The sequence below is a fragment of the Triturus cristatus genome, chromosome 1_2 (assembly GCF_964204655.1).
Source record: "Triturus cristatus chromosome 1_2, aTriCri1.1, whole genome shotgun sequence".
NCBI lineage: Eukaryota > Metazoa > Chordata > Amphibia > Caudata > Salamandridae > Triturus > Triturus cristatus.
In genome coordinates, this window is record NC_140580.1 from 353054985 (window position 1) to 353199163 (window position 144179).

At 44.9% G+C, this 144179-nt stretch overlaps 6 protein-coding genes across 6 annotated transcripts; all 6 read right to left on the minus strand.

Moving 5' to 3' along the window:
- Window positions 1-15867: 15867 nt before the first annotated feature.
- On the minus strand, window positions 15868-17301 carry LOC146867322 (transcription factor HES-5-like). The gene is made up of 3 exons (XM_085614921.1): window positions 17239-17301; window positions 16786-16966; window positions 15868-16445 (listed from the first exon to the last, which is right to left on the minus strand). Exons 1-3 carry the CDS (start codon window positions 17299-17301, stop codon window positions 16225-16227), a joined length of 465 nt encoding a protein of 154 aa, XP_085471047.1. The 3' UTR covers window positions 15868-16224.
- Window positions 17302-34353: 17052 nt separating this feature from the next.
- LOC146867323 (transcription factor HES-5-like) lies at window positions 34354-37592 on the minus strand. The gene is made up of 3 exons (XM_085614922.1): window positions 37490-37592; window positions 37037-37217; window positions 34354-36693 (listed from the first exon to the last, which is right to left on the minus strand). The coding sequence occupies exons 1-3, from the start codon at window positions 37550-37552 to the stop codon at window positions 36473-36475; spliced, it is 465 nt and encodes a 154-aa protein (XP_085471048.1). The 5' UTR covers window positions 37553-37592; the 3' UTR covers window positions 34354-36472.
- Window positions 37593-52030: 14438 nt separating this feature from the next.
- On the minus strand, window positions 52031-55227 carry LOC146867324 (transcription factor HES-5-like). The gene is made up of 3 exons (XM_085614923.1): window positions 55102-55227; window positions 54649-54829; window positions 52031-54309 (listed from the first exon to the last, which is right to left on the minus strand). The coding sequence occupies exons 1-3, from the start codon at window positions 55162-55164 to the stop codon at window positions 54089-54091; spliced, it is 465 nt and encodes a 154-aa protein (XP_085471049.1). The 5' UTR covers window positions 55165-55227; the 3' UTR covers window positions 52031-54088.
- Window positions 55228-76556: 21329 nt separating this feature from the next.
- Window positions 76557-79760, minus strand: LOC146867325 (transcription factor HES-5-like). Its single transcript, XM_085614924.1, has 3 exons — window positions 79671-79760; window positions 79218-79398; window positions 76557-78878 (listed from the first exon to the last, which is right to left on the minus strand). The coding sequence occupies exons 1-3, from the start codon at window positions 79731-79733 to the stop codon at window positions 78658-78660; spliced, it is 465 nt and encodes a 154-aa protein (XP_085471050.1). The 5' UTR covers window positions 79734-79760; the 3' UTR covers window positions 76557-78657.
- Window positions 79761-100785: 21025 nt separating this feature from the next.
- On the minus strand, window positions 100786-103972 carry LOC146867326 (transcription factor HES-5-like). The gene is made up of 3 exons (XM_085614926.1): window positions 103847-103972; window positions 103394-103574; window positions 100786-103054 (listed from the first exon to the last, which is right to left on the minus strand). The coding sequence occupies exons 1-3, from the start codon at window positions 103907-103909 to the stop codon at window positions 102918-102920; spliced, it is 381 nt and encodes a 126-aa protein (XP_085471052.1). The 5' UTR covers window positions 103910-103972; the 3' UTR covers window positions 100786-102917.
- A 20994-nt stretch (window positions 103973-124966) lies between these two features.
- On the minus strand, window positions 124967-128078 carry LOC146867327 (transcription factor HES-5-like). The gene is made up of 3 exons (XM_085614928.1): window positions 127975-128078; window positions 127523-127703; window positions 124967-127181 (listed from the first exon to the last, which is right to left on the minus strand). The coding sequence occupies exons 1-3, from the start codon at window positions 128035-128037 to the stop codon at window positions 126961-126963; spliced, it is 465 nt and encodes a 154-aa protein (XP_085471054.1). The 5' UTR covers window positions 128038-128078; the 3' UTR covers window positions 124967-126960.
- Between the last annotated feature and the right edge of the window lie 16101 nt (window positions 128079-144179).

Below are 144179 nucleotides of genomic sequence, written 5' to 3' on the forward strand. Positions count from 1 at the left end.
CCATAACTTTTTTTTCCACATAAGGCATGCACACCAAATTTGCCCCATTTTTTTACATCATCCTGGGGATTCTAAAGGTACTCAGGCTTTGGGGATTTCCATGGAGGAGACTGAGAAATTTGTAAAAATATGGCGAAATGTTGTTTCTTGGAGGGTGGGGGAGTGCTGCAGAGGAAAGAGTTTGTTTATTTTCCTGAAAATGGCATCAGCAAAAGGTTTATGGTGCAAAAATCACCATCTTCCCAGCTTTCAGGAACAGACAGACTTGATTTAGAAAACCACATTTTTTAACACAGTTTCAGCATTTTACTGGGCCCATTTTTCCTATTTTTGTTCTTTCCGCCTCCTTCCGGTTTGTGGTGGAAATGAGCGTGAAACCCATGGTGGATTCTGGAAAGCCATATATTTCTGAAAACTTGTCAAAATTGTTAATTCAACAAATGGTCATTTGTGTGGATCCTTCATGGTTTTCCTATAAAAAGTAACAGCTAAAATATAAAAATATTGAAATTGAGTTAAAAAAACAGAAATTTGTGCCTATGTTTTCCTTTATAACTTCTTCTTACTATGGCACATTTTCCAAAGCAATATACCATTGTGACCGCTAGACCCTTCTAGTCTTGGGGACATATAGGACTTGTAGGTTCTCCAAGAACCTGGGGTACTCAGAGGCAACAGCCGAGCTGCACCGTACAATGGTTCTTCATTGTGGATCGACTATACAGCAATTCATATGTCAAAATTGTAACACATAGAAAAAGGTTCTGAAGAAAAACTCAATATTTCTCAAATGTACACCAGATGCTGAGTTTAGGAGGAGTGTTTGTTTGCACATCTCTGAGTTTATCGATACCCATACTGGCTTGTGTTTTAGAGGGAATTTGTAAAATGTCTTCTGTGATACACACTTGTCTACTTTTGAAAGGCACAAGCATAGAGATATTCAATTGGTAATAGAAAATGTTCTACTATGCAGTATTGCCACATGTCTTGTGTGACTGGCCCTTGTTCCTGCAACACTAAACACCCCAAAATGTGATCTAGGCGCCGTCCTATTTCATCCAGCAGAATGCAAGATTTTTTATCAAGTTTTTTTTATAAGGTGGCTAGCTGTGGCCTTTCAGCCCCATCTCAGCAGGCACCTATGGAAATGTGAGAAAGTCACCCTTTTTGCCATGATTACCCCCATTTTTGACTGCTACTGGTGGTAACTGACTCTGACTGCGCTTTGAGTTCTCGGATTTAAAAGGTATATGGTAATTAGGTATAATTACAATTGACACTTACTACCTACCTGTGAGTCTCTAGTATATGATAGGGCATGTATATTTAGAGGCCCAGCAGATCTCCTGCACTGCTGTGTAGCCTGCCGTCATTTTTAAAAGTCACGCCGGATTAAACCCAGACCATTTGACTGGGGGTGAATGTTTGCATTGTTCAGCATTCCGTCCATTATCTGTTCTTTTTGCTTTTGTCGACCTAAGTGGTAAGGGTATGCCCAGACATGGGTCCAGTGCTAACTTCTCAACTTGATTCAAGCTAGCCTAGCTGATGATTGGTGATACCCTGAGACCGGTCTCAGGATGCTTGTTTCCTCTCCAGAGAGGACCTGGCTTGGCAGTTCGGGCTGGACTGTTCCCATGAGGAGCAGGTTCAAGACTGATTTGCATAAGGCTGGGTCCAAACTGGGGCAAAACAATGATGGATTAAGCCAAGATCTGTTGACTGAGAGTGAATGTTTACATTGTTCAGCATTCTGTCCATCATCTGTTCTTTTTGTTTTTTATTTTTAAAAGTCAGCCCTTCTTTGCAAGCTGCTTTAAGCTGAAATTATATGAAAATTCAACTTTGGATTTAAAGATATTACCAAAGTATAAAACAACATTATTTTGACATGTAAGTCACACCTGAGTTCTACCCTAGGTGTCCCCAGGGTAGTGTGCCTTGTAAAAACAATCAGGGACATTTTAAAAGATGTTTTATATGCCCTGGTGAAGAAATAAACAACCAATTTCATTTTTCCCAATGTAGCCTTTTAGTTCCATATGCTAACATGGGAATACTTTAATAAAGTGTAACTGATAGAAGGGAGGTAAAGCCATATTTCAAGGAGATAACATTTTGGTAATGATAAATCCAACAACTTACCATGGTTTAATTTATCATAACTAGTACAGAAAAGAGGTTATGAAACTTTATTTTCTCTAAGCCAAAATCCAGCCTTATAGTAGTCTCTCCTGATTGGCCAACCACTAACAGGCAAGCCCACGGTGACAGTCTGCTCCAAGCAAATGCTGCCAGCCTCTACCTCCCGGCCACGCCAGCACATTGTTGCAGCCTGCACGCTTTACATGTGACAGAAGCAGTAGTGCATGGTTGGTTGCACTCTGTCCTTCAGCGCACCCCCGGGAACGATTTGATCGGCTAGCTAAGCAAGAAAAACACTCTGATAGCCCTCCGTCTCCTCCTACACCGGCCCACAGCTTCCGGGAACCATGGAGCAGGATTTCAAAAAGACAATGGCCCGGACAACTGATTGAACCCGGTTTATGAGGTGTGTGAAATGGACTTGTTGAACCCCATCTTCTTCTCCCTGTGTCTTACTTATTCACAACTTAGTTTGGGAATCTCTTTGCACGTTCAGAATGGGAGCTGTCGTGCTCGTGCTGCGTGAACTTGCTGGTTTAGGTTCTCAGAGCCATAGCATCCCAACTCCTTCTCAGCTGTAGTTCACATTTTAGTTTGTGCATGACAGGCCCTGAGTAGTGAGATGCTTGTAAAAAATAAGTAAAGGGCTTGTGATGCTCGTGCATCGACAACTGGGGACGTAACTGAAGCCATTGTCAAGCCAGTAGAGTCCACAGATGGCATAGAGAGCAACTCTACCACAGTCATCCCATTGGCAGCTCCCAAAAGAGCTAAAACTTAAATATTAGGCGCTCAACCTTCAGTTTGGTCTTGTTTTCCTATTTATTTTCATAAAATGTTAACCTTTTTCTTGTGACCCTATAAAATGGCAATTATGTATAATGTTGCAAAGAAAAAAACAATACAGCTGTATTTTAAATAGAACGTTAAAGCTTTAAAAAGTTGGCATCTTGGCACACACACCAAAAGTAGTACCAGGTCTGGAACAGGGCAGCGGGTGAGTACAAAAAGTTGTTATCTCTGGGGCATTGTAGCATTTTGTCTAATATGTTTGTTAGGCCTGTATTTATGTGTGTGCGTAGGTGGGCGAGGGGAAGCAGAGAAAATCCCAGTGCATTCAATTCACCACATACCCGGGACTTGGTGTGTATATGAGCTGGTGCAGACCCCGGCTGCAGGTCAAAATGAATACTTCTCTTGTGCCATCTCTGTAACAGGCAGTATCCTCCTACAAGTGAGCCCTCCACTTCAGTTATTCACACTAGCCTGTGCCTTTTGTTTCCTGTTGTGCATGTGTTGGTCTGCTCTTATTCACACTCAGCTGTGACCCCTTCCATCATTGATCATAGCTGCCAGGGGCCAAGACAATTTGTGACGTTATAACTTCATAAACTGATTTGGACTGGAAATTCTATATTTAAGCAATGTAAGTAGGAGATTAAAAGTATTTGCTTGAAAAATGTCATTTTCTGAAAAACCAGGATTGACTAAAGTGTCTTCGTTGAACTGTATAAAAACATAACTCTCTCTGCTTTCCGTCAAACCTCTGAAGTCTAGGAAGTACTATTTTTTCATAATTCTGCAGGCAGTAAAGTTGGTTTGGTGTGACTTCCTTTTCATGTACCTCTCTACACCTGGGAAAGCCTCTTTCCACTATACTCCTAAAACTCTGCATGGGAAATTGACTTTGACATTCTTTTTTTTTCCGAGTGACCCTCTTCTTTCCTTCCATCCTCTGCATACCTTCTATTTCCGAGTATAGCCTACTCTCACTCTCACCCCTTCCTGCCTGAATCCTTATTATTGTAATTCTGCAATTGGCTGATACCTCTTTTCAAATATCATAACGTCTCCTCTTTAAAACCCTATCCTGTAATCTAGCATTGGCTAATCTCCTCCAACCTATCTCACCAACTATTCACCTGAAACCACATAGGCCCCACTAATGATCACACATATATATATATCACAAACTACCTGGAATAAATGCCTACACATGTAAATGCATGCACATGGCTAATCACAATAACCACTAGATTAACCATAACCTTGGGTTCTTGAAAAGCGTGTTACTCTCCAGAAAATGGTTCAATGCCTCATCAGGGCTAGTAAGCGCTATATAAATTCAATTACAATTGCCATTACACGTGCTGAAGCCTGCACTGCATTTTAAAAAGCAATATTAACACTACCCCTTCTCACATTGGGAAGTCATTCAATCTAGTAGTGCGAGAGAGCGCTACATAGAAGGCCCTAGTTGTGGTTGGACTGCTATGCCACCATGCTCCCTGCCCATGCTGTCACCTCCTTAAACCTCCCCCTCAGTCCTCATCTCGCGTGCCATCATGTAGGAACTGCTGGCTTCTGCTTCTCGAGTTGCTCGAGGCTGTAGGTTCATAAGCTGCAGGCAATCAGTTTTACTGCCTCTTACAACAACTTTCATGCGACTAGACGTGTAGCTTTTGAATGCTGGAGCCGGGGGACTGCCAGGATCGGCCAGGGCAAAGCATTAGGTAATCAGAAATATGCAGATGCCCCGGGACCATCCTTGTGGAGCTCAAAGGCCTGGCCTCCGGTGTGTTATAGCAAGGGGGTACAACGCCCTGGGGGAGACCAGCCCAGGTCCTATAATCTTCCAGTAACACAGGGGTGAAAAGAGCTTCCCCCATGGACATGACATCAGCCAGAGCAGAGCAGTGCTGTATGAGGCCGTATGGTGGTGATCCTTCCCGTGCCTGGGGGTGGGGGACTAAACTCTGTCCATCGTCCACTTCAAAGGCCATTTGCCGAGACTCACACTACTAGTCACACCTCTGCAAAGTCAGAGGAAGAGTAGGGGGTATGTAAACCCTTGCTGGCTGCCCCTTGCCTTGCAGACATGAGCAGGACTCCTGGAGGCAGACTGTGCTTTGATATAGGCTTCACCTTTCTTCAGGCACCTGTGCAGTAACAGACAGATGGGAGGGAGACTGATGGTCTTTCTACAGTGTCGAGCCACAAGGATAGAGAGCGTCACTGGCAGAGTAGACTGCTGATGGGTATGGCCATAGCTACTGAGTTTGCATTGTCCGACCTTAATGTGTGACATCTCCATGATTTCTGCCTGGGTGCTGATGTGTGACATTCCCACACTTATGGTCTGGTGCTTATGTGTGACATTTCCACGGTTTCGGGCCTGGATCCTTATGTGTAACATTTCCTTGATTACTGGCATGGGTGCTTATGAGTGACATTTCCATACTTTCTGACTTGGGTGCTTGTATGTGGAATGTCCATGCTTTCTGGCCTGGGAGCTTATGTGTGACATTTCCATGCTTTCCGACTTGGGTGCTTATGTGTGACATTTCCATACTTTCTGACTTTGGTGCTTGTATGTGGCATTTCCATGCTTTCTGGCTTGGGTGCTTATGTGTGACATTTCCATACTTTCTGACTGGTGCTTATGTGTGACATTTCCATGCTTTCTGGCTTGGGTGCTTATGTGTGACATTTCCATACTTTCTGACTTTGGTGCTTGTATGTGGCATTTCCATACTTTCTGACTTTGGTGCTTGTATGTGTCATTTTTATACTTTCTGACTGGTGCTTATGTGTGACATTTCCATGCTTTCTGACTTGGGTGCTTATGTGTGACATTTCCACAATTACTGGCCTGGGTGTTTCTCGTGTCTATTTTTGGTGTTTTCTGTGAATGTTTATAAGTACATATGACAGGGTATCCTGGTGCTTGTTAAGGTAATCATTTTACTATGCCTTAAAAGTTACTATAATTATATATGTAATGAAAAAATGTGTTGTAAAATGCACTGTTTTGGTCTGTCTTTCTCCAAACGTTTCTTGGGGGGAGAACTCCCCTAAACGCCCCTAGCAGTGTTCAGGCTCACTTTGCTGTGCTCGCTTGTTATGCACTGTATGGGAGCTCGTCTGACAGAATTTGCCAGGGCTGCTTTGGGTTCTCAGTCCAGCCCTGCTTATATTGAGTTGGTGGCCTTATTGCTAGTGGTAGGTGCATTCTTACCACTACTAATAATCAAGCTTCCAACAAGAATCCTACCAAACCAGCACATCTTTGAAAACTAGACACCTGGGGTAGTCCAGGGTGGGGTGACTTGCGTGGCTCTCACCAGGTTTTGTTACACAGAATCCTGTGCAAAGCTCAAACTTTGCCCACAAAAAACACATTCCTTGCATTTCTATGAGGAAAAGTCCTGGAATCAGCAGGCAGCCACACATTTCCTACCACCCAGCATTCCCTGAAGTCTCCAGAGAAAAACGGTTCCTCATGTGTTTGGGTAGGCCAAGTCCCCGTGACACGAAAGGGCGCCAAATGCATCGTAGAGACATCACATTTTCCCCCTGAAAACAAAGTGTTTTTTTGCAATGTGGGTAACTGTAGATTTTGGGTCCCAGCTCAACCGACACCTAGGGAAACCCACAAAAACTAGCAAATTTTTTAAAACTAAACATCCAGGGGATTTCAGGGTGAGGTGACTTGCGTGGCTCTCAACAGTTTTTTTTAACCTAGAATCCCTTGAAAAGCTCACACTTTGTCTAAAAAAACAAATTTTCCTTCTATTTAAATCTGTGAGGAAAAGTCCTGGAATCTGCAAGCAGCCACAAATGTACTACCACCCACGTTTTTCACAAGTCTCTTAAAAAAATGATGCCTCATGTGTTTGGGTAGGCTAAGTGCCCGCGACTTAAAAGGGTGCCAATGCAACGTAGACACATCACATTTTCCACTGAAAAATTATGTGCTTTTTTCAATGTGGGTAGCTGTGGATTTTGGACCTCAGCTCTGCCGGCACCTAGGGAAACCTACCAAACCAGCATATTTTTGAAAACTAGACACCCGGGGGAGGGCCAAAACATTCCTACCACCTAGCATTCCTCTAAGTCGCCATAGAAAAATGGTGCCTCACTTGTGTGAGTGGGCCAAGCGGCCACGACAAGGAAGGGTCCAAAACGTATTGTGGCAACATCAAAATTATCTATCACAAAACAACTTGCTTTTGCAAGGGGTGCTCCTGTGTTTTTGGTCCAAGGCTCGGCAGCCAGCAATGAAAACATACAAAACCCAGACATTTCTGAAAACTAGACACCCATGGGAGTCCAGGGATGTGTGGCTTGAGTGGATCGGCCAACTTTGTCTTACCCAGAATCTCCTGCAAACCTCAAATTTATCTAAAAAGTCACAATGTCCTCACATGTCTGTGTGGTAAAGTTGTGGGATCACACTGTTTCTACCACCTAGCATTCCCCCAGGTCTTCCTATGAAAATGCTACCTAACTTGTGTCGGTGGGCCAAGAACCCCTAAAAGGGAAGGGCCCAAAACGTATTGTGGAGACATCAAATGTCCCTCATGGTGGGTCATTGATTGGCAGTCCCTTAAAAATTGAATCACAGAGTGGCTGTTTTGTGGGTGTGGGACAGTAGGCGCATATTCCTTGTCAATTCTGCTAGAATTCATCATTGTTGCCTCCATAAACCTGGGACCCATGTGGGCTGGGGGGAATTCATGATTTGAGATTTTCATAAATGCCATTGAGGAGAAGGCGCAGTTCACTGAGTTTTGCTAAGCAGAACTTTGCAAAATTACAAAAAAAACTCCACGAAGTTCTGCGAGTGGCGGAGTGTAGTACGAACTGCAGTTTGTGCTGGTATTGCTGCAGCTCGGGTAGAAATTATACCCCAGCAGCAGCTCGTGCTCACAAACTTACCATTCGCAATCGCGAGCGGGGAAAAAACTCTGCTGCACATCGCGAAGTGGAGTTTTCTGCACTCCACAAGCTCCGCGGAGTGCAGGAAACTCCGCAAACGGAACGAAGCTCACCACCCAGGCCTAGAATGGAAGGCCTTCTGGTGCATTGCATGGGAGTAGGCACTCAAGTTATTGTTTCTGAACTCTATGGCACATATTCCGAGACATATTCCAAGTTGAAGGGAAGTTTGATGAAGCATTTCTTACCTCAGAAAAGCGTAGACTACAAATGGGGAAGCAGATTTAGAAGAAAGTGACGCATCTGTAGAGATGCGTCGCTTTCCCTGCGCCACCCTGGGAAACCCTTGCGCCACCATGGATGCGCTATATTTACAATACGGAGTACCATGGCGCAAGGATTGACAGATGCGTCACAAATTATGATGCATCTGTTGGGGCAAAAGTCACACATTGCTGGAGTCATGTCGCAAGCACAACGCAACTCCAGCAATGTATTTTGAGGCCGATTCCCACTACACTGGTTCACTCCTTATGCCTGCTTGAAGCAAAATGTTGAAGAGGTAAGTGTACAGAGAAAGGTATTGATTTACTAAACTTAACTTCACATCTATGTATTCTAAAGACATATCTATACATATATCACCAAGGTACTTTTAAGTGGAGTTACATATAAATAATCTATACAAACTTACCTTTCAATATTTTGTCCCTCGAAATTCTGATCACAATATTGTGACCCGTCAATATTCTGGCTTTTCAATTCTCATACCAAGCCAACTCTGTTTTTACATACTTGAAAGCATGCATGAAAACTGCACACATGAAAGTATAACCTTGAAGAAGCACCGAAGTCTCAAATCATTGCGTGTGAGTCATCTGCATTTTGAAGGAGACATCTGCAGGAGCTAGAGGATATCACCAGTAACCAGCTTCAGTGATCTCCAGATGGAGGCAATGAATCTCTCCAGCTATCCCAGGACAGTGCACATTAGCCTGGCAGAATACCTCAACATGTGTGCCCCAGTGGTAGTAACTAACTCTGTTCACAAATGCATGCTCGGAAATATAGGGGAATTTTAAGGACTGAGGACAGAAAGGGCATCTTGCAGCTGCAAGATTTAAAAACAATATTGATGCTTTAGTGGATTTGACACATAGGGCCCTATTATGATGTCGGTCAGAAAGGCTGCAACATCATTGGTTTCACTTTCGACTGCTGTATTACAATGACGGCGGTCTGAAGCGAATGCAGACGGTCATTCCGGCTGGCTTCCGACAGGCTCAAGGAGCCCGTCGGCCTTTCGTAACCGGCCTGTAATCCCTTCAAGACGGTATTTCTGCATTCGGGTTTATGATGTTGGTTTCCCACAGGCTTTCCATGTCAAGCTTTCTAAATGGAAAGCCTGTCAGAAAGTGACTTTGGGGTCCCCTAGCGAGGCGCCCTTCTCCCTGCAGCCTCCGGATGGGGTCCACGGGGGCACCTATGTTATCCCCCTGTTAATCCCTGCACTGCATGGCAGACCCCTTGAGGAGCCTGCCATGTGGTGCACAGAAACTCCCATTTCTTATTGGGAGCTTGTGCTGCGGATGGTTTACGTCCGCAGTACAAGCTCCCATAGAGAAATAGGAGTAGGCGACCGCGCCATGTGTGGTCGCATTGTTATAGCAGTGTCTGGACTGCTGTCCGCAGGTAGATTGGTCCCGAATCCGCTGGACATCTAACGAGGCCCATAATGTGCTGCTGGATTCAGAACTAAATGAAAAGCATGGTTGTTTTTATTATAACATATTCTATTAAGAAGCATCATTTTTGGTGGAGGGACTTTTTTTTTAAGGGCATTGCCCATCAATTACACATTATATGTGTTTGAATCTTGAAGGAATATTTGCATCCTTTTCATGCAAGAACACCATTTGTTGCAAAGTTATTTCAAGGCACATCCTCTTTTGCCTTTTCTTTAGTCCTGGTGGCTGTAGCTCCTTCATCTCATATGAGACCAGCTCAATGTGGAGTGCTACAACTACTATTTTCTCATGGTTTAGAATAGTGCAGTTTCCGGGGTTAATATTGCCATCTGATTGTCACTCACTTATTCAATCCCAGGCAAAGGGAAAATCCATTAGGAATAAAACCTTAGACTGGCCACTCACAGATCCTAAAATCAGGTGCCTCAACCCACTAAACTCAATTTTCTGATACTTGTATATGTGTGGGCCTAAGATGAGCATATCTTGCAACATTACTGAAAATATTCCTTTGTGTAACTGTCCAACAGGGGGGTCTTTCTGAGGATTGAATGAAAAATATTTCATGGACTCACTGTCATTTCGCAGAAGGAGTTTCAGAAAATCTTGCATAGAAAGAGCCAATGCCTTCAAATAACATGGCGAAAGCTGATTCTTAAGTGTTTTGTATTGAATTCTATGGAAACTGCTTTTTAGTGGTCAAATCACTCAATGCCCTTTTTAAAGATTGTTGTTAGAAGAATATAAACATTTTCAAATCCACAACAATATGTTTATTGTTATCCTATCAGATTTGACCAATTTGTTTAAAATGTGCATTTTAGCACTTTATTCTCTTGAATTGGTTCTTAGGATAGCTCCGCCCCATTGTGAAGTGTTAGCCTGGCCTCTAAGAGTTGACGTGTTAAGCCTCCCCCCCAAAATTTTGGGTCTAATTGTGTCCCTGAAGCCCACTCACTATTAGCTCCTCTGATGAGGCTCCTGAGTCGGATGTATGACATTACAACGCGGGTTTTTACCACGCATGCAGTTACATCGCATGCATTACAATGCATGCGATGTTACAACGCTATGCCATTCCAACGCAAGTCTTTACATCGACTTGCGCTAGATGGCGTGCTAACATTAAAAAAGTGTAATTTACTATTCCAACTCCAGTCCACTTAACAGTAGGGAAGGTATTGGGATAGTAAACTACACTATTTGTAATGTTAGCACGCCATCTAGCGCAAGTCGATGTACAGACTTGCGTTGTAATGGCATAGCGTTGTAACATCGCATGCGTTGTAACGCATGCGATGTAACTGCACTGCGTGGTAAAAACCGCGTTGTAATGGCTGTTCCCCCCTGGGTCCCACCTCTGCCACCCATCTATCTCCACAGCAGCCCTGTGGTTGCCCTGGTTAGTATGCTGCAGCAGTGTACACAATTACACCAGCTCTGATGATACTCCTCAGTCACTGGGCTGACAGAACTGCAGATTCACACCAGCTGATGATGCTCCTCAGTCACTGGGCTGACAGAACTGCAGATTCACCCCAGCTGATGATGCTCCTCAGTCACTGGGCTGACAGAAATGTAGATTCACACCAGCTGATGATGCTCCTCAGTCTACTTTTAAACCTCATTATAGTGCTGCTAGCACTCTACATTTGCACAGCTCTGATGAAGTACCTGCAGCCCAGGGCCACCAGCCATCTACCTTGATAAAGCTCCTGTGATGCACCTCAGGCACAGGGCTGCCGGTACTTTGTATTCAAAAAGCTCTGATGATGCACCTCGGGCACGGGGCTACCAGCACTTTGTATTCACACAGCTCTGATGATGCACCTCAGGCACGAGGCTGCCGGTACTTTGTATTCACACAGCGGTGGTGATGCACCTTAGTCATGTGGCTGCCGGTACTTTGTATTCACACAGCTCTGATGATGCACCTCAGGCACGAGGCTACCGGCACTTTGTATTCACACAGCTCTGGTAATGCACCTCACCAACGGGGCTGCCAGCACTTTGTATTCACACAGCTATGATGATGCACCTCAGGCACGGGGCTGCCAGCTCTTTGCATTCAGACAGTGCTGGTGATGCACCTCAGCCATGGGGCTGTCAGCACTTTGTATTCACACAGCTCTGACGATGCACCGCACCCACTGGGCTGCCAGCACTTTGTATTCACACAGCCTTGATGATGCACCTCACCCACGGGGCTGCCAGCACTTTGTATTCACACAGCTGTGACAATGCACCTCACCAACGGGGGTGCCAGCACTTTGTATTCACACAGCTCTGATGATGCACCTCGGGCACAGGGCTACCTGCACTTTGTATTCACACAGTGCTGGTGATAGACCTCACCCATGGGGCTGCTGGCACTTTGTATTCACACAGCTCTGATGATGCACCTCGGGCACAGGGCTACCTGCACTTTGTATTCACACAGTGCTGGTGATAGACCTCACCCATGGGGCTGCTGGCACTTTGTATTCACACAGCTCTGATGATGCACCTCAGACACGGGGCTACTGGCACTTTGTATTCACACAGCTCTGATGATGCACCTCGGGCACGGGGCTACCTGCACTTTGTATTCACACAGCTCTGGTGATGCATCTCACCAACGAGGCTGCCAGCAGTTTGTATTCACACAGCTCTGACGATGCACCTCACCCACGGGGCTGCCAGCACTTTGTATTCACACACCTCTGACGATGCACCTCACCCACGGGGCTGCCAGCACTTTGTATTCACACAGCTCTGATGATGCAGCTCGGGCACGGGGCTGCCGGCACTGTGTATTCACACAGCGCTGGTGATGCATCTCAGGCACGGGGCTGTCGGCACTTTGTATTCACACAGCTCTGACGATGCACCTCACCCACGGTGCTACTGGCACTTTGTATTTACACATCTCTGATGATGCACCTAGGGCACAGGGCTGCCAGCACTTTGTATTCACACAGCGCCGGGGATGCACCTCAGGCATGGGGCTGTCGGCACTTTGTATTCACACAGCTCTGACGATGCACCTCAGGCACAGGGCTGCCGGCACTTTCTATTCACGCAGCTCTGACGATGCTCCTCTCCCATGTGGCTGTCGGCAGTTTCCTTTCACTCAGCTCTGATGATGCACCTCACCCATGGGTTGCCGGCACTTTGTATTCACACAGCTCTGATGATGCACCTCAGGCACAGGGCTGCCGGCACTTTCTATTCACGCAGCTCTGACGATGCTCCTCCCCCATGTGGCTGTCGGCAGTTTCCTTTCACTCAGCTCTGATGATGCACCTCACCCATGGGTTGCCGGCACTTTATATTCACACAGCTCTGATGATGCACCTCACCCCTGGGGCTGCCTGCACTTTGTACTCACACAGCTCTGGTAATGCATCTCGGGCATGGGGCTGCCGGCAGTTTCTGTTCATGCAGTTCTGGTGATGAAAATGAGTGATGGGCAGGCGTAAGCCAAGGCGACCATCTCCCAAGGGAATTGATACTTATGGGCAGTGTGATCAATTGTCACAGAAATAAACTCATTTTTTATTTGAACGCATGTAGGTTGAGCGGTTAGTTAATGACACATGACAATGGGACACCGTAATGAGGAAATGATTACCTTTTCGATTGTACTATGTAATAAATACTTTTGTTAACTGATCCTAATAATTTTTTCATTGATGGTGGTTCTGCTTTCTATTTTAACGTGAGTATTCCCTGCAATAAACTCCTCTGAATTTGTTGTTGTAAAATGTTGTTTTTGTGTCCCTATTCCTAGATGGCTGAGTCACTATATTGCTGGGCCCACTGCCTATGACAAACTCTTCATTGTCAGTATATAATGTGCCACCCACTCTTCTGGCAGCTCTGATCATCCTCACTGCCCCTCCTCCTTTGGTGCCAGAATTTAATGGTGTTTGAAAGCTGGGTTCAGAGTAGCACGGAAAGGAGCAGGTATGTGTGAGACCGCCCAGATTGTGTCAAACACACTTTCTCTCTATCACATTATACACCTACAAGTCTAAGCCCGCCCTCTCTACCGAGTGAGTGAAGCCCTATTTCACATTTTGTCATAGAGATCTATTTACGTGACACGGCTCCCTCTTTTATTCTAGTGCCTAGAAGCACGCCTGGACATGCCGTCAGGTGTAATGTCTCTCGCAGCTCTGCCCCTCACAGTAGTACAGATTTTAAATATTGACTACAGAGTGCTCTGTTTAGACCCCATGGTAATCTGGACGCCAGTGATTACTTTCCAAAACTTTAGTTTATTACTCTTGTTTATAATTCCGACAGAAGTAACACAATTGGCACACCTTTCGACAGTTCCTGTGCCAGCTTCAAAGTCACTGTTTCAGTTCGAATTGTGGTTAAGAGAAATGGCTGACAGTGTCCCCACCCCTTGCAGTCCACAAGGGAAACATATTTATTCAGAGCAAAATTCAGCCATCGAAAGGAAAACAAAGAACATTTCATTTTATTCAGATCTGCATCTTTATTTAATCATGTTCACAGGTCAATAGGTTGCAACAGTGAAGAATCACGTGACAGATACACAATGTCACCGAAATGTCACAGCTGAGACTAGAGGATAACACAAGACATTCTTACATCTAATAGTGTGAATGTCTTCATCACAAGACCTAAATCCTTCATTCTGTAGCTGAATGAGTTCCTACTGATAATCACAGCCCTACATACATTGTAGAAGACCCAGAAGTAGTACATACTCAGTCACTGAGATACAAATCCATGGCAGGGAATTCACTACATTGAATCTCTTTATAAAAGAGAAACACTGCATTGTGTAACTCACACAAATAGCGCCAAGACTGCTTCTAAAATGAAGACTTGGCACTAGTGAAAACTGTTACTCCCTTCCAATCAACAACAATGAATGTTACACTTTGGAGAATACACAATATGTGTGCCCATCGTCACATACACTTTGCAGGGATAATACACAAACCTCTCAAAGAAGAGAAATACACTTTACCTTCACAGAAGGCAGGGCTTTTAAATCATGAATTTCCATTTGAAAATACAGATATATCCTCACTAATAGTTAAAAGGCATTTGATGTGCCTCTTTGAGAATGTATAAAATACATCACATTCAATTTTCAGAGACAATTCGGAATTTCTGAAAGTACAGAAACACTTTGTCTACACAGCACTTTATGATACATTTTCAATAGAAAACACTAAATATCAAAATTGATACAAGGGAGGCCCGGAGCCCCTCATCACTCACTTCAGCCAATGAGTGATAATTACGTAATTTGTAACTTCATAGAAACACAGAAGGTAAACACACACTGCACGTGCACAAGGCTCTAATCTGAACCCCTCATATTACAGCACATCTATTATTCTCACAGACTCATTCATCTGCAGAATCACACAGTGCACTATATCCATCCTTTCAGGATATTAACATATTTGTACGTCAATCAACTTCTTGAAATGAAGTAAAATTGGAAAATTCCAGAGCGCCGCTAGAACTCAGGAATGAAAATAACGTATTCCAAAATATGCATCAAAATTCACAAAAGTAGGTCCTATTGGAGGCAAGAACTCTACATGACGTATGAATTTCTTGTAAACAAACAGTTTAAAACATTCTGAAACTAAAGGCACATCCTATTAATTGCTTTAGTTCATTCTCTTCCTTAATGTATTATATTATAGATGCTTACACCTAGATCCAGTGCTCAACAAATCTATGTTCATACAATATATACTGTGAAATCAACACAGTATTCGTCCAGCGCTTACCCTAAACGGATATAAAATTCACACTGTCCATCCTCTAAGGATGTAACAGCTGCACTGCCCATCCTGTGGGGATATAAAATTCATACACTGCCCATCCTACAGGGATATAATATTCACACTGTCCATCGTGTGTGTGAATTAAACATTCATATACTGTCCATCCTACATGGATATAATATTCACACTGTCCATCGTGTGTGTGAATTAAACATTCATATACTGTCCATCCTACATGGATATAATATTCACACTGTCCATCGTGTGTGTGGATTAAACATTCAAGCACTGTCCATCCTGAATGGATATAATTTTACTAATTGTCCATCCTGTAAGGATGTAATCAATCCACTGCCCACCCTGCTGTGTGGATATAATACTCACACGCTGTTTTATGAGGAAATAGCATTCTCACACTCATCCTATGAGGATACAATAGTCACACATTGGCCATAACATGAAGATATCACATTCACACACTGTCCCTCATGCAAGGGTAAAATATACAGACTGTCTATCCTATGAGGATGTAATATTCACACTGTCCCTTCTGTGGGGATGAATGTTCACTCAATGTCGATCCTGTGAGCATATAATATTCGCTTTGCCCATCATGTGAGGATATACAGTCACGTACTGTCCTCCTCAGCAGGATATAATATTCACATACTGTTCATCCTATGAGGATATACAGTCACTCTTCACTCCGCTCCTTGAAGTGAATTAAACTCCTCCCTGCACAGCAGGGGGCGCTCCAGACACGAGAATGAATATTCTCCTCAGAGGGGACCGAGGCCTCGAAAGAAGTCCGAAGAAAAGTCCAGGCCGCGGCCCCCGGATTACCAGGGTCTCCACGGGGCTCTGGGGCTGTCCTGTGCGGGCTCTTTAGTGCTGCTGGGACCGGACGGAGGCCGAGAAGGACACACCGCCTCTGCTGCAGCCGCAGGTCTATGGAGGGCCCGCAGCAGCTTCATCCGGGTCTCTGTGGGGGCTCCGTGGAGGGAGAGGAAGTGCAGCGAGTCCTGGAGGCACCTGGAGTAACCTTCACTGGAGGCCGCGGCTGCAGGGAGAGACGAGGGGTTAATATCTGTACATTTACACACCAGGGAGTAAACACACATAAAAAAATCCAGTTACAGCTCTCTAGAATGCTTTCCTCTGGTTGCGACAATTAGTTTACGGGTAGTTCTGATACTCTTAAAACACGGGTTTAAGTTAAATGTCGCTGGAAATTGACATATTTAAGTCATAATAGGCTTGTCCCGAGTACCATCTCGATGCGACTATTACCAGTTACGTCTCTGCACTATCTAACCCCCTGTCAACCCCACACGCAGACAAACACACAACTGCAGAGAACACCCAATGAAGTTTTAACCCTTCAAAGTACTGCCTCTCACCTGGTGCCGGTGTCTGCACGCGCTGGGCCAGGTACGTCACAGCCATTTCCAGGATATCCGCTTTCTCTGCTTTGGGCGGAAGTTCATGTTCCTCAAACTCTCTCTGCAGTAACATCTTCAGCTGCTCGATGCTGCTGTTGATGCGATCTCTCCTCAGCTTCTCCACCGCTGGCTTCCTCAGCTGCAGAAACAAAATATGGATTTGTTATTGTATTGAAACAAACGTATAAAGGTGTCTAAAGTCGATAAAAGGTAATAGCAAAACTTATAGTTACTTCAGTGTGATAAACAGCTCAATTAAATAATGTTAATTTAGAACTAGGGTGATATTAAAAGATCAATAAATACAGCCACTGTTGATAAAATATATTGGAAGTTCATTTTAAACGTGTACTTTTTGTATATACGAAAAACCTAAATATGCTTTTTAAATATTGATGTCCAGACCCTTACCTTTCTAATGGCTCTGTCCTCGCGCTCCTCTTCATATTTCCTCTCGGTGCTGAAAGGTGCCATCTTGCCCGGTGTGGGGTGAAGAGCGGGGTCTCTGCAGTGAACCCTCAGTGATCGGTGTCTGAAGAGCTCGCTCCCTCCTGCCCTATTTATCCCCCTCCGCCTGCAGGGTAATGTGTGGGTCTGGGGCTGGAGAGAGGTTCCCACACTCAGCAGCCAATCAGAGAGCAGCAGGGAGTAAGTACAATAGAAGTGTGAACAATACACGTACCCCGGCACTCATATGTAATATTCTTAAATAGTGAGAAAAACAGTATTATGCACAGAATTTCATTCTCATCTCATACTAATTCAACACAGAGAGGTTTTTATGCGAAAGTATAAATATTTTTAATTTCATCAAAAAAGTTTAGTATGTGATTCTGAACAAGACGTTAAGATAACATTCCTAAGACAGAAACCAATGGAACACCTTTACATATTCAAAACATTGTTATCTTGGAATTCGTTTGTAGTTGGTGACATTGGTTCCGTAATCTTGATCTCAAGCGCACTACAGCCGACACGTGTTTCGTCACGACAGTGACTTTCTCAAGGCTGTAAAGGTAATAATATGAACTCAGATTCTGTACACGTTAAAATCAGATAGTCTACCTTGTGCAATTGTTATTCGAAGTCATGCACTAAGTACACCAATTTAAAAAATATGCGTGCCATGTACGAGAATAAAAAAGAAAAGAAACGAGCAAAGAATGCCAACAGGAAAAGAGGAAAGAATGATACATAAAGACACACAAATGTGCAAGTGTTGACAAAAATAGTGTCATTGTGAAAAGACGCAGAATACAAACGAACTAGTGCAAGCAAAATAATTTTTCCAAAGCCCGGTAGGAACTTTTACTGTCCACTTAACCCATAGATATTTACTCACAGGGAAGTGAGCTCCATTGAGGGGGACAGATAACCAAAATGAGGAGAAGACAGGTTCATACTCAGAATTACTAACCTTTTTTCAAATACGAGATGCCAAGCTTAAATATCAAATGTTCATCACCAGATTCTCAAAGGTTAGAAATTCGGATCCATGTCCATATTACCCAAGGTCCTAGGAATTGAGAATTTCAATCAGAGATGCCATACAAAGTAACTTGATCAATCCTCTTTAAAGACTTATGAAAAAACAAGAGACGAAAAGAGAACTGCCAATCATGATTACTTCTAATTTATCAAAGCGGACCTTAGTGATAATCAGACCTAGGAAGTGATACGGCCTTCTCTGGAGCGAACCTAGGAACCTGTTTTTGTCACCCTCCTGGTTTGTGAACACGGAAGAAGAGAATACAACATCCGGGATTGTTGGAAAGTTCAGGATTTTTACCAGGTACTTAGAGTATATCCCCATATGACTTACTAGATACATGCATGGAGACTTTCATTCATCATTTTCCTGGCTATGTCGTGGTTATTTCGAAAACAAACTTCGCGTCTGGATGAACCCACTCCTCAAAATGTCAAAGAATCTGCAACATAAGCCCAATGAGCGTATTTATATTTATAGACTGGATTCACAGGTCATTTGTATTTAGACCTAATGTGACTTACTTATAATAGTTGTGATGGGGATATCCAAAAATAAATGGGTCCCAAATTTTGGGCTGTGATATGCCCCTGAAAAGTCAAAACAGACAAGTATAAATGATCGCCAACAAAACAAGTATCAACCAACGAATAAGCAACCTTTGTTGTTCACAAATTAAAATTAGTAAGAGATATTATGTTAGAAAAAACTCGAGTCAGAAATACGTGATGCTTAGAGAGATCTTGTAACAGTTTATGGCCGCCCATTTGAGTAGTTGTTGACTTAATTCGAAAGGTGACTTCTGGACATTGGTTCAGAGAAAATGTTTAGTCTTAACGCTACCCGCATTGTCTCAATAAACCATTTATCCCGTTCGATCGGCTGTTGGGCAGAACGCGAAACGGTTATAATAACGACAAAAGTAGATTAATCTACAGGGTCCCTTTTATTGGAATACGGCATGTTGCCCCCCATTTAGATTGAAATCAATAAAAGGGGCCGGTATCACCGTCCATATGCTGTATTAGTCAAGTTCGTCAAAAACATTCTAATAACAACTCAATGCACTAGATGCACTTCGCTAGTGCATTACAACAATGGGCATGTTAGTCTTACCTAGTGAGATTTCTCCAGGCCGTAGGGTGAAGAGCAGCCTCCTCTCGAACCAGCTACCAGTTTGTGTGTAGTTACCGTCTATTTAAATTGACCGCGTAATGCCGGCCATACGTGGAAGCGTAGGTGGGCGGAGACTGAAGGTTCCCCGTCTTCTGTGTTTGTTTCGCAAATGTAGAGAAAGGACTAAAAATACGTGGTCCTCTATGGCGGCCATATTTAAGTAGTGACTTCTCTGTGAGAAGATCTATTGAGATTGTTTTACGAGCGTGTTGGTGTCAATTTGCTTGACCACCACATAAAATATGTTTTTCCTTATTTCTTTAAAGGAAAGTGTATGCGTGACGCGTAATAGACACAATAGGATCTACTCTCAGTGTACGTCTACAATCATACATCCTGAGAGTACAATTCTAGTTCATAATGCCAACAATCACAGTTGGGACAGCAAATGCAGTGACATCTACCCTCAGTTTCTGTGTGCAATCACACAACTTAAGAATACAATTCTAGTCCATAATACGACCAATCGAAATGGGGACAGAAAGTAAAAAAACCCCGAATTTTAGTCTATCGGACTCAAAAGTGTTTGTAGTCCCAATTTTATAGAAAATAGGAAAAGAGAGAGGGAAAAAGGAGTAAAGGATGAAAACAGTCACAAGAGAGAAACGGACAATGTCAAATGAGGATGTGAGGAAGAACACATGTTCTTCATAAAAATTAACTGTGAAAAATTTCCATGAAAACACATCAGATTGAGATTTATAAATCATTAGTTCTCTTATCCTGAACAGTCGTGGTGAATGGTCTGGGATTATTAAGATGCATTTACCGTAATCTTGTCATACATTCATGTCAGTATCATAGTTTGTATACTTAGGCGGTGGTGCTCAAGATGTTCACAGTCAAACATTATAACTCCATACCACAACCTACCACTGGCCATATAATACAATGTGTCTTAAAATACATCATTTCAGAAATACAAATAGTTCCTTATCAAAATTAAGCCCCTGCTCTACCGCCCTCAATTTAATAATCCATTGTGCTTCAGTTTTTCTTAGGGTGAGGGTTCTATCTCCCCCTCGAGGACCGACTACTGTATGTGAGATGCCATGAAATCTTATTTTTCTGATGTTTTCAAGGGAATGACTCTGATTGAAATGAACAGCAAGAGGGTAACTACAATCGCTATTCCTGATTGCTCTCATGTGTTTTTGTATTCTTTCCCTTAGTGGACGGATGGTACTGCCTATATAAATAAGGCCACAACAGCATATGATGCAGTAAACTACATAGTTGGTGTTGCAGTTGATAAAATTTTTGATCTGGTATCTAACCGTAGTATTATACTGAAAATAAGTGATCTTATTTTCTGCAAAGTGACAAATGCTACACTTTGTGCACTTAAAAAAGCCCAAAGGTTTGGGCGGTAGCCAAGTTGTTCTTTCTTTTGCAGGTGGCAAGTAACTAGGGCTCAGTAGTTCCCTCAATGTGGTGCCCCTTCTATGTAAGACTGTTGGTTTTTGTGCAATGTATTTGTCTATTGATTTGTCCAATTTTAGAATGTGCCAGTGTTTTAAGAGAACATTGTAAATATGGTGACTGTGCGTATTGAAATCAGTCACCAGTGCTAGTTTGCGTTCCTTATTGTTGTGTGATCTACACTTGTTACCTGGTTTGAGTAGACCTGATCTTGTTCTCATCTGTATTTTATTCTTGGCACCATCTAATGTTGTTCGAGAATATCCTCTGGATGTAAATCTTGTCTCTAGCTCTCTGAGTTCCTCATGGAAAACTGTCTCTTCACTGCAAATCCTCTTAATTCTAGTCATTTCCCCATAGGGGATTGCGTTTATTTGTGACTTTGGATGTGCGCTGCTAGCATGTAACACCGAGTTACATGCTGTGGGTTTCCTGAACAGTCTAGATACTATCTTGTCTGATCTTATATACAAGATCACGTCTAGAAATTCCATTTCTGACTTACTGATCTTATGGGTAAATTTGAGATTATATGGATTGTTGTTAAGATGTTGAAATAATTCCAAAAAACACGATTCGCTACCTGACCAGATGATAAAAATGTCGTCTATATATCGACCCCAATACATGATGTGTTCCGTAAGTGTAGTGTCAGACATTTTCCACAAATGATGTTGTTCAAACACACCCATGTATAGGTTTGCATAGGACGGTGAAAATTTGGATCCCATGGCAACTCCTACATCTTGCCTATACCAGGTGTCTTGGTGTAAAAAGACATTATTTTCTAGGGTCACTCTTGTGAGATCTAATAACATCTGTGTGTGTTCATAAAAGGTGGCATCCCTATGCCCCAGACATTCTGCTAAGGCCTGTATGCCTTTTTCTAAAGGTATACACGTGTATAATGAGCAGACATCCATTGTCACAAAAGAGAGTTCACTTGTCCATTCCAGGTCTTCTAACTTGCTCAGGAGATCTCCAGTGTCCCTAATGTATGAGGGCAGATTGTGTACCAAGGGTTGTAAGAAGACGTCTATATATTCCGAGATGTGTTCTGTTGGAGAATCAATACCTGAAACTATTGGCCTGCCCTTTGGAAAATCGCCAGGTTTATGTATTTTGGGTAGAACATATAAACAAGGCGACCTGGGCATAGGATTATAGAGATACCTGAATTCTGCTTCTGAAATCTGACCCTTTTCACGCCAACTCGTGAGTTTAGTGTGTAACAAGGAAGTGATGTCTTTTAGGGGATTGCTCTTTAAACGGGTGTAAGATTGTTCTTCTGTTAATTGTCTCTCAATTTCTTTAACATAGTCTGTCCTTTTCATGATGACTATATTTCCTCCTTTGTCTGCTTCCTTGTACACCACCTCAGTTTGTGCCACTAAGCTCTTTAAGGCTAGATTTTCTTCTTTGGTTAAATTAAAGTTAATGTGGCCATGGTTGATATTGAATTTATCCTCTAGTTTGTATAGATCTATAGTTGTTGCTTTGTAAAATGTGTCAATTAAATTGTCCGATGGTAGTGTTGGAACGAATATAGATTTTTGCTTAAGGCCACTATCTAAATTGAGGTTTGGCATGATATCTAGATCTGTGAGGACATCAGTCATTGAAGGGGGTGTGTTAGAACAATCATCTAGAGATAACAACAAGTGTATATCCTGTATCTCTTTTATTGTTTTGTTACATGGCAGAGAAACAGCATTTTCTGGATGCAGAGACATAGGTTGATTTTCAAAAAACTTTTTCAATTTGAGATTCCGAACAAATTTGAACAAATCCACATGTATCCCCGTAAAGTCAGGTAACCTAGTAGGACAGAAACTCAACCCCTTGCTAAGTACATTCAAGTCATTTTCAGAGAGGGTAAGATCTGACAAGTTTACAACAGAGATATCTTTATCAACATTGGTCATACATGGCGTTCGTTTCAATGTGTGGGAAGGTCTCAGTTCTTCAGATTCCGTGATGCTGACCGGGTGGTTGCTCCCACCTTGGTGTTTGTGTTTTGACCGCCCCCTCCTGGTCTTCTTATATTTTGTTGGCCATAGTTGTTTCGATTGCCCTTCCGATACCTTGTCAATTCGTCTAAAAAAGAGGAAGAGTTGATTTTGGATGATGGACCTGCTGTGGGGGGTTCTGTATCCTCACCAATACTGATTCCACTACGTATGCTCGAAACATCCGACTCACTGCTGGATGGTATGGTCGTTGGTATGTTATCAGTTTTAGTGGGCCCAATCTGTTTCTGTTCAGTATCATCAAACTTTCTTGCGAAAGTGAAGACCCTTCCTCCCTTGTAATCATTGTCATCCCTCCGCAATTTCCTCACTTTCTTTTCTTTGATATAGAGTTGGTGTGCACTCAATATATCCTTTAGAATTTTGTAATTCTTCACTGTTGCTTCCTCTAGATTAAGGCTTTTGATTTCTGACTCTAATCTTTCTATTTCTTGTAAAAGAATTACTCTTTTCCTGTCAGCGTGCCTGATTAATATATCCATCATATTGAAAGAAGATGAGAATATTAGATCTTCCCATTCCTTCAAAAGGTCTGGGTCCAGATCTTCGAATGTTGGGAAAATGATAATCCGTAGGCCACGTGGGACCTGCTTTATATCTATATATCTCTTAAGTATGGTGGAGTCCCACCATCGAGAAATCTCTTGTTTCCGTGCTCGTTCCAGTTTGATGAATTTCTGTTTAAGGCCTTCTTGTTCAGAAATTTGACTCTTTTTGGAAACCTTCTCTTTTGAGTCAGTAAACATTTCTTGAAGCAATAAATTTCTTTCCTCATCAAGTGTCTCCATTTTTTTAGATAAAGAATGGATAATAGTCCTTGGTGAAATCTAAATGTGGTTATTTTAATCCTTAATCTGAAGAACTGAGTGCCGACCTCCACACAATTGGTACAATTGTAAAAGCGGTAGTAGTGTTTGATTGTGTCGCACTTCAGTAATCAGTACATCATCAGACAAGGTAATGTAACAAACTTTCTTATTTTTGTAACAACAGCATTTATAGTGATGGTGCCACTAGGGGTTACAAATGCACCCTACTACCTTGGGTGCATATACACCTGGGCCTCGTAAACGTGGCCCTGTGATACTATGAACAATACACGTACCCCGGCACTCATATGTAATATTCTTAAATAGTGAGAAAAACAGTATTATGCACAGAATTTCATTCTCATCTCATACTAATTCAACACAGAGAGGTTTTTATGCGAAAGTATAAATATTTTTAATTTCATCAAAAAAGTTTAGTATGTGATTCTGAAATCACATAGTATAAGATGAGAATGAAATTCTGTGCATAATACTGTTTTTCTCACTATTTAAGAATATTACATATGAGTGCCGGGGTACGTGTATTGTTCATAGTATCACAGGGCCACGTTTACGAGGCCCAGGTGTATATGCACCCAAGGTAGTAGGGTGCATTTGTAACCCCTAGTGGCACCATCACTATAAATGCTGTTGTTACAAAAATAAGAAAGTTTGTTACATTACCTTGTCTGATGATGTACTGATTACTGAAGTGCGACACAATCAAACACTACTACCGCTTTTACAATTGTACAATAGAAGTGTGGCACATTAGAAGATGGGGGGGGGGGGGCATCTGGGACCCGGACACAAAGGATCAGCGTGTGGGAAAGAGCTGCCCACTAGTGACTAAAGTGATATGAGCCCTGACATCTGCCAGGAGCTAAACAGTGTCAATAGTAGGGGTGGGCGGAATTTGCGGAATTAACCTTCGCAAATTATCGCGAGAATGTTTAAAATTATCGCAAACAAGCAGAAATATCGCGAAGATGCGGAAGTTTTTTTCCGGCATGTTCGCGAGATTTTCTGCATGGTTGCGGGTCGCCAACTTACCCATGTGGTTGCTTGCGGGCGCGGCCATCTTGTTTTGAGTTGTTCTCGCGGTGCATGATCGCGAGAAGAAAGACGTGATCGCGCGACGCATGACGTCACTGCGGGCGCGAACTGTCGCGAGACAGCGCAAATGGCTAAAAACAATACAACATCTCATGGAGAACGCGACCGGATCAAGAAAACTTGTCGGCGAACGCAGGGATTCAGGTAAGGCGATCGCGCGCGCGCGAGAATGTATCATTTTACAGCGCGAGCAAGAAACAAATTATCGCCAAGCTGCGGAAACCGGAATTTTTGACATTTTCGCGCTCTCCGCGGAACGCAAAAATGTCAAATTATCGCAATTTCCGCGAACGGAACGAAATTTTTGCCCAGGCCTAGTCAATAGCATTAAATACGGGCGGGTGTGTCCGCAGCGCTGAAAAAGCATGAATGAGCGGTCCCATAAGGGAACTCATTAATGCCCATCATTTTTTTTTTTAGTTTAGTGAAAGTTTATTTCTATTCATTGTTATCGATGTGCGCTATAGCAAGCAGGGGGAATGCTTTTCTGTTTTGTAAAATATTTACCAACAATCATTCAGGTTTAGTCAAAGGAAACGAAACCCCGCTTTCAAAACTTGAATTTGACTCCCCCCGTGGCTGGAAAGGAAAGTTCAATGTTCAGCGTATTCTGAGCGTGAGGTAAAGTAAACCATGCGTCAGTCAATGACGTGGGTAACACCCGCATTGCACCGGCACCTGCTTGGAGCTGTCCAGTGCTGAAAGCGCCCGCACTTGCCGCAGCACTAGATTCAGACAGGTAGGTAAAGCACTGCATTGATGTGGTGTATTTTTCGGGGATGTAGTGTAGCAGCTCCTTGTCTGGTCCATGGCAATCACCTCTTACATTGTTTGTGAAATAATGAGAATCATATTTTGTTGGCCTTCCGACTGGGTTCCCCTCCCCACGTGCCTTGGTTCTTTTGCTACAAAGCCTCACGTGCACCCCCAGGTGTGATCCGAACGTGTAAACAAACACCTTTTTGTGTAATGTCTCCATTTCTAATTTGGGATTTAGAGATTTTCCGCACCCGTCGTCACTTTGCTAAAGTATCTGAAGACTGAACCATGGAACTGTGTTTTTTAAATTCCCGTTTTTAATATTTTGGAGCCCTGGGGGTTTTTGTGGTTGCTTATACCCCAGTGTGACATTAAATAGCCCCAGTGCCAGCCCCTCCGGTAGTAATATCCTGTCCCAGTTCTCGGGTCCGGACAGGACCAGCCATTGAGGCCTCACCGCTGCCACAGGCCGCTACCCAGATGGCGGCTGCAGATTAACCCAGGGGAGGGTCGGATTCCCTGGAGCCGGAGGCCTCTGCTGTGACACGCTTCTATTGTACCCTCTGAAAGGGATGAATGGGCGTCAGTGTGGGAACCTCCGAGAGTCTCCGGCCCCAGAATCAGAATCACAGCCCTCCAGCAGACCAAGGGTCTAGAATACATGTGAGGGGCGGGTGGTGGGGGCGCGGGGGCTTGGAGCCGAGAGAGGATCAACCTCTGCCCCGCACCTCACCTGCCTCTTGCTGCAGGTGACTGCTGACAGAGCTCGAGAGGGTGGGGGATAGAGAGGTGGTTACCTGCAACACACACGGAGGGTGGGTGGGAGTAGAGCCAAGACTCCCCTCAGGATAGAGCTCTACATAAATGGTGTTAACCCCTTAGCTGCTGGACACCCCCAGTGCTGAGTCTTTTTTTGGCTATTTGGGGTAGTTCACTCTTAGGGCTCCATAACTTTTTTTTCCACATAAGGCATGCACACCAAATTTGCCCCATTTTTCCATCATCCTGGGGATTCTAAAGGTACTCAGGCTTTGGGGATTTCCATGGAGGGGACTGGGAAATTTGTCAAAATATGGCAAAATGTTGTTTCTTGGAGGGTGGGGGTGTGCTGCAGAGGAAAGAGTTTGTTTATTTTCCTGGAAATGGCATCAGCAAAAGGTTTATGGTGCAAAACTCACCACCCTCCCAGCTTTCAGGAACTGGCAGACTTGATTTAGAAAACCACATTTTTTAACGCAGTTTCAGCATTTTACTGGGCCCATTTTTCCTATTTTTGTGCTTTCCACCTCCTTCCGGTTTGTGGTGGAAATGAGTGTGAAACCCATGGTGGATCCTGGAAAGCCATATATTTCTGAAAACTAATCAAAATTGTTAATTCAACAAGTGGTCATTTGTGTGGATCCTACATGGTTTTCCTATAAAAACTAACAGCTAAAATTAAAAAATATTGAAATTGAGTTAAAAAAACAGAAATTTGTGCCTATGTTTTCATTTGTAACTTCTTCTTACTATGGCACATTTTCCAAAGCAATATACCATTGTGACCGCTCGACCCTTCTAGTCTTGGCGACATATAGGACTTGTAGGTTCTCCAAGAACCTGGGGTACTCAGAGGCAACAGCCGAGCTGCACCGTACAATGGTTTTACATTGTGGATCGACTATACAGCAATTCATATGGCAAAATTGTAACACATAGAAAAAGGTTCTGAAGAAAAACTCAATATTTCTCAAATGTACACCAGATGCTGAGTTTGGGAGGAGTGTTTGTTTACACATCTCTGAGTTTATTGACACCTATACTGGCATGTGTTTTAGAGGGCATTTGTAAAATGTCTTCTGTGATACACACTTGTCTACTTTTGAAAGGCACAAGCGCAGATATATTCAATTGGTAATAGAAAATGTTCTACTATGCAGTATTGCCACATGTCTCCTCATAAAAATGGTAGCACACTTGTGTGACTGGGCCTTGTGCCTGCAACACTAAACACCCCAAAATGTGATCTAGGCGACGTCCTGTTTCATCCAGCAGAATGCATGTTTTTTTTATAAGGTGGCTAGCTGTGGCTTTTCAGCCCCATCTCAGCAGGCACCTAAGGAAATGTGAGAAAGTCACCCTTTTTGCCATGATTACCCCCATTTTTGACTGCTACTGGTGGTAACTGACTCTGACTGCGCCTTGGGCTCTGCTAACTTGGCCCAGTGCTCGGATTAAAAAGGTATATGGTAATTAGGTATAATTGCAATTGGCACTTACTACCTACCTGTGAGTCTCTAGTGTATGATAGGGCATGTATATTTAGAGGCCCAGCAGATCTCCAGCACTCAAGTGTGCACTGCTGTGTAGCCTGCTGTCATTTTTAAAAGTCACGCCGGATTAAACCCAGACCATTTGACTGGGGTGAATGTTTGCATTGTTCAGCATTCCGTCCATTATCTGTTCTTTTTGCTTTTGTCAACCTAAGTGGTAAGGGTATGCCCAGACATGGGTCCAGTGCTAACTTCTCCACTTGATTCAAGCTAGCCTAGCTGATGATTGGTGATACCCTGAAACCAGTGTCAGGATGCTTGTTTCTTCTCCAGAGAGGACCTGGCTTGACAGTTCGGGCTGGACTGTTCCCATGAGGAGCAGGTTCAAGACTGATTTGCATAAGGCTGGGTCCAAACTGGGGCAAAACAATGATGGATTAAGCAAAGATCTGTTGACTGAGAGTGAATGTTTGCATTGTTCAGCATTCTGTCCATCATCTGTTCTTTTTGCTTTTTATTTTAATGTCAGCCCTTCTTTGCAAGCTGCTTTAAGCTGAAATTATATGAAAATTCAACTTTGGATTTAAAGGTACTACGAAAGTATAAAACAACATTATTTTGACATGTAAGTCACCCCTGAGGTCTACCCTAGGTGTCCCCAGGGTAGCGTGCCTTGTAAAAACAATCAGGGACATTTTAAAAGATGTTTTATATGCCCTGGTGAAGAAATAAACAACCAATTTCATTTTTCCCAATGTAGCCTTTTAGCTCCATAGGCTAACATGGGAATACTTTAATAAAGTGTAACTGATAGAAGGGAGGTAAAGCCTTATTTCAAGGATATAACATTTTGGTAAGGATAAATCGAACAACTTACCATGGTTTAATTTATCATAACTAGTACAGAAAAAAGGTTATGAAACTTTATTTTCTCTAAGCCAAAATCCAGCCTTATAGTAGCCTCTCCTGATTGGCCAACCCATAACAGGCTTAGCCAAACTGCTTTGACGAGGTCATAAGCGACCTGCAGAGGTTATCTGGTGGGGGAGGTCTGCAGGTGCACAGAACAGGCCAGGAAGTTGGTGGCAAGAATGCAATCCAGGCCTACCCCCTCACCCTGTACCCCCCAGCCAGATGGGGCCCTCAGGAATAGAATTGGCAGAATGTCTGGAAGGGGGAGTGTTAAGATAAATGAGCAACACCAGTAGGTTGGCTTAGCCATGTCTTCACTCCATGGTGACAAACTCTCCATTTTGAATTTGAAAGTGCAGTGCTTAGTGGGACAACAGTATACCACACTTTAGAAGAAGAGGTCATGCTTTTGGGTGCTGCCCTGCACCCCATTTGACAGGGGTGCCCCCTACTTGTTGCCCCCAAAACACTGGATAAATATGTGAAAGCTGCCTAGTAACTCAGAGCTACTGTCTGAAACTACAAGAAGAAGAAGGACTGCCCTGTTGGAACCCTGGAGTGCACTCCAAATGACTATACCTGCTGCACACCAAGGAACTACAGTTCTAAGGACTTTGCCTTGCTTCAAAAAGAGAAGGAGTGGACTCACTGTAAGCAGCAGGTTAAAAGAGCTTCACCTGCATCATCTTTAGCAAGGCAAGAGGAAGACAACTGAGCAACTTCAGCTGGATTTAAAGGATTTGGCCAGGTGCATGTTGGAAACTGTAGTCTCAACATCCAAGGAGCCACCCAGAGACTCTGGAACCTTGGATTAGTGTTTTTGACACGTTGAACACACAAGAGGAATTTCAGGAAGAAGTTCCTGAAATTTTGGAGCAACTTTTGGAAAAAACTCCATAAGTGACCAACCTTATGGCGAGAGTTAGCCGACTAGCTCGCACCGCGACTTGGCCTGAATTTAAGGTTCATCCTGCTGAAAGCTCCATAGCTCAAAACGTCAAGGAGTTGACTGGGGGCTCCCGTAGAATTAAGCCGGCAAAGATGCTGCGAATCCAGCCTAGAAAGACTCGATTGACTTCGAGAGAAAATCCTCCAGAAAAGTTTCTAAGTGCGAAAGTAACCTTTTAACAGAGTCCTCCTACTTAGTTTATCCAGCCAATGCTCCATCACAGTCAGCCTCAACCTAGGACTTTGTCCCGGTCAAGCGCGACCAGATGTCCCAATTTGGGGATATTGGTTCTTAACCCCTTCAGCGCTGGGCGAATTCCGCCGCGGTGCTGAAGGGTTCGTGCGCGGGCGGGCCCATGACGGAACGGTTCCGTCATGAGCACAGCTCAACCGTGGCTCATGACGGAACCGTTCCGTCATGAGCATGGAAGGGGTTAAGTACTGTAAAGTGTTTATTCTTTAAAAAATCATATCTCCGGTTCCCTGCATTGGCTTTTTGCCGGTTTGGTGTCATTTTAAATATACAAATATTTCCTATGTTTATAAATTAGTGTTGGATTTTTATTTTGTGTTGTGTCATATTTACTAATGTAATGATGTTTTTAAATGCTTTACACAACTGTCTCCTAAGTTAAGCCTGCCTGCTTGTCACCAGCACCCAGGGTTTTAGCAAGGGCCAGACTGGTGATACCGGGTGATTCTGCAGGAAGATGGAAGGTTGGGGACCTTTTCTTCCACAGGAGGCTGGTTTTGTTGCTTGGGAGCAATTTTTTGCAGCAAAACCGGCCCCAAGTATCAAAATCAGAAGCCCACGGGGACAGTCTGCACTAAGCCAATGGTACCAGTCTCTCCCTCCCGGCCACGTCCGCACATTGTTGCAGGCTGCATGCTCTACATGTGACAGAAGCAGTAGTGCGAGGCTGGTTGCACTCGGCCCTTCAGCTCACCTCCGGGAATGATCTGATTGGCTATCTAAGTAAGAAAAACACTCTGAAAGCCCTCTGTCTTCACCTACACCGGCCCACAGCCTCCGGGAACCATGGAGCAGGATTTCAAAAAGATAATAGCCCGGACAACTGCTTGAACCCGGTTTTATGAGGTGTGTGAAATGGACTTGTTGAACCCCATCTTCTTCTCCCTGTGTCTTACTTATTCACAACTTAGTTCGGGAATCTCCTTGCACGTTCAGAATGGGAGCTGTCGTGCTCGTGCTGCGTGAACTTGCGGGTGTAGGTTCTTAGAGCCATAGCATCCCAACTCCTTCTCAGCTGTAGCCCACATTTTAGTTTGTGCATGGTGGGCCCTGAGTAGTGAGATGCTTGTAAAAAATAAATAAACGGCTTGTGGTGCTCGTGCATCGACAACTGGGGCCCAACTGAAGCCATCGTCAATCCAGTAAAGTCCAAAGATGGCATAGAGAGCAACTCTACCACAGTCATCCCATTGGCAGCTCCCACAGGAGCTAAAACTGAAATATTAGCTGCTCAATCTTCATTTTGGACTTGTTTTCCTATTTATTTTCATAAAATGTTAACCTTTTCCTTGTGACCCTATAAAATGGCAATTATGTATAATGTTGCACACAAAAAACAATACGGCTGTATTTTAAATAGAGCATTAAAGCTTTAAGAAGTTGGCATCTTTGCACACCCACCAAAAGTAGTATCAGGTCTGGCACAGGACAGCGGATGAGCAAAAAAAACACCAAACACGATATGGTTCTGTGTAGCCATTCTCAAGTTATCACGCTACCGCGATAGACTTATAATGCGGCTAAGAGTGTATGGTATGGCTACACTACAAACAACCCAGCAATGATTTTACGAAGGTTGCAGAGAGGCCCTACTCATGTAGGGGTCCCCCCTCACACATACCTCAGCACCCTGCCTTGTAGGATTACCAAGGCCTGCTATAGGGGTGACCTATGAGAGTATATTTGTTGTAATGGGGTGGGATATAGGGTACCTATATCCCTGTAAGGGGTGCTAGCACCACCGTACCCAGACTACAGTAGTGGTCTGGTGGTGTCAGTTTGTATGGCTCTCCCAGGGTGGCACAATAAGTGCTGCAGCCCTGGTAGGCCTACTGAGGGACCCATGCCCTGGGTACCTAGGGTACCATCTACAAGGGACTGTCAGGGCATCCTCAGCATCCAATTAGTTTGTACCTAGGGTACTTCACATTAGTTTTAGGGAGAAAGCAGATAGGCTGGGGTCCTGGATAGCAAGATCCCAGCCAGACTAGTCAAAAACCACTCAAATACCAGGCAAAAAGTTGGGGGCAACCATTAGTCAGATTCCACCTTCCTACAGCACCTCACCAATGGGGGTGCCAGCACTTTGTATTCACACAGCTCTGATGATTCACCTCACCCACGGGGCTGCCAGCACTTTGTATTCACACACCTCTGATGATGCACCTCACCCACGGGGCTGCCAGCACTTTGTATTCACACAGCTCTGATGATGCAGCTCGGGCACGGGGCTGCTGGCACTGTGTATTCACACAGCACTGGTAATGCACTTCAGGCATGGGGCTGCCGGCACTTTGTATTCACTCAGCTGTGATAATGCACCTCGGGCATGGTTCTGCCAGCACTTTGTATTCACATAGCTCTTATGATGCACCTCAGGCATGGGGCTGCCAGCACTTTGTATTCTCACAGGTCTGATGATGCACCTCAGGCCCAGGCTGCCGGCGCTTCGTATTCACACAGCTCTGATGATGCACCTCGGGCATGGGGCTGCTGGCACTTTGTATTCACACAGCTCTGATGATGCACCTTGGGCACAGGGCTGCCTGCACTTTGTATTCACACAGCGCTGGTGATGCACCTCAGGCACGGGGCTGCCGGTACTTTGTATTCACACAGCTCTGATGATGCACCTCAGGCACGGGGCTGCCGGCACTTATTATTCACACAGCGCTGGTGATGCACCTCAGCCACTGGTCTGCTGACACTTTGTATTCACACAGCTCTGACGATGCACCTCACCCACGGTGCTACTGGCACTTTGTATTTACACATCTCTGATGATGCACCTAGGGCACAGGGATGCCAGCACTTTGTATTCACACAGCGCCGGTGATGCACCTCAGGCATGGGGCTGTCGGCACTTTGTATTCACACAGCTCTGACGATGCACCTCAGGCACAGGGCTGCCGGCACTTTCTATTCACGCAGCTCTGACGATGCTCCTCCCCCATGTGGCTGTCGGCAGTTTCCTTTCACTCAGCTCTGATGATGCACCTCACCCATGGGTTGCCGGCACTTTGTATTCACACAGCTCTGATGATGCACCTCAGGCACAGGGCTGCTGGCACTTTCTATTCACGCAGCTCTGACGATGCTCCTCCCCCATGTGGCTGTCGGCAGTTTCCTTTCACTCAGCTCTGATGATGCACCTCACCCATGGGTTGCCGGCACTTTGTATTCACACAGCTCTGATGATGCACCTAACCCCTTGGGCTGCCTGCACTTTGTACTCACACAGCTCTGGTAATGCATCTCGGGCATGGGGCTGCCGGCAGTTTCTGTTCATGCAGTTCTGGTGATGAAAATGAGTGATGGGCAGGCGTAAGCCAAGGCGACCATCTCCCAAGGGAATTGATACTTATGGGCAGTGTGATCAATTGTCACAGAAATAAACTCATTTTTTATTTGAACGCATGTAGGTTGAGTGGTTAGTTAATGACACATGACAATGGGACACTGTAATGAGGAAATGGTTACCTTTTCGATTGTACTATGTAATAAATACTTTTGTTAACTGATCCTAATAATTTTTTCATTGATGGTGGTTCTGCTTTATATTTTAACGTGAGTATTACCTGCAATAAACTCCTCTGAATTTGTGGATGTAAAATGTTGTTTTTGTGCCCCTATTCCTATATGGCTGCATCACTATATCGCTGGGCTCACTGCCTATGACAAACTCTTCATGGTCAGTATATAATGTGCCACCCACTCTTCTGGCAGCTCTGATCATCTTCACTGCCCCTCCTCCTCTGGTGCCAGAATGTAATGGTGTTTGAAAGCTGGGTTCAGAGTAGCACAGAAAGGAGCAGGTATGTGTGAGACCGCCCAGAGTTTGTGAAACACACTTTCTCTCTATCACATTATACACCTACAAGTCTAAGCCCGCCCTCTCTACCGCGTGAGTGAAGCCATATTTCACATTTTGTCATAGAGATCTATTTACGTGACATGGCTCCCTCTTTCATTCTAGTGCCTAGAAGCACGCCTGCACATGCCGTCAGGTGTAATGTCCCAGGCAGCTCTGCCCCTAACAGAAGGACAGATTTTAAATATTGACTACAGAGTGCTCTGTTTAGACCCCATGGTAATCTGGACGCCAGTGATTACTTTCTAAATCTTTAGTTTATTACTCTTGTTTATAATTCCGACAGAAATAACTCAATTGGCACACCTTTCGACAGTTCCTGTGTCAGCTGCAAAGTCACTGTTTCAGTTCGAATTGCGGTTAAGAGAAATGGCTGACAGTGTCCCCACCCCTTGCAGTCCACAAGGGAAACATATTTATTCAGTGCAAAATTCAGCCATCGAAAGGAAAACAGAGAACATTTCATTTTATTCAGATCTGCATCTTTATTTAATCATGTTCACCGGTCAATAGGTTGCAACAGTGAAGAATCATGTGACAGATACACAATGTCACAGAAATGTCACAGCTGAGACTAGAGGATAACACAAGACATTCTTGCATCCAAAAAAGTGAATGTCTTCATCACAAGACCTAAATCCTGGGTTTCATTCTGTAGCTGAATGAGTTCCCACTGATAATCACAGCCCTACAAACATTGTAGAAGACCCGGAAGTAGTACATACTCAGTCACTGAGATACAAATACATGGCAGGGAGTTCACTACATAGAATCTCTTTATAAAAGAGAAACACTGCATTGTGGAACTCACACAAATAGCGCCAAGACTGCTTCTAAAATGAAGACTTGGCACTGGTGAAAACTGTTACTCCCTTCCAATCAACAACAATGAATGTTACACTTTGGAGAATACATAATATGTGTGCACATCATCACATACACTTTGCAGGGATAATACACAAACCTCTCAAAGAAGAGAAACACACTTTACCTTCACAGAAGGCAGGGCTTTTAAATCATGAATTTCCATTTGAAAATACAAATATATCCTCACTGATAGTTAAAAGGCATTTAATGTGCCTCTTGTAGGATGTATAAAAATACATCACATTCAATTTTCAGAGACAATTCGGAATTTCTGAAAGTACAGAAACACTTTGTCTACACAGCACTTTATGATTCATTTTCAATAGAAAATACTAAATATCAAAATTGATACAAGGGAGGCCCGGAGCCCCTCATCACTCACTTCAGCCAATGAGTGATAATTACGTAATTTGTAACTTCATAGAAACTCAGAAGGTAAACACACACTGCACGTGCACAAGGCTCTAATCTGAACCCCTCATATTACAGCACATCTATTATTCTCACAGACTCATTCATCTGCAGAATCACACAGTGCACTATATCCATCCTTTCAGGATATTAACATATTTGTACGTCAATCAACTTCTTAAAATGAAGTAAAATTGGAAAATTCCAGAGCGCCGCTAGAACTCAGGAATGAAAATAACGTATTCCAAAATATGCATCAAAATTCACAAAAGTAGGTCCTATTGGAGGCAAGAACTCTACATGACGTATGAATTTCTTGTAAAGAGACAGTTTAAAACATTCTGAAACTGAAGGCACATCCTATTAATTGCTTTAGTTCATTCTCTTCCTTAATGTATTATATTATAGATGCTTACACCTAGATCCAGTGCTCAACAAATCTATGTTCATACAATATATACTGTGAAATCAACACAGTATTCGTCCAGCGCTTACCCTAAACGGATATAAAATTCACACTGTCCATCCTCTAAGGATGTAATAGCTGCACTGCCCATCCTGTGGGGATATACAATTCATACACTGCCCATCCTACAGGGATATGATATTTCACACTGTCCATCGTGTGTGTGGATTAAACATTAATACACTGTTCATCCTACATGGATATAATATTCACACTGTCCATCGTGTGTGTGAATTAAACATTCATACACTGTCCATCCTACATGGAGATAATATTCACACTGTCCATCGTGTGTGTGGATTAAACATTCAAGCACTGTCCATCCTAAATGGATATAATTTTACTCATTGTCCATCCTGTAAGGATGTAATCGATCCACTGCCCACCCTGCTGTGTGGATATAATACTCACACGCTGTTTTATGAGGAAATAGCATTCTCACACTCTTCATCCTATGAGGATACAATAGTCACACATTGGCCATAACATGAAGATATCACATTCACACACTGTCCCTCCTGCAAGGGTATAATATACAGACTGTCTATCCTATGAGGATGTAATATTCACACTGTCCCTTCTATGGGGATGAATGTTAACTCACTGTCGATCCTGTGAGCATATAATATTCGCTTTGTCCATCATGTGAGGATATACAGTCACGTACTGTCCTCCTCAGCAGGATATAATATTCACATACTGTTCATCCTATGAGGATATACAGTCACTCTTCACTCGTTGAAGTGCAGTAAACTCCTCCCACACAGCAGGGCGCGCTCCAGACACGAGAATGAATATTCTCCCTCAGAGGGGACCGAGGCCTCGAAAGAAGTCCGAAGAAAAGTCCAGACCGCGCTCCCCGCATTACCAGGGTCTCCACGGGGCTCTGGGGCTGTCCTGGGCGGGCTCTTTAGAGCTGCTGGGACAGGACGGAGGCCGAGAAGGGCACACCGCCTCTGCTGCAGCCGCAGGTCTATGGAGGGCCCGCAGCAGCTTCGTCCGGGTCTCTGTGGGGGCTCCGTGGAGGGAGAGGAAGTGCAGAGAGTCCTGGAGGCACCTGGAGTAACCTTCACTGGAGGCCGCGGCTGCAGGGAGAGACGAGGGGTTAATATCTGTACATTTACACACCAGGGAGTAAACACACATAAAACATCCAGTTACAGCTCTCTAGAATGCTTTCCTCTGGTTGCTACAATTAGTTTACAGGTAGTTCTGATACTCTTAAAACACGGGTTTAAGTTAAATGGCGCTGGAAATTGACATATTTAAGTCATAATAGGCTTGCCCCGAGTACCATCTCGATGCGACTATTACCAGTTACGTCTCTGCACTATGTAACCCCCTGTCAGTCACCCCCACACGCAGACAAACACAAAACTGCAGAGAACACCCACTAAAGTTTTAACCCTTCAAAGTACTGCCTCTCACCTGGTGCCGGTGTCTGCACGCGCCGGGCCAGGTACGTCACGGCCATTTCCAGGATATCCGCTTTCTCTGCTTTGAGCGGAAGTTCATGTTCCTCAAACTCTCTCTGCAGTAACATCTTCAGCTGCTCGATGCTGCTGTTGATGCGATCTCTCCTCAGCTTCTCCACCGCTGGCTTCCTCAGCTGCAGAGACAAAATATGGATTTGTTATTGTATTGAAACAAACGTATAAAGGTGTCTAAAGTCGATAAAAGGTAATAGCAACACTTATAGTTACTTCAGTGTGATAAACAGCTCAATTAAATAATGTTAATTTAGAACTAGGGTGATATTAAAAGATCAATAAATACAGCCACTGTTGATAAAATATATTGGAAGTTCATTTTAAACGTGTACTTTTTGTATATACGAAAAACCTAAATATGCTTTTTAAATATTAATGTCCAGACTCTTACCTTTCTAATGTCTCTCTCCTCGCGCTCCTCTTCATATTTCCTCTCGGTGCTGAAAGACGCCATCTTGCCCGGTGTGGGTGAAGAGCGGGGTCTCTGCAGTGAACCCACAGTGAGCTGTATCTGAAGAGCTCGCTCCCTCCTGCCCTATTTATCCCCCTCCGCCTGCAGGGAAATGTGTGGGTCTGGGGCTGGAGAGAGGTTCCCACACTCAGTAGCCAATCAGAGAGCAGCAGGGAGTAGGTACAATAGAAGTGTGGCACAATACAAGATGGGAGGGGGGGGGGGGCATCTGGGACCCGGACACAAAGGATCAGCGTGTGGGAAAGAGCTGCCCACTAGTGACTAAAGTGATATGAGTCCTGACATCTGCCAGGAGCTAAGCAGTGTCAATAGCATTACATACGGGCGGGTGTGTAGAAAAAGCACGAATGAGCGGGCCCATAAGGGAACTCATTAATGCCCATCATTTTTTTTTTTAGTTTAGTGAAAGTTTATTTCTATTCAATGTTATCGATGTGCACTATAGCAAGCAGAGGGAATGCTTTTCTGTTTTTTAAAATATTTTCCAACAATCATTAGGTTTAGTCAAAGGAAACGAAACCCCGCTTTCAAAACTTGAATTTGACTCCCCCGGTGGCTGGAAAGGAAAGTTCAATGTTCAGCGTATTCTGAGCGTGAGGTAAAGTAAACCATGCGTCAGCCAATGACGTGGGTAACACCCGCATTGCACCGGCACCTGCTTGGAGCTGTCCAGTGCTGAAAGCGCCCTCACTTGCCGCAGCACTAGATTCAGACAGGCAGGTAAAGCACTGCACTGATGTGGTGTATTTTTCGGGGATGTAGTGTAGCAGCTCCTTGTCTGGTCCATGGCAGTCACCTCTTACATTGTTTGTGAAATAATGAGATTCATATTTTGTTGGTCTTCCGACTGGGTTCCCCTCCCCACGTGCCTTGGTTATTTTGCTACAAAGCCTCACGTGCACCCCCAGGTGTGATCCACACGTGTAAACAAACCCCTTTTTTGTGTAATGTCTCCATTTCTAATTTGGGATTGAGAGATTTTCCGCACCAGTCGTCACTTTGCTAAAGTATCTGAAGACTGAACCATGGAACTGTGTTTTTTAAATTCCTGTTTTTTAAATTTTGGAGCCCTGGGGGTTTTTGTGGTTGCTTATACCCCAGTGTGACATTAAATAGCCCCAGTGCCAGCCCCTCCGGTAGTAATATCCTGTCCCAGTTCTCGGGTCCGGACAGGACCAGCCATTGAGGCCTCACCGCTGCCCCAGGCTGCTCCTCAGATGGCGGCTGCAGATTAACCCAGGGGAGGGTCGGATTCCCTGGAGCCGGAGGCCTCTGCTGTGACACGCTTCTATTGTACCCTCTGAAAGGGATGAATGGGCGTCAGTGTGGGAACCTCCGAGAGTCTCCGGCCCCAGAATCAGAATCACAGCCCTCCAGCAGACCAAGGGTCTAGAATACATGTGAGGGGCGGGTGGTGGGGGCGCGGGGGCTTGGAGCCGAGAGAGGATCAACCTCTGCCCCACACCTCACCTGCCTCTTGCTGCAGGTGACTGCTGACAGAGCTCGAGAGGATGGGGGATAGAGAGGTGGTTACCTGCAACACACACGGAGGGTGGGTGGGAGTAGAGCCAAGACTCCCCTCAGGATAGAGCTCTACATAAATGTTGTTAACCCCTTAGCTGCTGGACACCCCCAGTGCTGAGTCTTTGTTTGTCTATTTGGGGTAGTTCACTCTTAGGGCTCCATAACTTTTTTTTCCACATAAGGCATGCACACCAAATTTGCCCCATTTTCCCATCATCCTGGGGATTCTAAAGGTACTCAGGCTTTGGGGATTTCCATGGAGGGGACTGAGAAATTTGTCAAAATATGGCAAAATGTTGTTTCTTGGAGGGTGGCGGAGTGCTGCAGAGGAAAGAGTTTGTTTATTTTCCTACAAATGGCATCAGCAAAAGGTTTATGGTGTAAAAATCACCACCCTCCCAGCTTTCAGTAACAGGCAGACATGATTTAGAAAACCACATTTTGTAACGCAGTTTCAGCATTTTGCTGGGTGATAGCCCATTTTTCCTATTTTTGTGCTTTCCACCTCCTTCCGGTTTGTGGTGGAAATGAGCGTGAAACCCATGGTGGATCCTGGAAAGCCATATAATTCTGAAAACTAGTCAAAATTGTTAATTCAACAAGTGGTCTTTTGTGAGGATCCTTCATGGGTTTCCTATAAAAAGTAACAGGTAGAATAAAAAAATATTGAAATTGAGTTAAAAAACCTGAAATTTGTGCCTATGTTTTCCTTTGTAACTTCTTACTATGGCACATTTTCCAAAGCAATATAGCATTGTGACCGCTAGACCCTTCTAGTCTTGGGGACATATAGGAATTGTAGGTTCTCCAAGAACCTGGGGTACTCAGAGGCAACAGTCGAGCTGCACTGTACAATGGTTTTTCATTATGGATCGACTTTACAGCAATTCATATGGCAAAATTGTAACACATAGAAAAAGGTTCTGAAGAAAAACTCAATATTTCTCAAATGTACACCAGATGCTGAGTTTAGGAGGAGTGTTTGTTTGCACATCTCTGAGTTTATTGACACCTATACTGGCATGTGTTTTAGAGGGCATTGGTAAAATGTCTTCTGTGATACACACTTGTCTACTTTTGAAAGGCACAAGCATAGAGATATTCAATTGGTAATAGAAAATGTTCTACTATGCAGTATTGCCACATGTCTCCTCATAAAAATGGTAGCACACTTGTGTGACTGGGCCTTGTTCCTGCAACACTAAACCCCCCAAAATGTGATCTAGGTGACGTCCTGTTTCATCCAGCAGAATGCATGTTTTTTTATAAGGTGGCTAGCTGTGGCTTTTCAGCCCCATCTCAGCAGGCACCTAAGGAAATGTGAGAAAGTCACCCTTTTTGCCATGATTACCCCCATATTTGACTGCTACTGGTGGTAAGTGACTCTGACTGCGCTTTGGGCTCTGCTAACCTGGCCCAGTGCTCAGATTAAAAAGGTATATGGTAATTAGTTATAATTACAATTGGCACTTACTACCTACCTGTGAGTCTCTAGTGTATGATAGGGCATGTATATTTAGAGGCCCAGCAGATCTCCAGCACTCAAGTGTGCACTGCTGTGTAGCCTGCTGTCATTTTTAAAAGTCACGCCGGAATAAACCCAGACCATTTGACTGGGGGTGAATGTTTGCATTGTTCAGCATTCCGTCCATTATCTGTTCTTTTTGCTTTTGTCAACCTAAGTGGTAAGGGTATGCCCAGACATGGGTCCAGTGCTAACTTCTCCACTTGATTCATGCTAGCCTAGCTGATGATTGATGATACCCTGAAACCGGTGTCAGGATGCTTGTTTCTTCTCCAGAGAGGACCTGGCTTGGCAGTTCGGGCTGGACTGTTCCCATGAGGAGCAGGTTCAAGACTGATTTGCATAAGGCTGGGTCCAAACTGGGGCAAAACAATGATGGATCTGTTGACTGAGAGTGAATGTTTGCATTGTTCAGCATTCTGTCCATCATCTGTTCTTTTTGCTTTTTACTTTTAAAAGTCAGGCCTTCTTTGCAAGCTGCTTTAAGCTGAAATTATATGAAAATTCAACTTTGGATTTAAAGGTACTACCAAAGTATAAAACAACATTATTTTGACATGTAAGTCACCCCTGAGGTCTACCCTAGGTGTCCCCAGGGTAGCGCGCCTTGTAAAAACAATCAGGGACATTTTAAAATATGTTTTATATGCCGTGGTGAAGAAATAAACAACCAATTTCATTTTTCCCAATGTAGCCTTTTAGCTCCATAGGCTAACATGGGAATACTTTAATAAAGTGTAACTGATAGAAGGGAGGTAAAGCCATATTTCAAGGACATAACATTTTGGTAATGATAAATCCAACAACTTACCATGGTTTAATTTATCATAACTAGTACAGAAAAGAGGTTATGAAACTTTATATTCTCTAAGCCAAAATCCAGCTTTATAGAAGCCTCTCCTGATTGGCCAACCACTAACAGGCTTAGCCAAACTGCTTTGATGAGGTCATAAGCGACCTGCATAGAGACAGAGGTTATCTGGTGGGGGAGATCTGCAGGTGCACAGAACAGGTCAGAAAGTGGGCTGACTAGTCAAACTGATCTTCAAAGAGAGTAGGGCATTAAGAATGCAAGCCAGGCCTACCCCCTCATCCTGTACCCCCCAGCCAGATGGGGCTCTCAGGAATAGAATTGTCAGAAGGTCTGGAAGGGGGAGTGTTAAGATAACTGAGCCACACCAGTAGGTTGGCTTAGCCATGTCTTCACTCCATGGTGAAAAACGCTCCATTTTGAATTTGAAAGTGCAGTGCTTAGTGGGACAACAATATACCACACTTTAGAGGAAGAGGTCATGCCTTTGGGTGGTGCCCTGCACCCCATTTGACAGGGGTACTCCCTACTTGTTGCCCCAAAAACACTGGATAAATATGTGAAAGCTGCCTAGTAACTCAGAGCTACTGTCTGAAACTACAAGAAGAAGAAGGACTGCCCTGTTGGAACCCTGGCCTGCACTAAGAGGACTGCACTCCAAATGACTATACCGGCTGCACACCAAGGAACTACAGTTCTAAGGACTTTGCCTTGCTTCAAAAAGAGAAGGAGTGGACTCACTGTAAGCAGCAGGTTAAAAGAGCTTCACCTGCATCATCTTTAGCAAGGCAAGATAACGCCAACTGAGCAACTTCAGCTGGATTTAAAGTATTTGGCCAGGTGCATGTTGGAAACTGTAGTTTCAACTCCCAAGGAGCCACCCAGAGACTCTGGAACCTTGGATTAGTGTTTTTGACACTGTTGTCTTTTTCCCCTTGATCGTTCGTTACCCCCTTCCCTCTTCCTATCCTTAAGTCACTCCCCGGCAGTCACTGGGTTACTGTTGCACTTTTCTTTTTATTTCTTTGGTACAACAAAGTTGGCAATAAGTCACAATAAAGGGTAACAACACAGGTGTGGGGTCCTCCAGGTCCGACTTCTCATCTCCCTTGCTCGTTTCCCGGCTCCGTTCGGGGAATAGGTGAGCGTGGACCCAAAAGAAAAGAAACAGAACAAACTGGTTTTAGACTTCTACCAGACTGCAACAGCGTAAAAAGGGGAGGGCAAGTGTACCGTCACCAGTCCCTAGTGAATGTGCCTAACTTGGAGGAAAACAATTGGTGACTTCAGTGACGTCCCTTAAAACGAGCCCACAGCCCCTGAACAAGCCCCGGCTGGATAATAGGTACTCGCCTCGAGCCCCGACCCTCCGGGGCCAAGGTGTTGGGAGACCAAGCCTCCGTCCCGTCAGGGAGTGCAGTGGTCCCGGGCGCAGTGCTCCTGGAGCTGTGTTCCCTCGCTGGGTTTCCGGCGGTGGTTCCTGGATCGGCTCCTCCGACTTCAAGCTCCTCCGCTCCTCCCGCCGTTCTCCAGAGGGTTGTACTCTCCTGGTCGTCCTGTTCGGCTTCCTCCGCGTCTTTCCCTGCCTCCGACTCTCCTGCCACCCCGTTCACCGGACGTCCGTCGCTTTTAACAGGCTTGCTCACCCCATCCTGGTTAGACGCTAGAGCGCCACCTTCATTTCCTGGTCGCTCTTCGGCGGCGGCCATCTTGGAATGGTCGGACCCGTTTTCGAAGGAGACATCATCACAGACACGTTGAACCCACAAGAGGAATTTCAGGAAGAAGTTCCTGAAATTTTGGAGCAACTTTTGGAAAAAACTCCATAAGTGACCGACCTTATGGCGAGAGTTAGCCGACTAGCTCGCACCGCGACTTGGCCTGAATTTAAGGTTCATCCTGCTGAAAGCTCCATAGCTCAAAACGTCAAGGAGTTGACTGGGGGCTCCCGTAGAATTAAGCCGGCAAAGATGCTGCAAATCCAGCCTAGAGAGACTGGATCTACGTCGAGAGAAAATCCTCCAGAAAAGTTTCTAAGTGCGAAAGTAACCTTTTAACAGAGTCCTCCTACTTAGTTTATCCAGCCAATGCTCCATCACAGTCAGCCTAAACCTAGGACTTTGTCCTGGTCAAGCGCGACCAGATGTCCCAATTTGGGGATATTGGTTCTTAAGTACTGTAAAGTGTTTATTCTTTAAAAAATCATATCTCTGGTTCCCTGCATTGGCTTTTTGTCGGTTTGGTGTCATTTTAAATATACAAATTTTTCCTATGTTTATAAATTAGTGTTGGATTTTTATTTTGTGTTGTGTCATATTTACTAATGTAATGATGTTTTTAAATGCTTTACACAACTGTCTCCTAAGTTAAGCCTGCCTGCTTGTCACCAGCACCCAGGGTTTTAGCAAGGGCCAGACTGGTGATACCGGGTGATTCCGCAGGAAGCTGGAAGGTTGGGGACCTTTTCTTCCACAGGAGGCTGGTTTTGTTGCTTGGGAGCAATTTTTTGGAGCAAAACCGGCCCCAAGTATCAAAATCAGAAGCCCACGGTGACAGTCTGCACTAAGCCAATGGTACCTGACTCTCCCTCCCGGCCACGCCCGCACATTGTTGCAGGCTGCACGCTTTACATGTGACAGAAGCAGTAGTGCGAGGCTGGTTGCACTCGGCCCTTCAGCTCACCTCCGGGAATGATCTGATTGGCTATCTAAGCAAGAAAAACACTCTGAAAGCCCTCCGTCTCCTCCTACACCGACCCACAGCCTCCAGGAACCATGGAGCAGGATTTCAAAAAGATAATAGCCCGGACAACTGCTTGAACCCGGTTTTATGAGGTGTGTGAAATGGACTTGTTGAACCCCATCTTCTTCTCCCTGTGTCCTACTTATTCACAACTTAGTTTGGGAATCTCCTTGCACATTCAGAATGGGAGCAGTCATGCTCGTGCTGTGTGAACTTCAGGGTGTAGGTTCTTAGAGCCATAGCATCCCAACTCCTTCTCAGCTGTAGCCTACATTTTAGTTTGTGCATGGTGGGCCCTGAGTAGTGAGATGCTTGTAAAAAATAAATAAACAGCTTGTGGTGCTCGTGCATCGACAACTGGGGCCCAGCTGAAGCCATCGTCAAGCCAGTAAAGTCCACAGATGGCATAGAGAGCAACTCTACCACAGTCATCCCATTGGCAGCTCCCACAGGAGCTAAAACTGAAATATTAGGCGCTCAACCTTCATTTTGGTCTTGTTTTCCTATTTATTTTCATAAAATGTTAACCTTTTCCTTGTGTCCCTATAAAATGGCAATTATGTATAATGTTGCAAACAAAAAACAATACGGCTGTATTTTAACCCCTTCTGTGCCCATGACGAGACAGTCTCGTCATGGAGCGCGGTTGCGCTGTGCCCATGACGAGACTATCTCGTCATGGACCCCGCCCGCTAATGAAAGGGCCGGCACAGGAGGGGGAAAGGGCGGGGCACTCAAGGGGTTAAATAGAACATTAAATATTTAAAAAGTTGGCATATTGGCACACCCACCAAAAGTAGTATCAGGTCTGGCACAGGACAGCGGATGAGTAAAAACAAAAAAAAGGTGTTATCTCTGGGGCATTGTAGGATTTTGCCTAATATGTTTGTTAAGCCTGTATTTATGTGTGTGCATAGGTGGGCGAGGGGAAGCAGAGAAAATCCCAGTTCATTCAATTCACCGCCTACCCGGGACTTGGTGTGTATATGAGCTGGTGCAGACCCCGACTGCAGGTCAAAATGAATACTTCTCTTGTGCCATCTCTCTAACAAGCAGTATCCTCCAACAAGTGAGCCCTCCACTTCAGTTATTCACACTAGCCTGTGCCTTTTGTTTCCTGTTGTGCATGTGCTAGTCTGCTCGTATTCACACTCAGCTGTGACCCCTTCCATCATTGATCATAGCTGCCAGGGGCCATGGCAATTTGTGACATTATAACTTCATAAGCTGATTTGGATTGGAAATTCTATATTTAAGCAATGTAAGTAGGAGATTAAAAGTCGTTGCCTGAAAAATGCTGTTTTCTGAAAAACCCGGATTGACTAAAGTGTCTTCGTTCAACTGCATAAAAACCTTAAACGTTACTACAATTATATATGTAATGAAAAATGTGTTGTAAAATGCACTGTTTTGGTCTGTCTTTCTCCAAACGTTTCTTGGGGGGAGAACTCCCCTAAACGACCCTTAGCAGTGGTCAGGCTCGCTTGCTATGCACTGTATGGGAGCTCGTCTGACTGAATTTGCCAGGGCTGCTTTGGGTTCCCAGTCCGGCCCTGCTTATATTGAGTTGGTGGCCTTATTGCTAGTGGTAGGTGCATTCTTACCACTACTAATAATCAAGCTTCCAACAAGAATCCTACCAAACCAGCACATCTTTGAAAACTAGACACCTGGGGGAGTCCAGGGTGGGGTGACTTGCATGGCTTTCACTAGGTTTTGTTCCACAGAATCCCATGCAAAGCTCAAACTTTGCCCACAAAAAACACATTCCCTTGTATTTCTGTGAGGAAAAGTCCTGGAATCAGCAGGTAGCCACAAATGTCCTACCACCCAGCATTCCCTGAAGTCTCCAGATGAAAATGGCGCCTCATGTGTGTGGGTAGGCCGAGTCCCCGTGAAACAAAAGGAACTTGCAACTTAGAGGCATCACATTTTCCCCCTGAAAACAATGTGTTTTTTTTTGCAATGTGGGTAGCTGTGGATTTTGGGCCCCAGCTTAACCGACACCTAGAGAAACCCACAAAAACTAGCACATGTTTGAAAACTAGACATCCAGGGGATTCCAGGGTGAGGTGACTTGCATGGCTCTCATCTGGTTTTTTTTAACCCAGAATCCCCTGCAAAGCTCACACCTTGTCTAAAAAACACATTTCCTTCTATTTAAATCTGTGAGGAAAAGTCCTGGAACCTGCAAGCAGCCGCAAATTTACTACCACCCAGGTTTTTCCCAAGTCTCTTAAAAACATGATGCCTTACATGTTTCGGTAGGCCAAGTGCCCGTGACATGAAAGGGTGTCAATGCAGTGTAGACACATCACATTTTTCCATTGAAAAATGATGAGCTTTTTGCAATGTGGGTAGCTGGGGATTTTGGACCTTAGCTCCTCCGGCACCTGGGGAAACGTACAAAACCAGCACATTTTTGTAAACTAGACCCCCAGGGGAGTCCTCGGTGGGGTGACTTGAGTGGCTCTCGCCAGGTATTTTACCCAGAATACCCTGCAAAGCTCAAACTTTGCCTAAAAAAACATATTTTCCTTCCATTTCTGTGAGTAAAAGTCCTGGAATCTACAGGGTGCCAAAACATTCCTACCACCCAGCATTCCCCCAAGTCTCCTTAGAAAAATGGTGCCTCACTTGTGTGAGTGGGCCAAGTGGCCAAAACAGGGAAGGGCCCAAAACGTATTGTGGAGACAACAAAATTATCTATCACAAAACAACCTGGTTATGCAAGGGGTGCTCATGTGTTTTTGGTCCCAGGCTCGGCAGCCATCTATGGAAACATATGAAACCCAGACATTTCTGAAAACTAGACACCCATGGGAGTCAAGGTAGGTGGGAAATATCTACACATATATCACCAACGTACATTTATATGGAGTTACATACAAAAAATCTATACAAACGTACCTTTCAATATTTTGTCTCTTGATATTCTGATCACAATGTTGTGACCCGTCAATATTCTGGCTTTGCTATTCTCATACCAAGACAATTCTGTTTTTACATACTTTAAAATCATGCATGAAAACCGCAAACTTGAAAGTATACCCGTGAAGAAGCACCGAAGTCTCAAATCATTGCTGTGTGTGAGTCATCTGCATTTTGAAGGAGACATCTGCAGGAACTAGGAAGTTTGAAGATATCACCAGTAACCAGCTTCAGTGATCTCCAGATGGAGGCAGTGAATCTCTCCAGCTATCCCAGGACAGTGCAGATTGGCCTGGCAGAATACCTCAACTTGTGTGCCCCAGGGGTAGTAACTAACTCTGCTCTTAAATGCCTGCTCAGAAATATAGGGGAGTTGTAATGACTGAGGACAGAAAGGGTACTTTGCAGCTGCAGGATTTAAAAACAACATTGATTCTTTAGTGGATTTGACACTTAGGGCCCTATTATGATGTCGGTCGGAAAGGCTCCGACAACATAGGTTTCACTATTGACCACTGTATTACAATGACGGCGGTCTGAAGTGAAACCAGCCGGTCATTCCGGCAAGCTTCCGACAGGCTCAAGGAGCCCGTCGGCCTGTCGTAACTGGCATGTAATCCCTTCAAGACGGTGTTTCCGCAGTCGGGTTTGTGATGTCAGTTTCCCACAGGCTTTCCATGTTGAGCTTTCCAACATTAAAAGCCTGTCAGAAAGTGATTTTGGGGTCCCCTAGCAAGGCCCCCTTCTCCCTGCAGCCACTGGAAGGGGTGCAAGGGGGCACCTATGGTATCCCCCTGTTAATCCCTGCACTGCGTGGCAGGCCCCGTGAGGTGCCTGCCAAGCGGTGCAGGGATTAACAGAAACTCCCATTTCTCTATGGGAGCTTGTGCTGCAGATGGTTTACAGCCGCAGTACAAGCTCCCATAGAGAAATAGGATTATGTGACCGCACCATGTGTGGTCGTATTGTAATAGCAGTGACTGGACCGCTGACTGGAGGTAGGTTGGTCCCGAGTCCGCAACGGTGTCGGGCGGACGTGAGTCTGACGGATATCTAACGAGGCCCATAATGTGCTGCAGGATTCAGAACTAAATTAAAAGCATGATTATTTTTATTATAACATATTCTATGAACAAGCATGATTTTTGTTGGAGGGACTTTTTATTTAAGAGCATTGCCCATCAGTCACACATTATATGTGTTTGAATCTTGAAGGAACATTTGCATCCTTTGCATGCAAGAACACCATTTGTTGCAAAGTTATTTCAACGCACAACCTCTTTTGCCTTTTCTTTAGTCCTGGTGGCTGTAGCGCCTTCATCTCATATGAGACCAGCTCAACGTGGAGTGCTACAACTACTATTTTCTTGTGATTTAGAATAGTGCAGTTTCCGGGGTTAATATTGCCATCTGATTGTCACTCACTTATTCAATCCCAGGCAAATGGAAAATTCATTAGGAATAAAACCTGAGACTGGCCACTCACAGATCCTAAAATCAGGTGCCTCAACCCACTAATCTCAATTTTCTGATACTTGTACATGTGTGGCCTCAGATGAGCATACGTTGCAACATTACTGAAAATATTCCTTTGGGTAACAGTCCAACAGGGGGATCTTTCTGAGGATTGAATGAAAAATACTTCGTGGACTAACTGTCATTTTGCAGAAGGCATTTTCAGAAAATCTTGCACAGAAAGAGCCAATGCCTTTAAATAACCTGGATAAAACTGATTCTTAAGTGTTTTGTATTGAAATATATGAAAACTGCTTTTTTAGTGGTCAAATCACTCATTGCCCTTTTTAAAGATCTTTTTTCAGAAGAATATAAACATTTTCAAATCCACTACAATATGTGTATCGTTATCTATAAGATTTGACCAATTTGTTTCAAAATGTGCAGTTTAGCACTTTATTTTCTTGAATTCATTCTTATGATGGCTCTGACCCATCGTGAAGTGTTAGCCTGGCCCCCAAGAGTTGACATGCTACCCCCCCCCCCCCCAAATTTGGGTCTAATTGTGTCCCTGAAGCCCAATTATTATTAGCTCTTCTGATGAGGCTCCCGAGTCCCAACTCTGCCTCCGTTCCATCTCCACAGCAGCCCTGCGGGTGCCCGGTCAGTGTGCTGCAGCAGTGTACTCAATTACACCAGCTCTGATGATGCTCCTCAGTCACTGGGCTGCCAGAACTGTAGATTCACACCAGCTGATGATGCCCCTCAGTCACTGGGCTGACAGAACTGTAGATTCACACCAGCTGATGATGCTCCTCAGTCACTGGGCTGACAGAACTGCAGATTCACACCAGCTGATGATGTTCCTCAGTCACTTGGCTGGCAGCACTCTAGATTCACACCAGCTGATGATGTTCCTCAGTCACTTGGCTGGCAGCACTCTAGATTCACACCAGCTGATGATGTTCCTCAGTCACTTGGCTGGCAGCACTCTAGATTCACACCAGCTGATGATGTTCCTCAGTCACTTGGCTGGCAGCACTCTAGATTCACACCAGCTGATGATGCTCCTCAGTCACAGGCCGGGTATAAGTCTACTTTCAAAACCTCATTATAGTGCTGCTAGCACTCTACATTTGCACAGCTCTGATGAAGTACCTGCAGCCCAGGGCCGCCAGCCATCTACCTTGACACAGCTCTTGTAATGCACCCCAAGCACAGGGCTGCCGGCACTTTGCATTCACACAGCTCTGATGATGCACATCGGGCAAGGGGCTACCTGCACTTTGTATTCACACAGCGCTGGTGATGCACCTCACCCACGGGGCTGCCGGCACTTTGTATTCACACAGCTCTGATGATGCACTTCAGGCATGGGGCTACCTGCCCTTTGTATTCACATATCTCTGGTGATGCACCTCACCCACGGGGCTGCCGGCACTTTGTATTCACACAGCTCTGATGATGCACCTCTCCCACGGGGGTGCCGGCACTTTACACACAGCTCTAATGATGCACCTCGGGCACGGGGCTGCCGGCACTTTGTATTCACACAGCGCTGGTGATGCTCCTCAGGCACGGGGCTGCTGACACTTTGTATTCACACAGCTCTGATAATGCACCTCACCCACGGGGCTGCCAGGGCTTTGTATTCACACAGCTCTGACGATGCACCTCACCCATGAGGCTGCTGGCACTTTGTATTCACACAGCTCTGATGATGCACCTCACCCACGGGGCTGCAGCAACTTTTGTATTCACACAGGTCTGATGATGCACCTCGGGCGCAGGGCTACCGGCACTTTGTATTCACACAGCGATGGTGATGCATCTCAGGCACGGGGCTGCCGGCACTTTGTATTCACACAGCTCTGACGATGCACCTCACCCACGGGGCTGCCGGCACATTGTATTCACACAGCTCTGATGATGCACCTCGGGCACGGGGCTGCCAACACTTTGTATTGTCACAGTTCTGGTGATGCACCTCAGGCACAGGGCTGCCGGCACTTTGTATTCACACAGCTCTGACGATGCACCTCACCCATGGGACTGTCTGCAGTTTCCTTTCTCTCAGCACTGATGATGCACCTCAGGCACAAGGCTGCCGGCACTTTGTATTCACATTGCTTTGATGATGCATCTCGGGCATGGGGCTGCCAGCACTTTGTATTCACACAGCTCTTATGAAGTACAGGCATCCCAGGGCCGCCAGCCATCTAACTTGACACAGCTCTCGTGATGCACCTCACCCACGGGGCTGCCGGCACTTTATATTCACACAACTCTGATGATGCACCTCACCCACGGGGCTGCTGGCACTTTGTAGTCACACAGCTCTGGTAATGCAACTCGGGCATGGGACTGCTGGCAGTTTCTGTTCACGCAGTTCTGGAGATGAATATGAGTGGTGGGCAGGGGTAAGCCAAGACGAACAGGAATGGTTGCCTGTAACCATCTGCCAGGGGAATTGATACCTAAGGGCATCGGATCACTTACCACAAAAGGAAACGTATTTTTTCTTTGAACGCATGTGGGTTGAGCGGTTAGTTAATGACACATGACAATGGGACACTTTATTGGGGAAATGATTACATTTTCGATTGTACTATGTAATAAATACTTTTGTTAACTGATCCTAATAATAATGTTTTCATTGATGGTGGTTCTGCTTTATATTTTAACGTGAGTATTACCTGCAATAAACTCCTCTGAATTTGTGGATGTAAAATGTTGTTTTTATGTCCCTATTCCTATATGGCTGCGTCACTATATCGCTGGGCCCACTGCCTTTGACAAACTCCTCTGTATGTCTTGTGCCACCCACTCTTCTGGCAGCTCTGATCATCCTCACTGCCCCTCCTCCTTTGGTGCCAGAATGTAATGGTGTTTGAAAGCTGGGTTCAGAGTAGCACGGAATGGAGCAGGTATGTGTGAGACCGCCCAGATTGTGTGAAACACACTTTCTCTCTATCACATTATACACCTACAAGTCTAAGCCCGCCCTCTCTACCGAGTGAGTGAAGCCATATTTCACATTTTGTCATAGAGATCTATTTACGTGACATGGCTCCCTCTTTCCTTCTAGTGCCTAGAAGCACGCCTGCACATGCCGTCAGGTGTAATGTTCCAGGCAGCTCTGCCCCTCACAGTAGTACAGATTTTAAATATTGACTACAGAGTGCTCTGTTTAGACCCCATGGTAATCTGGACGCCAGTGATTACTTTCTAAAACTTTAGTTTTTTATTCTTGTTTATAATTCCGACAGAAATAACACAATTGGCACACCTTTCGACAGTTCCTGTGCCAGCTGCAAAGTCACTGTTTCAGTTCGAATTGTGGTTAAGAGAAATGGCTGACAGTGTCCCCACCCCTTGCAGTCCACAAGGGAAACATATTTATTCAGAGCAAAAGTCAGCCACCGAAAGGAAAACAAAGAACATTTCATTTTATTCAGATCTGCATCTTTATTTAATCATGTTCACAGGTCAATAGGTTGCAACAGTGAAGAATCACGTGACAGATACACAATGTCACAGAAATGTCACAGCTGAGACTAGAGGATAACACAAGACAGTCTTACATCTAATAGAGGGAATGTCTTCATCACAAGACCTAAATCCTGGGTTTCATTCTGTAGCTGAATGAGTTCCCACTGATAATCACAGCCCTACAAACATTGTAGAAGACCCGGAAGTAGGACATACTCAGTCACTGAGATACAAATCCATGGCTGGGAGTTCACTACATAGAATCTCTTTATAAAAGAGAAACACTGCATTGTGTAACTCACACAAATAGCGCCAAGACTGCTTCTAAAATGAAGACTTGGCACTAGTGAAAACTGTTACTCCCTTTCATTCAACAACAATGAATGTTACACTTTGGAGAATACACAATATGTGTGCACATTGTCACATACACTTTGCAGGGATAATACACAAACCTCTCAAAGAAGAGAAACACACTTTACCTTCACAGAAGGCAGGGCTTTTAACTCATGAATGTCCAATTGAAAATACAGATATATCATCACTGATAGTTAAAAGGCATTTAATGTGCCTCTTGGGGAATGTATAAAATACATCACATTCAATTTTCAGAGACAATCCAGAATTTCTGAAAGTACAGAAACACTTTGTCTACACAGCACTTTATGACACATTTTCATTAGAAAATACTACATATCAAAATTGATACAAGGGAGGCCCGGAGCCCCTCATCACTCACTTCAGCCAATGAATGATAATTACGTAATTTGTAACTTCATAGAAACTCAGAAGGTAAACACACACTGCACGTGCACAAGGCTCTAATCAGAATCCCTCATATTACAGCACATCTATTATTCTCACAGGCACATTCATCTATACAATCACAGGTGCCTGATATCCATCCTTTCAGGATATTAACATATTTGTACGTCAATCAACTTCTTAAAATGAAGTAAAATTGGAAAATTCCAGAGCGCCGCTAGAACTCAGGAATGAAAATAACGTGTTCCAAAATATGCATCAAAATTCACAAAAGTAGGTCCTATTGTAGGCAAGAACTCTACATGACATATGAATTTCTTGTAAACAAACAGTTTAAAACATTCTGAAACTGAAGGCACATCCTATTAATTGCTTCAGTTAATTCTCTTCATTAATGTATTATATTATAGATGCTTACACCTAGATCCAGTGCTCAACAAATCTATGTTCATACAATATATACTGTGAAATCAACACAGTATTCGTCCAGCGCTTACCCTAAACGGATATAAAATTCACACTGTCCATCCTCTAAGGATGTAATAGCTGCACTGCCCCTCCTGTGCGGATATAAAATGCATACACTGCCCATCCTACAGGGATATAATATTCACACTGTCCATCGTGTGTGTGGATTATACATTAATACACTGTCCATCCTACATGGATATAATATTCACACTGTCCATCGAGGGTGTGGCATAAACATTCAAGCACTGTCCATCCTAAATGGATATAATTTTACTCATTGTCCATCCTGTAAGGATGTAATCGATCCACTGCCCACCCTGCTGTGTGGATATAATACTCACACGCTGTTTTATGAGGAAATAGCATTCTCACACTCTTCATCCTATGAGGATACAATAGTCACACATTGGCCATAACATAAAGATATCACATTCACACACTGTCCCTCCTGCAAGGGTATAATATACAGACTGTCTATCCTATGAGGATGTAATATTCACACTGTCCCTTCTGTGGGGATGAATGTTCACTCAATGTCCATCCTGTGAGCATATAATATTCGCTTTGTCCATCATGTGAGGATATACAGTCACGTACTGTCCTCCTCAGCAGGATATAATATTCACATACTGTTCATCCTATGAGGATATACAGTCACTCTTCACTCCGCTCCTTGAAGTGCAGTAAACTCCCCCTGCACAGCGGGGGGCGGTGCTCCAGACACGAGAATGAATATTCTCCCTCAGAGGGGACCGAGGCCTCGAAAGAAGTCCGAAGAAAAGTCCAGGCCGCGGCCCCCGCATTACCAGGGTCTCCACGGGGCTCTGGGGCTGTCCTGTGCGGGCTCTTTAGTGCTGCTGGGACCGGACGGAGGCCGAGAAGGACACACCGCCTCTGCTGCAGCCGCAGGTCTATGGAGGGCCCGCAGCAGCTTCATCCGGGTCTCTGTGGGGGCTCCGTGGAGGGAGAGGAAGTGCAGTGAGTCCTGGAGGCACCTGGAGTAACCTTCACTGGAGGCCGCGGCTGCAGGGAGAGACGAGGGGTTAATATTTGTACATTTACACACCAGGGAGTAAACACACATAAACAAAATCAGTTCAAACTCTCTAGAATGCTTTCCTCTGGTTGCTGCAATTAGTTTACAGGTAGTTCTGATACTCTTAAAACACGGGTTTAAGTTAAATGGCGCTGGAAATTGACATATTTAAGTCATAATAGGCTTCCCCCGAGTACCATCTCGATGCGACTATTACCAGTTACGTCTCTGCACTATCTAACCCCAGCCACCCCCACACGCAGACAAACACAAAACTGCAGAGAACACACAATGAAGTTTTAACCCTTCAAAGTACTGCCTCTCACCTGGTGCCGGTGTCTGCACGCGCCGGGCCAGGTACGTCACGGCCATTTCCAGGATATCCGCTTTCTCTGCTTTGGGCGGAAGTTCATGTTCCTCAAACTCTCTCTGCAGTAACATCCTCAGCTGCTCGATGCTGCTGTTGATGCGATCTCTCCTCAGCTTCTCCACCGCTGGCTTCCTCAGCTGCAGAGACAAAATATGGATTTGTTATTGTATTGAAACAAACGTATAAAGGTGTCTAAAGTCGATAAAAGGTAATAGCAAAACGTATAGTTACTTCAGTGTGATAAACAGCTCAATTAAATAATGTTAATTTAGAACTAGGGTGATATTAAAAGATCAATAAATACAGCCACTGTTGATAAAATATATTGGAAGTTCATTTTAAACGTGTACTTTTTGTATATACGAAAAAACTAAATATGCTTTTTAAATATTAATGTCCAGACTCTGACCTTTCTAATGTGTCTCTCCTCATGCTCCTCTTCATATTTCCTCTCGGTCCTGAAAGGCGCCATCTTGCCCGGTGTGGGGTGAAGAGCGGGGTCTCTGCAGTGAACCCACAGTGAGCTGTATCTGAAGAGCTCTCTCCCTCCTGCCCTATTTATCCCCCTCCGCCTGCAGGGAAATGTGTGGGTCTGGGGATGGAGAGAGGTTCCCACACTCAGCAGCCAATCAGAGAGCAGCAGGGAGTAGGTACAATAGAAGTGTGGCACATTACAAGATGGGAGGGGGCGGTACATCTGGGACCCGGACACAAAGGATCAGCGTGTGGGAAAGAGCTGCCCACTAGTGACTAAAGTGATATGAGCCCTGACATCTGCCAGGAGCTAAGCAGTGTCAATAGCATTAAATACGGGCGGGTGTGTCCGCAGCGCTGAAAAAGCATGAAAGAGCGGTCCCATAAGGGAACTCATTAATGCCCATCATTTTTTTTTTAGTTTAGTGAAAGTTTATTTCTATTCAATGTTATCGATGTGCACTATAGCAACCAGAGGGAATGCTTTTCTGTTTTGTAAAATATTTACCAACAATCATTCAGGTTTAGTCAAAGGAAACGAAACCCCGCTTTCAAAACTTGAATTTGACTCCCCCCGTGGCTGTTAAGGAAAGTTCAATGTTCAGCGCATTCTGAGCGTGAGGTAAAGTAAACCATGCGTCAGCCAATGACGTGGGTAACACCCGCATTGCACCGGCACCTGCTTGGAGCTGTCCAGTGCTGAAAGCGCCCGCACTTGCCGCAGCACTAGATTCAGACAGGCAGGTAAAGCACTGCATTGATGTGGTGTATTTTTCGGGGATGTGGTGTAGCAGCTCATTGTCTGGTCCATGGCAGTCACCTCTTACATTGTTTGTGAAATAATGAGATTCATATTTTGTTGGTCTACCGACTGGGTTCCCCTCCCCACGTGCCTTGGTTATTTTGCTACAAAGCCTCACGTGCACCCCAGGTGTGATCCAAACGTGTAAACAAACACCTTTTTGTGTAATGTTTCCATTTCTTATTTGGGATTTAGAGATTTTCCGCACCAGTCGTCACTTTGCTAAAGTATCTGAAGACTGAACCATGGAAGTGTGTTTTTTAAATTCCTGTTTTTTAAATTTTGGAGCCCTGGGGGTTTTTGTGGTTGCTTATACCCCAGTGTGACATTAAATAGCCCTAGTGCCAGCCCCTCCGGTAGTAATATCCTGTCCCAGTTCTCGGGTCCGGTCAGGACCAGCCATTGAGGCCTCACCTCTGCCACAGGCCGCTCCCCAGATGGCGGCTGCAGATTAACCCAGGGGAGGGTCGGATTCCCTGGAGCCGGAGGCCTCTGCTGTGACACGCTTCTATTGTACCCTCTGAAAGGGATGAATGGGCGTCAGTGTGGGAACCTCCGAGAGTCTCCGGCCCCAGAATCAGAATCACAGCCCTCCAGCAGACCAGGGGTCCAGGATACATGTGAGGGGCGGGTGGTGGGGGCGCGGGGGCTTGGAGCCGAGAGAGGATCAACCTCTGCCCCACACCTCACCTGCCTCTTGCTGCAGGTGACTGCTGACAGAGCTCGAGAGGATGGGGGATAGAGAGGTGGTTACCTGCAACACACACGGAGGGTGGGTGGGAGTAGAGCCAAGACTCCCCTCAGGATAGAGCTCTACATAAATGGTGTTAACCCCTTAGCTGCTGGACACCCCCAGTGCCGAGTCTTTTTTTGTCTATTTGGGGTAGTTCACTCTTAGGGCTCCATAACTTTTTTTCCACATAAGGCATGCACACCAAATTTGCCCCATTTTCCCATCATCCTGGGGATTCTAAAGGTACTCAGGCTTTGGGGATTTCCATGGAAGGGACTGAGAAATTTGTCAGAATATGCAAAATGTTGTTTCTTGGGGGGTGGGGGAGTGCTGCAGAGGAAAGAGTTTGTTTATTTTCCTGGAAATGGCATCAGCAAAAGGTTTATGGTGCAAAAATCACCACCCTCCCAGCTTTCAGTAACAGGCAGACATGATTTAGAAAACCACATTTTTTAACACAGTTTCAGCATTTTACTGTGTGATAGCCCATTTTTCTACTATCCACCTCCTTCCGGTTTGTGGTGGAAATGAGCGTGAAACCCATGGTGGATCCTGGAAAGCCATATATTTCTGAAAACTAGTCAAAATTGTTAATTCAACAAATGGTCATTTGTGTGGATCCTTCATGGTTTTCCTATAAAAAGTAACAGCTAAAATAAAAAAATATTGAAATTGAGTTAAAAAAACAGAAATTTGTGCCTATGTTTTCCTTTGTAACTTCTTCTTACTATGGCACATTTTTCAAAGCAATATACCATTGTGACCGCTAGACCCTTCTAGTCTTGGGGACATATAGGACTTGTGGGTTCTCCAAGAACCTGGGGTATTCAGAGGCAACAGCCGAGCTGCACCATACAATGGTTTTTAGGTCTCGCCTGAGACAGCACTTTAGCGCTGCTCTCGCGAGAGCTTTTGTAAATGGGGGATCTGGAAGTGCAAACGAGTGCTTTCAGGCCTCCAAATACAGTGCATATGCGCCGGGCGCGCGCACCATTTGGCAGCCTGCACACCGTTTGCTTTCACTTTCGCGGGCCGCGTGGGCCGCTTTGATGTCTGATCGCGATCACTTTCACACAGTGCATGTGCGCCGGGCGCGCACACCATTTGGCAGCCTGTGGGTACATTTTGTGGGCGCTTTGATGTTCTCAGTGAGCCGCGCGGCCACTGCGAACATCAAAGCGCCCGCGAAATGTACACGCCATTTGCCACCCCCTCCCTTATCCCACTTCCTGCTTGTCTTGTTTTCCTTCTCTTTAAACTGCCTGTTCTCAATCTGTGTCCCCTTGCGTGTTTCTTGACCTGTTTTCCATACTTTTTGCCCGTGAGTTTTCTTTCTTTGATGACTAGGGTGTATTCATAGTACCGCGTCCCAGTATTTATTTCGCACGCATCTTTTTGCTTCTTCTCTTCTTCTTTCCCCTTTCCTGACGTTGATTCCCTTTCTCACAATGTAGATCTAAGTTCAGAGTTCACCACACCTTGTGTGTTCGAATCTTTATCATGACGCCTTTGTTTTTCATAAACAGATCCTGTCTCATTAAACGTGCAGTTCTTTTTCCAGTGCAGTAGTTACAATGCGAATTTGTTCCCCGTGCAAATTCACGGGCTTCACCTTAACATTTAAATGTCGGCTCCTGAGCACATTATGTAAACTTTGGTCAGTGTGCTAATTTAATTGTGTTTTTCATGATTGCTGTGACTCATGGTAGCGCTCTCCGTTTTCTTGGCTCTTTGAATTAAAATTAGTGTCATAATTCCTGAACAGTGGGAGAAATGACAAGAGTGGTGATTTGCATCGTAGTAAAAAGCACAATTGCTGTCTCGTAATTTTGTAAGTACAATGGGGTCAAATTAGAAAATTCCTTCAAGGTGTGTGTTCCCGGGAGCATTAATCGGTCTTCACTCGGGGACCTTTACCGCTTTCAATGTTGGCATAGCATAGGGAACACCCCGATGCAACCAACTCCAGACTGCACAGCAGACAGAACATCGAGCCGACCTAGCACCGTACATTTCTGCCTCACGGCGCGCGATCGCAGTTTAGAGCAGCCAGAGCCTCCAGTCTCAGCACCGCGACAGGAGGGACTCCATCCTGCTCTAGCTTTTACCACAACTACAGTAGTCATACAGACAGGGGGCAAAGGCCAAACTCAGCCACCCATCAGACCCCCTCAACACTCAGGCCTTCTGGGGCTTTCAGACTCGCTCTATTCAGGCTGGCTGTGGGTGGTCTCAAACACAGTCCGCAGCACGACAACCCTCACCAGTTCTCGGCAGACTCAAAAACAGACTCCAAAGCAGTCCCAGAAGAGGGGCCCATTGCTCCAATCTCGTCTCTACCGGCCCTCACCGGAATCTCTCCTATCTACACCAGAGCCGGGGCCTGATGGCCCCTTTCAGCGCACCCCATGCTCTGACATCTACTCTGGCTCCCCATTGCATGGCCACCCACCTGCAACAGTTATAGGATATTGTGCTGCATAACTAAATACTTTTAAGGTCCCAAAAGCGAGACCTATTGGCTTTGCCAATGCTTGTTCATTGTGGATCGACTATACAGTAATTCATATGGCAACATTGTAACACATAGAAAAAGGTTCTGAAGAAAAACTCAATATTTCTCAAATGTACACCAGATGCTGAGTTTAGGAGGAGTGTTTGTTTGCACATCTCTGAGTTTATCGATACCCATACTGGCTTGTGTTTTAGAGGGCATTTGTGAAATGTCTTCTGGGATACACACTTGTCTACTTTTGAAAGGTACAATCATAGAGATATTCAATTGGTAATAGAAAATGTTCTACTATGCAGTATTCCCACATGTCTCCTCATAAAAATGGTAGCACACTTGTGTGACTGGGCCTTGCGCCTGCAACACTAAACACCTCAAAATGTGACCTAGGCGACGTCCTGTTTCATCCAGCAGAATGCATGTTTTTTTTATAAGGTGGCTAGCTGTGGCTTTTCAGCCCCATCTCAGCAGGCACCTAAGGAAATGTGAGAAAGTCACCCTTTTTGCCATGATTACCCCCATATTTGACTGCTACTGGTGGTAACTGACTCTGACTGCGCTTTGGGCTCTGCTAACCTGGCCCAGTGCTCGGATTAAAAAGGTATATGGTAATTAGGTATAATTGCAATTGGCACTTACTACCTACCTGTGAGTCTCTAGTGTATGATAGGGCATGTATATTTAGAGGCCCAGCAGATCTCCAGCACTCAAGTGTGCACTGCTGTGTAGCCTGCTGTCATTTTTAAAAGTCACGCCGGATTAAACCCAGACCATTTGACTGGGGTGAATGTTTGCATTGTTCAGCATTCCGTCCATTATCTGTTCTTTTTGCTTTTTTCAACCTAAGTGGTAAGGGTATGCCCAGACATGGGTCCAGTGCTAACTTCTCCACTTGATTCAAGCTAGCCTAGCTGATGATTGGTGATACCCTGAAACCGGTGTCAGGATGCTTGTTTCTGCTCCAGAGAGGACCTGGCTTGGCAGTTCGGGCTGGACTGTTCCCATGAGGAGCAGGTTCAAGACTGATTTGCATAAGGCTGGGTCCAAACTGGGGCAAAACAATGATGGATTAAGCCAAGATCTGTTGACTGAGAGTGAATGTTTGCATTGTTCAGCATTCTGTCCATCATCTGTTGTTTTTGCTTTTTATTTTTAAAAGTCAGCCCTTCTTTGCAAGCTGCTTAAAGCTGAAATTATATGAACATTCAACTTTGGATTTAAAGGTACTACCAAAGTATAAAACAACAACATTTTGACATGTAAGTCACCCCTGAGGTCTACCCTAGGTGTCCCCAGGGTAGCGTGCCTTGTAAAAACAATCAGGGACATTTTAAAAGATGTTTTATATGCCCTGGTGAAGAAATAAACAACCAATTTCATTTTTCCCAATGTAGCCTTTTAGCTCCGTAGGCTAACATGGGAATACTTTAATAAAGTGTAACTGATAGAAGGGAGGTAAAGCCATATTTCAAGGACATACATTTTTAGTAATGATAAATCCAACAACTTACCATGATTTAATTTATCATAACTAGTACAGAAAAGAGGTTATGAAACTTTATTTTCTCTAAGCCAAAATCCAGCTTTATAGTAGCCTCTCCTGATTGGCCAACCCATAACAGGCTTAGCCAAACTGCTTTGATGAGGTCATAAGCGACCTGCATAGAGACAGAGCTTATCTGATGGGGGAGCTCTGCAGGTGCAGAGAACAGGCCAGGAAGTGGGCTGACTAGTCAAACTGATCTTCAAAAAGAGTAGGGCATTAAGAATGGAAGCCAAGCCTACCCCCTCGTCCTGTACCCCCCAGCCAGATGGGGCCATCAGGAATAGAATTGGCAGAAGGTCTGGAAGGGGGAGTGTTAAGATACATGAGCCACACTAGTAGGTTGGCTTAGCCATGTCTTCACTCCATGGTGAAAAACACTCCATTTTGAATTTGAAAGTGCAGTGCTTAGTGGGACAACAGTATACCACACTTTAGAGGAAGAGGTCATGCTTTTGGGTGGTGCCCTGCACCTCATTTGACAGGGGTACCCCCTAATTGTTGCCCCAAAAACACTGGATAAATATGTGAAAGCTGCCTAGTAACTCAGAGATACTGTCTGAAACTACAAGAAGAAGGAGGACTGCCCTGTTGGAACCCTGGCCTGCACTAAGAGGACTGCACTCCAAATGACTATACCGGCTGCACACCAAGGAACTACAGTTCTAAGGACTTTGCCTTGCTTCAAAAGGAGAAAGAGTGTACTCACTGTAAGCAACAGGTTAAATGAGCTTCACCTGCATCATCTTTAGCAGGGCAAGAGGAAGCCAACTGAGCAACTTCAGCTGGATTTAAAGGATTTGGCCAGGTGCATGTTGGAAACTGTAGTTTCAACTTCCAAGGAGCCACCCAGAGAGTCTGGAACCTTGGATTAGTGTTTTTGACACGTTGAGCCCACAAGAGGAATTTCAGGATGAAGTTCCTGAAATTTTGGAGCAACTTTTGGAAAAAGCTCCATAAGTGACTGACCCTATGGCGAGAGTTAGCCGACTACCTCGCACCGCGACTTGGCCTGAATTTATGGTTCATCCTGCTGAAAGCTCCGTAGCTCAAAACGTCAAGGAGCTGACCGGGGGCTCCCGCAGAACTAAGCCGGCAAAGATGCTGCGAATCCAGCCTAGTGAGGCCTGATCGACTTCGAGAGAAAATCCTCCAGAAAAGTTTCTAAGTGCGAAAGTAACCTTTTAACAGAGTCCTCCTACTTAGTTAATCTAGCCAATGCTCCATCACAGTCAACCTCAAACTTGAACTTTGTCCCGGTCAAGCGCGACCAGATGTCTCAATTTGGGGCTATTGGTTCTTAAGCACTGTAAAGTGTTTATTCTTTAAAAAATCATATCTCCGGTTCCCTGCATTGGCTTTTTGTCGGTTTGGTGTCATTTTAAATTTGCAAATATTTCCTATGTTTATAAATTAGTGTCGGATTTTTATTTTGTGTTGTGTCATACTTACTAACGTATTGATGTTTTTAAATGCTTTGCACAACTGTCTCCTAAGCTAAGCCTGCCTGCTTGTCACCAGCAACCAGGGTTTTAGCAAGGGCCAGGCTGGTGATACCGTGTGATTCCGCAAGAAGCTGGAAGGTTGGGGACCTTTTTTTCCACAGGGGGCTGGTTTTGTTGCTTGGGAGCAATTTTTTGGAGCAAAACCGGCCCCAAATATCAAAATCAGAAGCCCATGGTGACAGTCTGCACTAAGCCAATGGTGCCAGCCTCTCCCTCCCGGCCACACCAGCACATTGTTGCAGCCTGCACGCTTTACATGTGACAGAAGCAGTAGTGCATGGTTAGTTGCACTCGGCCCTTCAGCTCACCCCCGGGAACGATCTGATCGGCTATCTAAGCAAGAAAAACACTCTGAAAGCCCTCCGTCTCCTCCTACACTGGCCCACAGCTTCCGGGAAACATGGAGCAGGATTTCAAAAAGACAATGGCCCGAACAACTGCTTGAACCCGGTTTATGAGGTGTGTGAAATGGACTTGTTGAACCCCATCTTCTTCTCCCTGTGTCTTACTTATTCACAACTTAGTTTGGGAATCTCTTTGCACGTTCAGAATGGGAGCTGTCGTGCTCGTGCTGCGTGAACTTGCTGGTGTAGGTTCTCAGAGCCATAGCATCCCAACTCCTACTCAGCTGTAGCCCACATTTTAGTTTGTGCTTGGCAGGCCCTGAGTAGTGAGATGCTTGTAAAAAATAAATAACCGGCTTGTGGTGCTCGTGCACAGATGGCATAGAGAGCAACTCTACCACAGTCATCCAATTGGCAGCTCCCAAAGGAGCTAAAACTGAAATATTAGGCACTCAACCTTCATTTTGGTCTTGTTCTCCTATTTATTTTCATAAAATGTTAACCTTTTCCTTGTGACCCTATAAAATGGCAATTATGTATAATATTGCAAAGAAAAAACAATACGGCTGTATTTTAAATAGAACATTAAAGCTTTAAAAAGTTGCCATCTTGCCACACCCACCAAAAGTAGCATCAGGTCTGGCACAGGACAGCGGATGAGTACAAAAAGGTGTTATCTCTGGGGCATTGTAGCATTTTGCCTAATATGTTTGTTAAGCCTGTATTTATGTGTGTGCATAGGTAGGCGAGGGGAAGCAGAGAAAATCCCAGTGCATTCAACTCAACGCATATCTAGGACTTGATGTGAATATGAGCTGGTGCAGACCCCGGCTGCAGGTCAAAATGAATACTTCTCTAGTGCCATCTCTGTAACAGGCAGTATCCTCCTACAAGTGAGCCCTCCACTTCAGTTATTCACACTAGCCTGTGCCTTTTGCTTCCTGTTGTGCATGTGCTGGTCTGCTCTTATTCACACTCAGCTGTGACCCCTTCCATCATTGATCAAAGCTGCCAGGGGCCATGGCAATTTGTGACATTATAACTTCATAAGCTGATTTGGATTGGAAATTCAATATTTAAGCAATGTAAGTAGGAGATTAAAAGTCCTTGCCTGAAAAATGCTGTTTTCTGAAAAACCAGGAAACGCGTCGCAAGCAGGGGGCTGAATATCGCTGGACTCACTCTCCCAGAGGTCAGAGGGGCTCACTCACCTGGATGCTGTTTGAAACACCGCCCATATCACCTTCTAAAGAACCTAGCGCTTCCCACTTCGCGGGAAACGCGTCGCAAGCAGGGGGCTGAATATCGCTGGACTCACTCTCCCAGAGTTCTGAGGGGCTCACTCACCTGGATGCTGTTTGAAACACCACCCATATCGCCTTCTAAAGAACCTAGCGCTTCCCGCTTCGCGGGAAACGCGTCGCAAGCAGGGGGCTGAATATCGCTGGACTCACTCTCCCAGAGGTCAGAGGGGCTCACTCACCTGGATGCTGTTTGAAACACCACCCATATCCCCTTCTAAAGAACCTAGCGCTTCCCACTTCGCGCTGAGCGCGTCGCAAGCAGGGGGCTGAATATCGCTGGACTCACTCTCCCAGAGGTCAGAGGGGCTCACTCACCTGGATGCTGTTTGAAACACCGCCCATATCGCCTTCTAAAGAACCTAGCGCTTCCCGCTTCGCGGGAAACGCGTCGCAAGCAGGGGGCTGAATATCGCAGGACTCACTCTCCCAGAGTTCTGAGGGGCTCACTCACCTGGATGCTGTTTGAAACACCACCCATATCGCCTTCTAAAGAACCTAGTGCTTCCCGCTTCGCGGGAAACGCGTCGCAAGCAGGGGGCTGAATATCGCTGGACTCACTCTCCCAGAGGTCAGAGGGGCTCGCTCACCTGGATGCTGTTTGAAACACCGCCCATATCGCCTTCTAAAGAACCTAGCGCTTCCCGCTTCGCGGGAAACGCGTCGCAAGCAGGGGGCTGAATATCGCTGGACTCACTCTCCCAGAGGTCAGAGGGGTCACTCACCTGGATGCTGATTGAAACACCGCCCATAACGTTATATATTACGTAGCACGCCCAGCTACGTGGGACGCGAGCGGGCGTGCCGGACGAAGCCCGGACAAAGGGCGGGCCGTCTGTGGCCGTCGGGGGCTGAAGGAGGCTGGACTGGACCACCCCCTTTGTTTTTGACTTGTGAGCCGAGTTGGTGCTTTAAACCATAGGAGTGTTGTCCCTTGTGGTTATCTCATTTTGTGCTTATTGTTCCACTACTTGTTGTTATGGCAAAACGGAAGTTTGTTGAGAGCCATGGAGGGGGGAGTGAGGGTAGCACTGCATCAAAAGTTCGCAAAAGGAAGAGAGCCAGGCGGGCTGCTAAAGCCCCCGATCCTGAGGGGGCATTGGATCGAATTAGCTCATTGGTGGGGGAGTGTGAAAATATCCTGGGGTCAGATGAGGAAATAGCTGGAGCGCTACCTGGAGAGTCTGTAGATGCTCCGGTGCATACTAATCCCAGCTTAACCCCAACTATACCGGCTATGTTTCGCATTAAACCGAAATTTTTTGCCAGGGCTCAAAGTTGTGCTGAAGAGGGTGTCGTAACTGGTGAAGTGGTAGATCCCCCTTCTGGGGTCTCTATCTATTCTGTGGATGCTGTTCCTGCGGTTTTGTGCTCCAATAGGTTTGCACCATTACTAAATGAGATAGGGGAGATTAATGTTGATCCTATTGCCTCTTCTTTATCCGCATTACCTAGCCCCTCATGTAACATTGTTAAAGTGTATGATGATCCGCTACAAACTCTTGTGCAGTTAGTCTATTCACTTCAGGAGGAAGTGAGTGCCTTGAAAGTTGTGATTAATACTCTGACTGTTGCTGTGGGGAAATGTACTTTAGAGCAACCTCCTCTTCCTTCTATCCCTAAGAAAGTTTTTAGGCCAACAGGGGATGCCAGGTTTCACCCCCAGGGTACTTCCTTGGGATTGTTAAATACAGGCAATCAAGGGAGAAAGGAGGTATTGTACAGTGATGTGGTTAGGGGGGGGGGGGGGAATGCACGTCGCCCTGAGGGTATGCTTGCTGATGCTCCACAGTTTAATTCGAATCATATGAGAAATGCAGACATGAGAGGGGTCCCTAATAATAACCCCCAGAGACCGCGTGTAGAAAGAGAGTTGTGTGACGAGCAGCCCACGATTACTGATAGCAGCTGTGCAAACAATAACATTTTTATGACCAATGTCCCGAAATTGTGTCATAATCAGGGCTATGAGAATGCTGACTCGTTGAAAAACAAGGCGATCCATTGGCTCAGGCACGTCAGAGGTCGCCGCTCTGTTATTAGAGACGACATTATTAGAGCAACTAGATTGCCCTTCCCAGTGTCTTCTACTGATTGTATTGAATTAAGGTTAAACACTACCGAACTTGTGGAGAATCTTTTTACCGTTGAGTTTAGGACGTGTCCCCCTAATGGCTCTCCTATCCCGTTAAGGAAATGTATTCCGTATGGCTCAGGGTGGGCAAAGTGGAATCAACAGAGTAGCCATAACAGAGAGGCTGGGTCTGCACTGGACAGTGTTGATTGACTGAATGCCTTGGGAGATACAGATTCTTGTTGCCCTACCCCATGGGAATTAGTGGATGGGACACTTTGGCACAGTACTAATAGCTCTGGTACTGGTTCTTGCAATTTCTCTGCCCCACATATGGTTTCACGTTCTAATATCTGCTCCCCAACTATGGTTCCAGAGCAGACCTTGGACCTTATTTTTCCGACGAATACTGCTAGATTTGCCCCCCCACCCTCTACTCCTATTAATACATTTTTATCAGTGGAGGGTGGTTCATTATTATCCTGGAATGTAGCGGGATTAAATGCTAAATTGTCCATTGAAGAATGGGTTGCATTTGTTAATAATATGGATATTTGCTTATTCCAGGAGACTTGGTTGCTGGAACCTAGGTTTTGTGTAGGTTATTTAAACTACCATATTCCAGCTATAAAAGGGGCCCATGGTCGTCCATCGGGGGGTTTAACGATATGGCTTCGACAAGCTCTAAATTTAAAGAGTAAGTCTATCCCTACTGGGTGCTCTGATATACAATTGCTTAGATTAGAACTAGCAACTGAGGGTACAATTGATATTTATAATATCTATGCTAGGGGTTCGGGTGGGGCAAGATCCCCAGTTTTTGATGAGCTATTGAGGTTGCTTGATCTTTATTCAACTGGTTCCCAGGTGATAGTAGTAGGTGATTTTAATGTTACCTTTGATCCTTTGGTACTATTTGCGGGAGACGATTTTGAGAACGAAGACGCATTTTGGGGAATCCCCACATTAGAATTGCCTCCTGTAAAAAGATGGACGGAAATAATAATTCAGATCAACTCTTTCTGTATGGAAAAGAGTTTGAGGGCACTGAATGGCAGGATGCCTAGTGATCGTGATGGAGCATACACATTTAATAACGGACAAAATAGGAGTCGAATTGATTATATACTTGCGGCTGTGAGTTTATGGCATACTCTTGTTGACATGAAGGTCTTTGAAATGCCCGAAAGTGATCATAATCCCCTTTGTCTATCCCATAAGTGGTGGAAGGGAGATTCTGCTGCTCGGGCGGCTGGAGAGTTGCCCGCCTCGAATATCGTGCTATCCAATGATGTGCGACGCCTGAGGTGGTCTTGTATACTCGAGAATTCTATTACTCTCCAGAGCATTTCTAGAGAGGTTAATAGTTCTATTCAAGAAATGGAACAGATTTTTTCCTTAAATGGGGAGATAGGGGACATAACAATTATTCATACAAGTCTTTTTGCTTCCTTAAGATCTTATTTTATAAAGAAAAGGATTCCTGGCTCAAAAGCGCCCTTGAGGCGAGTCAATTGGTATAATGAGGACTGCAGACAGTCACGACTACTGCTGGGGAAAGCTTTAAAGGAAGGCGATGTAGGCGCTGTGCGCGTTAGTAGAAATAACTATAAAGCCAGTATTATTAGAGCTAAACGTCAATGGGATGAACTCAAGTGGTTGTATTTATTGGAAGCAAGCACTAAGAATAATAGTAAATTGTTTTGGGGTATTGTGAAGTGGGGGTATGGTGGCCAACCAGAGAGACCGCAGAACAATGTTGCTCCGGAGCGGTGGGTAGAGTATTTTAAACCTCAATATGCTTCCCACCAGGTTATAGCAGCTAGTGTAGACACTGCTGCTGTGATTTCCTTAATACCTGAATTTAGTACTGTGGAAGTGACTCTGGCTCTAACAGGTGTAGCTCCAGGAAAAGCCCCTGGTCCAGATGGGGTTCCTGCAGACCTCCTCTTGAGTGATAAATTTAAGTGGGGGAGATATATCCAATTGGTTGTAAATGCCTTGGTGTATGGTGCTCCCATTCCCAGTGCGTGGAAATTGGCGGAGATAATTCCGGTCTTCAAAAAGGGGGATCGATCGCTGCCGGAAAATTACAGGCCAATTAGCCTGATTGATGCTACCCAGAAGATTGTAGGCAGGCTGATTTTAAACCGTGTCCATCTGTGGGTAGCCTCAAACAATATTTTGTCTGCATTTCAAGCGGGTTTTCGTGAGCATATAAGTACAGTTGACCAGGTATTTTGCTTTGTCCTCCTATACTGGAAGATTGTGATTATGGGTAAGGGGAGTCTTTATGCGGTCTTTGTGGACCTAAGGGCAGCCTTCGATTTAGTCCCTCGCGTTAAATTATGGAAGGTTTTGAAAGATCTGGGACTTCATCCAGGACTGCTATCTTTAATACAGAGGCTCCACGAGGATAATTCCGCTAGAATAAGGTGGGGAGGGCAGGGCGAGATAACGGAGGCTTTTCCGGTAGAAAGGGGGGTTCGTCAAGGGTGTGCAATGGTCCCTACTTTATTTTCTCTATACATTAATGGCATCGCCGATCGTCTTTTAGCAGAAAATATTGATGCTCCTTCTCTTGCCGGTGATAAAATCCCGATTCTAATGTTCGCGGATGACACGCTTTTAATTGCTAAGTCTCCAAGCGGTCTACAGCGAGCGTTAGGTATTTTTGAGAGTTTTTGTGAGGAACGGGGACTTTAAGTAAATGTCAAGAAAACCAAGTTCATGGCTTTTAATCCTCACCGGCATTTTAAAAATTCGTTTTCATTATTCAACCAATCCTTAGAACAGGTACAGACTTTTACTTATCTAGGGGTTAATATCCAAAATAATCTTAAGTGGACCAAACAGAAGGAATTGGCAGCTCTAAAACATAGACAGCTCACTGGAGTAATAAGTGGCGAATTTAAGAAATCATTAACTAAACCAATCAAGCCTGTACTCCAGGTTTATAGTGCTAAAGCAGTTAGCGCATCATTATACGGAGCTGAATTGTGGGGCTTCGAGGGTCTGTCCTCGTTAACCATCTCGGGGAACAGATTCTTTCGAGGCATTACATCACTTCCCCAGAGTACGCCTCTGGTCCCTCTAAGACATGATTTGGGAAAGAGTTCTATTGCTGATGTAGCTAGATTAAGACCAATTTTATACTGGCATAGACTGTGGACTACCCTGGCATTATCCCAGTATGCAGCGGGTTTTATGGATGTTCTGTCCATGGTTGGATCTCGTAATATTGGGTGGTTTAAGGATCTTAGAAAAACCCTCGAGGCGCTGGGTATGAGTGATCTATGGGAAAAGCCCTCGGTTGTTTCTTTTCCGTCAAAATCTTTTTTGAAAGAAAAATACTGGGAGATGATTAATACAAAGATAATGATCGATTGTAAAAACCCTTCTTTAACTGATGACTTTCTGAATATAAAATCTGTCCCAGGGCTGGAGAACTTTTGGGACTTTGTTACCAAAGTATTAGACAGAAAGTTGTATTTTCAGATGCGGGTGGGATCTTTGCCCTTAAATTCTTTTACTGCTCGGTGGTCTAACGCCTCCATGAGCCAAGTTAACTTATGCCCATTGTGCATGACTCAAGATGAAACAATAAGCCATATGCTTTTTGTATGTCCCGCATATTTATCTCCTAGGAGGGTGTGGTTGAGATCAATCTGCAAGCAATTGGGCACTAGGTTAAGTGGTGAGGCAAGGAGGATCCTATGTACTAGCACATCATCGGTTATTGTTGTAGCTGTGGCAAAGTTTCTAGGATGGGCCTGGATTATAAGAAAACGCAGCATCTGTGACTAATGTGTTAGCGGTCCCTGGATATGAAGTAGTATTTACTGTAAGTGTGTTGTAATGTACATTTTTTAACCCATGTATATATTTTAAGGATTGCTTTTTTAAACTTAAATGTTAATCAAGTTGTTTTTAGGGATTTTTAATGATTATGACTTGTATTCATGTTGTTTTCGTACTCGTTCTATTGCTTTTATGACAAATGTCGAATAAAGCTGTTTTTGGATTGGATTGGATTGGAAAAACCAGGATTGACTAAAGTGTCTTCGTTGAACTGCATAAAAACCTTAAACGTTACTACAATTATATATGTAATGAAAAATGTGTTGTAAAATGCACCATTTTGGTCTGTCTTTCTCCAAACGTTTCTTGGGGGGAGAACTCCCCTAAACGACCCTTAGCAGTGGTCAGGCTCGCTTGCTGCACTCGCTTGCTATGCACTGTATGGGAGCTCGTCTGACTGCCAGGGCTGCTTTGGGTTCCCAGTCCGGCCCTGCTTATATTGAGTTGGTGGCCTTTTTGCTAGTGGTGGGTGCATTCTTACCACTACTAATAATCAAGCTTCCAACAAGAATCCTTCCAAACCAGCACATCTTTGAAAACTAGACACCTGGGGGAGTCCAGGGTGGGGTGACTTGCATGGCTTTCACTAGGTTTTGTTCCACAGAATCCCATGCAAAGCTCAAACTTTGCCCACAAAAAACACATTCCCTTGTATTTCTGTGAGAAGTCCTGGAATCAGCAGGTAGCCACAAATTTCCTACCACCCAGCATTCCCTGAAGTCTCCAGATAAAAATGGCGCCTCATGTGTGTGGGTAGGCCGAGTCCCCGTGACACAAAAGGAACTTGGAAATTAGAGGCATCACATTTTCCCCCTGAAAACAATGTGGTTTTTTTGCAATGTGGGTAGCTGTGGATTTTGGGCCCCAGCTCAACCGACACCTAGAGAAACCCACAAAAACTAGCACATGTTTGAAAACTAGTCATCCAGGGGATTCCAGGGTGAGGTGACTTGCATGGCTCTCATCAGGTTTTTTTTAACCCAGAATCCCCTGCAAAGCTCACACCTTGTCTAAAAAACACATTTCCTTCTATTTAAATCTGTGAGGAAAAGTCCTGGAGTCTGCAAGCAGCCACAAATTTACTACCACCCATGTTTTTCCCAAGTCTCTTAAAAAACATGATGCCTTACGTGTTTCGGTAGGCCAAGTGCCCGTGACATGAAAGGGTGCCAATGCAGTGTAGACACATCACATTTTTCCATTGAAAAATGATGAGCTTTTTGCAATGTGGGTAACTGTGGATTTTGGACCTTAGCTCCGCCGGCACCTGGGGAAACGTACAAAACCAGCACATTTTTGTAAACTAGACACCCAGGGAAGTCCTGGGTGGGGTGACTTGAGTGGCTCTCGCCAGGTATTTTACCCAGAATACCCTGCAAAGCTCAAACTTTGCCTAAACAAACATATTTTCCTTCAATTTCTGTGAGGAAAAGTCCTGGAATCTACAGGGTGCCAAAACATTCCTACCACCCAGCATTCCCCCAAGTCTCCTTAGAAAAATGGTGCCTCACTTGTGTGAGGGGGCCAAGTGACCAAAACAGGGAAGGACCCAAAACGTATTGTGGAGACAACAAAATTATCTATCACAAAACAACCTGGTTATGCAAGGGGTGCTCATGTGTTTTTGGTCCCAGGCTCGGCAGCCATCTATGGAAACATATGAAACCCAGGCATTTCTGAAAACTAGACACCCATGGGAGTCAAGGGAGGTGTGAAATATCTACACATATATCACCAACGTACATTTATATGGAGTTACATACAAAAAATCTATACAAACGTACCTTTCAATATTTTGTCTCTTGATATTCTGATCACAATAGTGTGACCCGTCAATATTCTGGCTTTGCTATTCTCATACCAAGACAATTCTCTTTTTACATACTTTGAAATCATGCATGAAAACCGCAAACTTGAAAGTATACCCGTGAAGAAGCACCGAAGTCTCAAATCATTGCTGTGTGTGAGTCATTTGCATTTTGAAGGAGACATCTGCAGGAACTAGGAAGTTTGAAGATATCACCAGTAACCAGTTTCAGTGATCTCCAGATGGAGGCAGTGAATCTCTCCAGCTATCCCAGGACAGTGCACATTGGCCTGGCAGAATACCTCAACTTGTGTGCCCCAGGGGTAGTAACTAACTCTGCTCTCAAATGCCTGCTCAGAAATATAGGGGAGTTGTAATGACTGAGGACAGAAAGGGTACTTTGCAGCTGCAGGATTTAAAAACAACATTGATTGTTTAGTGGATTTGACACTTAGGGCCCTATTATGATGTCGGTCGGAAAGGCTCCGACAACATAGGTTTCACTTTTGACCACTGTATTACAATGACGGCGGTCTGAAGTGAAACCAGCCGCTCATTCCGGCAAGCTTCCGACAGGCTCAAGGAGGGGTGTTTCCGCAGTCGGGTTTGTGATGTCAGTTTCCCACAGGCTTTCCATGTTGAGCTTTCCAACATTAAAAGCCTGTCAGAAAGTGATTTTGGGTTCCCCTAGCAAGGCCTCCTTCTCCCTGCAGCCTCTGGAAGGGGTGCAAGGGGGAACCTATGGTATCCCCCTGTTAATCCCTGCACTGCGTGGCAGGCCCCGTGAGGTGCCTTCCAAGCAGTGCAGGGATTAACAGAAACTCCCATTTCTTATTGGGAGCTTGTGCTGCGGATGGTTTACAGCCGCAGTACAAGCTCCCATAGAGAAATAGGAGTATGTGACCGCACCATGTGTGGTCGTATTGTAATAGCAGTGACTGGACCACTGACTGGAGGTAAGTTGGTCCCGAGTCCGCGTCGGTGTCGGGCGGACGTGAGTCTGACGGATATCTAACGAGGCCCATAATGTGCTGCAGGATTCAGAACTAAATTAAAAGCATGATTATTTTTATTATAACATATTCTATGAACAAGCATGATTTTTGTTGGAGGGACTTTTTATTTAAGAGCATTGCCCATCAGTCACACATTATATGTGTTTGAATCTTGAAGGAACATTTGCATCCTTTGCATGCAAGAACACCATTTGTTGCAAAGTTATTTCAACGCACAACCTCTTTTGCCTTTTCTTTAGTCCTGGTGGCTGTAGCGCCTTCATCTCATATGAGACCAGCTCAACGTGGAGTGCTACAACTACTATTTTCTTGTGATTTAGAATAGTGCAGTTTCCGGGGTTAATATTGCCATCTGATTGTCACTCACTTATTCAATCCCAGGCAAATGGAAAATTCATTAGGAATAAAACCTGAGACTGGCCACTCACAGATCCTAAAATCAGGTGCCTCAACCCACTAATCTCAATTTTCTGATACTTGTACATGTGTGGCCTCAGATGAGCATACGTTGCAACATTACTGAAAATATTCCTTTGGGTAACAGTCCAACAGGGGGATCTTTCTGAGGATTGAATGAAAAATACTTCGTGGACTAACTGTCATTTTGCAGAAGGCATTTTCAGAAAATCTTGCACAGAAAGAGCCAATGCCTTTAAATAACCTGGATAAAACTGATTCTTAAGTGTTTTGTATTGAAATATATGAAAACTGCTTTTTTTAGTGGTCAAATCACTCATTGCCCTTTTTAAAGATCTTTTTTCAGAAGAATATAAACATTTTCAAATCCACTACAATATGTGTATCGTTATCTATAAGATTTGACCAATTTGTTTCAAAATGTGCAGTTTAGCACTTTATTTTCTTGAATTCATTCTTATGATGGCTCTGACCCATCGTGAAGTGTTAGCCTGGCCCCCAAGAGTTGACATGCTACCCCCCCCCCCCAAATTTGGGTCTAATTGTGTCCCTGAAGCCCAATTATTATTAGCTCTTCTGATGAGGCTCCCGAGTCCCAACTCTGCCTCCGTTCCATCTCCACAGCAGCCCTGCGGGTGCCCGGTCAGTGTGCTGCAGCAGTGTACTCAATTACACCAGCTCTGATGATGCTCCTCAGTCACTGGGCTGCCAGAACTGTAGATTCACACCAGCTGATGATGCCCCTCAGTCACTGGGCTGACAGAACTGTAGATTCACACCAGCTGATGATGCTCCTCAGTCACTGGGCTGACAGAACTGCAGATTCACACCAGCTGATGATGTTCCTCAGTCACTTGGCTGGCAGCACTCTAGATTCACACCAGCTGATGATGTTCCTCAGTCACTTGGCTGGCAGCACTCTAGATTCACACCAGCTGATGATGTTCCTCAGTCACTTGGCTGGCAGCACTCTAGATTCACACCAGCTGATGATGTTCCTCAGTCACTTGGCTGGCAGCACTCTAGATTCACACCAGCTGATGATGCTCCTCAGTCACAGGCCGGGTATAAGTCTACTTTCAAAACCTCATTATAGTGCTGCTAGCACTCTACATTTGCACAGCTCTGATGAAGTACCTGCAGCCCAGGGCCGCCAGCCATCTACCTTGACACAGCTCTTGTAATGCACCCCAGGCACAGGGCTGCCGGCACTTTGCATTCACACAGCTCTGATGATGCACATCGGGCAAGGGGCTACCTGCACTTTGTATTCACACAGCGCTGGTGATGCACCTCACCCACGGGGCTGCCGGCACTTTGTATTCACACAGCTCTGATGATGCACTTCAGGCATGGGGCTACCTGCCCTTTGTATTCACATATCTCTGGTGATGCACCTCACCCACGGGGCTGCCGGCACTTTGTATTCACACAGCTCTGATGATGCACCTCTCCCACGGGGGTGCCGGCACTTTACACACAGCTCTAATGATGCACCTCGGGCACGGGGCTGCCGGCACTTTGTATTCACACAGCGCTGGTGATGCTCCTCAGGCACGGGGCTGCTGACACTTTGTATTCACACAGCTCTGATAATGCACCTCACCCACGGGGCTGCCAGGGCTTTGTATTCACACAGCTCTGACGATGCACCTCACCCATGAGGCTGCTGGCACTTTGTATTCACACAGCTCTGATGATGCACCTCACCCACGGGGCTGCAGCAACTTTTGTATTCACACAGGTCTGATGATGCACCTCGGGCGCAGGGCTACCGGCACTTTGTATTCACACAGCGATGGTGATGCATCTCAGGCACGGGGCTGCCGGCACTTTGTATTCACACAGCTCTGACGATGCACCTCACCCACGGGGCTGCCGGCACATTGTATTCACACAGCTCTGATGATGCACCTCGGGCACGGGGCTGCCAACACTTTGTATTGTCACAGTTCTGGTGATGCACCTCAGGCACAGGGCTGCCGGCACTTTGTATTCACACAGCTCTGACGATGCACCTCACCCATGGGACTGTCTGCAGTTTCCTTTCTCTCAGCACTGATGATGCACCTCAGGCACAAGGCTGCCGGCACTTTGTATTCACATTGCTTTGATGATGCATCTCGGGCATGGGGCTGCCAGCACTTTGTATTCACACAGCTCTTATGAAGTACAGGCATCCCAGGGCCGCCAGCCATCTAACTTGACACAGCTCTCGTGATGCACCTCACCCACGGGGCTGCCGGCACTTTATATTCACACAGCTCTGATGATGCACCTCACCCACGGGGCTGCTGGCACTTTGTAGTCACACAGCTCTGGTAATGCAACTCGGGCATGGGACTGCTGGCAGTTTCTGTTCACGCAGTTCTGGAGATGAATATGAGTGGTGGGCAGGGGTAAGCCAAGACGAACAGGAATGGTTGCCTGTAACCATCTGCCAGGGGAATTGATACCTAAGGGCATCGGATCACTTACCACGAAAGGAAACATATTTTTTCTTTGAACGCATGTGGGTTGAGCGGTTAGTTAATGACACATGACAATGGGACACTTTATTGGGGAAATGATTACATTTTCGATTGTACTATGTAATAAATACTTTTGTTAACTGATCCTAATAATAATGTTTTCATTGATGGTGGTTCTGCTTTATATTTTAACGTGAGTATTACCTGCAATAAACTCCTCTGAATTTGTGGATGTAAAATGTTGTTTTTATGTCCCTATTCCTATATGGCTGCGTCACTATATCGCTGGGCCCACTGCCTTTGACAAACTCCTCTGTATGTCTTGTGCCACCCACTCTTCTGGCAGCTCTGATCATCCTCACTGCCCCTCCTCCTTTGGTGCCAGAATGTAATGGTGTTTGAAAGCTGGGTTCAGAGTAGCACGGAATGGAGCAGGTATGTGTGAGACCGCCCAGATTGTGTGAAACACACTTTCTCTCTATCACATTATACACCTACAAGTCTAAGCCCGCCCTCTCTACCGAGTGAGTGAAGCCATATTTCACATTTTGTCATAGAGATCTATTTACGTGACATGGCTCCCTCTTTCCTTCTAGTGCCTAGAAGCACGCCTGCACATGCCGTCAGGTGTAATGTTCCAGGCAGCTCTGCCCCTCACAGTAGTACAGATTTTAAATATTGACTACAGAGTGCTCTGTTTAGACCCCATGGTAATCTGGACGCCAGTGATTACTTTCTAAAACTTTAGTTTTTTATTCTTGTTTATAATTCCGACAGAAATAACACAATTGGCACACCTTTCGACAGTTCCTGTGCCAGCTGCAAAGTCACTGTTTCAGTTCGAATTGTGGTTAAGAGAAATGGCTGACAGTGTCCCCACCCCTTGCAGTCCACAAGGGAAACATATTTATTCAGAGCAAAATTCAGCCACCGAAAGGAAAACAAAGAACATTTCATTTTATTCAGATCTGCATCTTTATTTAATCATGTTCACAGGTCAATAGGTTGCAACAGTGAAGAATCACGTGACAGATACACAATGTCACAGAAATGTCACAGCTGAGACTAGAGGATAACACAAGACAGTCTTACATCTAATAGAGTGAATGTCTTCATCACAAGACCTAAATCCTGGGTTTCATTATGTAACTGAATGAGTTCCCACTGATAATCACAGCCCTACAAACATTGTAGAAGACCCGGAAGTAGGACATACTCAGTCACTGAGATACAAATCCATGGCTGGGAGTTCACTACATAGAATCTCTTTATAAAAGAGAAACACTGCATTGTGTAACTCACACAAATAGCGCCAAGACTGCTTCTAAAATGAAGACTTGGCACTAGTGAAAACTGTTACTCCCTTTCATTCAACAACAATGAATGTTACACTTTGGAGAATACACAATATGTGTGCACATTGTCACATACACTTTGCAGGGATAATACACAAACCTCTCAAAGAAGAGAAACACACTTTACCTTCACAGAAGGCAGGGCTTTTAACTCATGAATTTCCAATTGAAAATACAGATATATCCTCACTGATATTTAAAAGGCATTTAATGTGCCTCTTGGGGAATGTATAAAATACATCACATTCAATTTTCAGAGACAATCCAGAATTTCTGAAAGTACAGAAACACTTTGTCTACACAGCACTTTATGACACATTTTCATTAGAAAATACTACATATCAAAATTGATACAAGGGAGGCTAAGAGCCCCTCATCACTCACTTCAGCCAATGAGTGATAATTACGTAATTTGTAACTTCATAGAAACTCAGAAGGTAAACACACACTGCACGTGCACAAGGCTCTAATCTGAACCCCTCATATTACAGCACATCTATTATTCTCACAGACTCATTCATCTGCAGAATCACACAGTGCACTATATCCATCCTTTCAGGATATTAACATATTTGTACGTCAATCAACTTCTTAAAATGAAGTAAAATTGGAAAATTCCAGAGCGCCGCTAGAACTCAGGAATGAAAATGACGTGTTCCAAAATATGCATCAAAATTCACAAAAGTAGGTCCTATTGTAGGCAAGAACTCTACATGACATATGAATTTCTTGTAAACAAACAGTTTAAAACATTCTGAAACTGAAGGCACATCCTATTAATTGCTTTAGTTCATTCTCTTCCTTAATGTATTATATTATAGATGCTTACACCTAGATCCAGTGCTCAACAAATCTATGTTCATACAATATATACTGTGAAATCAACACAGTATTCGTCCAGCGCTTACCCTAAACGGATATAAAATTCACACTGTCCATCCTCTAAGGATGTAATAGCTGCACTGCCCATCCTGTGGGGATATAAAATGCATACACTGCCCATCCTACAGGGATATAATATTCACACTGTCCATCGTGTGTGTGGATTATACATTAATACACTGTCCATCCTACATGGATATAATATTCACACTGTCCATCGTGTGTGTGGATTAAACATTCATACACTGTCCATCCTACATGGATATAATATTCACACTGTCCATCGAGGGTGTGGCATAAACATTCAAGCACTGTCCATCCTAAATGGATATAATTTTACTCATTGTCCATCCTGTAAGGATGTAATCGATCCACTGCCCACCCTGCTGTGTGGATATAATACTCACACGCTGTTTTATGAGGAAATAGCATTCTCACACTCTTCATCCTATGAGGATACAATAGTCACACATTGGCCATAACATAAAGATATCACATTCACACACTGTCCCTCCTGCAAGGGTATAATATACAGACTGTCTAGCCTATGAGGATGTAATATTCACACTGTCCCTTCTGTGGGGATGAATGTTCACTCAATGTCCATCCTGTGAGCATATAATATTCGCTTTGTCCATCATGTGAGGATATACAGTCACGTACTGTCCTCCTCAGCAGGATATAATATTCACATACTGTTCATCCTATGAGGATATACAGTCACTCTTCACTCCGCTCCTTGAAGTGCAGTAAACTCCCCCTGCACAGCGGGGGGCGGTGCTCCAGACACGAGAATGAATATTCTCCCTCAGAGGGGACCGAGGCCTCGAAAGAAGTCCGAAGAAAAGTCCAGGCCGCGGCCCCCGCATTACCAGGGTCTCCACGGGGCTCTGGGGCTGTCCTGTGCGGGCTCTTTAGTGCTGCTGGGACCGGACGGAGGCCGAGAAGGACACACCGCCTCTGCTGCAGCCGCAGGTCTATGGAGGGCCCGCAGCAGCTTCATCCGGGTCTCTGTGGGGGCTCCGTGGAGGGAGAGGAAGTGCAGAGAGTCCTGGAGGCACCTGGAGTAACCTTCACTGGAGGCCGCGGCTGCAGGGAGAGACGAGGGGTTAATATTTGTACATTTACACACCAGGGAGTAAACACACATAAACAAAATCAGTTCAAACTCTCTAGAATGCTTTCCTCTGGTTGCTGCAATTAGTTTACAGGTAGTTCTGATACTCTTAAAACACGGGTTTAAGTTAAATGGCGCTGGAAATTGACATATTTAAGTCATAATAGGCTTCCCCCGAGTACCATCTCGATGCGACTATTACCAGTTACGTCTCTGCACTATCTAACCCCAGCCACCCCCACACGCAGACAAACACAAAACTGCAGAGAACACACAATGAAGTTTTAACCCTTCAAAGTACTGCCTCTCACCTGGTGCCGGTGTCTGCACGCGCCGGGCCAGGTACGTCACGGCCATTTCCAGGATATCCGCTTTCTCTGCTTTGGGCGGAAGTTCATGTTCCTCAAACTCTCTCTGCAGTAACATCCTCAGCTGCTCGATGCTGCTGTTGATGCGATCTCTCCTCAGCTTCTCCACCGCTGGCTTCCTCAGCTGCAGAGACAAAATATGGATTTGTTATTGTATTGAAACAAACGTATAAAGGTGTCTAAAGTCGATAAAAGGTAATAGCAAAACTTATAGTTACTTCAGTGTGATAAACAGCTCAATTAAATAATGTTAATTTAGAACTAGGGTGATATTAAAAGATCAATAAATACAGCCACTGTTGATAAAATATATTGGAAGTTCATTTTAAACGTGTACTTTTTGTATATACGAAAAAACTAAATATGCTTTTTAAATATTAATGTCCAGACTCTGACCTTTCTAATGTGTCTCTCCTCATGCTCCTCTTCATATTTCCTCTCGGTCCTGAAAGGCGCCATCTTGCCCGGTGTGGTGTGAAGAGCGGGGTCTCTGCAGTGAACCCACAGTGAGCTGTATCTGAAGAGCTCTCTCCCTCCTGCCCTATTTATCCCCCTCCGCCTGCAGGGAAATGTGTGGGTCTGGAGAGAGGTTCCCACACTCAGCAGCCAATCAGAGAGCAGCAGGGAGTAGGTACAATAGAAGTGTGGCACATTACAAGATGGGAGGGGGCGGTACATCTGGGACCCGGACACAAAGGATCAGCGTGTGGGAAAGAGCTGCCCACTAGTGACTAAAGTGATATGAGCCCTGACATCTGCCAGGAGCTAAGCAGTGTCAATAGCATTAAATACGGGCGGGTGTGTCCGCAGCGCTGAAAAAGCATGAAAGAGCGGTCCCATAAGGGAACTCATTAATGCCCATCATTTTTTTTTTAGTTTAGTGAAAGTTTATTTCTATTCAATGTTATCGATGTGCACTATAGCAACCAGAGGGAATGCTTTTCTGTTTTGTAAAATATTTACCAACAATCATTCAGGTTTAGTCAAAGGAAACGAAACCCCGCTTTCAAAACTTGAATTTGACTCCCCCCGTGGCTGGAAAGGAAAGTTCAATGTTCAGCGCATTCTGAGCGTGAGGTAAAGTAAACCATGCGTCAGCCAATGACGTGGGTAACACCCGCATTGCACCGGCACCTGCTTGGAGCTGTCCAGTGCTGAAAGCGCCCGCACTTGCCGCAGCACTAGATTCAGACAGGCAGGTAAAGCACTGCATTGATGTGGTGTATTTTTCGGGGATGTGGTGTAGCAGCTCATTGTCTGGTCCATGGCAGTCACCTCTTACATTGTTTGTGAAATAATGAGATTCATATTTTGTTGGTCTACCGACTGGGTTCCCCTCCCCACGTGCCTTGGTTATTTTGCTACAAAGCCTCACGTGCACCCCAGGTGTGATCCAAACGTGTAAACAAACACCTTTTTGTGTAATGTTTCCATTTCTTATTTGGGATTTAGAGATTTTCCGCACCAGTCGTCACTTTGCTAAAGTATCTGAAGACTGAACCATGGAACTGTGTTTTTTAAATTCCTGTTTTTTAAATTTTGGAGCCCTGGGGGTTTTTGTGGTTGCTTATACCCCAGTGTGACATTAAATAGCCCTAGTGCCAGCCCCTCCGGTAGTAATATCCTGTCCCAGTTCTCGGGTCCGGTCAGGACCAGCCATTGAGGCCTCACCTCTGCCACAGGCCGCTCCCCAGATGGCGGCTGCAGATTAACCCAGGGGAGGGTCGGATTCCCTGGAGCCGGAGGCCTCTGCTGTGACACGCTTCTATTGTACCCTCTGAAAGGGATGAATGGGCGTCAGTGTGGGAACCTCCGAGAGTCTCCGGCCCCAGAATCAGAATCACAGCCCTCCAGCAGACCACGGGTCCAGGATACATGTGAGGGGCGGGTGGTGGGGGCGCGGGGGCTTGGAGCCGAGAGAGGATCAACCTCTGCCCCACACCTCACCTGCCTCTTGCTGCAGGTGACTGCTGACAGAGCTCGAGAGGATGGGGGATAGAGAGGTGGTTACCTGCAACACACACGGAGGGTGGGTGGGAGTAGAGCCAAGACTCCCCTCAGGATAGAGCTCTACATAAATGGTGTTAACCCCTTAGCTGCTGGACACCCCCAGTGCCGAGTCTTTTTTTGTCTATTTGGGGTAGTTCACTCTTAGGGCTCCATAACTTTTTTTCCACATAAGGCATGCACACCAAATTTGCCCCATTTTCCCATCATCCTGGGGATTCTAAAGGTACTCAGGCTTTGGGGATTTCCATGGAAGGGACTGAGAAATTTGTCAGAATATGCAAAATGTTGTTTCTTGGGGGGTGGGGGAGTGCTGCAGAGGAAAGAGTTTGTTTATTTTCCTGGAAATGGCATCAGCAAAAGGTTTATGGTGCAAAAATCACCACCCTCCCAGCTTTCAGTAACAGGCAGACATGATTTAGAAAACCACATTTTTTAACACAGTTTCAGCATTTTACTGTGTGATAGCCCATTTTTCTACTATCCACCTCCTTCCGGTTTGTGGTGGAAATGAGCGTGAAACCCATGGTGGATCCTGGAAAGCCATATATTTCTGAAAACTAGTCAAAATTGTTAATTCAACAAATGGTCATTTGTGTGGATCCTTCATGGTTTTCCTATAAAAAGTAACAGCTAAAATAAAAAAATATTGAAATTGAGTTAAAAAAACAGAAATTTGTGCCTATGTTTTCCTTTGTAACTTCTTCTTACTATGGCACATTTTTCAAAGCAATATACCATTGTGACCGCTAGACCCTTCTAGTCTTGGGGACATATAGGACTTGTGGGTTCTCCAAGAACCTGGGGTATTCAGAGGCAACAGCCGAGCTGCACCATACAATGGTTTTTAGGTCTCGCCTGAGACAGCACTTTAGCGCTGCTCTCGCGAGAGCTTTTGTAAATGGGGGATCTGGAAGTGCAAACGAGTGCTTTCAGGCCTCCAAATACAGTGCATATGCGCCGGGCGCGCGCACCATTTGGCAGCCTGCACACCGTTTGCTTTCACTTTCGCGGGCCGCGTGGGCCGCTTTGATGTCTGATCGCGATCACTTTCACACAGTGCATGTGCGCCGGGCGCGCACACCATTTGGCAGCCTGTGGGTACATTTTGTGGGCGCTTTGATGTTCTCAGTGAGCCGCGCGGCCACTGCGAACATCAAAGCGCCCGCGAAATGTACACGCCATTTGCCACCCCCTCCCTTATCCCACTTCCTGCTTGTCTTGTTTTCCTTCTCTTTAAACTGCCTGTTCTCAATCTGTGTCCCCTTGCGTGTTTCTTGACCTGTTTTCCATACTTTTTGCCCGTGAGTTTTCTTTCTTTGATGACTAGGGTGTATTCATAGTACCGCGTCCCAGTATTTATTTCGCACGCATCTTTTTGCTTCTTCTCTTCTTCTTTCCCCTTTCCTGACGTTGATTCCCTTTCTCACAATGTAGATCTAAGTTCAGAGTTCACCACACCTTGTGTGTTCGAATCTTTATCATGACGCCTTTGTTTTTCATAAACAGATCCTGTCTCATTAAACGTGCAGTTCTTTTTCCAGTGCAGTAGTTACAATGCGAATTTGTTCCCCGTGCAAATTCACGGGCTTCACCTTAACATTTAAATGTCGGCTCCTGAGCACATTATGTAAACTTTGGTCAGTGTGCTAATTTAATTGTGTTTTTCATGATTGCTGTGACTCATGGTAGCGCTCTCCGTTTTCTTGGCTCTTTGAATTAAAATTAGTGTCATAATTCCTGAACAGTGGGAGAAATGACAAGAGTGGTGATTTGCATCGTAGTAAAAAGCACAATTGCTGTCTCGTAATTTTGTAAGTACAATGGGGTCAAATTAGAAAATTCCTTCAAGGTGTGTGTTCCCGGGAGCATTAATCGGTCTTCACTCGGGGACCTTTACCGCTTTCAATGTTGGCATAGCATAGGGAACACCCCGATGCAACCAACTCCAGACTGCACAGCAGACAGAACATCGAGCCGACCTAGCACCGTACATTTCTGCCTCACGGCGCGCGATCGCAGTTTAGAGCAGCCAGAGCCTCCAGTCTCAGCACCGCGACAGGAGGGACTCCATCCTGCTCTAGCTTTTACCACAACTACAGTAGTCATACAGACAGGGGGCAAAGGCCAAACTCAGCCACCCATCAGACCCCCTCAACACTCAGGCCTTCTGGGGCTTTCAGACTCGCTCTATTCAGGCTGGCTGTGGGTGGTCTCAAACACAGTCCGCAGCACGACAACCCTCACCAGTTCTCGGCAGACTCAAAAACAGACTCCAAAGCAGTCCCAGAAGAGGGGCCCATTGCTCCAATCTCGTCTCTACCGGCCCTCACCGGAATCTCTCCTATCTACACCAGAGCCGGGGCCTGATGGCCCCTTTCAGCGCACCCCATGCTCTGACATCTACTCTGGCTCCCCATTGCATGGCCACCCACCTGCAACAGTTATAGGATATTGTGCTGCATAACTAAATACTTTTAAGGTCCCAAAAGCGAGACCTATTGGCTTTGCCAATGCTTGTTCATTGTGGATCGACTATACAGTAATTCATATGGCAACATTGTAACACATAGAAAAAGGTTCTGAAGAAAAACTCAATATTTCTCAAATGTACACCAGATGCTGAGTTTAGGAGGAGTGTTTGTTTGCACATCTCTGAGTTTATCGATACCCATACTGGCTTGTGTTTTAGAGGGCATTTGTGAAATGTCTTCTGGGATACACACTTGTCTACTTTTGAAAGGTACAATCATAGAGATATTCAATTGGTAATAGAAAATGTTCTACTATGCAGTATTCCCACATGTCTCCTCATAAAAATGGTAGCACACTTGTGTGACTGGGCCTTGCGCCTGCAACACTAAACACCTCAAAATGTGACCTAGGCGACGTCCTGTTTCATCCAGCAGAATGCATGTTTTTTTTATAAGGTGGCTAGCTGTGGCTTTTCAGCCCCATCTCAGCAGGCACCTAAGGAAATGTGAGAAAGTCACCCTTTTTGCCATGATTACCCCCATATTTGACTGCTACTGGTGGTAACTGACTCTGACTGCGCTTTGGGCTCTGCTAACCTGGCCCAGTGCTCGGATTAAAAAGGTATATGGTAATTAGGTATAATTGCAATTGGCACTTACTACCTACCTGTGAGTCTCTAGTGTATGATAGGGCATGTATATTTAGAGGCCCAGCAGATCTCCAGCACTCAAGTGTGCACTGCTGTGTAGCCTGCTGTCATTTTTAAAAGTCACGCCGGATTAAACCCAGACCATTTGACTGGGGTGAATGTTTGCATTGTTCAGCATTCCGTCCATTATCTGTTCTTTTTGCTTTTTTCAACCTAAGTGGTAAGGGTATGCCCAGACATGGGTCCAGTGCTAACTTCTCCACTTGATTCAAGCTAGCCTAGCTGATGATTGGTGATACCCTGAAACCGGTGTCAGGATGCTTGTTTCTGCTCCAGAGAGGACCTGGCTTGGCAGTTCGGGCTGGACTGTTCCCATGAGGAGCAGGTTCAAGACTGATTTGCATAAGGCTGGGTCCAAACTGGGGCAAAACAATGATGGATTAAGCCAAGATCTGTTGACTGAGAGTGAATGTTTGCATTGTTCAGCATTCTGTCCATCATCTGTTGTTTTTGCTTTTTATTTTTAAAAGTCAGCCCTTCTTTGCAAGCTGCTTAAAGCTGAAATTATATGAACATTCAACTTTGGATTTAAAGGTACTACCAAAGTATAAAACAACAACATTTTGACATGTAAGTCACCCCTGAGGTCTACCCTAGGTGTCCCCAGGGTAGCGTGCCTTGTAAAAACAATCAGGGACATTTTAAAAGATGTTTTATATGCCCTGGTGAAGAAATAAACAACCAATTTCATTTTTCCCAATGTAGCCGTTTAGCTCCGTAGGCTAACATGGGAATACTTTAATAAAGTGTAACTGATAGAAGGGAGGTAAAGCCATATTTCAAGGACATACATTTTTAGTAATGATAAATCCAACAACTTACCATGATTTAATTTATCATAACTAGTACAGAAAAGAGGTTATGAAACTTTATTTTCTCTAAGCCAAAATCCAGCTTTATAGTAGCCTCTCCTGATTGGCCAACCCATAACAGGCTTAGCCAAACTGCTTTGATGAGGTCATAAGCGACCTGCATAGAGACAGAGCTTATCTGATGGGGGAGCTCTGCAGGTGCAGAGAACAGGCCAGGAAGTGGGCTGACTAGTCAAACTGATCTTCAAAAAGAGTAGGGCATTAAGAATGGAAGCCAAGCCTACCCCCTCGTCCTGTACCCCCCAGCCAGATGGGGCCATCAGGAATAGAATTGGCAGAAGGTCTGGAAGGGGGAGTGTTAAGATACATGAGCCACACTAGTAGGTTGGCTTAGCCATGTCTTCACTCCATGGTGAAAAACACTCCATTTTGAATTTGAAAGTGCAGTGCTTAGTGGGACAACAGTATACCACACTTTAGAGGAAGAGGTCATGCTTTTGGGTGGTGCCCTGCACCTCATTTGACAGGGGTACCCCCTAATTGTTGCCCCAAAAACACTGGATAAATATGTGAAAGCTGCCTAGTAACTCAGAGCTACTGTCTGAAACTACAAGAAGAAGGAGGACTGCCCTGTTGGAACCCTGGCCTGCACTAAGAGGACTGCACTCCAAATGACTATACCGGCTGCACACCAAGGAACTACAGTTCTAAGGACTTTGCCTTGCTTCAAAAGGAGAAAGAGTGTACTCACTGTAAGCAACAGGTTAAATGAGCTTCACCTGCATCATCTTTAGCAGGGCAAGAGGAAGCCAACTGAGCAACTTCAGCTGGATTTAAAGGATTTGGCCAGGTGCATGTTGGAAACTGTAGTTTCAACTTCCAAGGAGCCACCCAGAGAGTCTGGAACCTTGGATTAGTGTTTTTGACACGTTGAGCCCACAAGAGGAATTTCAGGATGAAGTTCCTGAAATTTTGGAGCAACTTTTGGAAAAAGCTCCATAAGTGACTGACCCTATGGCGAGAGTTAGCCGACTACCTCGCACCGCGACTTGGCCTGAATTTATGGTTCATCCTGCTGAAAGCTCCGTAGCTCAAAACGTCAAGGAGCTGACCGGGGGCTCCCGCAGAACTAAGCCGGCAAAGATGCTGCGAATCCAGCCTAGTGAGGCCTGATCGACTTCGAGAGAAAATCCTCCAGAAAAGTTTCTAAGTGCGAAAGTAACCTTTTAACAGAGTCCTCCTACTTAGTCAATCCAGCCAATGCTCCATCACAGTCAACCTCAAACTTGAACTTTGTCCCGGTCAAGCGCGACCAGATGTCTCAATTTGGGGCTATTGGTTCTTAAGCACTGTAAAGTGTTTATTCTTTAAAAAATCATATCTCCGGTTCCCTGCATTGGCTTTTTGTCGGTTTGGTGTCATTTTAAATTTGCAAATATTTCCTATGTTTATAAATTAGTGTCGGATTTTTATTTTGTGTTGTGTCATACTTACTAACGTATTGATGTTTTTAAATGCTTTGCACAACTGTCTCCTAAGCTAAGCCTGCCTGCTTGTCACCAGCAACCAGGGTTTTAGCAAGGGCCAGGCTGGTGATACCGTGTGATTCCGCAAGAAGCTGGAAGGTTGGGGACCTTTTTTTCCACAGGGGGCTGGTTTTGTTGCTTGGGAGCAATTTTTTGGAGCAAAACCGGCCCCAAATATCAAAATCAGAAGCCCATGGTGACAGTCTGCACTAAGCCAATGGTGCCAGCCTCTCCCTCCCGGCCACACCAGCACATTGTTGCAGCCTGCACGCTTTACATGTGACAGAAGCAGTAGTGCATGGTTAGTTGCACTCGGCCCTTCAGCTCACCCCCGGGAACGATCTGATCGGCTATCTAAGCAAGAAAAACACTCTGAAAGCCCTCCGTCTCCTCCTACACTGGCCCACAGCTTCCGGGAAACATGGAGCAGGATTTCAAAAAGACAATGGCCCGAACAACTGCTTGAACCCGGTTTATGAGGTGTGTGAAATGGACTTGTTGAACCCCATCTTCTTCTCCCTGTGTCTTACTTATTCACAACTTAGTTTGGGAATCTCTTTGCACGTTCAGAATGGGAGCTGTCGTGCTCGTGCTGCGTGAACTTGCTGGTGTAGGTTCTCAGAGCCATAGCATCCCAACTCCTACTCAGCTGTAGCCCACATTTTAGTTTGTGCTTGGCAGGCCCTGAGTAGTGAGATGCTTGTAAAAAATAAATAACCGGCTTGTGGTGCTCGTGCACCGATGGCATAGAGAGCAACTCTACCACAGTCATCCAATTGGCAGCTCCCAAAGGAGCTAAAACTGAAATATTAGGCACTCAACCTTCATTTTGGTCTTGTTCTCCTATTTATTTTCATAAAATGTTAACCTTTTCCTTGTGACCCTATAAAATGGCAATTATGTATAATATTGCAAAGAAAAAACAATACGGCTGTATTTTAAATAGAACATTAAAGCTTTAAAAAGTTGCCATCTTGCCACACCCACCAAAAGTAGCATCAGGTCTGGCACAGGACAGCGGATGAGTACAAAAAGGTGTTATCTCTGGGGCATTGTAGCATTTTGCCTAATATGTTTGTTAAGCCTGTATTTATGTGTGTGCATAGGTAGGCGAGGGGAAGCAGAGAAAATCCCAGTGCATTCAACTCAACGCATATCTAGGACTTGATGTGAATATGAGCTGGTGCAGACCCCGGCTGCAGGTCAAAATGAATACTTCTCTTGTGCCATCTCTGTAACAGGCAGTATCCTCCTACAAGTGAGCCCTCCACTTCAGTTATTCACACTAGCCTGTGCCTTTTGCTTCCTGTTGTGCATGTGCTGGTCTGCTCTTATTCACACTCAGCTGTGACCCCTTCCATCATTGATCAAAGCTGCCAGGGGCCATGGCAATTTGTGACATTATAACTTCATAAGCTGATTTGGATTGGAAATTCAATATTTAAGCAATGTAAGTAGGAGATTAAAAGTCCTTGCCTGAAAAATGCTGTTTTCTGAAAAACCAGGAAACGCGTCGCAAGCAGGGGGCTGAATATCGCTGGACTCACTCTCCCAGAGGTCAGAGGGGCTCACTCACCTGGATGCTGTTTGAAACACCGCCCATATCACCTTCTAAAGAACCTAGCGCTTCCCACTTCGCGGGAAACGCGTCGCAAGCAGGGGGCTGAATATCGCTGGACTCACTCTCCCAGAGTTCTGAGGGGCTCACTCACCTGGATGCTGTTTGAAACACCACCCATATCGCCTTCTAAAGAACCTAGCGCTTCCCGCTTCGCGGGAAACGCGTCGCAAGCAGGGGGCTGAATATCGCTGGACTCACTCTCCCAGAGGTCAGAGGGGCTCACTCACCTGGATGCTGTTTGAAACACCACCCATATCCCCTTCTAAAGAACCTAGCGCTTCCCACTTCGCGCTGAGCGCGTCGCAAGCAGGGGGCTGAATATCGCTGGACTCACTCTCCCAGAGGTCAGAGGGGCTCACTCACCTGGATGCTGTTTGAAACACCACCCATATCGCCTTCTAAAGAACCTAGCGCTTCCCGCTTCGCGGGAAACGCGTCGCAAGCAGGGGGCTGAATATCGCAGGACTCACTCTCCCAGAGTTCTGAGGGGCTCACTCACCTGGATGCTGTTTGAAACACCACCCATATCGCCTTCTAAAGAACCTAGTGCTTCCCGCTTCGCGGGAAACGCGTCGCAAGCAGGGGGCTGAATATCGCTGGACTCACTCTCCCAGAGGTCAGAGGGGCTCGCTCACCTGGATGCTGTTTGAAACACCGCCCATATCGCCTTCTAAAGAACCTAGCGCTTCCCGCTTCGCGGGAAACGCGTCGCAAGCAGGGGGCTGAATATCGCTGGACTCACTCTCCCAGAGGTCAGAGGGGTCACTCACCTGGATGCTGATTGAAACACCGCCCATAACGTTATATATTACGTAGCACGCCCAGCTACGTGGGACGCGAGCGGGCGTGCCGGACGAAGCCCGGACAAAGGGCGGGCCGTCTGTGGCCGTCGGGGGCTGAAGGAGGCTGGACTGGACCACCCCCTTTGTTTTTGACTTGTGAGCCGAGTTGGTGCTTTAAACCATAGGAGTGTTGTCCCTTGTGGTTATCTCATTTTGTGCTTATTGTTCCACTACTTGTTGTTATGGCAAAACGGAAGTTTGTTGAGAGCCATGGAGGGGGGAGTGAGGGTAGCACTGCATCAAAAGTTCGCAAAAGGAAGAGAGCCAGGCGGGCTGCTAAAGCCCCCGATCCTGAGGGGGCATTGGATCGAATTAGCTCATTGGTGGGGGAGTGTGAAAATATCCTGGGGTCAGATGAGGAAATAGCTGGAGCGCTACCTGGAGAGTCTGTAGATGCTCCGGTGCATACTAATCCCAGCTTAACCCCAACTATACCGGCTATGTTTCGCATTAAACCGAAATTTTTTACCAGGGCTCAAAGTTGTGCTGAAGAGGGTGTCGTAACTGGTGAAGTGGTAGATCCCCCTTCTGGGGTCTCTATCTATTCTGTGGATGCTGTTCCTGCGGTTTTGTGCTCCAATAGGTTTGCACCATTACTAAATGAGATAGGGGAGATTAATGTTGATCCTATTGCCTCTTCTTTATCCGCATTACCTAGCCCCTCATGTAACATTGTTAAAGTGTATGATGATCCGCTACAAACTCTTGTGCAGTTAGTCTATTCACTTCAGGAGGAAGTGAGTGCCTTGAAAGTTGTGATTAATACTCTGACTGTTGCTGTGGGGAAATGTACTTTAGAGCAACCTCCTCTTCCTTCTATCCCTAAGAAAGTTTTTAGGCCAACAGGGGATGCCAGGTTTCACCCCCAGGGTACTTCCTTGGGATTGTTAAATACAGGCAATCAAGGGAGAAAGGAGGTATTGTACAGTGATGTGGTTAGGGGGGGGGGGGGGAATGCACGTCGCCCTGAGGGTATGCTTGCTGATGCTCCACAGTTTAATTCGAATCATATGAGAAATGCAGACATGAGAGGGGTCCCTAATAATAACCCCCAGAGACCGCGTGTAGAAAGAGAGTTGTGTGACGAGCAGCCCACGATTACTGATAGCAGCTGTGCAAACAATAACTTTTTTATGACCAATGTCCCGAAATTGTGTCATAATCAGGGCTATGAGAATGCTGACTCGTTGAAAAACAAGGCGATCCATTGGCTCAGGCACGTCAGAGGTCGCCGCTCTGTTATTAGAGACGACATTATTAGAGCAACTAGATTGCCCTTCCCAGTGTCTTCTACTGATTGTATTGAATTAAGGTTAAACACTACCGAACTTGTGGAGAATCTTTTTACCCTTGAGTTTAGGACGTGTCCCCCTAATGGCTCTCCTATCCCGTTAAGGAAATGTATTCCGTATGGCTCAGGGTGGGCAAAGTGGAATCAACAGAGTAGCCATAACAGAGAGGCTGGGTCTGCACTGGACAGTGTTGATTGACTGAATGCCTTGGGAGATACAGATTCTTGTTGCCCTACCCCATGGGAATTAGTGGATGGGACACTTTGGCACAGTACTAATAGCTCTGGTACTGGTTCTTGCAATTTCTCTGCCCCACATATGGTTTCACGTTCTAATATCTGCTCCCCAACTATGGTTCCAGAGCAGACCTTGGACCTTATTTTTCCGACGAATACTGCTAGATTTGCCCCCCCACCCTCTACTCCTATTAATACATTTTTATCAGTGGAGGGTGGTTCATTATTATCCTGGAATGTAGCGGGATTAAATGCTAAATTGTCCATTGAAGAATGGGTTGCATTTGTTAATAATATGGATATTTGCTTATTCCAGGAGACTTGGTTGCTGGAACCTAGGTTTTGTGTAGGTTATTTAAACTACCATATTCCAGCTATAAAAGGGGCCCATGGTCGTCCATCGGGGGGTTTAACGATATGGCTTCGACAAGCTCTAAATTTAAAGAGTAAGTCTATCCCTACTGGGTGCTCTGATATACAATTGCTTAGATTAGAACTAGCAACTGAGGGTACAATTGATATTTATAATATCTATGCTAGGGGTTCGGGTGGGGCAAGATCCCCAGTTTTTGATGAGCTATTGAGGTTGCTTGATCTTTATTCAACTGGTTCCCAGGTGATAGTAGTAGGTGATTTTAATGTTACCTTTGATCCTTTGGTACTATTTGCGGGAGACGATTTTGAGAACGAAGACGCATTTTGGGGAATCCCCACATTAGAATTGCCTCCTGTAAAAAGATGGACGGAAATAATAATTCAGATCAACTCTTTCTGTATGGAAAAGAGTTTGAGGGCACTGAATGGCAGGATGCCTAGTGATCGTGATGGAGCATACACATTTAATAACGGACAAAATAGGAGTCGAATTGATTATATACTTGCGGCTGTGAGTTTATGGCATACTCTTGTTGACATGAAGGTCTTTGAAATGCCCGAAAGTGATCATAATCCCCTTTGTCTATCCCATAAGTGGTGGAAGGGAGATTCTGCTGCTCGGGCGGCTGGAGAGTTGCCCGCCTCGAATATCGTGCTATCCAATGATGTGCGACGCCTGAGGTGGTCTTGTATACTCGAGAATTCTATTACTCTCCAGAGCATTTCTAGAGAGGTTAATAGTTCTATTCAAGAAATGGAACAGATTTTTTCCTTAAATGGGGAGATAGGGGACATAACAATTATTCATACAAGTCTTTTTGCTTCCTTAAGATCTTATTTTATAAAGAAAAGGATTCCTGGCTCAAAAGCGCCCTTGAGGCGAGTCAACTGGTATAATGAGGACTGCAGACAGTCACGACTACTGCTGGGGAAAGCTTTAAAGGAAGGCGATGTAGGCGCTGTGCGCGTTAGTAGAAATAACTATAAAGCCAGTATTATTAGAGCTAAACGTCAATGGGATGAACTCAAGTGGTTGTATTTATTGGAAGCAAGCACTAAGAATAATAGTAAATTGTTTTGGGGTATTGTGAAGTGGGGGTATGGTGGCCAACCAGAGAGACCGCAGAACAATGTTGCTCCGGAGCGGTGGGTAGAGTATTTTAAACCTCAATATGCTTCCCACCAGGTTATAGCAGCTAGTGTAGACACTGCTGCTGTGATTTCCTTAATACCTGAATTTAGTACTGTGGAAGTGACTCTGGCTCTAACAGGTGTAGCTCCAGGAAAAGCCCCTGGTCCAGATGGGGTTCCTGCAGACCTCCTCTTGAGTGATAAATTTAAGTGGGGGAGATATATCCAATTGGTTGTAAATGCCTTGGTGTATGGTGCTCCCATTCCCAGTGCGTGGAAATTGGCGGAGATAATTCCGGTCTTCAAAAAGGGGGATCGATCGCTGCCGGAAAATTACAGGCCAATTAGCCTGATTGATGCTACCCAGAAGATTGTAGGCAGGCTGATTTTAAACCGTGTCCATCTGTGGGTAGCCTCAAACAATATTTTGTCTGCATTTCAAGCGGGTTTTCGTGAGCATATAAGTACAGTTGACCAGGTATTTTGCTTTGTCCTCCTATACTGGAAGATTGTGATTATGGGTAAGGGGAGTCTTTATGCGGTCTTTGTGGACCTAAGGGCAGCCTTCGATTTAGTCCCTCGCGTTAAATTATGGAAGGTTTTGAAAGATCTGGGACTTCATCCAGGACTGCTATCTTTAATACAGAGGCTCCACGAGGATAATTCTGCTAGAATAAGGTGGGGAGGGCAGGGCGAGATAACGGAGGCTTTTCCGGTAGAAAGGGGGGTTCGTCAAGGGTGTGCAATGGTCCCTACTTTATTTTCTCTATACATTAATGGCATCGCCGATCGTCTTTTAGCAGAAAATATTGATGCTCCTTCTCTTGCCGGTGATAAAATCCCGATTCTAATGTTCGCGGATGACACGCTTTTAATTGCTAAGTCTCCAAGCGGTCTACAGCGAGCGTTAGGTATTTTTGAGAGTTTTTGTGAGGAACGGGGACTTTAAGTAAATGTCAAGAAAACCAAGTTCATGGCTTTTAATCCTCACCGGCATTTTAAAAATTCGTTTTCATTATTCAACCAATCCTTAGAACAGGTACAGACTTTTACTTATCTAGGGGTTAATATCCAAAATAATCTTAAGTGGACCAAACAGAAGGAATTGGCAGCTCTAAAACATAGACAGCTCACTGGAGTAATAAGTGGCGAATTTAAGAAATCATTAACTAAACCAATCAAGCCTGTACTCCAGGTTTATAGTGCTAAAGCAGTTAGCGCATCATTATACGGAGCTGAATTGTGGGGCTTCGAGGGTCTGTCCTCGTTAACCATCTCGGGGAACAGATTCTTTCGAGGCATTACATCACTTCCCCAGAGTACGCCTCTGGTCCCTCTAAGACATGATTTGGGAAAGAGTTCTATTGCTGATGTAGCTAGATTAAGACCAATTTTATACTGGCATAGACTGTGGACTACCCTGGCATTATCCCAGTATGCAGCGGGTTTTATGGATGTTCTGTCCATGGTTGGATCTCGTAATATTGGGTGGTTTAAGGATCTTAGAAAAACCCTCGAGGCGCTGGGTATGAGTGATCTATGGGAAAAGCCCTCGGTTGTTTCTTTTCCGTCAAAATCTTTTTTGAAAGAAAAATACTGGGAGATGATTAATACAAAGATAATGATCGATTGTAAAAACCCTTCTTTAACTGATGACTTTCTGAATATAAAATCTGTCCCAGGGCTGGAGAACTTTTGGGACTTTGTTACCAAAGTATTAGACAGAAAGTTGTATTTTCAGATGCGGGTGGGATCTTTGCCCTTAAATTCTTTTACTGCTCGGTGGTCTAACGCCTCCATGAGCCAAGTTAACTTATGCCCATTGTGCATGACTCAAGATGAAACAATAAGCCATATGCTTTTTGTATGTCCCGCATATTTATCTCCTAGGAGGGTGTGGTTGAGATCAATCTGCAAGCAATTGGGCACTAGGTTAAGTGGTGAGGCAAGGAGGATCCTATGTACTAGCACATCATCGGTTATTGTTGTAGCTGTGGCAAAGTTTCTAGGATGGGCCTGGATTATAAGAAAACGCAGCATCTGTGACTAATGTGTTAGCGGTCCCTGGATATGAAGTAGTATTTACTGTAAGTGTGTTGTAATGTACATTTTTTAACCCATGTATATATTTTAAGGATTGCTTTTTTAAACTTAAATGTTAATCAAGTTGTTTTTAGGGATTTTTAATGATTATGACTTGTATTCATGTTGTTTTCGTACTCGTTCTATTGCTTTTATGACAAATGTCGAATAAAGCTGTTTTTGGATTGGATTGGATTGGAAAAACCAGGATTGACTAAAGTGTCTTCGTTGAACTGCATAAAAACCTTAAACGTTACTACAATTATATATGTAATGAAAAATGTGTTGTAAAATGCACCATTTTGGTCTGTCTTTCTCCAAACGTTTCTTGGGGGGAGAACTCCCCTAAACGACCCTTAGCAGTGGTCAGGCTCGCTTGCTGCACTCGCTTGCTATGCACTGTATGGGAGCTCGTCTGACAGAATTTGCCAGGGCTGCTTTGGGTTCCCAGTCCGGCCCTGCTTATATTGAGTTGGTGGCCTTTTTGCTAGTGGTGGGTGCATTCTTACCACTACTAATAATCAAGCTTCCAACAAGAATCCTTCCAAACCAGCACATCTTTGAAAACTAGACACCTGGGGGAGTCCAGGGTGGGGTGACTTGCATGGCTTTCACTAGGTTTTGTTCCACAGAATCCCATGCAAAGCTCAAACTTTGCCCACAAAAAACACATTCCCTTGTATTTCTGTGAGAAGTCCTGGAATCAGCAGGTAGCCACAAATTTCCTACCACCCAGCATTCCCTGAAGTCTCCAGATAAAAATGGCGCCTCATGTGTGTGGGTAGGCCGAGTCCCCGTGACACAAAAGGAACTTGGAAATTAGAGGCATCACATTTTCCCCCTGAAAACAATGTGGTTTTTTTGCAATGTGGGTAGCTGTGGATTTTGGGCCCCAGCTCAACCGACACCTAGAGAAACCCACAAAAACTAGCACATGTTTGAAAACTAGTCATCCAGGGGATTCCAGGGTGAGGTGACTTGCATGGCTCTCATCAGGTTTTTTTTAACCCAGAATCCCCTGCAAAGCTCACACCTTGTCTAAAAAACACATTTCCTTCTATTTAAATCTGTGAGGAAAAGTCCTGGAGTCTGCAAGCAGCCACAAATTTACTACCACCCATGTTTTTCCCAAGTCTCTTAAAAAACATGATGCCTTACGTGTTTCGGTAGGCCAAGTGCCCGTGACATGAAAGGGTGCCAATGCAGTGTAGACACATCACATTTTTCCATTGAAAAATGATGAGCTTTTTGCAATGTGGGTAACTGTGGATTTTGGACCTTAGCTCCGCCGGCACCTGGGGAAACGTACAAAACCAGCACATTTTTGTAAACTAGACACCCAGGGAAGTCCTGGGTGGGGTGACTTGAGTGGCTCTCGCCAGGTATTTTACCCAGAATACCCTGCAAAGCTCAAACTTTGCCTAAACAAACATATTTTCCTTCAATTTCTGTGAGGAAAAGTCCTGGAATCTACAGGGTGCCAAAACATTCCTACCACCCAGCATTCCCCCAAGTCTCCTTAGAAAAATGGTGCCTCACTTGTGTGAGGGGGCCAAGTGACCAAAACAGGGAAGGACCCAAAACGTATTGTGGAGACAACAAAATTATCTATCACAAAACAACCTGGTTATGCAAGGGGTGCTCATGTGTTTTTGGTCCCAGGCTCGGCAGCCATCTATGGAAACATATGAAACCCAGGCATTTCTGAAAACTAGACACCCATGGGAGTCAAGGGAGGTGTGAAATATCTACACATATATCACCAACGTACATTTATATGGAGTTACATACAAAAAATCTATACAAACGTACCTTTCAATATTTTGTCTCTTGATATTCTGATCACAATAGTGTGACCCGTCAATATTCTGGCTTTGCTATTCTCATACCAAGACAATTCTCTTTTTACATACTTTGAAATCATGCATGAAAACCGCAAACTTGAAAGTATACCCGTGAAGAAGCACCGAAGTCTCAAATCATTGCTGTGTGTGAGTCATTTGCATTTTGAAGGAGACATCTGCAGGAACTAGGAAGTTTGAAGATATCACCAGTAACCAGTTTCAGTGATCTCCAGATGGAGGCAGTGAATCTCTCCAGCTATCCCAGGACAGTGCACATTGGCCTGGCAGAATACCTCAACTTGTGTGCCCCAGGGGTAGTAACTAACTCTGCTCTCAAATGCCTGCTCAGAAATATAGGGGAGTTGTAATGACTGAGGACAGAAAGGGTACTTTGCAGCTGCAGGATTTAAAAACAACATTGATTGTTTAGTGGATTTGACACTTAGGGCCCTATTATGATGTCGGTCGGAAAGGCTCCGACAACATAGGTTTCACTTTTGACCACTGTATTACAATGACGGCGGTCTGAAGTGAAACCAGCCGCTCATTCCGGCAAGCTTCCGACAGGCTCAAGGAGGGGTGTTTCCGCAGTCGGGTTTGTGATGTCAGTTTCCCACAGGCTTTCCATGTTGAGCTTTCCAACATTAAAAGCCTGTCAGAAAGTGATTTTGGGTTCCCCTAGCAAGGCCTCCTTCTCCCTGCAGCCTCTGGAAGGGGTGCAAGGGGGAACCTATGGTATCCCCCTGTTAATCCCTGCACTGCGTGGCAGGCCCCGTGAGGTGCCTTCCAAGCAGTGCAGGGATTAACAGAAACTCCCATTTCTTATTGGGAGCTTGTGCTGCGGATGGTTTACAGCCGCAGTACAAGCTCCCATAGAGAAATAGGAGTATGTGACCGCACCATGTGTGGTCGTATTGTAATAGCAGTGACTGGACCACTGACTGGAGGTAAGTTGGTCCCGAGTCTGCGTCGGTGTCGGGCGGACGTGAGTCTGACGGACATCTAACGAGGCCCATAATGTGCTGCAGGATTCAGAACTAAATTAAAAGCATGGTTATTTTTATTATAACATATTCTATGAAGAAGCATGATTTTTGTTGGAGGGACTTTTTATTTAAGAGCATTGCCCATCAGTCACACATTATATGTGTTTGAATCTTGAAGGAATATTTGCATCCTTTGCATGCAAGAACACCATTTGTTGCAAAGTTATTTCAACGCACAACCTCTTTTGCCTTTTCTTTAGTCCTGGTGGCTGTATCTCCTTCATCTCATATGAAACCAGCTCAACGTGGAGTGCTACAACTACTATTTTCTTGTAATTTAGAATAGTGCAGTTTCCAGGGTTAATATTGCCATCTGATTGTCAGTCACTTATTCAATCCCAGGCAAATTGAAAATTTAGTAGGAATAAAACCTGAGACTGGCCACTCACAGATCCTGAAATCAGGTGCCTCAACCCAGTAAACTCAATTTTCTGATACTTGTACATGTGTGGCCTCAGATGAGCATACGTTGCAACATTACTGAAAATATTCCTTTGGGTAACAGTCCAACAGGGGGATCTTTCTGAGGATTGAATGAAAAATACTTCGTGAACTAACTGTCATTTCGCAGAAGGCGTTTTCAGAAGATCTTGCACAGAAAGAGCCAATGCCTTTAAATAACCTGGATAAAACTGATTCTTAAGTGTTTTGTATTGAAATCTATGAAAACTGCTTTTTAGTGCTCAAATCACTCATTGCCCTTTTTAAAGATCTTTTTTTAGAAGAATATAAACATTTTCAAATCCACTACAATATGTTTATTGTTATCTATAAGATTTGACCAATTTGTTTAAAATGTGCAGTTTAGCACTTTATTTTCTTGAATTGTTTCTTATGATAGCTCTGCCTCATTGTGAAGTGGTAGCCTGGCCCCCAAGAGTTGACATGTTACCCCCCCAATTTTGGGTCTAATTGTGTCCCTGAAGCCCACTTATTATTAGCTCCTCTGATGAGGCTCCTGAGTCCCAACTCTGCCACCGTTCCATCTCCACAGCAGCCCTGCGGGTGCCCGGTCGGTGATCTGCGGCAGTGTACACAATTACACCAGCTCTGATGATGCTCCTCAGTCACTGGGCTGACAGAACTGTAGATTCACACCAGCTGATGATGTTCCTCAGTCACTTGGCTGACAGCACTGTAGATTCACACCAGCTGATGATGCTCCTCAGTCACTGGGCTGACAGCACTGTAGATTCACACCAGCTCTGATGATGCTCCTCAGTCACTGGGCTGACAGCACTGTAGATTCACACCAGCTGATGATGCTCCTCAGTCACTGGGTTGGCAGCACTCTAGATTCACACCAGCTGATGATGCTCCTCAGTCACAGGCCGGGTATAAGTCTACTTTCAAAACCTCATTATAGCGCTGCCAGCACTCTGCATTCGCCCAGCTCTGATGAAGTACCTGCAGCCCAGGGCCGCCAGTCATCTACCTTGACACAGCTCTTGTGATGCACCTCAGGCACAGGGCTGCCGGCACTTTGTATTCACACAGCGCTGGTGATGCTCCTCAGGCACGGGGCTGCTGACACTTTGTATTCACACAGCTCTGATGATGCACCTCACCCACGGGGCTGCCAGGGCTTTGTATTCACACTGATCTGACGATGCAGCTCACCCATGGCGCTGCCGGCACTTTGTATTCACACAGCTCTGACGATGCACCTCACCCACGGGGCTGCAGGAACTTTTGTATTCACACAGGTCTGATGATGCACCTCGGGCACAGAGCTACCGGCACTTTGTATTCACACAGCGATGGTGATGCACCTCAGGCACGGGCCGCCGGCACTCTGTATTCACACAGCTCTGACGATGCACCTCACCCACGGGGCTACCAGCACATTGTATTCACACAGCTCTGATGATGCACCTCGGGCACTGGGCTGCCAACACTTTGTATTGTCACAGTTCTGGTGATGCACCTCAGGCACAGGGCTGCCGGCACTTTGTATTCACACTGCTCTGACGATGCACCTCGGGCACGGGGCTGCCAAGACTTTGTATTGTCACAGTTCTGGTGATGCACCTCAGGCACAGGGCTGCCGGCACTTTGTATTCACACAGCTCTGACGATGCACCTCACCCATGGGACTGTCTGCAGTTTCCTTTCTCTCAGCACTGACGATGCACCTCAGGCACAAAGCTGCCGGCACTTTGTATTCACATTGCTTTGATGATGCATCTCGGGCATGGGGCTGCCAGCACTTTTTATTCACACAGCTCTTATGAAGTACCTGCATCCCAGGGCCGCCAGCCATCTAACTTGACACAGCTCTCGTGATTCACCTCACCCACGGGGCTGCCGGCACTTTATATTCACACAGCTCTGATGATGCACCTCACCCACGGGGCTGCTGGCACTTTGTAGTCACACGGCTCTGGTAATGCAACTCGGGCATGGGGCTGCTGGCAGTTTCTGTTCACGCAGTTCTGGAGATGAATATGAGTAGTTGGCAAGGGTAAGCCAAGCCGACCAGGAATGGTTGCCTGTAACCATCTACATGGGGAATTGATACCTAAGGGCATCGGATCACTTACGACAAAAGGAAACGTATTTTTTCTTTGAACGCATGTGGGTTGAGCGGTTAGATAATGACACATGACAATGGGGCACCGAATTAGGGAAATGGTTACCTTTCGATTGTACCATGTAATATATACCTTTGTTAACTGTTCCTAAGTATGTTTTCATTGATGGTGGTTATGCTTTATATTTAACGTGAGTATTCCCTGAAATAAACACCTCAGATTTTGTTGTTGTTGTAAAATGTCGTTTTTGTGTCCCTATTCCTAGATGGCTGCGACACTATATCGCTGGGCCCACTGCCTATGACAAACTCTTCATGGTCAGTATATAATGTGCCTCCCACACTTCTGGCAGCTCTGTTCATCCTCACTGCCCCTCCTCCTCTGGTGCCAGAACTTAATGGTGTTTAAAGCTGGGTTCAGAGTAGCACAGAAAGGAGCAGGTATGTGTGAGACCTCCCAGATTGTGTCAAACACACTTTCTCTCTATCACATTATACACCTACAAGTCTAAGCCCGCCCTCTCTACAGAGTGAGTGAATCCATATTTCACATTTTGTCATAGAGATCTATTTACGTGACATGTCTCCCTCTTTCATTCTAGTGCCTAGAAGCACGCCTGCACATGCCGTCAGGTGTAATGTCCCAGGCAGCTCTGCCCCTAACAGAAGGACAGATTTTAAATATTGACTACAGAGTGCTCTGTTTAGACCCCATGGTAATCTGGACGCCAGTGATTACTCTCTAAAACTTTAGTTTATTATTCTTGTTTATAATTCCGACAGAAATAACACAATTGGCACACCTTTCGACAGTTCCTGTGCCAGCTGCAAAGTCACTGTTTCAGTTCGAATTGCGGTTAATAGAAATGGCTGACAGTGTCCCCACCCCTTGCAGTCCACGAGGGGAACATATTTATTCAGAGCAAAATTCAGCCTTCGAAAGGAAAACAGAGAACATTTCATTTTATTCAGATCTGCATCTTTATTTAATCGTGTTCACCGGTCAATAGGTTGCAACAGTGAATAATCACGTGACAGATACACAATGTCACAGAAATGTCACAGCTGAGACTAGAGGATAACACAAGACATTCTTACATCTAATAGAGTGAATGTCTTCGTCACAGGACCTAAATCCTGGGCTTCATTCTGTAACTGAATGAGTTCCCACTGATAATCACAGCCCTACAAATATTGTAGAAGACCCGGAAGGAGTACATACTCAGTCACTGAGATACAAATCCATGGCAGGGAGTTCACTACATAGAATCTCTTTATAAAAGAGAAACACTGCATTGTGTAACTCACACAAATAGCGCCAAGACTGCTTCTAAAATGAAGACTTGGCACTAACGATAGCTGTTTCTCCTTTTCATTCACCAACAATGAATGTTACACTTTGGAGAATACACAATATGTGTGCACATCGTCACATACACTTTGCAAGGATAATACACAAACCTCTCAAAGAAGAGAAACACACTTTACCTTCACAGAAGGCAGGGCTTTTAACTCATGAATTTCCAATTGAAAATACAGATATATCCTCACTAATAGTTAAAAGGCATTTAATGTGCCTCTTGGAGAATGTATAAAATACATCCCATTCAATTTTCAGAGACAATCCAGAATTTCTGAAAGTACAGAAACACTTTGTCTACACAGCACTTTATGACACATTTTCAATAGAAAATACTACATATCAAAATTGATACAAGGGAGGCCCGGAGCCCCTCATCACTCACTTCAGCCAATGAGTGATAATTACGTAATTTGTAACTTCATAGAAACACAGAAGGTAAACACACACTGCACGTGCACAAGGCTCTAATCCGAATCCCTCAGATTACAAGCACATCTATTATTCTCACAGACACATTTATCTGCAGAATCACACGGTGCACTATATCCATCCTTTCAGGATATTAACATATTTGTACGTCAATCAACTTCTTAAAATGAAGTAAAATTGGAAAATTCCAGAGCGCCGCTAGAACTCAGGAATGAAAATAACGTGTTCCAAAATATGCATCAAAATTCACAAAAGTAGGTCCTATTGTAGGCAAGAACTCTACATGACATATGAATTTCTTGTAAACAAACAGTTTAAAACATTCTGAAACTGAAGGCACATCCTATTAATTGCTTTAGTTCATTCTCTTCCTTAATGTATTATATTATAGATGCTTACACCTAGATCCAGTGCTCAACAAATCTATGTTCATACAATATATACTGTGAAATCAACACAGTATTCGTCCAGCGCTTACCCTAAACGGATATAAAATTCACACTGTCCATCCTCTAAGGATGTAATAGCTGCACTGCCCATCCTGTGGGGATATAAAATGCATACACTGCCCATCCTACAGGGATATAATATTCACACTGTCCATCGTGTGTGTGGATTATACATTAATACACTGTCCATCCTACATGGATATAATATTCACACTGTCCATCGTGTGTGTGGATTAAACATTCATACACTGTCCATCCTACATGGATATAATATTCACACTGTCCATCGAGGGTGTGGCATAAACATTCAAGCACTGTCCATCCTAAATGGATATAATTTTACTCATTGTCCATCCTGTAAGGATGTAATCGATCCACTGCCCACCCTGCTGTGTGGATATAATACTCACACGCTGTTTTATGAGGAAATAGCATTCTCACACTCTTCATCCTATGAGGATACAATAGTCACACATTGGCCATAACATAAAGATATCACATTCACACACTGTCCCTCCTGCAAGGGTATAATATACAGACTGTCTAGCCTATGAGGATGTAATATTCACACTGTCCCTTCTGTGGGGATGAATGTTCACTCAATGTCCATCCTGTGAGCATATAATATTCGCTTTGTCCATCATGTGAGGATATACAGTCACGTACTGTCCTCCTCAGCAGGATATAATATTCACATACTGTTCATCCTATGAGGATATACAGTCACTCTTCACTCCGCTCCTTGAAGTGCAGTAAACTCCCCCTGCACAGCGGGGGGCGGTGCTCCAGACACGAGAATGAATATTCTCCCTCAGAGGGGACCGAGGCCTCGAAAGAAGTCCGAAGAAAAGTCCAGGCCGCGGCCCCCGCATTACCAGGGTCTCCACGGGGCTCTGGGGCTGTCCTGTGCGGGCTCTTTAGTGCTGCTGGGACCGGACGGAGGCCGAGAAGGACACACCGCCAGAGAGTCCTGGAGGCACCTGGAGTAACCTTCACTGGAGGCCGCGGCTGCAGGGAGAGACGAGGGGTTAATATTTGTACATTTACACACCAGGGAGTAAACACACATAAACAAAATCAGTTCAAACTCTCTAGAATGCTTTCCTCTGGTTGCTGCAATTAGTTTACAGGTAGTTCTGATACTCTTAAAACACGGGTTTAAGTTAAATGGCGCTGGAAATTGACATATTTAAGTCATAATAGGCTTCCCCCGAGTACCATCTCGATGCGACTATTACCAGTTACGTCTCTGCACTATCTAACCCCAGCCACCCCCACACGCAGACAAACACAAAACTGCAGAGAACACACAATGAAGTTTTAACCCTTCAAAGTACTGCCTCTCACCTGGTGCCGGTGTCTGCACGCGCCGGGCCAGGTACGTCACGGCCATTTCCAGGATATCCGCTTTCTCTGCTTTGGGCGGAAGTTCATGTTCCTCAAACTCTCTCTGCAGTAACATCCTCAGCTGCTCGATGCTGCTGTTGATGCGATCTCTCCTCAGCTTCTCCACCGCTGGCTTCCTCAGCTGCAGAGACAAAATATGGATTTGTTATTGTATTGAAACAAACGTATAAAGGTGTCTAAAGTCGATAAAAGGTAATAGCAAAACTTATAGTTACTTCAGTGTGATAAACAGCTCAATTAAATAATGTTAATTTAGAACTAGGGTGATATTAAAAGATCAATAAATACAGCCACTGTTGATAAAATATATTGGAAGTTCATTTTAAACGTGTACTTTTTGTATATACGAAAAAACTAAATATGCTTTTTAAATATTAATGTCCAGACTCTGACCTTTCTAATGTGTCTCTCCTCATGCTCCTCTTCATATTTCCTCTCGGTCCTGAAAGGCGCCATCTTGCCCGGTGTGGGGTGAAGAGCGGGGTCTCTGCAGTGAACCCACAGTGAGCTGTATCTGAAGAGCTCTCTCCCTCCTGCCCTATTTATCCCCCTCCGCCTGCAGGGAAATGTGTGGGTCTGGGGCTGGAGAGAGGTTCCCACACTCAGCAGCCAATCAGAGAGCAGCAGGGAGTAGGTACAATAGAAGTGTGGCACATTACAAGATGGGAGGGGGCGGTACATCTGGGACCCGGACACAAAGTATCAGCGTGTGGGAAAGAGCTGCCCACTAGTGACTAAAGTGATATGAGCCCTGACATCTGCCAGGAGCTAAGCAGTGTCAATAGCATTAAATACGGGCGGGTGTGTCCGCAGCGCTGAAAAAGCATGAAAGAGCGGTCCCATAAGGGAACTCATTAATGCCCATCATTTTTTTTTTAGTTTAGTGAAAGTTTATTTCTATTCAATGTTATCGATGTGCACTATAGCAACCAGAGGGAATGCTTTTCTGTTTTGTAAAATATTTACCAACAATCATTCAGGTTTAGTCAAAGGAAACGAAACCCCGCTTTCAAAACTTGAATTTGACTCCCCCCGTGGCTGGAAAGGAAAGTTCAATGTTCAGCGCATTCTGAGCGTGAGGTAAAGTAAACCATGCGTCAGCCAATGACGTGGGTAACACCCGCATTGCAGCGGCACCTGCTTGGAGCTGTCCAGTGCTGAAAGCGCCCGCACTTGCCGCAGCACTAGATTCAGACAGGCAGGTAAAGCACTGCATTGATGTGGTGTATTTTTCGGGGATGTGGTGTAGCAGCTCATTGTCTGGTCCATGGCAGTCACCTCTTACATTGTTTGTGAAATAATGAGATTCATATTTTGTTGGTCTACCGACTGGGTTCCCCTCCCCACGTGCCTTGGTTATTTTGCTACAAAGCCTCACGTGCACCCCAGGTGTGATCCAAACGTGTAAACAAACACCTTTTTGTGTAATGTTTCCATTTCTTATTTGGGATTTAGAGATTTTCCGCACCAGTCGTCACTTTGCTAAAGTATCTGAAGACTGAACCATGGAACTGTGTTTTTTAAATTCCTGTTTTTTAAATTTTGGAGCCCTGGGGGTTTTTGTGGTTGCTTATACCCCAGTGTGACATTAAATAGCCCTAGTGCCAGCCCCTCCGGTAGTAATATCCTGTCCCAGTTCTCGGGTCCGGTCAGGACCAGCCATTGAGGCCTCACCTCTGCCACAGGCCGCTCCCCAGATGGCGGCTGCAGATTAACCCAGGGGAGGGTCGGATTCCCTGGAGCCGGAGGCCTCTGCTGTGACACGCTTCTATTGTACCCTCTGAAAGGGATGAATGGGCGTCAGTGTGGGAACCTCCGAGAGTCTCCGGCCCCAGAATCAGAATCACAGCCCTCCAGCAGACCACGGGTCCAGGATACATGTGAGGGGCGGGTGGTGGGGGCGCGGGGGCTTGGAGCCGAGAGAGGATCAACCTCTGCCCCACACCTCACCTGCCTCTTGCTGCAGGTGACTGCTGACAGAGCTCGAGAGGATGGGGGATAGAGAGGTGGTTACCTGCAACACACACGGAGGGTGGGTGGGAGTAGAGCCAAGACTCCCCTCAGGATAGAGCTCTACATAAATGGTGTTAACCCCTTAGCTGCTGGACACCCCCAGTGCCGAGTCTTTTTTTGTCTATTTGGGGTAGTTCACTCTTAGGGCTCCATAACTTTTTTTCCACATAAGGCATGCACACCAAATTTGCCCCATTTTCCCATCATCCTGGGGATTCTAAAGGTACTCAGGCTTTGGGGATTTCCATGGAAGGGACTGAGAAATTTGTCAGAATATGCAAAATGTTGTTTCTTGGGGGGTGGGGGAGTGCTGCAGAGGAAAGAGTTTGTTTATTTTCCTGGAAATGGCATCAGCAAAAGGTTTATGGTGCAAAAATCACCACCCTCCCAGCTTTCAGTAACAGGCAGACATGATTTAGAAAACCACATTTTTTAACACAGTTTCAGCATTTTACTGTGTGATAGCCCATTTTTCTACTATCCACCTCCTTCCGGTTTGTGGTGGAAATGAGCGTGAAACCCATGGTGGATCCTGGAAAGCCATATATTTCTGAAAACTAGTCAAAATTGTTAATTCAACAAATGGTCATTTGTGTGGATCCTTCATGGTTTTCCTATAAAAAGTAACAGCTAAAATAAAAAAATATTGAAATTGAGTTAAAAAAACAGAAATTTGTGCCTATGTTTTCCTTTGTAACTTCTTCTTACTATGGCACATTTTTCAAAGCAATATACCATTGTGACCGCTAGACCCTTCTAGTCTTGGGGACATATAGGACTTGTGGGTTCTCCAAGAACCTGGGGTATTCAGAGGCAACAGCCGAGCTGCACCATACAATGGTTTTTAGGTCTCGCCTGAGACAGCACTTTAGCGCTGCACTCGCGAGAGCTTTTGTAAATGGGGGATCTGGAAGTGCAAACGAGTGCTTTCAGGCCTCCAAATACAGTGCATATGCGCCGGGCGCGCGCACCATTTGGCAGCCTGCACACCGTTTGCTTTCACTTTCGCAGGCCGCGTGGGCCGCTTTGATGTCTGATCGCGATCACTTTCACACAGTGCATGTGCGCCGGGCGCGCACACCATTTGGCAGCCTGTGGGTACATTTTGTGGGCGCTTTGATGTTCTCAGTGAGCCGCGCGGCCACTGCGAACATCAAAGCGCCCGCGAAATGTACACGCCATTTGCCACCCCCTCCCTTATCCCACTTCCTGCTTGTCTTGTTTTCCTTCTCTTTAAACTGCCTGTTCTCAATCTGTGTCCCCTTGCGTGTTTCTTGACCTGTTTTCCATACTTTTTGCCCGTGAGTTTTCTTTCTTTGATGACTAGGGTGTATTCATAGTACCGCGTCCCAGTATTTATTTCGCACGCATCTTTTTGCTTCTTCTCTTCTTCTTTCCCCTTTCCTGACGTTGATTCCCTTTCTCACAATGTAGATCTAAGTTCAGAGTTCACCACACCTTGTGTGTTCGAATCTTTATCATGACGCCTTTGTTTTTCATAAACAGATCCTGTCTCATTAAACGTGCAGTTCTTTTTCCAGTGCAGTAGTTACAATGCAAATTTGTTCCCCGTGCAAATTCACGGGCTTCACCTTAACATTTAAATGTCGGCTCCTGAGCACATTATGTAAACTTTGGTCAGTGTGCTAATTTAATTGTGTTTTTCATGATTGCTGTGACTCATGGTAGCGCTCTCCGTTTTCTTGGCTCTTTGAATTAAAATTAGTGTCATAATTCCTGAACAGTGGGAGAAATGACAAGAGTGGTGATTTGCATCGTAGTAAAAAGCACAATTGCTGTCTCGTAATTTTGTAAGTACAATGGGGTCAAATTAGAAAATTCCTTCAAGGTGTGTGTTCCCGGGAGCATTAATCGGTCTTCACTCGGGGACCTTTACCGCTTTCAATGTTGACATAGCATAGGGAACACCCCGATGCAACCAACTCCAGACTGCACAGCAGACAGAACATCGAGCCGACCTAGCACCGTACATTTCTGCCTCACGGCGCGCGATCGCAGTTTAGAGCAGCCAGAGCCTCCAGTCTCAGCACCGCGACAGGAGGGACTCCATCCTGCTCTAGCTTTTACCACAACTACAGTAGTCATACAGACACGGGGCAAAGGCCAAACTCAGCCACCCATCAGACCCCCTCAACACTCAGGCCTTCTGGGGCTTTCAGACTCGCTCTATTCAGGCTGGCTGTGGGTGGTCTCAAACACAGTCCGCAGCACGACAACCCTCACCAGTTCTCGGCAGACTCAAAAACAGACTCCAAAGCAGTCCCAGAAGAGGGGCCCATTGCTCCAATCTCGTCTCTACCGGCCCTCACCGGAATTTCTCCTATCTACACCAGAGCCGGGGCCTGATGGCCCCTTTCAGCGCACCCCATGCTCTGACATCTACTCTGGCTCCCCATTGCATGGCCACCCACCTGCAACAGTTATAGGATATTGTGCTGCATAACTAAATACTTTTAAGGTCCCAAAAGCGAGACCTATTGGCTTTGCCAATGCTTGTTCATTGTGGATCGACTATACAGTAATTCATATGGCAACATTGTAACACATAGAAAAAGGTTCTGAAGAAAAACTCAATATTTCTCAAATGTACACCAGATGCTGAGTTTAGGAGGAGTGTTTGTTTGCACATCTCTGAGTTTATCGATACCCATACTGGCTTGTGTTTTAGAGGGAATTTGTGAAATGTCTTCTGGGATACACACTTGTCTACTTTTGAAAGGTACAATCATAGAGATATTCAATTGGTAATAGAAAATGTTCTACTATGCAGTATTCCCACATGTCTCCTCATAAAAATGGTAGCACACTTGTGTGACTGGGCCTTGCGCCTGCAACACTAAACACCTCAAAATGTGACCTAGGCGACGTCCTGTTTCATCCAGCAGAATGCATGTTTTTTTTATAAGGTGGCTAGCTGTGGCTTTTCAGCCCCATCTCAGCAGGCACCTAAGGAAATGTGAGAAAGTCACCCTTTTTGCCATGATTACCCCCATATTTGACTGCTACTGGTGGTAACTGACTCTGACTGCGCTTTGGGCTCTGCTAACCTGGCCCAGTGCTCGGATTAAAAAGGTATATGGTAATTAGGTATAATTGCAATTGGCACTTACTACCTACCTGTGAGTCTCTAGTGTATGATAGGGCATGTATATTTAGAGGCCCAGCAGATCTCCAGCACTCAAGTGTGCACTGCTGTGTAGCCTGCTGTCATTTTTAAAAGTCACGCCGGATTAAACCCAGACCATTTGACTGGGGTGAATGTTTGCATTGTTCAGCATTCCGTCCATTATCTGTTCTTTTTGCTTTTTTCAACCTAAGTGGTAAGGGTATGCCCAGACATGGGTCCAGTGCTAACTTCTCCACTTGATTCAAGCTAGCCTAGCTGATGATTGGTGATACCCTGAAACCGGTGTCAGGATGCTTGTTTCTGCTCCAGAGAGGACCTGGCTTGGCAGTTCGGGCTGGACTGTTCCCATGAGGAGCAGGTTCAAGACTGATTTGCATAAGGCTGGGTCCAAACTGGGGCAAAACAATGATGGATTAAGCCAAGATCTGTTGACTGAGAGTGAATGTTTGCATTGTTCAGCATTCTGTCCATCATCTGTTGTTTTTGCTTTTTATTTTTAAAAGTCAGCCCTTCTTTGCAAGCTGCTTAAAGCTGAAATTATATGAACATTCAACTTTGGATTTAAAGGTACTACCAAAGTATAAAACAACAACATTTTGACATGTAAGTCACCCCTGAGGTCTACCCTAGGTGTCCCCAGGGTAGCGTGCCTTGTAAAAACAATCAGGGACATTTTAAAAGATGTTTTATATGCCCTGGTGAAGAAATAAACAACCAATTTCATTTTTCCCAATGTAGCCTTTTAGCTCCGTAGGCTAACATGGGAATACTTTAATAAAGTGTAACTGATAGAAGGGAGGTAAAGCCATATTTCAAGGACATACATTTTTAGTAATGATAAATCCAACAACTTACCATGATTTAATTTATCATAACTAGTACAGAAAAGAGGTTATGAAACTTTATTTTCTCTAAGCCAAAATCCAGCTTTATAGTAGCCTCTCCTGATTGGCCAACCCATAACAGGCTTAGCCAAACTGCTTTGATGAGGTCATAAGCGACCTGCATAGAGACAGAGCTTATCTGATGGGGGAGCTCTGCAGGTGCAGAGAACAGGCCAGGAAGTGGGCTGACTAGTCAAACTGATCTTCAAAAAGAGTAGGGCATTAAGAATGGAAGCCAAGCCTACCCCCTCGTCCTGTACCCCCCAGCCAGATGGGGCCATCAGGAATAGAATTGGCAGAAGGTCTGGAAGGGGGAGTGTTAAGATACATGAGCCACACTAGTAGGTTGGCTTAGCCATGTCTTCACTCCATGGTGAAAAACACTCCATTTTGAATTTGAAAGTGCAGTGCTTAGTGGGACAACAGTATACCACACTTTAGAGGAAGAGGTCATGCTTTTGGGTGGTGCCCTGCACCTCATTTGACAGGGGTACCCCCTAATTGTTGCCCCAAAAACACTGGATAAATATGTGAAAGCTGCCTAGTAACTCAGAGCTACTGTCTGAAACTACAAGAAGAAGGAGGACTGCCCTGTTGGAACCCTGGCCTGCACTAAGAGGACTGCACTCCAAATGACTATACCGGCTGCACACCAAGGAACTACAGTTCTAAGGACTTTGCCTTGCTTCAAAAGGAGAAAGAGTGTACTCACTGTAAGCAACAGGTTAAATGAGCTTCACCTGCATCATCTTTAGCAGGGCAAGAGGAAGCCAACTGAGCAACTTCAGCTGGATTTAAAGGATTTGGCCAGGTGCATGTTGGAAACTGTAGTTTCAACTTCCAAGGAGCCACCCAGAGAGTCTGGAACCTTGGATTAGTGTTTTTGACACGTTGAGCCCACAAGAGGAATTTCAGGATGAAGTTCCTGAAATTTTGGAGCAACTTTTGGAAAAAGCTCCATAAGTGACTGACCCTATGGCGAGAGTTAGCCGACTACCTCGCACCGCGACTTGGCCTGAATTTATGGTTCATCCTGCTGAAAGCTCCGTAGCTCAAAACGTCAAGGAGCTGACCGGGGGCTCCCGCAGAACTAAGCCGGCAAAGATGCTGCGAATCCAGCCTAGTGAGGCCTGATCGACTTCGAGAGAAAATCCTCCAGAAAAGTTTCTAAGTGCGAAAGTAACCTTTTAACAGAGTCCTCCTACTTAGTTAATCCAGCCAATGCTCCATCACAGTCAACCTCAAACTTGAACTTTGTCCCGGTCAAGCTCGACCAGATGTCTCAATTTGGGGCTATTGGTTCTTAAGCACTGTAAAGTGTTTATTCTTTAAAAAATCATATCTCCGGTTCCCTGCATTGGCTTTTTGTCGGTTTGGTGTCATTTTAAATTTGCAAATATTTCCTATGTTTATAAATTAGTGTCGGATTTTTATTTTGTGTTGTGTCATACTTACTAACGTATTGATGTTTTTAAATGCTTTGCACAACTGTCTCCTAAGCTAAGCCTGCCTGCTTGTCACCAGCAACCAGGGTTTTAGCAAGGGCCAGGCTGGTGATACCGTGTGATTCCGCAAGAAGCTGGAAGGTTGGGGACCTTTTTTTCCACAGGGGGCTGGTTTTGTTGCTTGGGAGCAATTTTTTGGAGCAAAACCGGCCCCAAATATCAAAATCAGAAGCCCATGGTGACAGTCTGCACTAAGCCAATGGTGCCAGCCTCTCCCTCCCGGCCACACCAGCACATTGTTGCAGCCTGCACGCTTTACATGTGACAGAAGCAGTAGTGCATGGTTAGTTGCACTCGGCCCTTCAGCTCACCCCCGGGAACGATCTGATCGGCTATCTAAGCAAGAAAAACACTCTGAAAGCCCTCCGTCTCCTCCTACACTGGCCCACAGCTTCCGGGAAACATGGAGCAGGATTTCAAAAAGACAATGGCCCGAACAACTGCTTGAACCCGGTTTATGAGGTGTGTGAAATGGACTTGTTGAACCCCATCTTCTTCTCCCTGTGTCTTACTTATTCACAACTTAGTTTGGGAATCTCTTTGCACGTTCAGAATGGGAGCTGTCGTGCTCGTGCTGCGTGAACTTGCTGGTGTAGGTTCTCAGAGCCATAGCATCCCAACTCCTACTCAGCTGTAGCCCACATTTTAGTTTGTGCTTGGCAGGCCCTGAGTAGTGAGATGCTTGTAAAAAATAAATAACCGGCTTGTGGTGCTCGTGCACAGATGGCATAGAGAGCAACTCTACCACAGTCATCCAATTGGCAGCTCCCAAAGGAGCTAAAACTGAAATATTAGGCACTCAACCTTCATTTTGGTCTTGTTCTCCTATTTATTTTCATAAAATGTTAACCTTTTCCTTGTGACCCTATAAAATGGCAATTATGTATAATATTGCAAAGAAAAAACAATACGGCTGTATTTTAAATAGAACATTAAAGCTTTAAAAAGTTGCCATCTTGCCACACCCACCAAAAGTAGCATCAGGTCTGGCACAGGACAGCGGATGAGTACAAAAAGGTGTTATCTCTGGGGCATTGTAGCATTTTGCCTAATATGTTTGTTAAGCCTGTATTTATGTGTGTGCATAGGTAGGCGAGGGGAAGCAGAGAAAATCCCAGTGCATTCAACTCAACGCATATCTAGGACTTGATGTGAATATGAGCTGGTGCAGACCCCGGCTGCAGGTCAAAATGAATACTTCTCTTGTGCCATCTCTGTAACAGGCAGTATCCTCCTACAAGTGAGCCCTCCACTTCAGTTATTCACACTAGCCTGTGCCTTTTGCTTCCTGTTGTGCATGTGCTGGTCTGCTCTTATTCACACTCAGCTGTGACCCCTTCCATCATTGATCAAAGCTGCCAGGGGCCATGGCAATTTGTGACATTATAACTTCATAAGCTGATTTGGATTGGAAATTCAATATTTAAGCAATGTAAGTAGGAGATTAAAAGTCCTTGCCTGAAAAATGCTGTTTTCTGAAAAACCAGGAAACGCGTCGCAAGCAGGGGGCTGAATATCGCTGGACTCACTCTCCCAGAGGTCAGAGGGGCTCACTCACCTGGATGCTGTTTGAAACACCGCCCATATCACCTTCTAAAGAACCTAGCGCTTCCCACTTCGCGGGAAACGCGTCGCAAGCAGGGGGCTGAATATCGCTGGACTCACTCTCCCAGAGTTCTGAGGGGCTCACTCACCTGGATGCTGTTTGAAACACCACCCATATCGCCTTCTAAAGAACCTAGCGCTTCCCGCTTCGCGGGAAACGCGTCGCAAGCAGGGGGCTGAATATCGCTGGACTCACTCTCCCAGAGGTCAGAGGGGCTCACTCACCTGGATGCTGTTTGAAACACCACCCATATCCCCTTCTAAAGAACCTAGCGCTTCCCACTTCGCGCTGAGCGCGTCGCAAGCAGGGGGCTGAATATCGCTGGACTCACTCTCCCAGAGGTCAGAGGGGCTCACTCACCTGGATGCTGTTTGAAACACCGCCCATATCGCCTTCTAAAGAACCTAGCGCTTCCCGCTTCGCGGGAAACGCGTCGCAAGCAGGGGGCTGAATATCGCAGGACTCACTCTCCCAGAGTTCTGAGGGGCTCACTCACCTGGATGCTGTTTGAAACACCACCCATATCGCCTTCTAAAGAACCTAGTGCTTCCCGCTTCGCGGGAAACGCGTCGCAAGCAGGGGGCTGAATATCGCTGGACTCACTCTCCCAGAGGTCAGAGGGGCTCGCTCACCTGGATGCTGTTTGAAACACCGCCCATATCGCCTTCTAAAGAACCTAGCGCTTCCCGCTTCGCGGGAAACGCGTCGCAAGCAGGGGGCTGAATATCGCTGGACTCACTCTCCCAGAGGTCAGAGGGGTCACTCACCTGGATGCTGATTGAAACACCGCCCATAACGTTATATATTACGTAGCACGCCCAGCTACGTGGGACGCGAGCAGGCGTGCCGGACGAAGCCCGGACAAAGGGCGGGCCGTCTGTGGCCGTCGGGGGCTGAAGGAGGCTGGACTGGACCACCCCCTTTGTTTTTGACTTGTGAGCCGAGTTGGTGCTTTAAACCATAGGAGTGTTGTCCCTTGTGGTTATCTCATTTTGTGCTTATTGTTCCACTACTTGTTGTTATGGCAAAACGGAAGTTTGTTGAGAGCCATGGAGGGGGGAGTGAGGGTAGCACTGCATCAAAAGTTCGCAAAAGGAAGAGAGCCAGGCGGGCTGCTAAAGCCCCCGATCCTGAGGGGGCATTGGATCGAATTAGCTCATTGGTGGGGGAGTGTGAAAATATCCTGGGGTCAGATGAGGAAATAGCTGGAGCGCTACCTGGAGAGTCTGTAGATGCTCCGGTGCATACTAATCCCAGCTTAACCCCAACTATACCGGCTATGTTTCGCATTAAACCGAAATTTTTTACCAGGGCTCAAAGTTGTGCTGAAGAGGGTGTCGTAACTGGTGAAGTGGTAGATCCCCCTTCTGGGGTCTCTATCTATTCTGTGGATGCTGTTCCTGCGGTTTTGTGCTCCAATAGGTTTGCACCATTACTAAATGAGATAGGGGAGATTAATGTTGATCCTATTGCCTCTTCTTTATCCGCATTACCTAGCCCCTCATGTAACATTGTTAAAGTGTATGATGATCCGCTACAAACTCTTGTGCAGTTAGTCTATTCACTTCAGGAGGAAGTGAGTGCCTTGAAAGTTGTGATTAATACTCTGACTGTTGCTGTGGGGAAATGTACTTTAGAGCAACCTCCTCTTCCTTCTATCCCTAAGAAAGTTTTTAGGCCAACAGGGGATGCCAGGTTTCACCCCCAGGGTACTTCCTTGGGATTGTTAAATACAGGCAATCAAGGGAGAAAGGAGGTATTGTACAGTGATGTGGTTAGGGGGGGGGGGGGAATGCACGTCGCCCTGAGGGTATGCTTGCTGATGCTCCACAGTTTAATTCGAATCATATGAGAAATGCAGACATGAGAGGGGTCCCTAATAATAACCCCCAGAGACCGCGTGTAGAAAGAGAGTTGTGTGACGAGCAGCCCACGATTACTGATAGCAGCTGTGCAAACAATAACATTTTTATGACCAATGTCCCGAAATTGTGTCATAATCAGGGCTATGAGAATGCTGACTCGTTGAAAAACAAGGCGATCCATTGGCTCAGGCACGTCAGAGGTCGCCGCTCTGTTATTAGAGACGACATTATTAGAGCAACTAGATTGCCCTTCCCAGTGTCTTCTACTGATTGTATTGAATTAAGGTTAAACACTACCGAACTTGTGGAGAATCTTTTTACCCTTGAGTTTAGGACGTGTCCCCCTAATGGCTCTCCTATCCCGTTAAGGAAATGTATTCCGTATGGCTCAGGGTGGGCAAAGTGGAATCAACAGAGTAGCCATAACAGAGAGGCTGGGTCTGCACTGGACAGTGTTGATTGACTGAATGCCTTGGGAGATACAGATTCTTGTTGCCCTACCCCATGGGAATTAGTGGATGGGACACTTTGGCACAGTACTAATAGCTCTGGTACTGGTTCTTGCAATTTCTCTGCCCCACATATGGTTTCACGTTCTAATATCTGCTCCCCAACTATGGTTCCAGAGCAGACCTTGGACCTTATTTTTCCGACGAATACTGCTAGATTTGCCCCCCCACCCTCTACTCCTATTAATACATTTTTATCAGTGGAGGGTGGTTCATTATTATCCTGGAATGTAGCGGGATTAAATGCTAAATTGTCCATTGAAGAATGGGTTGCATTTGTTAATAATATGGATATTTGCTTATTCCAGGAGACTTGGTTGCTGGAACCTAGGTTTTGTGTAGGTTATTTAAACTACCATATTCCAGCTATAAAAGGGGCCCATGGTCGTCCATCGGGGGGTTTAACGATATGGCTTCGACAAGCTCTAAATTTAAAGAGTAAGTCTATCCCTACTGGGTGCTCTGATATACAATTGCTTAGATTAGAACTAGCAACTGAGGGTACAATTGATATTTATAATATCTATGCTAGGGGTTCGGGTGGGGCAAGATCCCCAGTTTTTGATGAGCTATTGAGGTTGCTTGATCTTTATTCAACTGGTTCCCAGGTGATAGTAGTAGGTGATTTTAATGTTACCTTTGATCCTTTGGTACTATTTGCGGGAGACGATTTTGAGAACGAAGACGCATTTTGGGGAATCCCCACATTAGAATTGCCTCCTGTAAAAAGATGGACGGAAATAATAATTCAGATCAACTCTTTCTGTATGGAAAAGAGTTTGAGGGCACTGAATGGCAGGATGCCTAGTGATCGTGATGGAGCATACACATTTAATAACGGACAAAATAGGAGTCGAATTGATTATATACTTGCGGCTGTGAGTTTATGGCATACTCTTGTTGACATGAAGGTCTTTGAAATGCCCGAAAGTGATCATAATCCCCTTTGTCTATCCCATAAGTGGTGGAAGGGAGATTCTGCTGCTCGGGCGGCTGGAGAGTTGCCCGCCTCGAATATCGTGCTATCCAATGATGTGCGACGCCTGAGGTGGTCTTGTATACTCGAGAATTCTATTACTCTCCAGAGCATTTCTAGAGAGGTTAATAGTTCTATTCAAGAAATGGAACAGATTTTTTCCTTAAATGGGGAGATAGGGGACATAACAATTATTCATACAAGTCTTTTTGCTTCCTTAAGATCTTATTTTATAAAGAAAAGGATTCCTGGCTCAAAAGCGCCCTTGAGGCGAGTCAACTGGTATAATGAGGACTGCAGACAGTCACGACTACTGCTGGGGAAAGCTTTAAAGGAAGGCGATGTAGGCGCTGTGCGCGTTAGTAGAAATAACTATAAAGCCAGTATTATTAGAGCTAAACGTCAATGGGATGAACTCAAGTGGTTGTATTTATTGGAAGCAAGCACTAAGAATAATAGTAAATTGTTTTGGGGTATTGTGAAGTGGGGGTATGGTGGCCAACCAGAGAGACCGCAGAACAATGTTGCTCCGGAGCGGTGGGTAGAGTATTTTAAACCTCAATATGCTTCCCACCAGGTTATAGCAGCTAGTGTAGACACTGCTGCTGTGATTTCCTTAATACCTGAATTTAGTACTGTGGAAGTGACTCTGGCTCTAACAGGTGTAGCTCCAGGAAAAGCCCCTGGTCCAGATGGGGTTCCTGCAGACCTCCTCTTGAGTGATAAATTTAAGTGGGGGAGATATATCCAATTGGTTGTAAATGCCTTGGTGTATGGTGCTCCCATTCCCAGTGCGTGGAAATTGGCGGAGATAATTCCGGTCTTCAAAAAGGGGGATCGATCGCTGCCGGAAAATTACAGGCCAATTAGCCTGATTGATGCTACCCAGAAGATTGTAGGCAGGCTGATTTTAAACCGTGTCCATCTGTGGGTAGCCTCAAACAATATTTTGTCTGCATTTCAAGCGGGTTTTCGTGAGCATATAAGTACAGTTGACCAGGTATTTTGCTTTGTCCTCCTATACTGGAAGATTGTGATTATGGGTAAGGGGAGTCTTTATGCGGTCTTTGTGGACCTAAGGGCAGCCTTCGATTTAGTCCCTCGCGTTAAATTATGGAAGGTTTTGAAAGATCTGGGACTTCATCCAGGACTGCTATCTTTAATACAGAGGCTCCACGAGGATAATTCCGCTAGAATAAGGTGGGGAGGGCAGGGCGAGATAACGGAGGCTTTTCCGGTAGAAAGGGGGGTTCGTCAAGGGTGTGCAATGGTCCCTACTTTATTTTCTCTATACATTAATGGCATCGCCGATCGTCTTTTAGCAGAAAATATTGATGCTCCTTCTCTTGCCGGTGATAAAATCCCGATTCTAATGTTCGCGGATGACACGCTTTTAATTGCTAAGTCTCCAAGCGGTCTACAGCGAGCGTTAGGTATTTTTGAGAGTTTTTGTGAGGAACGGGGACTTTAAGTAAATGTCAAGAAAACCAAGTTCATGGCTTTTAATCCTCACCGGCATTTTAAAAATTCGTTTTCATTATTCAACCAATCCTTAGAACAGGTACAGACTTTTACTTATCTAGGGGTTAATATCCAAAATAATCTTAAGTGGACCAAACAGAAGGAATTGGCAGCTCTAAAACATAGACAGCTCACTGGAGTAATAAGTGGCGAATTTAAGAAATCATTAACTAAACCAATCAAGCCTGTACTCCAGGTTTATAGTGCTAAAGCAGTTAGCGCATCATTATACGGAGCTGAATTGTGGGGCTTCGAGGGTCTGTCCTCGTTAACCATCTCGGGGAACAGATTCTTTCGAGGCATTACATCACTTCCCCAGAGTACGCCTCTGGTCCCTCTAAGACATGATTTGGGAAAGAGTTCTATTGCTGATGTAGCTAGATTAAGACCAATTTTATACTGGCATAGACTGTGGACTACCCTGGCATTATCCCAGTATGCAGCGGGTTTTATGGATGTTCTGTCCATGGTTGGATCTCGTAATATTGGGTGGTTTAAGGATCTTAGAAAAACCCTCGAGGCGCTGGGTATGAGTGATCTATGGGAAAAGCCCTCGGTTGTTTCTTTTCCGTCAAAATCTTTTTTGAAAGAAAAATACTGGGAGATGATTAATACAAAGATAATGATCGATTGTAAAAACCCTTCTTTAACTGATGACTTTCTGAATATAAAATCTGTCCCAGGGCTGGAGAACTTTTGGGACTTTGTTACCAAAGTATTAGACAGAAAGTTGTATTTTCAGATGCGGGTGGGATCTTTGCCCTTAAATTCTTTTACTGCTCGGTGGTCTAACACCTCCATGAGCCAAGTTAACTTATGCCCATTGTGCATGACTCAAGATGAAACAATAAGCCATATGCTTTTTGTATGTCCCGCATATTTATCTCCTAGGAGGGTGTGGTTGAGATCAATCTGCAAGCAATTGGGCACTAGGTTAAGTGGTGAGGCAAGGAGGATCCTATGTACTAGCACATCATCGGTTATTGTTGTAGCTGTGGCAAAGTTTCTAGGATGGGCCTGGATTATAAGAAAACGCAGCATCTGTGACTAATGTGTTAGCGGTCCCTGGATATGAAGTAGTATTTACTGTAAGTGTGTTGTAATGTACATTTTTTAACCCATGTATATATTTTAAGGATTGCTTTTTTAAACTTAAATGTTAATCAAGTTGTTTTTAGGGATTTTTAATGATTATGACTTGTATTCATGTTGTTTTCGTACTCGTTCTATTGCTTTTATGACAAATGTCGAATAAAGCTGTTTTTGGATTGGATTGGATTGGAAAAACCAGGATTGACTAAAGTGTCTTCGTTGAACTGCATAAAAACCTTAAACGTTACTACAATTATATATGTAATGAAAAATGTGTTGTAAAATGCACCATTTTGGTCTGTCTTTCTCCAAACGTTTCTTGGGGGGAGAACTCCCCTAAACGACCCTTAGCAGTGGTCAGGCTCGCTTGCTGCACTCGCTTGCTATGCACTGTATGGGAGCTCGTCTGACAGAATTTGCCAGGGCTGCTTTGGGTTCCCAGTCCGGCCCTGCTTATATTGAGTTGGTGGCCTTTTTGCTAGTGGTGGGTGCATTCTTACCACTACTAATAATCAAGCTTCCAACAAGAATCCTTCCAAACCAGCACATCTTTGAAAACTAGACACCTGGGGGAGTCCAGGGTGGGGTGACTTGCATGGCTTTCACTAGGTTTTGTTCCACAGAATCCCATGCAAAGCTCAAACTTTGCCCACAAAAAACACATTCCCTTGTATTTCTGTGAGAAGTCCTGGAATCAGCAGGTAGCCACAAATTTCCTACCACCCAGCATTCCCTGAAGTCTCCAGATAAAAATGGCGCCTCATGTGTGTGGGTAGGCCGAGTCCCCGTGACACAAAAGGAACTTGGAAATTAGAGGCATCACATTTTCCCCCTGAAAACAATGTGGTTTTTTTGCAATGTGGGTAGCTGTGGATTTTGGGCCCCAGCTCAACCGACACCTAGAGAAACCCACAAAAACTAGCACATGTTTGAAAACTAGTCATCCAGGGGATTCCAGGGTGAGGTGACTTGCATGGCTCTCATCAGGTTTTTTTTAACCCAGAATCCCCTGCAAAGCTCACACCTTGTCTAAAAAACACATTTCCTTCTATTTAAATCTGTGAGGAAAAGTCCTGGAGTCTGCAAGCAGCCACAAATTTACTACCACCCATGTTTTTCCCAAGTCTCTTAAAAAACATGATGCCTTACGTGTTTCGGTAGGCCAAGTGCCCGTGACATGAAAGGGTGCCAATGCAGTGTAGACACATCACATTTTTCCATTGAAAAATGATGAGCTTTTTGCAATGTGGGTAACTGTGGATTTTGGACCTTAGCTCCGCCGGCACCTGGGGAAACGTACAAAACCAGCACATTTTTGTAAACTAGACACCCAGGGAAGTCCTGGGTGGGGTGACTTGAGTGGCTCTCGCCAGGTATTTTACCCAGAATACCCTGCAAAGCTCAAACTTTGCCTAAACAAACATATTTTCCTTCAATTTCTGTGAGGAAAAGTCCTGGAATCTACAGGGTGCCAAAACATTCCTACCACCCAGCATTCCCCCAAGTCTCCTTAGAAAAATGGTGCCTCACTTGTGTGAGGGGGCCAAGTGACCAAAACAGGGAAGGACCCAAAACGTATTGTGGAGACAACAAAATTATCTATCACAAAACAACCTGGTTATGCAAGGGGTGCTCATGTGTTTTTGGTCCCAGGCTCGGCAGCCATCTATGGAAACATATGAAACCCAGGCATTTCTGAAAACTAGACACCCATGGGAGTCAAGGGAGGTGTGAAATATCTACACATATATCACCAACGTACATTTATATGGAGTTACATACAAAAAATCTATACAAACGTACCTTTCAATATTTTGTCTCTTGATATTCTGATCACAATAGTGTGACCCGTCAATATTCTGGCTTTGCTATTCTCATACCAAGACAATTCTCTTTTTACATACTTTGAAATCATGCATGAAAACCGCAAACTTGAAAGTATACCCGTGAAGAAGCACCGAAGTCTCAAATCATTGCTGTGTGTGAGTCATTTGCATTTTGAAGGAGACATCTGCAGGAACTAGGAAGTTTGAAGATATCACCAGTAACCAGTTTCAGTGATCTCCAGATGGAGGCAGTGAATCTCTCCAGCTATCCCAGGACAGTGCACATTGGCCTGGCAGAATACCTCAACTTGTGTGCCCCAGGGGTAGTAACTAACTCTGCTCTCAAATGCCTGCTCAGAAATATAGGGGAGTTGTAATGACTGAGGACAGAAAGGGTACTTTGCAGCTGCAGGATTTAAAAACAACATTGATTGTTTAGTGGATTTGACACTTAGGGCCCTATTATGATGTCGGTCGGAAAGGCTCCGACAACATAGGTTTCACTTTTGACCACTGTATTACAATGACGGCGGTCTGAAGTGAAACCAGCCGCTCATTCCGGCAAGCTTCCGACAGGCTCAAGGAGGGGTGTTTCCGCAGTCGGGTTTGTGATGTCAGTTTCCCACAGGCTTTCCATGTTGAGCTTTCCAACATTAAAAGCCTGTCAGAAAGTGATTTTGGGTTCCCCTAGCAAGGCCTCCTTCTCCCTGCAGCCTCTGGAAGGGGTGCAAGGGGGAACCTATGGTATCCCCCTGTTAATCCCTGCACTGCGTGGCAGGCCCCGTGAGGTGCCTTCCAAGCAGTGCAGGGATTAACAGAAACTCCCATTTCTTATTGGGAGCTTGTGCTGCGGATGGTTTACAGCCGCAGTACAAGCTCCCATAGAGAAATAGGAGTATGTGACCGCACCATGTGTGGTCGTATTGTAATAGCAGTGACTGGACCACTGACTGGAGGTAAGTTGGTCCCGAGTCCGCGTCGGTGTCGGGCGGACGTGAGTCTGACGGACATCTAACGAGGCCCATAATGTGCTGCAGGATTCAGAACTAAATTAAAAGCATGGTTATTTTTATTATAACATATTCTATGAAGAAGCATGATTTTTGTTGGAGGGACTTTTTATTTAAGAGCATTGCCCATCAGTCACACATTATATGTGTTTGAATCTTGAAGGAATATTTGCATCCTTTGCATGCAAGAACACCATTTGTTGCAAAGTTATTTCAATGCACAACCTCTTTTGCCTTTTCTTTAGTCCTGGTGGCTGTATCTCCTTCATCTCATATGAAACCAGCTCAACGTGGAGTGCTACAACTACTATTTTCTTGTAATTTAGAATAGTGCAGTTTCCAGGGTTAATATTGCCATCTGATTGTCAGTCACTTATTCAATCCCAGGCAAATTGAAAATTTAGTAGGAATAAAACCTGAGACTGGCCACTCACAGATCCTGAAATCAGGTGCCTCAACCCAGTAAACTCAATTTTCTGATACTTGTACATGTGTGGCCTCAGATGAGCATACGTTGCAACATTACTGAAAATATTCCTTTGGGTAACAGTCCAACAGGGGGATCTTTCTGAGGATTGAATGAAAAATACTTCGTGAACTAACTGTCATTTCGCAGAAGGCGTTTTCAGAAGATCTTGCACAGAAAGAGCCAATGCCTTTAAATAACCTGGATAAAACTGATTCTTAAGTGTTTTGTATTGAAATCTATGAAAACTGCTTTTTAGTGCTCAAATCACTCATTGCCCTTTTTAAAGATCTTTTTTTAGAAGAATATAAACATTTTCAAATCCACTACAATATGTTTATTGTTATCTATAAGATTTGACCAATTTGTTTAAAATGTGCAGTTTAGCACTTTATTTTCTTGAATTGTTTCTTATGATAGCTCTGCCTCATTGTGAAGTGGTAGCCTGGCCCCCAAGAGTTGACATGTTACCCCCCCAATTTTGGGTCTAATTGTGTCCCTGAAGCCCACTTATTATTAGCTCCTCTGATGAGGCTCCTGAGTCCCAACTCTGCCACCGTTCCATCTCCACAGCAGCCCTGCGGGTGCCCGGTCGGTGATCTGCGGCAGTGTACACAATTACACCAGCTCTGATGATGCTCCTCAGTCACTGGGCTGACAGAACTGTAGATTCACACCAGCTGATGATGTTCCTCAGTCACTTGGCTGACAGCACTGTAGATTCACACCAGCTGATGATGCTCCTCAGTCACTGGGCTGACAGCACTGTAGATTCACACCAGCTCTGATGATGCTCCTCAGTCACTGGGCTGACAGCACTGTAGATTCACACCAGCTGATGATGCTCCTCAGTCACTGGGCTGGCAGCACTCTAGATTCACACCAGCTGATGATGCTCCTCAGTCACAGGCCGGGTATAAGTCTACTTTCAAAACCTCATTATAGCGCTGCCAGCACTCTGCATTCGCCCAGCTCTGATGAAGTACCTGCAGCCCAGGGCCGCCAGTCATCTACCTTGACACAGCTCTTGTGATGCACCTCAGGCACAGGGCTGCCGGCACTTTGTATTCACACAGCGCTGGTGATGCTCCTCAGGCACGGGGCTGCTGACACTTTGTATTCACACAGCTCTGATGATGCACCTCACCCACGGGGCTGCCAGGGCTTTGTATTCACACTGATCTGACGATGCAGCTCACCCATGGCGCTGCCGGCACTTTGTATTCACACAGCTCTGACGATGCACCTCACCCACGGGGCTGCAGGAACTTTTGTATTCACACAGGTCTGATGATGCACCTCGGGCACAGAGCTACCGGCACTTTGTATTCACACAGCGATGGTGATGCACCTCAGGCACGGGCCGCCGGCACTCTGTATTCACACAGCTCTGACGATGCACCTCACCCACGGGGCTACCAGCACATTGTATTCACACAGCTCTGATGATGCACCTCGGGCACTGGGCTGCCAACACTTTGTATTGTCACAGTTCTGGTGATGCACCTCAGGCACAGGGCTGCCGGCACTTTGTATTCACACTGCTCTGACGATGCACCTCGGGCACGGGGCTGCCAAGACTTTGTATTGTCACAGTTCTGGTGATGCACCTCAGGCACAGGGCTGCCGGCACTTTGTATTCACACAGCTCTGACGATGCACCTCACCCATGGGACTGTCTGCAGTTTCCTTTCTCTCAGCACTGACGATGCACCTCAGGCACAAAGCTGCCGGCACTTTGTATTCACATTGCTTTGATGATGCATCTCGGGCATGGGGCTGCCAGCACTTTTTATTCACACAGCTCTTATGAAGTACCTGCATCCCAGGGCCGCCAGCCATCTAACTTGACACAGCTCTCGTGATTCACCTCACCCACGGGGCTGCCGGCACTTTATATTCACACAGCTCTGATGATGCACCTCACCCACGGGGCTGCTGGCACTTTGTAGTCACACGGCTCTGGTAATGCAACTCGGGCATGGGGCTGCTGGCAGTTTCTGTTCACGCAGTTCTGGAGATGAATATGAGTAGTTGGCAAGGGTAAGCCAAGCCGACCAGGAATGGTTGCCTGTAACCATCTACATGGGGAATTGATACCTAAGGGCATCGGATCACTTACGACAAAAGGAAACGTATTTTTTCTTTGAACGCATGTGGGTTGAGCGGTTAGATAATGACACATGACAATGGGGCACCGAATTGGGGAAATGGTTACCTTTCGATTGTACCATGTAATATATACCTTTGTTAACTGTTCCTAAGTATGTTTTCATTGATGGTGGTTCTGCTTTATATTTAACGTGAGTATTCCCTGAAATAAACACCTCAGATTTTGTTGTTGTTGTAAAATGTCGTTTTTGTGTCCCTATTCCTAGATGGCTGCGACACTATATCGCTGGGCCCACTGCCTATGACAAACTCTTCATGGTCAGTATATAATGTGCCACCCACACTTCTGGCAGCTCTGTTCATCCTCACTGCCCCTCCTCCTCTGGTGCCAGAACTTAATGGTGTTTAAAGCTGGGTTCAGAGTAGCACAGAAAGGAGCAGGTATGTGTGAGACCTCCCAGATTGTGTCAAACACACTTTCTCTCTATCACATTATACACCTACAAGTCTAAGCCCGCCCTCTCTACCGAGTGAGTGAAGCCATATTTCACATTTTGTCATAGAGATCTATTTACGTGACATGTCTCCCTCTTTCATTCTAGTGCCTAGAAGCACACCTGCACATGCCGTCAGGTGTAATGTCCCAGGCAGCTCTGCCCCTAACAGAAGGACAGATTTTAAATATTGACTACAGAGTGCTCTGTTTAGACCCCATGGTAATCTGGACGCCAGTGATTACTCTCTAAAACTTTAGTTTATTATTCTTGTTTATAATTCCGACAGAAATAACACAATTGGCACACCTTTCGACAGTTCCTGTGCCAGCTGCAAAGTCACTGTTTCAGTTCGAATTGCGGTTAATAGAAATGGCTGACAGTGTCCCCACCCCTTGCAGTCCACGAGGGGAACATATTTATTCAGAGCAAAATTCAGCCTTCGAAAGGAAAACAGAGAACATTTCATTTTATTCAGATCTGCATCTTTATTTAATCGTGTTCACCGGTCAATAGGTTGCAACAGTGAATAATCACGTGACAGATACACAATGTCACAGAAATGTCACAGCTGAGACTAGAGGATAACACAAGACATTCTTACATCTAATAGAGTGAATGTCTTCGTCACAGGACCTAAATCCTGGGCTTCATTCTGTAACTGAATGAGTTCCCACTGATAATCACAGCCCTACAAATATTGTAGAAGACCCGGAAGGAGTACATACTCAGTCACTGAGATACAAATCCATGGCAGGGAGTTCACTACATAGAATCTCTTTATAAAAGAGAAACACTGCATTGTGTAACTCACACAAATAGCGCCAAGACTGCTTCTAAAATGAAGACTTGGCACTAACGATAGCTGTTTCTCCTTTTCATTCACCAACAATGAATGTTACACTTTGGAGAATACACAATATGTGTGCACATCGTCACATACACTTTGCAAGGATAATACACAAACCTCTCAAAGAAGAGAAACACACTTTACCTTCACAGAAGGCAGGGCTTTTAACTCATGAATTTCCAATTGAAAATACAGATATATCCTCACTAATAGTTAAAAGGCATTTAATGTGCCTCTTGGGGAATGTATAAAATACATCCCATTCAATTTTCAGAGACAATCCAGAATTTCTGAAAGTACAGAAACACTTTGTCTACACAGCACTTTATGACACATTTTCAATAGAAAATACTACATATCAAAATTGATACAAAGGAGGCTAAGAGCCCCTCATCACTCACTTCAGCCAATGAGTGATAATTACGTAATTTGTAACTTCATAGAAACACAGAAGGTAAACACACACTGAGTGTGCACAAGGCTCTAATCTGAACCCCTCATATTACAGCACATCTATTATTCTCACAGACACATTCATCTGCAGAATCACAGGTGCACGATATCCATCCTTTCGGGATAATAACATATTTGTACGTCAATCAACTTCTTAAAATGAAGTAAAATTGGAAAATTCTCAGGGCACCGCTAGAATTCAGGAATGAAAATAATATGTTCCAAAATATGCATCAAAATTCACAAAAGTAGGTCCTATTGTAGGCAAGAACTCTACATGACGTATGAATTTCTTGTAAAGAAACAGTTTAAAACCTTCTGAAACTGAAGGCACGTCCTATTAATTGCTTTAGTTCATTCTCTTCGTTAATGTATTACATTATAGATGCTTACACCTAGATCCAGTGCTCAACAAATCTATGTTCATACAATATATACTGTGAAATCAACACAGTATTCATCCAGCGTTTACCCTAAACGGATGTAAAATTCACACTGTCCATCCTCTAAGGATGTAATAGCTGCACTGCCCATCCTGCGGGGATATAAAATTCATACACTGTCCATCCTACAGGGATATAATATTCACACTGTCCATCGTGTGTGTGGATTAAACATTCAAGCACTGTCCATCCTAAATGGATATATTTACTCATTGTCCATCCTGTAAGGATGTAATCGATCCACTGCCCACCCTGCTGTGTTGATATAATACTCACACGCTGTTTTATGCGCAAATAGCATTGTCACACTCTTCATCCTATGAGGGTATAATAGTCACATATTGGTCATAACATGAAGATATCACATTCACACACTGTCCCTCCTGCAAGGGTATAATATACAGACTGTCTATCCTATGAGGATATAATATTCACACTGTCCCTTCTGTGGGGATGAATGTTCACTCACTGTCGATCCTGTGAGCATAAAATATTCACTTTGCCCATCCTGTGAGGATATACAGTCACATACTGTCCTCCTCAGGAGGACATAATATTCACATTCTGTCCATCCTATGAGGATATACACTCCCTTGTCACTCTGCTAGTTGAAGTGCAGTAAACTCCCCCTGCACAGCAGGGCGCGCTCCATACACGAGAATGAATATTCTCCCTCAGAGGGGACCGAGGCCTCGAAAGAAGTCCGAAGAAAAGTCCTGGCTGCGCTCTCCGCATTACCAGGGTCTCCACGGGGCTCTGGGGATGTCCTGGGCCGGCTCTTTAGTGCTGCTGGGACAGGACGGAGGCCGAGAAGGACACACCGCCTCTGCTGGAACCGCAGGTCTATGGAGGGCCCGCAGCAGCTTCATCCGGGTCTCTGTGGGGGCTCCGTGGAGGGAGAGGAAGTGCAGCGAGTCCTGGAGGCACCTGGAGTAACCTTCACTGGAGGCCGCGGCTGCAGGGAGAGACGAGGGGTTAATATTTGGACAGATTCACCCCAGGCAGTGAACACAAATAAAAAAAATCAATTCAAGCTCTCTAGATTGCTTTCCTCTGGTTGCTGCAATTGGTTTACATGTAGTTCTGATACTCTTAAAACACGCGTTTAAGTTAAATGGCGCTGGAAATTGACATATTTAAAAGTTATAATAAGCTTTCCCCGAGTACCATCTCGATGCGACTATTACCAGTTACGTCTCTGCACTGTCTAACCCTAGCCACCCCCACGCGCAGACAAACACAAAACTGCAGAGAACACCCGATGAAGTTTTAACCCTTCAAAGTACTGCCTCTCACCTGGTGCCGGTGTCTGCACGCGCCGGGCCAGGTACGTCACGGCCATTTCCAGGATATCCGCTTTGTCTGCTTTGGGCGGAAGTTCGTGTTCCTCAAACTCTCTCTGCAGTAACATCCTCAGCTGCTCGATGCTGCTGTTGATGCGATCTCTCCTCAGCTTCTCCACCGCTGGCTTCCTCAGCTGCAGAAAAGACATGTGGATTTGTTATTTTATAGGAAAAAATTTGGGAACGTGTTTAAAAGGCAATAGCAGCGTTTATATGTATAACTTTATGATACAGCAGTTCAACTAAACAGTGCTAATATAGAGCTAAGGAAACGTTTACAAAATAATAACCAACTCCCGCGCTGAAGTACTGTATAAAGTGTAATAGGCACATTTAAACCCGGTATTACGTCTATATGAAAATTATGAATAAGTATAGCTTAAAAATTATTTTCCTGACCCTTACCTTTCTAATGTGTCTGTCCTCGCGCTCCTCTTCATATTTCCTCTCGGTGCTGAAAGGCGCCATCTTGCCCGGTGTGGGATGAAGAGCGGGGTGTCTGCAGTGAACCCACAGTGATCGGTGTCTGAAGAGCTCGCGCCCTCCTGCCCTATTTATCCCCCTCCGCCTGCAGGGTAATGTGTGGGTCTGGGGCTGGAGAGAGGTTCCCACACTCAGCAGCCAATCAGAGAGCAGCAGGGACAATGGAAGTGTGGCACATTACAGGGCGGGAGGGGTGGGGGACATCAGGGGCCGGATACAAAGGATCAGAGTGTGGGAAAGAGCTGCCCATTAAAGTGATCTGAATGCTGACATCTGCCACGAGCTAAGCAGTGTCAATAATACTAAATACAGGCGGGTGTGGCCGCTGCGCTGAGAAGGATTGAATAAACGGGCCCATGACTCAACACGTTAATGTCTATCGTTTTAGTGAAAATATATTTTTACTCAATTCTGTCGAGGTGCGCTATGGAGAGCACCCACAATTACGTCTTCCTTGCTTTGTAAAATATTTACCACCAGTCACTAGTAAAAGTAAAAGAATGCTGCGTTCAGTGAAAGTTCAGTGTTTCGCGTACATGATGGTGAGGTGAAATAAACTTGTGTACCACCCGCACTGCACCAGCACCGGCGTGGAACTGTCCAGTGCTGAAAGCGCCCACACTGGCCGCAGCACTAGATTCAGGCAGGTAGGTAAAGCTCTGCCCCGATATGGTGAATTGTTTGTTGAAGTACTGTAGAAACTTCTCGTCCAGTCCATGCCAGGCACTTCTTCTAGTGTTGGTAAAATACTGTGATTGATATATTGTGGGTCTTCAGCCTGGGTTTCCATCTCCACGTGCCCTGGTTCTTTTGCTACAAAGCCTCACGTGCACCCCAGGTGTGATACTAATGTGTAAACACATCGTTGTGTAAAGTCTCAATTTCTAATTTTGCATTAAGAGGCCCTCCGCACCCGGCTTCGCTTTGCCTAAGTATTTGAAGATTTACCCACGGGATTCTGCATTTAAAATTTTCATTTGTGATATATTGAGCCCCGTGGGTGTGTTTGTGGTTGTTTAAAGCCCAGTGTGGCATCATAGGACCCCTGTGGCAGCCCCTCCAGTAATAAACTGGCCCAGTTCTCGGGTCCTGACAGGTCCGGCACTTGAGGTCCCACCGCTGCCACAGGCTGCTCCCCAGATGGCGGCTGCAGATTAACCCAGGGGAGGGTCGGATTCCCTGGAGCCGGAGGCCTCTACTGTGACACGCTTCTATTGTTCCCTCTGAATGGGATGAATGGGCAACAGTGTGGGAACCTCTGGGAGTCTCCGACCCAGACCCCGCCTCAGCATCACAACCCTTCAAGCAGACCAAGAGTCGAGGTTACCATAGTGCATTTGGGGTAAAAGGCAGCGTGCTCCCACCCTCCTGTTTTGAAAAGGTTCCCTTGAGCTACTGAGTTGAAAAGCTTTTTTTAATGCAGCTGCACCCAGTGAGTGGTACAGAGACCTAAGAAGACTTAGGGCAGCATTTCCAGCACCCCCAAAATGGCTTGTTGCTCTCTACTGATGAAGGAATGGATCCGAAAACTAAAATCTAGAGCAGAGGTTTTCAAACCTTTTTAGGTCAAGCACCTTCCCCCTAACAGTATTTTATCGCTAACATTTCTGGAAGTTGGAATTTAGCATCTTTGACAACCATTTTAACCCAGAGGTGTTATCTGACAACTAATTTGCGCAACAGCAAAACACATGACCAGTGTTTTGTAAATGTAAGATTTAGGAATTGTGAATCTGGGTCAAAACCACAGAACTCATGCAACACCGTTTGATGGGACACTTTCTTTTGATTGAAAACTGTCACAAGCTCAGTGCATGCACCCCCACCTTTTAGAACCCATCTAGTACCGTGCGGCAGGATCCAGCAAACAATCAGAATGTTGGGAGACCTGTCAACCACATCATTCTCTGGGTAAGGTCTTTGCTCTGAAGATACAACTCAATCTATGGAAATTCCCACTGCCATATATGTTTTTTTATTATCCTGCGAAAAAATTATAGATGCCATGAGCCATGATGCAAGCTATGAAAATTAACCTTCTTGACTAAAGCTAGGATCGGAATACAAACAATAGCGGCCCATGGTGGGAGTGCTGCCAGGCCCTGACATGGGGCAGGAGAGGGGCAGGGTGGGGGGTAGTAAACTACAGATTACAGCCGATTAGAGGTAAGTAAACATATAAATAAATAAAACACATTTCATTGCGTGCGCTGCATCGCATTTGGCAATGCAGGTCGTGCAACGAAATTTGTTTTATTTATTTATATGTTTACTTACCTCTAATCGGCCGTAATCCGTAGTTTACTAACCCCCACCCTGCCCCTCCCCCGCCCCACGTCAGCGCCCGGCAGCACTCCCACCACGGGCCGCTACTGAATACAAAACAACTATCAGGGTTTAATGAGCCAGATCTAAATTAAGGCTGTTGCAGGCAGTTACTTGACACCACTAGCTCAAATGAACAGGAGGGGGTGCAAAACTGCAACAAATGGCCTAAAACGCCTTGCTATTATGGGATGTTGTGTAGTTCCTATAGAAAGTATACAGGATCTGTGCATTTATAGAACATACACTGTAGGATTGGTGTCAGACTGACTCTGAACACCACTACAGAGTATGTTAGCCTTTTGTACCAACTAGCTCACAGTGCCAGTAGAATCTCCTCTTATCAAGGAGAGGATAGTTCTTGGCAACCGTCGAACATGACAACTCTGATCCCTCAGGACTGTGGAAACAATATACTACCTTTCGCACAGTCACTCGTGCTTACTTTGTCTCAGAGAGATACACAGAATAAACAGGCTGGGCATTTTCAATAAGCATTTATTGAACAGTTGTTATTCTGGTGGAAATTAAATGAGCTGCAATAACTGTTAGACAGGAGAAAATATAAATGATTAGCAGTATTGTAAAGGTTAATGGATGGTATAGTTCTACCATCTTACAATAATCGTGAATACATTAGAGTATATAAAACACATGATAAAAGATGCGTACTTGTACGATGTCTCCCTTACTGGGTGTACCTAAGTGTATCTAACCTGGGTGTAGGTGTCAAGCCTAGAATCCCTCTAGTATTTAGTCAACCCCCTTACCTGAAGTGACAGACTGTGGGACCCCGTCCTGGTCTCGAGTTTACACCCCGCAAGGGATGTGTTTAGACCATTGCAAGCTGGAGTGTCTGCATGCAGGAACCTCAGCGTCTCTGGTCAGTGTGTCGGCCGGGAAGTCTCGGTCTCCTCTAACTATCTTAGCAAGATGTGATGTATATATACCCATAGGTCTCCCCAGGGGTCCTACCTTGCTGTATTACTGTGTCGGCCTAAGGATGATGTCGGCTATGAACTTTAATGCAAAAAATCAATGAAGAATGGACCACTTGTCCTGTGTAGCCAGGGTCTTTTTGGTCTTGGTTCCGTCATAAAAAACCCTCATAACTGTACACAGGTGGAAATGGCGGTATGTACTGAGTCACCGCTTGAGTGTACTAGTACAGCATCATCATAGGGTCTTTTGTTTGTATGTATGCTGACCTCCGCCAGGAGGAAGACCAACTGGTTTTACAGTAGCGTCCAGGCATAAAAATAGAAGTAAAAAGAGGGTGTGATGGTGCTCAGGTGTAGTGAGGTTAAAATTCTCAAAATCGTTTTTTCTGATTAATCTTTATTTGAAGAAGATTGATAAGAGAAATTAAAAGTTGGAGTGCGGATAAAGACCGAGTTACTGGTCTACCGTACTTTCAAATGTCGAGGGTCAACATGTTTCAGCCTTCTGTGGTAGTCTAAAGGCTTTCGTCAGGACTGAATTTAATGAAAGAGACGCGTTGTGGCTCCTTATATAGTGGAAGTTATCCACTAGTTGAGTGAGAAGTCAGATCCGTAGTATCTGTACCTTGTAAATGCGTGTTATGAACTTCCTCGAGGTACCCAATGGCACATACGGAACTTATTTTGGTTCCGTCAAGTCATTTGCTTGTTCTGACTCTGTTCGCGGTACCGGGAACAGAGCCAGAACAAGCAAATGACTTGACGGAACCGAAATAAGTTCCGTATGTGCCGTTGGGTACCTCGAGGAAGTTCATAACACGCATTTACAAGGTACAGATACTACGGATCTGACTTCTCACTCAACTAGTGGATAACTTCCACTATATAAGGAGGAAGTTCATCATAACACGCATTTACAAGGTACAGATACTACGGATCTGACTTCTCACTCAACTAGTGGATAACTTCCACTATATAAGGAGGAAGTTCATCATAACACGCATTTACAAGGTACAGATACTACGGATCTGACTTCTCACTCAACTAGTGGATAACTTCCACTATATAAGGAGCCAAAACGCGTCTCCTTCATTAAATTCGGTCCTGACGAAAGCGTTTAGACTACCACAGAAGGCTGAAACATGTTGACCCTCGACATTTGAAAGTACGGTAGACCAGTAACTCGGTCTTTATCCGCACTCCAACTTTTAATTTCTCTTATCAATATTCTTCAAATAAAGATTCATCAGAAAAAACGATTTTGAGAATTTTAACCTCACTACACCTGAGCACCATCACACCCTCTTTTTACTTCGGTTTTTATGCCTGGACGCTACTGTAAAACCAGTTGGTCTTCCTCCTGGCGGAGGTCAGCATACATTCAAACAAAAGACCCTATGATGATGCTGTACTAGTACACTCAAGCGGCGACTCAGTACATACCGCCATTTCCACCTGTGTACAGTTATGAGGGTTTTTTATGACGGAACCAAGACCAAAAAGACCCTGGCTACACAGGACAAGTGGTCCATTCTTCATTGATTTTTTGCATTAATAATTGGAAGCCGAATGGATCACAGCTTCTCCTTCCCCCCCCATTGATTATATTGGCTCTGAACTTTATACATAGATATTATGCAGTAGATGGTAGTCCTGCTGTGCTTCCAAGAATCGTCATGCATAATGTATGAGATTTCAAACTAGGGAAAATCCGCGTTCTAAATGCAGTGTCGTATCTAGATAAAAGGTCAGTCCCTGTAAACAGTGACAAGTGTAATGTAGGGAAGGATATAGGTGAAGGGTGATGAAGTTACAGAGGCCCATATTATGGTACCTATATGGAATATAACAGGGAAATACTATGACAAACGGTAAAATGTAATTTTGCTAAGGTTCTGAAAATGTCTGCATCACAGCAGATTTGCAGAACCCAAACTCCTGTTTCCTAAAATGGCAGGACTCTCAGAGATAAGACTCTCAACTGGGGCCACTTGATAGCAAAGCGCAAGGACACTAGGTCATCAGTTATGCCCTATGTAGGACCTCATAGTGCTCTATTTTTTCAGTTTGTTTCCATTTAATGGTTCCTTTGTGTCTGGTTATCCGGCTGTTCCTCTGCCTTTTGAAAATAGTTTCAGCAAAAACCGTGTCACCTGGACCTTGAGCAACAGAGGTGACGCAGAAGCACCTGTTTGTAAATTAATAAAATGGCCTTTATGGAAGAGAATGCAGGCCCCTCAAGTATCTGCCACCATATAGTGGTTGTTGGCATAATTTAACATCTATAAATAGATTCTGGAGCATGAGTGTGGTGCCCTAAATATATGTGTGAGCCCAATCTGACCACGCACACCTTCTCAAGGACCTGAGTGACCATACCACTGAAGATCACGCTGAGATACAGGGTGCAGATAACCAGGAAGCTGTTCAAGAAGAAATAAACATGACTGGCTCATGCTACACAAATCTGTTTAGCAACCCCATCTACTGCTGCCTCTTCGACCAGCATGACTAGTGCCATCCAGCCTGCAGTTCTACAGTGGACTTTATGGCACATGGCCCAAGTGAGTGTCAACTTACCATAACTGCAGTACTGAAAGCATCTGTAGTACTAGACAACAGATCTCATTTTTTAACTGACAAGGGAGAAACAAAACCTAATGCTTAATGGAGGTTTCAGAGTAGAGGGGAGTTAAGGAGAGGGAGAAGTGTTGGGAGACTCAGTGTCAGACTGGATTAGAAAATAGGCCTGGACACCAACATAAAAGTGGCCACACTTATGTACTGGGTTCATTAGGCAGGGATAAAAAAAGAATGTGCAAGAGAGATAAGTGCACAGATGTGAAAAGAAGATGCATGAGGTGGAATCAAGAGTAAGCAGCTTTGGCATTTGGCCACCCTGGTATTCAGCAATGCTGGTGGCTGCTTCTAAGAAAACCATTGCGCCCCTACACTTATTTATTTACTTGCTTTCAAATTAAGTACTGGAAATAGCACTGGAAACAGTACCATAAGAAGTCCAAAAGAGAAAGAGAGTGGTAGGGTCAATCAGAAACCTATTTTTCCTGGTTTTATGTAGTTTGTGCGCGTGGTACAGCACTTAAGCCAGACCCAGTGCTGGGACAGAGAAAAGTACCCATGCATGACTCTGGAAAGTAGCACCCCTTCCTCACAATCAGACCGCAGCTGTAGTTTTTTTACCCTTACCTCAGCACACTGAGCAATCATGCAATATTAGTGGATTCAACAAAGAGAACACACACTCAATCAGAGAGCTTTGTTAGGAAACCATTGCCAATAGTAAGTATTGCATATGTAATATTCATATGCATAGGGCTATTAGGCTCAGATCACCGTAAAATGTCTGAGTGCAGCCACTCGGCCTCTCAAGTATTGTCACTGTTGCTTGTAACACAGTCACACTAATAGCAGGTTAGCCTCCCATTAAAATTCCAGTGATACACGGTGTACACCTCATGCCACTCTCTGACCTGTGAGCAGCATCGGTATTAGCTGTTTCGGGAGTGGACTCCAAGCACAGCAAACGGGGCAGTGAAAATATGTTTAGGCCCGGACAGAACAGACATCATTGTTCATTGCAAAATGTGGTATGTCTTAACCAGTCCTTAAATCAGGGGGTATCCCGTCCCCTGTAGATCAACACACATCTCGTCTGGAACAATAAGCCAAGGCACTATGCCTTCTTCTAACTGTGGCTCTGCCTGTATGCTGCTCTGCCTCTGATTGGAGGAATGTCAGAGTTGACGCTTTCATATAGTGATTGGCTACTCTGACTGCTGCCTCCAATCAGAGAGAGTCCTGTTTGTGACGACCACGATTCTGTAGAAGAAACGGAAGTAAACGTACTAAAGACATCGGATTGAACAATGTAAAGGGGAAATCTGTCTGTGGAGCTTGCGCCCCCAGAGGTGTTTACACACACCCCCCCAGGGGGGCACGCCCCCCTGTTTGAAGACCTCTGGTCTAGAGTTACACAGCACAGGCTGCACCAACAAGGATGAAAGATTAAAGACTACTACTGAAGTGATAGTTTTCATGCACTGCATTTACCATGATGCATTAGGGAAAATTGAGTGTGCTCCCTCCCACCCTCCTTCCATGTTCTTTCCTCATAGTCGATTGCATTCATTCTTACTCCCACCTCGTCATTCTCACTCACTCTCACTTATTCTCACTCACTCTCACTCATTTATTCAAAATCACTCACATTCATTCTTACTTTCACTGATTCATACTTACATGCACTCACTTATTCACACTCACACATATGCACACTGTCTTTCATACAAGCACGCTCACCTGCAAGGACACATACATCATCTATTTAAAAGCATCTTAACTACCTCAGCTGCCAGGGAAGGTTGTTGAACTTCCTTCTGCTCCATTTTTTTTATCACACTAATAGTGAATAACAGATAATGATTCACCATGAGTGTAATAACAAAAATGGGCAGCTAGCAAGGAGAGGGAGCCCTGGTGATCATAAGAATGAGTCCTTTGTTACTGAGTTCTTGGCAATGATTCTGGTACCTCTAAGACCAGGGGTCGAAGACTCAGTGCTAGGGGTCACCATGGGGCAAGCTGGGGCCACAGCTGTGAACCCTTGCAACCCCTATATGACGCCCATTCACAGGTGTGAAACCGAGACGGTTGGGCTGTCAAGTATTTGAAATTTAGTATTGACGCAGGGTCCTCTTTTACTCATGGACAATCTAAACCCACCTTATACACAACACCAAAAGATGGTTTCCCACCATCCCTACCTTTTCTTAAGGTATGGCGTTAGACAAGACCTTTTGATCTTACTAAAATTACATATGCAATATACATATGCATGGGGCTTTTAGCCATCGCTCTTCATCCATTGGTCTGCAGCAGTGCCATTTACATATTTTATTTACTCACTACAACAGGCAGTGGGTCAGCCCAGTTCAGCCACTAGCTAACTTCACTGTGAGTGGTGGCATTCTGCGCTTTCACATGGACCATAGTTGCACAAAAAGTAGTTTCTCTCAGTTCCAGGAATTATGACTATGCGTGCTTTTTGAGACTGGAAGATACTTTTGGTTTGAGTAAATGTCTATTGTTTATTTTGGTGGGGAGCGCCAGAGATCTCCCTAACATTATAGTTTTTCAAAAGCGATGGCAAAAAAAAAATCAATCACTGGCAAAGCCAAAAGGTTGACAGCCAACACCAGCCCTAATGGGTTTACTAGTGCTTGTTCTCTTAGTGAGATTGTATTACTTGTGTGTTGGAGAGTTAGATAGTTGCTAGTTTGATTTGTCTCTGATGGGCAGGGCAGTTTTAGGTTGAAAAAGCTATGGTAGCGTGAGAATATTTCATATTAAATAGTTGCTTGGGGAACTTCACATGTCAAATTTTGTCATGATAAAGGCCTTTCAGAAGAACTTTTTGCTTCAGTGTAGGCGGGGGTTGGGCTTTGGGCTTGATATTTTTTGGGCCCAGAACAAATGCGTATGCTTCCGATCCGCCGCAAACTAATCCTAGAGGTCCACAGAATAAAGTTTGGCCGGGTGTAAGCTGGGAGGCCTAGAGCTGATTGGCTGGAACCATCTAGCAGTTCATGCTTAAGGGCAGTGTGGCCACATAGGTGCAAAACTAGGTAATGTTCCCTATGAATGCATCTGGATGAAGCGTTAAGGTGGTTACATCTGGCAAAAAATGTGCAGTGAGTTTCCACGAAGGGACAAATGTTGCCTCATGAAGTGTAATATGTAATATGTAAATTTGTGAACTGATTGCAATGGTATTTCATATTTTATAGTGGTTATATTTTCTTGCGAGTAACCTGCAAAAATCATACGACCAGAGAAACAGTATTTTTTAAATGTCAGTTTTGTGTACATACACTTTATTCCTGGGGGATTCAACCACTATAACACGTTATCATTACAATCCAGTTGTAACAAAGACAAATGCTGTTATAAAGGATGACCATCACAACGCAAATTTTTACCACGCATATGCCTTATCAACGCATGCCTTTACAACACATTTTGTTGTAAAGACATGAATAGTAAAGGGATATGTGTTTCAAATGTATTAGGTAAGTATGGGTTTGGTTTTCAGGGTTTAGGGTGGGTATGGGTTTTGGCATGCATGGGGTAATTTTAGGGTTCAGGATGGGTATCGGTTTTGGGGTGCCAATGGTAATTTTAGGGTACGGGGTGTGTAGGGGTTTTGGGGTGCCAAGGATAATTTGAGGGTTCAGGGTTGGTATGGGTTGCAAGGTGCCAGGGGTAATTTTAGGATTCAGAGTTGGTATGGGTTTTGTGGTACCAAGTGTAATTTTAGGGTTCAGGGTGAGTTTGGGTTTTGGGGTGCCAGGGGTAATTTTAGGGTTCAGGGTGGATATGGGTTTTGGGTTTTAGGGTGGCAATGGTAATTTTGGGCTTCAGAGTGGGTATGGGTTTTGGTGTGGCAAGGGTAATTTTAGGATTCAAGGTGGGTAATGGTTTTGGGGTGTCATGTGTAATTTTAGGGTTCAGGGTGGGTATGGGTTTTGGGGTACCAAGTCTAATTTTAGGGTTCAGGGTGGTCTGGGGTTTGGGGTGCCAAGGGTCATTTAGGGTTCATGGTAGGTAGAGGTTTTGGGGTGGCAAGGGTAAATTTTGATTTTAGGGTGGGTATGGGTTGTTGGGTTTTAAGGAAATGTGTGTGTGTGTGTATATATATATATATATATATATATATTACACCGCAAAAGTTTTGCCCATGAAGGAAAAGCCACTTACAGGTAGGTGAATTTCGTTTTTATTGCAGAAGCTGCAGCCAGGGGGAAAGCACATTCACAAAAGGGATTTCTTCAGCCTGACGCGTTTCATGCTCAAACAGCATTTCTTCAGAGGCAGTTCTTTTAAGTGAAGTGACACATGTGGCAGTACTTGAATCTTTACAAACCACCCGCCCCAGTGGGCGTCGGCTCACGCTGAGCCTGCTGGTTCTTGTAGTGCCCAAATAATACTCAAGTGAGCTGCTTCATTTCACAAAATTAAAGTTAAAATTCAAACCACAGTGGGTGCTGTAAAAGTCTTTCTTGCACTGGACTGCACTTGTAACCTTCCACAAACGACCTCCTGTCCTTGAAGCGCTGGTAGACAAATACTTCCAACTCGGTCCACTTCTCTGTGGCAGGGCTTCTCCCACGACCGGGACCAGCCGTTAAACATTACACCGCAAAAGTTTTGCCCATGAAGGAAAAGCCACTTACAGGTAGGTGAATTTCGTTTTTATTGCAGAAGCTGCAGCCAGGGGGAAAGCACATTCACAAAAGGGATTTCTTCAGCCTGACGCGTTTCATGCTCAAACAGCATTTCTTCAGAGGCAGTTCTTTTAAGTGAAGTGACACATGTGGCAGTACTTGAATCTTTACAAACCACCCGCCCCAGTGGGCGTCGGCTCACGCTGAGCCTGCTGGTTCTTGTAGTGCCCAAATAATACTCAAGTGAGCTGCTTCATTTCACAAAATTAAAGTTAAAATTCAAACCACAGTGGGTGCTGTAAAAGTCTTTCTTGCACTGGACTGCACTTGTAACCTTCCACAAACGACCTCCTGTCCTTGAAGCGCTGGTAGACAAATACTTCCAACTCGGTCCACTTCTCTGTGGCAGGGCTTCTCCCACGACCGGGACCAGCCGTTAAACATTACACCGCAAAAGTTTTGCCCATGAAGGAAAAGCCACTTACAGGTAGGTGAATTTCGTTTTTATTGCAGAAGCTGCAGCCAGGGGGAAAGCACATTCACAAAAGGGATTTCTTCAGCCTGACGCGTTTCATGCTCAAACAGCATTTCTTCAGAGGCAGTTCTTTTAAGTGAAGTGACACATGTGGCAGTACTTGAATCTTTACAAACCACCCGCCCCAGTGGGCGTCGGCTCACGCTGAGCCTGCTGGTTCTTGTAGTGCCCAAATAATACTCAAGTGAGCTGCTTCATTTCAGTCCAGTGCAAGAAAGACTTTTACAGCACCCACTGTGGTTTGAATTTTAACTTTAATTTTGTGAAATGAAGCAGCTCACTTGAGTATTATTTGGGCACTACAAGAACCATCAGGCTCAGCGTGAGCCGACGCCCACTGGGGCGGGTGGTTTGTAAAGATTCAAGTACTGCCACATGTGTCACTTCACTTAAAAGAACTGCCTCTGAAGAAATGCTGTTTGAGCATGAAACGCGTCAGGCTGAAGAAATCCCTTTTGTGAATGTGCTTTCCCCCTGGCTGCAGCTTCTGCAATAAAAACGAAATTCACCTACCTGTAAGTGGCTTTTCCTTCATGGGCAAAACTTTTGCGGTGTAATGTTTAACGGCTGGTCCCGGTCGTGGGAGAAGCCCTGCCACAGAGAAGTGGACCGAGTTGGAAGTATTTGTCTACCAGCGCTTCAAGGACAGGAGGTCGTTTGTGGAAGGTTACAAGTGCAGTCCAGTGCAAGAAAGACTTTTACAGCACCCACTGTGGTTTGAATTTTAACTTTAATTTTGTGAAATGAAGCAGCTCACTTGAGTATTATTTGGGCACTACAAGAACCAGCAGGCTCAGCGTGAGCCGACGCCCACTGGGGCGGGTGGTTTGTAAAGATTCAAGTACTGCCACATGTGTCACTTCACTTAAAAGAACTGCCTCTGAAGAAATGCTGTTTGAGCATGAAACGCGTCAGGCTGAAGGAATCCCTTTTGTGAATGTGCTTTCCCCCTGGCTGCAGCTTCTGCAATAAAAACGAAATTCACCTACCTGTAAGTGGCTTTTCCTTCATGGGCAAAACTTTTGCGGTGTAATGTTTAACGGCTGGTCCCGGTCGTGGGAGAAGCCCTGCCACAGAGAAGTGGACCGAGTTGGAAGTATTTGTCTACCAGCGCTTCAAGGACAGGAGGTCGTTTGTGGAAGGTTACAAGTGCAGTCCAGTGCAAGAAAGACTTTTACAGCACCCACTGTGGTTTGAATTTTAACTTTAATTTTGTGAAATGAAGCAGCTCACTTGAGTATTATTTGGGCACTACAAGAACCAGCAGGCTCAGCGTGAGCCGACGCCCACTGGGGCGGGTGGTTTGTAAAGATTCAAGTACTGCCACATGTGTCACTTCACTTAAAAGAACTGCCTCTGAAGAAATGCTGTTTGAGCATGAAATGCGTCAGGCTGAAGAAATCCCTTTTGTGAATGTGCTTTCCCCCTGGCTGCAGCTTCTGCAATAAAAACGAAATTCACCTACCTGTAAGTGGCTTTTCCTTCATGGGCAAAACTTTTGCGGTGTAATGTTTAACGGCTGGTCCCGGTCGTGGGAGAAGCCCTGCCACAGAGAAGTGGACCGAGTTGGAAGTATTTGTCTACCAGCGCTTCAAGGACAGGAGGTCGTTTGTGGAAGGTTACAAGTGCAGTCCAGTGCAAGAAAGACTTTTACAGCACCCACTGTGGTTTGAATTTTAACTTTAATTTTGTGAAATGAAGCAGCTCACTTGAGTATTATTTGGGCACTACAAGAACCAGCAGGCTCAGCGTGAGCCGACGCCCACTGGGGCGGGTGGTTTGTAAAGATTCAAGTACTGCCACATGTGTCACTTCACTTAAAAGAACTGCCTCTGAAGAAATGCTGTTTGAGCATGAAACGCGTCAGGCTGAAGAAATCCCTTTTGTGAATGTGCTTTCCCCCTGGCTGCAGCTTCTGCAATAAAAACGAAATTCACCTACCTGTAAGTGGCTTTTCCTTCATGGGCAAAACTTTTGCGGTGTAATGTTTAACAGCTGGTCCCGGTCGTGGGAGAAGCCCTGCCACAGAGAAGTGGACCGAGTTGGAAGTATTTGTCTACCAGCGCTTCAAGGACAGGAGGTCGTTTGTGGAAGGTTACAAGTGCAGTCCAGTGCAAGAAAGACTTTTACAGCACCCACTGTGGTTTGAATTTTAACTTTAATTTTGTGAAATGAAGCAGCTCACTTGAGTATTATTTGGGCACTACAAGAACCAGCAGGCTCAGCGTGAGCCGACGCCCACTGGGGCGGATGGTTTGTAAAGATTCAAGTACTGCCACATGTGTCACTTCACTTAAAAGAACTGCCTCTGAAGAAATGCTGTTTGAGCATGAAACGCGTCAGGCTGAAGAAATCCCTTTTGTGAATGTGCTTTCCCCCTGGCTGCAGCTTCTGCAATAAAAACGAAATTCACCTACCTGTAAGTGGCTTTTCCTTCGTGGGCAAAACTTTTGCGGTGTAATATATATATATATATATATATATATATATATATATATATATATATATATATATATATATATATATACACACACAAAAAAAGAAGCAGAGAACTCTGGGTAGTTTTCAAGTTTAGATAAAAAGCTGTTTTTTATAGAACAATCTCAATACCAGCAATACCCTATATATGCCCAACTTAATTGCCTGCTTTTCTATGAAATAATTTAAGCATAGGATTAGCACAATGCCATTAACACAGAAAAACATAAAGTCTTTCACCATTTCTACAGCACTTTGCTATAGCAATGGCAAAAGACTTTGTCCCTTTCTGTCTCTGTGTGAATGGCAGTGTGCTAATCCTATGCTTAAAAACTTTGATAGAAAAGCAGACATTTGAAGTGAGCAGATCTAGAGTTTTGCTGGTGTTGAGGGTGCGCTATACAGGAGCTGCTTTCCACCTAAACTTCAGAACTACCCAGAGTTCTCTGCTCCTTTTTTGCATAATTTATGCATCACTCTATGCCTGACAGGGTATTGTATATATATATATATATATATATATATATATATATATATATATATATATATATATATATATGCTTTACTGAAATAAAATTATTTTACAGGGAACTATAAACCTATATATATCGATTTTACTTACCTGTAATATAGTTATAGTTTAAATCTTAACTTTAAACACACACATGCCTTTGCCAAACATGCTTTTACAACAAGATTTGTTGTAAAGGCATGCGTTGGAAAGGCATATGCGTGGTAAAAGTTTGCGTTGTAATGGTAACACATTGTAACAGCACTTCCGTTGTTACAACCGCGTTGTAAAGGCATGCGTTGTGATGGCATGCGCTGTGCTGTCATAAATTCTATTGCCGGGCCCATTGCCTATGGCAAACTCTTCATGGCCAGTATATAATGTGCCACCCGCACTCCTGGCAGCTCTGATCATCCTCACAGCCCTTCCTCCTCTGGTGCCAGAATTTAATGGTGTTTAAAGCTGGGGTTCAGAGTAGCACAGAAAGGAACAGGTATGTGTGAGACCTCCCAGATTGTGTGAAACACACTTTTTGTCTATCGCATTATACACCTACGAGTCTAAGTCCGCCCTCTCTACCGAGTGAGTGAAGCCATATTTCACATTTTGTCATACAGATCTGTTCGCGTGACACGGCTCCCTCTTTCATTCTAGTGCCTACAAGCACGCCTGCACATGCCGTCAGGTGTAATGTCTCTCGCAGCTCTGCCCATCACAGTAGTACAGATTTTAAGTATTGACAACAGAGTGTTGTTTAAACCCCATAGTAATCTGGACGCCAGTGATGTGCTTCTAAAACGTTAATGTATCAATAATTCACACATAAATATGACATTTGGCACAACATTTGAGAATGGTTGTGCCAGCTGCAATGGGATGTTTAACTTCCAATTGCAGTAAAAGAAATGGTTGACAATGTCCCCACCTTTGCAGTTCATGATGGAAGCCTCTTCCTTCAAAGCATTGCTCTGCCATCGAAAGGAAACCATATAAAACAGCAATTGATGTTTAATTCCATTTTATTTAGATCTGCATTTCTATTTAAACAAGTTCACATCCCAGCTGATTGCAACGTCCCTTCATAAATAACAATTTTTAACAGTGTGCACAAATATGAATGACATTACTTTCGTGACTTTGGCAAGTGAAATAACGCTATTAAGCAAAATGGAATCATGCAGAAAATCACGATATGAGGAATATGTACGAGTTGCACCCTGGGGCCTGTAGTTCACTTTGCAGGCCACATGACCACTGGGAGGATACATAACCGCTCACCTGTGACCAAGGCGGTAAAATGCTGAAACGCGTAAGGAGCGAGAGTGGTTAAAATGCTGCAGCACTGACGAAATAAATGTCTGAACTTGGAAATAAGTCGGAGTTGGGCTCTTATTTTCCTTGGATAACTCCGATTACAGGCTTCTCCATTCCTGCGCAAAGAGCCCGCCCTGCAGGGTCGGGGGCCCCCGGTAAATGGAGCCCTTTTGAAAGCATTTAATGGAGGGGGCATGACCTGCTTGGACTGCACCAGCCAAATGGATTTCCACGGGTATCTGGTGAGCAGTAACGAGAAAGGGAGGTGAGGAAGATAACTTCTTTCTCGCACAACACCGCATTTCAAGAAAATATTATAGCGCTGCAGCATCACAAAGGCACTTTGCATTGTAAATAACAATTTTTAACAGTGTGCACAAATATGAATGACATTACTTTCGTGACTATGGCAAGTGAAATAACGCTATTAAGCAAAATGGAATCATGCAGAAAATCACGATATGAGGAATATGTACGAGTTGCACCCTGGGGCCTGTAGTTCACTTTGCAGGCCACATGACCACTGGGAGGATACATAACCGCTCACCTGTGACCAAGGCGGTAAAATGCTGAAACGCGTAAGGAGCGAGAGTGGTTAAAATGCTGCAGCACTGACGAAATAAATGTCTGAACTTGGAAATAAGTCGGAGTTGGGCTCTTATTTTCCTTGGATAACTCCGATTACAGGCTTCTCCATTCCTGCGCAAAGAGCCCGCCCTGCAGGGTCGGGGGCCCCCGGTAAATGGAGCCCTTTTGAAAGCATTTAATGGAGGGGGCAT

What these genes read in the sequence shown, in the direction of transcription:
- LOC146867322 (XM_085614921.1), bottom strand. Translation starts at nt 17,301, where the DNA reads ATGGCACCTTTCAGCACCGAGAGGAAATATGAAGAGGAGCGCGAGGAC. An exon ending in AGGACAGAGCCATTAGAAAG is followed by an intron (nt 16,967 to 17,238) that starts GTAAGGGTCTGG and finishes TTGTTTCTGCAG; the next exon opens with CTGAGGAAGCCAGCGGTGGA. An exon ending in CGTGCAGACACCGGCACCAG is followed by an intron (nt 16,446 to 16,785) that starts GTGAGAGGCAGT and finishes CTCTCCCTGCAG; the next exon opens with CCGCGGCCTCCAGTGAAGGT.
- LOC146867323 (XM_085614922.1), bottom strand. Translation starts at nt 37,552, where the DNA reads ATGGCGTCTTTCAGCACCGAGAGGAAATATGAAGAGGAGCGCGAGGAG. An exon ending in AGGAGAGAGACATTAGAAAG is followed by an intron (nt 37,218 to 37,489) that starts GTAAGAGTCTGG and finishes TTGTCTCTGCAG; the next exon opens with CTGAGGAAGCCAGCGGTGGA. An exon ending in CGTGCAGACACCGGCACCAG is followed by an intron (nt 36,694 to 37,036) that starts GTGAGAGGCAGT and finishes CTCTCCCTGCAG; the next exon opens with CCGCGGCCTCCAGTGAAGGT.
- LOC146867324 (XM_085614923.1), bottom strand. Translation starts at nt 55,164, where the DNA reads ATGGCGCCTTTCAGGACCGAGAGGAAATATGAAGAGGAGCATGAGGAG. An exon ending in AGGAGAGACACATTAGAAAG is followed by an intron (nt 54,830 to 55,101) that starts GTCAGAGTCTGG and finishes TTGTCTCTGCAG; the next exon opens with CTGAGGAAGCCAGCGGTGGA. An exon ending in CGTGCAGACACCGGCACCAG is followed by an intron (nt 54,310 to 54,648) that starts GTGAGAGGCAGT and finishes CTCTCCCTGCAG; the next exon opens with CCGCGGCCTCCAGTGAAGGT.
- LOC146867325 (XM_085614924.1), bottom strand. Translation starts at nt 79,733, where the DNA reads ATGGCGCCTTTCAGGACCGAGAGGAAATATGAAGAGGAGCATGAGGAG. An exon ending in AGGAGAGACACATTAGAAAG is followed by an intron (nt 79,399 to 79,670) that starts GTCAGAGTCTGG and finishes TTGTCTCTGCAG; the next exon opens with CTGAGGAAGCCAGCGGTGGA. An exon ending in CGTGCAGACACCGGCACCAG is followed by an intron (nt 78,879 to 79,217) that starts GTGAGAGGCAGT and finishes CTCTCCCTGCAG; the next exon opens with CCGCGGCCTCCAGTGAAGGT.
- LOC146867326 (XM_085614926.1), bottom strand. Translation starts at nt 103,909, where the DNA reads ATGGCGCCTTTCAGGACCGAGAGGAAATATGAAGAGGAGCATGAGGAG. An exon ending in AGGAGAGACACATTAGAAAG is followed by an intron (nt 103,575 to 103,846) that starts GTCAGAGTCTGG and finishes TTGTCTCTGCAG; the next exon opens with CTGAGGAAGCCAGCGGTGGA. An exon ending in CGTGCAGACACCGGCACCAG is followed by an intron (nt 103,055 to 103,393) that starts GTGAGAGGCAGT and finishes CTCTCCCTGCAG; the next exon opens with CCGCGGCCTCCAGTGAAGGT.
- LOC146867327 (XM_085614928.1), bottom strand. Translation starts at nt 128,037, where the DNA reads ATGGCGCCTTTCAGCACCGAGAGGAAATATGAAGAGGAGCGCGAGGAC. An exon ending in AGGACAGACACATTAGAAAG is followed by an intron (nt 127,704 to 127,974) that starts GTAAGGGTCAGG and finishes TCTTTTCTGCAG; the next exon opens with CTGAGGAAGCCAGCGGTGGA. An exon ending in CGTGCAGACACCGGCACCAG is followed by an intron (nt 127,182 to 127,522) that starts GTGAGAGGCAGT and finishes CTCTCCCTGCAG; the next exon opens with CCGCGGCCTCCAGTGAAGGT.